The sequence below is a fragment of the Scyliorhinus canicula genome, chromosome 4, assembly GCF_902713615.1.
Source record: "Scyliorhinus canicula chromosome 4, sScyCan1.1, whole genome shotgun sequence".
Classification (NCBI taxonomy): Eukaryota; Metazoa; Chordata; class Chondrichthyes; order Carcharhiniformes; family Scyliorhinidae; genus Scyliorhinus; species Scyliorhinus canicula.
In genome coordinates, this window is record NC_052149.1 from 86,400,548 (window position 1) to 86,544,726 (window position 144,179).

The window sequence follows — 144,179 nt, forward strand, 5'->3', positions numbered from 1 at the left end:
GATAGTCACAGTGCACAGGCCAATGAACATCATCACCATGTGGTAGAGAGCTAGTCTGGTCAAGCCAGTAGAATGTTATCAGTTAGGTTAATAGAATGTCAACCCACAGCAGATTATGTACAGCAATCAGCAGGTTCAATAAAACAGTGTTGGACCATCTCCTGTGTCGGAAGCCTGTTTCTCATTTTACTGCATCCAGTTGCAGTCGATGTTAGGCCAACACAGATAACACATCAACCGTCTCAACTGAGGTTATAACACATGCAACACCACCAGATAACAAATGTGAACAAATATAAGGAGGAGACAGATTGGTTTTTAATCAGTATCAGGATTAAGGGTTAGAAGAAGCAGGCAAGAAGGTGGAGACAAGGCTGAGATGAGATCAGCCATGATTGTATTGAATGACGGAACAGGCTGGAGGGGCTGAACTGCCTACTCCTCATAGCTCTTATGCTTTTATGTAATAGGACAGACAGTGAGGAACAGTTCATTTGGAGATGCTTGAGATTTCTTTCCCTTTTGCCCATACCTTTGCGCCATCCCATAGTAATGTAGAAAAGATTATCCCCACAGTGTTATATGCCCAGCATGCATGCTATTTCATTTCCAGTGTACCAGATAGACTGAAACAAAGACCAATTTATAGTTCATTCTGTTTTTGGAATAAATTAAAACATCACAAACTTCAGTTTAATACTACTGTCCCCAATGAGTTAAAAATATTAAATACAAAGCAACCACACAGGTCAACAAAGGCAACATCTGCAGTTTTCGTTGAAAAGAGAATTGTGATTCCCCTCAGCCAGCTTGCCTCACACTTCAACTATTTTCAACATCCTACGAACCCATTTTTGGAATAACCTCTCACAATAGTTGATCTGTTGTAAGAAATGTTGAAATGTTGTGGTTCACTTTGCAAATAAAGAGTAACTGTTGTGATATTGGCAGAGGAGGGGCATTGAGAATAAGCCTTCCGTTTCATAAAGCATTGGACAATGAAAGCTTAATTTTATGCAAATGCAAATATTTAAAATACCAGCCCTGGGGTATACAGGTACATTTACAAGAGTTGTTAATTTTCTAAGAGCATCACATATGAAGAAATCTGAAACAGCCTTCATCTACTGCTTGTGGGAATTTTAACTGGATGGAAATGTTTATTTCTGCATAGAGTTATTTATATTTACTGTTAATAGACAATACATTTTTGCACCTCTCGCATCATTATCTGTTTTATTGCCATTGTTGCGTTCGTTGGTCCTTCAAGTGTTCTTGTGGCTTATAAATTATAAACAAGTGAATCCTACAAACGTGCACCCTCTGCATCCACCACACATTGAAATGAAGATTCAGCATATTGGGCAGGACTCTCCATTAGCCAATGCTGAAATCAGGAAATGCGATTGGGCAGAGACTAGCTTCCGACGTCAAAATTGTGGCAGGTGCCAATTTGACCCCAAATCGTGATTCTCCATCACCTCAAAAACGGCATCAATGCATTTCACTCCACACATACAATAGGCACCGTTTGCATATCATTAGCGGGCCCGGCCCGATATGCTCCAGGGCCTCCGCGATTCTCGAGTTCCCGATGGCGTGGTTTATTTGTGCTTTTAAAAATTGTGAAACCGATGTTGTGGCTGCTGAGGGAGAGACAGGAGGTATGGAAAGTGTCCAACATAGTGTGCTGAGAGTTGTGCCGCTGGCCGGGGCTTCTGCCAGAGCCGGGGAGAGCCACAGAGGCTGACAGGCTGCAGCTGCATATACACATTACAATCCCCACACACACCATCACAGCCAACAAGGTGGCATTGGTTGTGCTGGAACGTACATACAGCTGATGGGCCGTCTGGGGCCAGAGGGCATCTAGAGGGTGGCCTGGGGGGGGGGGGGGGAAACCTGTGGCCCTAAGTTCACAGTGAGCTGTTAGCGGCGTGCACAGCTGCATGGCTACCTTGCCGGCTGCGACAATGATGTTCCATGCTCGTCCAGCCCGACCCCAAAGCCCACTTCCAGGCCACCTCTGCTATTCCCCCGGGCCCTGGCAGAAGCCTCCGGGTCAGCGGCACTGTCAGCAAACTATGGCGATGTTGGACACCTTCCGTACCTCCTCTCTCTCCCTCAGCAACCACTACGCCGGTTTCAGCATTTTTAAAAAACATATTTTTTTTTAAAAAGCCGAGTCATCGGGAACTCGGCTCATTGGAGATGAAGCATTGCGGAGGTTCTGGAGGATACTGGGTCAGGTCCACTAACGATACGCAAACGGTGTTTACTGTACCTGCGTTCCGGTCTGCATTGACTCCACTGTCGAGGTGACGGAGAATAGCGATTTGGCGTCAAGTCGGCACCCACCGCAATTTTAGCGTCAGGGCCTATTCTTCGCACAATCGCGTTTCACGATTTTGCCATCAGCCAATGGACAATCCCGCCCTTTGCTTTTCAATTACATGCGTAAGAAGTCTTTCAACCATATTTTTGCCAACATTAATCGTTAGATACCAAAATGTAAGCTTTTTATTTTTTAAAATCTAAAGCAATTTTGCTTTGTCAGCCTTTTGTTTCAGTGATAACAATTAGATTTATTATTCATATTTAATGTAAATTTATGCAGAATATGATGGGCTGGATTCTCCGCCACCTGTCGCTGGTAGCAGAGTTCCTAATGCAGCAGAGAATCCAGTGTCGGGGGAACATAGAACTTACAATGCAGAAGGAGGCCATTCGGCCCCCATCGAGTCTGCACCGACCCACTTAAGCCCTCACTTCCACCCTATCCCCATAACCCAATAACTCCTCTTAACCTTTTTTGGACACTAAGGGCAATTTAGCATGGCCAATCCACCTAACCTGCACGTCTTTGGACTGTGGGAGGAAACCGGAGCACCCGGAGGAAACCCACGCAGACACAGGGAGAACGTGCAGACTCCGCACAGTCAGTGACCCAGCGGGGAATCGTACCCGTGACCCTGGCGCTGTGAAGCCACGTGTGCTACCGTGCTGCCTGGCAAGAAACGGCATTGGCAGCAATCCGTTTCCCCCGGTGGTCATATTAAGGTTCATACCCCGCGCCTTGACCCATTTGAATCCTATTAATGGGCTGGACACTGGATTCCCCACACCTCTGTGATTCTCCAACTCTTTGGGCCGGGATTCACGTGGGTATGGATTGGTGCAAATATTTACCAGCGTGGCCCTGATATCGTGGACCTTGTGGGGGGCCAAGGGGATAGACATTTAAGGTAGGTGCTCCAAACTCCATCGGAGGGCTCCCTCCCCTCCCCCACAAAGTAAATCTCCCCCCCCCCCACCAGAGACCTCTATAACAGGGAACCACCTCATAACAGGGAACCCCCCCCCAAACATAGCAATGACCCCATCCCCAAACAACTCCAATCAGTCACCTCTGCCTGGAAGTTATAGAGCAATCCAGGCATAAGTAGTGAAAAAAATCATTGCTTTTTCATTCGCCTGTGCCTTACATCTGCTGCCTCAGACAGATGTCAAGAATGTTCAAGCTGTAACTGAATAGAAAGCCAAAACCACACCACAAGGCTTTACACCCCCATCAGATATTTTGATCTGCGAAACCAAAGAGAAATATCTTTTAGTAGCCTCTAATTAACAGCCTCCAGAGAGCCAGATGTCTGGACTGTTTAATTTAATTGCCCTTCCTGCTTGAATGTATCTCAAGTAGCCTGCTGTGTAACTAACTGCAGTGTTTATAAACATCTAGGAGTTAAGGGCTTTCACTTACTCTCTTTCTCAGCAGAAAGCACTTAACTGCTTTTGATGTGGTCATGAGCTGTCAATCATAGATAAGTGCTTATAAACATTGTGGTTAGTTTCACAACAGGCTACTTGTGAGCTATTCAAGCGTGAAGGGAAATGAAAGTAATCAATCCAGATATCTGGCTGTCTGGAAGCTGTCAATTACAGGCCACTAAAAGATATTCCTCTTTGAAGTGAATAGAAATCATGCAGATCAAAGAATCTCAGGGGGTTTAAAGCCTTGTGATGTGATTTTGGCTTTCTATTCAGTCACACCTTCTGCTTTCTAGACATCTGTCTGAGGCAGCAGGTGTAAGGCGCAGGTGAGTGAAAAGACAGTGATATTTTTCACTGTTTAGGCCTGAATTGCTCTTTAGCTTCCAAGTAGGGATGACTAATGAGGGTGGGGGGGGGTGGTTCTCTGCCATGGAGGGGTTCTACGCTATGGGGGGGTTCCTATTATGGGAGGTCTCTGGTGTGGGGTTCTGACGGGGGGCTCTGGTGGGATAGGGTCACCCTCATGTTTGTGTTCTGGGGGGGGGGGCGGGACCCACCTGTTCCTGTGTGGGGGGGGGGGAAGGTTCCCCTACTTTTCAGGGGGCAGGATGTGTGTTGTGGGCGAAGAGGGGGTGGGGTGGGCAGGTTTTGCATTGTGGGGGGAGGATGGCCTTCCAATGGACTTTGAGGGCAGCACCCTTAAAGAGTTAGCCGCCTTGGCCCATGGCGAGGTCCACCATGTCAGGGCCAGGTTTGTCACGAGAGGACCAGTAGTAATTCTTGCCCATGTGATTAACGGCCCAGAGGACCGGAGAATCACATGGCCCGGAGAATTTGATGCCCGGCCCATTAAGTCATTAAGACTTGTGGGTCATTAAGTTCCATTTAAGAAGCAGGGAGTAGGACTAGGTAGAATGGTCTTTCAATGACCCAGTGCAGACTCGATGGGCTGAATGGTCCATTTCTACACTGTACAGATTGTGATTCTCCCTTTGCAAGAGTCTTACAATAATTTGTAAAATCTCATATCTATCATTGAGGATGTATCGTTCAGTATTCAGTATTGTGTGCAGTTCTGGAATCCACATTATAGAACGGATGTGATCGCACTGGAAATGGTGCAGAGGAGATTTACCAGGATGTTGGCTGGGCTGAAGAGTTTTAGATATGAAGAGAGATCGGATAGACTGGGGTTGTTTTTCTTGGAGCAGAGGAGACTGAGGGGGGACATGATTAAGATGTATAACATAATGAGGGGCATACAGTAGACAGGAAGAAACTTTTCTCCTTGGTGGAGGAATTAATAACCAGGGGGAGTAGATTTAAGGTTTAAGGGGCAAGAGGTTTAGCGGGGGGGGGGGGACCCTTTTATCCAGAGGGTGGTGGGAGTTTGGAACTTGCTGCCTGAAAGGGTGGTGGAGGCAGACACCTCATAACATTTAAGAAGTATTTAGATGTGCACTTGTGATCCCAAGGCATACAAGGCTATGGGCCAAGTGCCAGGAAATGGGATTAAAATAGTTTGATGCTAGTTTTTGACCAGCACAGACGTGATGGGCCAAAGGGCCTTTTCTGTGCAGTGTGACTCTTGACTCCATGACTATTCTGTTTAGCCAGATCACATCAGGATTTCATAAGCTTCCCTATTAGACCGAAGCTAGAGCATCAAAAATGTGTCAGTTTTCTAATCAGTTCTATGGTTAAAAGTACTTTATCAATTTTATTTACAGGTAAGTTGGGCATTTTCAAAAACTTATGATCCTTGGAGAAATCAGAGTTGTTCAAAAGCAGCAAAATGTAGTTTTACTTGTTTTACAGAAATTGGTGCTGATTTGCACATTGGACCCAGGGCGCACTGTCAGGCTGCCTTCAACAGAAATGTGTTTCAATATATCTCAAATTTGCTAAATGTGTGTGCCTTTGTTCAGGAGTTGCCTCGCAGCTAGCAGTAAACTATTAGCAGCTGTTCTCAAAATCCACCTCAGTGGCAACATTGAATCAATAATTTCTCCTTGTCTTCTAACCACAGTATAAAATGAAGTACATTAGCCCAGACTCCCCTATATGAGAGAATTGCAGCTCATTTTTGAATGTATTCGTCTTACAGTGAAGGGCGTGCTGGCCTTAAATTTTCCTCTTGCCCGCGGTAATGTTGTGTGGTGGATTCAAGATTGAGCCTGCAGGCCTTGGAGGTTGAACCAAACGGAGAGCTTTACTTAGAAGATGTTAACACTACAGGCTGCAATGGTACACTGCGGCCGATGATGTCACACAATCGTTCTCTTAAAGTGCCCCAGTTCAGCGACAAGACGGCTCGTGAGGAAACACTAAAAACACCATGGACGCGATTCTCTGGAAAGATTTCCAAGTGTGATCACGAGCAAGGACTGCCGCGAGCTTCCTGACGCGCGGCCCAGCGAGGCTGACAATGCTATTCAACGTTAATTGGGCCTCTTAACGAGGCCCTACAGGCTTCCCGCTGCACATGAAGACGTGCCAGCTGATTCACCGGGACCACGCTCGCCAGCTCCCCCCCCCCGCTAACAAGGTCGAGCAGCACTTAAACAGCTCAACCAACCCCAGCCAGCTCAAAACAATGGCACCTAGGAGACCGGTCCCAAGAGTCAGGGATGCAGATTCAGCCAGGTTCCTAGGCACAGTGGAGGCCAGGAGGGATGTCCTGTTCCCCCAAGAGTACAGGAGAGTCAGCCACCGGGCAGTCAGTGTTGCCTGGGACGACGTGGTGGAGGCTGTGAGCACTGGGAGTGTGGCCATGAGGACTGGCACTAGTGCCGGAAAAAGGTCAACAATCTACACTGGGCAGCATGAGTGTGTAGACACCAATGCCCACCCCCCACCCCAAGACCTTTCCTCCTCCACACGAGCATCCACCCCCAACTCTCCATGTGACCCCCAACACTCCCTCCAACCCACCCTCCCTTCAACCTCCAACAGTTCCTACACCCCCCCTATACCCCACACCATTGTGAATTACGCATGTGGCTAACGATGCCCTCTCGGTGTCTCCTCAGGAAAAACGCTCCCACAAACACCGGGAGACTGGCGGTGGGGTGTCGGACGTAAGAATCCTCACCACCTTCAAGGAGCAGGCGCTGGAAGTGACTGGGGTGGCCGAGGACAGGACGGTCACCAACGCGGAGGCTGGCGGACGCCGCAAGGGTAACGAAACACTGGTCCCCAGCCGAAGGACCTGTCAAACGGGAGTTGCTATCAGCTTACTGACTGACCATCCCTCCCCCTGACCACATGTCCATTCTCCCCCATGTCCTCCATCCGATGGCACCAGCCCATCCCGGGCAGCCCCTCTTCAGCCTCCCAGGAGAATACCTCGGAGGAGGTCATGAAAAAGACATGATCGAGGCAAAACAGCTGTCATCCCCACCCTCCACCAGTGCAGATACACGCACCTCGGTGGGCAACGTTAGTGGTCAGGCTTCTGGGGCCCAATTTGGTGAGCACCACATTGCTACTGATGTACACCAAGTGGACGCAGGAACCCCCAGGCGAGACAGCAGTCAGAGGGCTGCTGGATCTCAGGACCCAGCCGTGACCCAGCCTGATGCTGAGCCTGTGAAACAGGGTTTCCCGGAGCTGATGGAGATGTTAGGAGGCGGCCATGACATTCAGAGGGAGATGTCAGCGACAATCCAGCAGGTCCATAGCCGATTGGAGGAGTCCCAGAGGCTATGGGCACAGATGTCGCCGGCAATGAGTGGCACCGAGGCCAACACTACTAGGGTGGCGACCGCAGTGGAGAGCCTGATGCACGACGTCGGCACCATTAGTGAATGTGTCCAAGGTGTTACGCAGTCGCTGACGGCCATGCTTGAGGATCTCGGCAGAATGTCCACCCTCACTGGGGGATGTCAACCAGTACCAGGCTGACTTTGATGAGGTTCTGTGGGACATGTCCTGCTCTTAGATGGGAATGCCTGAGGCTCCGCGAAGCTTGTCCCAGTTGGGCATGGCCGAGGCACTGGCGAGCATCGCCGATGACGTCAACACAATGGTGCAGACCATGGGGAACCGCCAGGGCTGGCAGAGCCAGATAGTGCACGGGCAGCTGGGGCTTGAACCAGCTGCCCCTCCATTCCAAGATGAACTCCTGGGTTCTATGGGCACCAACCCGGGAGAAAGGAGCGCTGGGTACCAACCTGGACCCATCCCATGGAGTGGCGACAGTGGCCACCAGTTCCCCAGAGTTCCACCCTTCTGATGAGGCCATATCTCATGGCCAGCAGACAGGACAGGGCGGCACAGCTGTGCATGTGCAGCCAAAAAGTGAGCCAGGGCCCTCCGAACCCAGAGTGCCCAGAGGATGCCCTCCAGGGGCATCGAAGGCCACAGGACGAGGTAAGCAGCTGGATGGCTCCACATCAGATGTGCATCCTTGGGAAACACCTAGACGTAGCGGGAGAGCTAGGAGGGCAAAGCACATCGAGGATTACTGAGGGCACCAGGGGAGGGGGGTAGGAAGGGGACGAGGGGGAGGAGCGGCACCCTCGAGAGAGAGAGAGAGAGAGAGAGAGAGAGAGAGAGAGAGAGAGAGAGAGAGAAAGAGAGAGAGTGGGGAATTGTTACACACAATAAACACTCTTGTGCACAATCAATATGCTGCCTGTGTCACGTTCTTCTGCAATGTGGGCCGACCTCCGAACCTTTAGCCCATCTCTCCCCTTGGCACTCCCCACCCTCTGGCCATGGAAATGTCTTCGGAGCTGTGTCCCACCCGCTGGGGATTCGGATGTTGGCTGTTGCGTTTGTGGTGTTGCCTCCTGCAGTGGTCAAGCACTTGATTTGATTGGGATGCTAGACAATGACTCTGACACGCTGCATGGCCCGCCCACCCACGAAAATCCACTTGGGTTATATGATGTGCTTACTTAACCACAATTGCCAATTCTCTATGAGTGATAGCCTTCAGCCGCGCGGCCAGAGGTCTCGGCAGTCGATGGAGGTTATGGGTGGTCGGTGGGGCAGACGGGCAAGGGCAAGGGTTGTTCCCGTAATGGGTACACACAATCCAGGGGTTGACATAGTGGTGCCATGCATGGTTGCCCCACCAGCATCTCCCCTCTCCCATCCCATGGTGGGCCCCCTGTGGAGGGTTCCCCAGCCGACGGTCCCCCCCCCCACCCCATGCCGAGCTTTAGAGTGACAGGCCCAGTGCCCATGAGCTCTTTCCCTCTGAGCAAAGAGACCTCCACAGCTCCCCACAGAAGCCCTTCCGCCAGGTTCCAGTTTTTCCAAAGGAGCACTAATTGGCGCCAGCGTGAGCACTTGCTGGGGAGTGTTATGGGCCAGGGTTTAGAAAACTACAAAGGATATCATGGAGTTTACCTGACCTACAACTTTTAATAGATTTTGGTTATGAGGAGCACAAGGACCTACTTTACAGGTGTTATGCAACCTTGAGTATTTTTAATAAAAACAATGTTTGTTCTATGCATTCAGGTAACATTTTATCAACTACCAACACAAATACCCCCCACAGATACAGTACTCTATATGTAACCCTTAGTAACTTTCCTAACAACATCCATAAGCCAAACACCCTTTTTAACAAAGCAGTAGGTATAAATGTTTTACACAAGACAGTTATCACTTTTAAATTATCAAGTGATCTGGACACATTTTAACATACAGAGAGAGAGAGACAAAATGAACCTTCCTTGGCTAAATTCAGCTTTCAACTGCCTAAAACAAAAGTAAAACACAAAGCCACAAGCAGCTTCCAGCTCAAAATGAAAGTAAAAGCCAGAGACACAACCCAGCTCCACGCACACAATGACATCACTGCAACTATTTGATAATCACCCATTTCTTAAAGGTACACTTCCATGACAGAAAGCCATTGAATGACAGGAGGCCGTTGGATATGGGGTAATTCTCATTAATTGTATGGAGATGGGGCTTAAGGGGTGATAATTGGTTTCTCGCCACACTACAGCGAGATCCCGATTTCGCCTACTGGAGCAGGCTGATTGCATCGCAAACTGTTTGGCGCCTGACACAGTTCTCGTTTTCGGAGGGAGAATCGAGCGCTAAGAGTACACAACAAATGGACTGGCTGATTTTACTCCCTCAGACCAGTGCATTGAAACTATGTACAGCATTCCTACCACGCCAACTGATATCACCTGACATGGGATATTTCTGGTCCATACCAGGGACTACGGGCTGGATTCTCCGATTTTGAGACTATGTCCGGAGGAAGCATCTGGTCTTCCCAACAAAAAATCAACGCCGCCCCTGCACTGATGCTGCGCCCGGTGGGGGGATTGCAGCCACGCTACGTTTACCTGCAGATACGGACGCAGAATGGCCGGGTCCGTGGCCGCACATGCGCACGGCAGTGGCCTGCGGCGGCCGGCAATCGGAGAATCCCACCCCAGTTGTTCCAAATGTCCCTTTGGAAGGTGTTTGTATTTCAATGTATCCTGCCACAAAATAATGACACTGATGTCTGTAGCTTTAAGTAGCTCAAAATTATGTCATTGCCTTTTAAAGCCTTGGCAGAAAATAAGTTTTAATGGTGCATGCCCATTTATTCCCTGTTACTTTGAAGCCAAATGAAGCAGAGAGTGTACACCAGAGTAATGTAATGCAGCTTCTATTCGGGTATTATGTTGGTGTGATTATTGCCATGTTGCTTGTGGAATTTCTTAATCTCTGTGAGGTGCTGATAAAATCTCAGTAATAATGCCAACAGAGCGAGCAAGCTATTAAACTATTCCCTGTTCTGTAACAGGGGAGAGGCAATCATCACAAGCCACAAGATAAATAACCCACACAACAGCTTCTTCTTAGCATCAGGCTTTCATTTTAAATATGGCTCACAAGATCATGGAGGATAAAATTGGGCTGTTTAATGCCAGCATTTTAGCTGCTGCAAGGTCACATTATGCTTGAAAATAGGACGTCTGCGATTCATATAATCGACCGGAAATGCGCAGGGTCCATCAGGGTAACTAATGACTGTGACAGTATGCTGAATATATGAATGAAAGCGTGTAGGTTATCACATTCCACATTCCCCATGTTTTTTTGGGGGGTGTAATTTCTTACATGGGTAGATTTTACCATTTAGATTCCCCCTGGATGTTTGAGAGCTCTGCCTGTAAGAGGACAGCTGCATCGAGTTTCTGATCTTGCCTTTGTTGCATGGTCTGGGTACAATCCTGATGCCGGACTGATGTCTGGCAGGACCAGGTGCAAGGAGTGGGCCGGAGCTGCCTGACGCTCTTGTTCATAATCAGTGAGGAGCATTCCCAATATCCCAAATGAGAACATCCGAGAGAGGGTTAACCAAATCTGCCCTTTCCTTTTGTAAAATCTATCTTTCATTTCATTACTGTTCTCATTTGTTGATGCATAGCTGCAAGAAAGCCATTTTGGCATAATGAGTCTGATATCTTGCATATAACAGTTTGCATGAATGGGTTCCTAATTCCAAAGGGCATATTATGCTGCTTCAACAAAGATGAGTGTAACACCAGTCTCACCATCTTCCAGCATTCGTCAATACATATGGGTTTCTTCTGCTTTGCAATCTGTGTGGAGTTGGCATCCAGCCAATACTCATGCCTAACGAGTTGATATTATCTCATTTTGTGCCAATTTAACAGCTTGCAGCATAGATCATACATTCTAATAACCAATCAAAAGCTTTGAGTGAACCATAAATGGTTCATCCTGTTATAGGATTTAGCTGCTGTCTATTATGCAGTCGTCCAGGAAACTCCCAGTTACTCTTGCCACATTACAAAATTGGCACCTTCTATTTCTGTCCTGGCACTCTCCCCTCATAATTTCCCTGTCCTGCCCCCCCCCCCCCCCCCCGCGCGTTCTCATCTCAGTAAGGGGGGCAGGTCTGCGATTGGAAGGATTGGGTGGAGGTCGAAAGCTTCCTTCAGTGTCGAAGGGGAGCATTTATCCTCCTTGTGGCTAACGTGGAGTGTGAAAGCAGCTGCCTAGGTTTGCAGGCAGCTCACTGCCAAGTTTCCCAAACGCTGAGGAACTTCCACAAGAGCAGCAAACGTCAAATCAAATTCCCAACTGAACTGCGGGAGCCTATTTTTAATATGTAAATATGCATCCCACCGCTCCACATCAGGAAACTCACACACCACAATATCCACTCTAAAAATGGCAGCAGGCACAAACATAGCCGAATTCATGGTGTCCATTCCATGTATTTCGCTTTTTAGTCCCACCCGACCCTCTCCTCCCACTTATGTGGTGGGGAGTGGTTAATATAGAGGTCATTGAGAGTGGCACGATGGCGCAGTGGTTAGCACTGCTGCCTAAGGCGCTGAGGACCCCCGGTCGATCCCGGTCACTGTCCGTGTGGAGTTTGGACATTTTCCCCGTGTCGTGTCTACGTGGGTTTCACCCCCACAACCCAAAGATGTGCCGGTTCGGTTGACTGGCTGCGCTAAATTGTCCCTTAATTGGGGAAATATAATTGGGTACTCGAAATGTATTTTTTCAAAACACAAAGGTCATTGTTATGGAGTGTCCAGCAGGTATCCAGAAATTAGAGTGGTTCAACGCAGGATCCTGTCTGTCAATGAACTGTTCGCAAATTATTTTCTCTCCTGTCATTGGTTTAATTCCCCTTCAAGGTATCACTCCAATGACTACACTGTACTGCAAGCTTCTATCATTCTGGGGTGTATGCACACCGGTGCATTCTTTGAACCAACTTTCTTGGTTCTAATGAACTAATTTGAAAATATTTGTGCGCTCCCTTAAAGGCCCTGTTGGGGATGTTGTTCGGTACAAATCTGAGATATGTCATTTAAAAAATGACAGTGCTCAGGCTGATTCCTGCTGTGTGCTGGGTAAGCTCACTTCATCGGCCATGGTGCAAATGGATCACATAAACCGTGATCAAAATCTTTGAGTCTCTGGATTTTCCGAGATGGGATGTAAATTGGAAGATGCACGTTAGAACCCTGCAGAAGTCCTGATGCACAGCAATTGCCCTGGAAGTTTAAACTTCCTGATGGGCTAATTCCCTGCTACCCAAGATCCTGCACGGATGTCTCTGACCCGGAACTCGGGTCAGGAACTTGGGCCAGATGCACGGGACTTAGTTGCACAATGGAAATGTTACACCGTTTGATACCTAGTCTAACTCATAGATTGACTTGCATAACTCAACTGAGCATCGCAACCAATCCCCACAACCCTTCCGCAGTCACAGCCTTGATCACCCAACGACCCATTGACCTGACTATCCACTTCATCCACTCACCCCCCTACTCACATCACCATTTACTCAATCACTCACTCTCCTATTCATTAATCCTCAGATTCGTTAAAAAACTTGAAAATTATAAAAACTTAGACGAATAAGGCAGCTACTGCCATAAAAGGGTGTGTGTCCTTTCCTCCCCTGACACTTCCTCTAGCCCGACACCTGTGAGCATCCTGTTTTAATGGAAGTCTAAAAGATATACTCATTTGAAAACTTATTTTTGGGTGAATAGACCCATTTGAGATATTGCCAGACCCTGGGCAAATGTAGAACCAGAAAAGATAGACCCCAACTACAAGATTCATGGTCAATGGAGAGAACACGGTAAGATCCCTGGGTCCGAATCCACAAGAAGGGTGAGCGAATACAGAAACGTACTTCCACTTACATTGTAGACCAGGAGGTGAAGTGGGAGGCTCAGCGCATTGGAGAGGCTGAGGGACAGATGCATAACAAGCCTGAATTGGCTGGCAGAGTCAAACGTTAGAAAGAAACGTCTAGAAAAAAACAAGAGAAAATAACAGTGCAAAGCAAGAGCTGTGGCTTTAAGTTTTAAAAAAAGAACTCAAGTTTAAAAAAAACAGAGTTGCTGCAAAGTTTTTTTTTAAAAACATCACACAGAAAGCACTGCTTTAAATAAAGGAAATGCCCCAAGTGAACTGCAGTGAGGTTTCCCGGAGTACAGGAAATCAAGGAGCTGAACCTGACAAGTTCCCGATGTGAAAGATCGGAGCAAAGCCTCCGGGGGTTCTGTAGCAGCGATCACTGCATTGGTGGTCTTCAATCGGGCAGAGAGGTTCTTGAATTTTAAAAAAAGGTTAATCAATTTAAAAACAATGGCCACATCAAACCTCCAGAGTGTACAAAAAGTGAAAGAGACAAAAACCGGCACATCAAACAAAAAGAAAAGAAAAACAGATTTGCCAAACAGTTAGAAGAAAAGAAAACTCCAGAGATCGCTGAAAGGGCTTTCCTATAGTAAAAGGAGAAATTTTAAAAGTTCAAAATAAGGAGCAGCCTGGTTTGCGCCAAAACTCCAAAAGCATGGGGAAAACACATAGAGAAAGCTGTCAGCGAGTGAAAAAAAAACGACAGTCCTAAAGCGGTAATACTCTTAAAGAGGTAATATACTTGAAGCGGCAACCACAAGAATCAACAAACGGCTATGGACAGGAAAATTAGAGAAGACCCCAGATAGAAGGCAACTCTCAAAAAAGGTCCATAAGCATCGGAAGACCGAGGAGGAGGCAATGAAAATCTCAAGGAAAAGAATAGGCAATGGAAGACCTCAAAGGGGAGGGCAACAGAAAGACCCCAGAAGGAGGGCAACAAGAGAACTGCAGAATGGAAACAAATCAACACTTCGTCAGAGACGGACCAGACCAATAGTGAAGCCAAAAGGATTTGGCTGAAGTTAAGATAAGTATAAATGAAAGTTTCATTTGTGAAATGTATATATCCAGGAAGAACATGATCAACCTGTTATAGGCATAACTGATGTTTCTGTTGAAGCAAATAGTGATGAACTGCCTGTGTCAGAAAGTGTACCTGTTATTGCAGTTCCTGTTAATGCCAATCCTGTGACAGCATCTCAGACCACAGAATTACACCACTCTACAAGAAATAGAAAAAACCCATCAAAGACTCCATTTAAAATTGTCTACTTCATGCACATAATATTTATTACAATTTAGGACAGAGTAACTTAATTATTGAAGATTGTTTAATGCAGGAGGAATATGGCGATGTGTGACGAGTGTCCCTTTCAGGTGATTGTCCCTTTAAGGGCAACACAGCAAGGTAAGTGTCACCTGGTTTGGAGGACCACTTGGGACTCAAAGTGGGTAATCACCCCAGGGGGTGGAGTCCTCTGGGGCAAGAGACAAGTAGGGAGCTAGCTGCTGAACAATTCTTAACAACAATTTCCTTTTTGTTTTCATTAATGGAGTCTCTGATAGTGCATCTTTACAGCTGGACTTACCCTGGAGAGGCTGAGCTGATCTCTGCTTCAGCTGGGATCAGATGATACAGCTGAAAATGGGCAGCATCTTTGGGTGGGAGAAATCTTTGTGAGTGGCAGCATTGGCTCCAGCATTGCTGTTGACTGGAAGATCTAGGCCATCATCTCAGCCAATATGAGCATCTTCAGGAGAAGATGGGAGAGAAGGAGACAAGTACCTAATATTTGTAACCACAGTAAAACGATACTGACCCAGGAAATCAGTTTTCAGAGTCTGCAACTACATTGTGGAGGTTAACGTAGAAAAACAGCATTGGAATTGATGGCCTAACAATTTACACTAATAATTTTGGACAGAAAAGTATCACCATTATATTTGTGAGAACAGGAAAAATGGTTTGTACACCATCATACACCACCTTAAAAATGTACACCCTCCATCAATGACAGTAGTGTGTACCATTGACAAGAGTCACTGCAGCGACTAACCAAGGCTCCTTCAACAGCACCTCCCAAGCCTGTAATAGCGGCTACCTAGACAGATAAGGGCAACAAGTGCATAAGAACACAGTCACCTTCAAGTCCCCCTGCACATCACTCATCATCCTGACTTGAAACTATAGCACCATTCCTTCGCTATCGCTGGTCAAAATCTTGGAACTCCCTTCCTGACAGCACTGTGGGTTTACCTACACCACATAGACTGCAACGGTTCAAGAAGGCAGCTCACTGCCACTTTCTCAAAGGCAATTAGGGATGGGAAATAAATGCTGGCCAACAGCATCCCCATTCCATGAAAAAATAAATGAAAAAACTATAAATGTTCAGAGTCAATGCTGAAACACCAGTCACTCATTGGGCTTGAACTTGTACGTCTCCGGATGTCACTTTTTTCAAAATTCATTCAGCAGATGTGAACACCAGTGGCCAGGCCAGTATTTATGTGGTGCTTTGTGGTAATCACTTTTCCTTTAGTATCAGGTAATTTGACAATGTGCTTTTGATCATGAATTTTGGCCAACTCACCTTTAGTATCATAGGTTAGCAGGTACATCCAATTTTATCAAATAGGTATCCTGGGCTGGATTCTCCGCCCCGCCGCACCACATTTCCGTTTCACATGCTCCGTTACGCCGGCCAATGGGGTTTCCCATTGTGGGGCAGCCATCAGGAAACCCCCGGGCTGCCAGCAATACAGAGCATCATGCCGGCGGAGAATCCGGCGCCCTATCTATTGGACACTGTCAAAGAGAATATAATCAACTGAGTCAAACATTTTGCAATTTGACTAAAGATACAGCTATTTTTTGGTGGGAGTTTTTGAGTAATATTCAAGAATATTTGAATTTGCCAGTGAAACAACACCTCTTCCTTTAAAGTTCAAGACCACACACAGTTTTCATAACATGTAGACAAATCTACAAGGTGTGTCTTTTGTTTTTGTAGTGGGCAAATTAAGGTGACAGTCCATTGCATTAAGTTAGATATAAGCTGGTATTTTAGTAAAGTAATGCAATAGAGAGTGCATAGTTAATGTGGTTGAACAAACAGTGACTGGCATTTCAATAGTTAAGGAACAAATGATCCCTGATGAACATTAAAATAGGCATGCAGTGTCAGTGTTCTTTGTGGGTGTGTTCATAAGACCATTTTTCACAGAGCGAATACTTGCAAACTAAACCAGACTTACTCTGTTGACTTTGGCATATATTGAACTATCCCCTGATGGAATGACATCCTACATTCTGATGGTATCAGTAGAATGATTTAAACTATACTGTTTGAATTAAGAACATTTCACTTCTGGAGCTTTCACAGGACTGACTTCTCTAGTGCAGAAAATATTTTATGCAACTTTGAAGGTAAGGCAAATGAATGGTTTGTGGTTGTTGTTTGTGTTCGGATGATCAATCTTATTTATTTTGTGATACATTCGATTGCAGTTATTGTTAAAATCTCCATTTATGTAGCATAAATGATCCATTTAATTGAGGCAATTGAGAAACAAGTGATTTTTGTATGTATTTTGTATATGCACAAAATGTTGTAGTGACTACTCTTAACCATTATTTAGCAAATTTTACGAAGCAATGTGGGATAAATGTAGCCATTGCTACAGTTCTCAAACATATGTCTGCAATGCTTTATACAAACCCTTAACTTTGTTTGGACGAGGCAGAGCTCCAGTGGCTCCAACAGAGAATAAGTTACTAATTAATTTGTCTTGAAGGCAAATTCCTCTACTTTTACAAGAAGATATATTTGAAAAGTTCATTGTATTAGAGAGTATAGAAAACTATAACCTCTATGAAGGTCTCTTTGTTTAACAGGGAACTATAGCCCTGTATACAACGTGGCTACTTTGGATCAATTCCAAATGTACACCGCTTAGTAGGGAAGAACTAAGTGCAACAGGCCCATTAAGTCAATCTGCACTGAGTATAAACAAGAAATTGTTTGAGGTGTTGAGCTAAAAGCAAATGAATTCCAACAATTAGATTGAAAAATCCTATTTAAATCTTAAATACAAATGCCGGAGTTTCTAAACCCACACTGCATCACATATGGTATTTGCATCAATATCAATACAAGCTGAATGTTCCTGTGTGTGTTTGTCTGGGAGAGGGCTGGGAGCGAGACTGCAACAAACGTTAGGTTATTTTCGTTCCAATTCTCGGAATCCAGCATCTGTTAGCAGATTCCTTGTGTTTATGATAGATTTATTTTCCGTAAACTGACAGCAACTTACGGGGAGGTCTTGGAAATTGTATTTTAATAGCAAAATAACGTAAAAGTAGCGTTATTCTTCTGTGAATGAAGAAAGGGTGTCCTTCATTCTTAAAGAGAATTACAGTGCAGAGAATTTAAACAGAGAATGCTGGGAATACTTTGCATCTGTGGAGAGAAAGGGTTGATATTTCAGGTCAATGACCTTTCGTTAGAATATCCTTAACCTGAAGCATTAACTTGATTTCTGACATAGGTGCAAGGCTATATAGGGAGAGGAGTAGACCATTCAGCCTCTCATGCCTGTTTTGCAGTACAATTAGTTCATCGCCGAACCACAGTGAACTCCATTTACCCACCTTTAATCCAAATCCCTTAATATCTTTATCTAACATTAATCTAACAATCTCAATTTTGAGATTTTCAATTGACCAGATCTCAACAGCTTTTTGAGGGAAAAAGTTCCAGATTTCCACAATCCTTTGTGTGATGGCAGAAATATAGACGCAAGAGTAGTGTTGTGATTAATGTAGTAATTTACGTATATTATATTTCATATTTGTGGCAGTAATGTTATTAAAAACTCTGGTTTAAAATACATACAGGCAGTGTGTCTACTAAAGCTATGATTAAAGACTTGTAAAAGGAAGTGTAATGATTGATTCCAACCACTTACTTGTTACAGATAAAGGGTTAATGGAATTGTGTTTTGATTGTTGGAGATTCCCTGGAGTGTAGATAATATGAGGGAATGGTCTTTACTCCTATTTTAGTAGGTCAGGGAACTTGGTGGGGTACAGATTATGTAATTAATGGGAGGAGCCAGGTCTGTCTGTAGTTTGGCATTCAGTTATAGGATTTTAAGCTGAACAGCAGTTTTGTCAAATGCCGTTAGGTTGAGCAGAAGTGAACTGGATCTACACTTGAAGAGAACTTTCTCCAACGATCTCGACACAGCTAAGAAAGTAACCTGTGTTGTTAAATTTATTTCTAAGTGGCATTTAACTGTTTTGGGTTGCTTAATTATAAAAGTGGCAGAGGGTATATAATATCTTCAAGTTTTTTAAATTTTGTTTAAGAGCTATTTAACTGATAAACTGTAAAGCTATTTCTTTAATATTAATCTTAATTCTGTGTTTAAATTGAAGTTTGTTTTGACATAAAAGATAGCTATTGATCAGAGTCATTGCTCCTGGGTTGAAGTATTCTTTCCTCACAGTTTTACAAATTGAAAAAATTATTTAGGGTTCTCGTCCGGCTTCCTAACAAATGTTGGGATCTGCTCCGGTTCCTGACAAATGTTGGGATCTGCTCCGGTTTCCTAACAAATGGTGGGGTTTGGTCCAGTATCCTAACAATAGAACATAGAACAGTACAGCACAGAACAGGCCCTTCGGCCCTCAATGTTGTGCCGAGCCATGATCACCCTACTCAAACCCACGTATCCACCTTATACCCATAACCCAACAACCCCCCCCTTAACCTTACTTTTATTAGGACACTACGGGCAATTTAGCATGGCCAATCCACCTAACCCGCACATCTTTGGACTGTGGGAGGAAACCGGAGCACCCGGAGGAAACCCACGCACACAGGGGGAGGACGTGCAGACTCCACACAGACAGTGACCCAGCCGGGAATCGAACCTGGGACCCTGGGACCCTGGAGCTGTGAAGCATTTATGCTTCAATGTTATACAAGCTAAAAATTACAGCATTTATTTCTGAAATTGAATATAAAGAAGCATAAGACATAGACAATAGTCATTTTACATAATACTGTACCATAATGCACTAATAGAGGGATAATAATTCATTTTACAACTTCTGCTGTTCATTACCACTGATACCAGAGAAAGTATTTGATAGAAAGATGCAGTGGAAATGTCCTTGTGTTCAAAATCTATGGGGGCGTTTCTCCAGCTGCATTGTGTCCGAGGCAAATCCTGCGATGTCAGGAGAAGTCCAAGGGAAGCCTGATACAGGGGGTGGGATTTTCCGGCCTCAGCAGGATTTCTCAGCAGCGGGAGGCAGAATGTAATTCACTGGCGGCGGGATTCTCTCCTCACGCTGCTGTCAATGGGAATTCCCATTGAAGCTACCCCGTGCCGCTGGGAAACCTGTGGGCAGGGGTGGCGCTGCCAGCGGGACCAAAGAATCATGCAAGTGGTTATGGTCTCGGATGCATTGCTGGAGAGTGTGGAGGCAGCTTCAATCATGGTATTTGAAGGGAATTAGACTGGTATCTGAAAAGGAAGATTGTGAAGGGCTGCGAGGAGGAGACGGGAGAATGGTATAAGGGAGTTGCACATTCAGAGCACTGGTGCAGACAGGATGGACTGAATGGCCTCTGATGCTGTGATGTAGACAGCGACCCTGTTACCACCGCAATTCGGCCTCGGTGAAGATGGTGCAGGATGGGACGGAGCCAGGAAGCTCATCCTCAACACTGAGGCTGACAAAATCAATCCCAGCGCAATCGCACTCATCTATAAAAGCAAATATTCCTGGAAATATTGGTCAGCATCTGGAGGAGAACAATCCTTTAGGGCTTTGGGCGTGACCCTTATTCAAAACGGGGAGCTCTGTGGAAAATATTCCGTAATTAAACCACTAGATCTAACTTACACTGCTTACTACTTGCATTTTATAAAAATTGCCCACTTTATGAGCAGCAATTTAATGAGAACTTTGTTTTGAATTACAAACAGTCTTGAAGAGGGATCCATTACTGTTTACAGTAAATGCACGAAAGCTTTGGCAATTCAACTGTAAAGTCTTTGGAGACAGATGGTTTGAATTCCCTACTGGTTAGACGAGCCCCAGAGTAGCAGAATAAAAAATGCCTTCTGGAATAAAAATCAGCGGGATCCAAATTATAACATTCCAGTTTGCATCTCCTTCTTTTATCTTCTGTTCTGTCTGACTGCTGCAGTGACAGTTTGATAGTATGCTGTTGTATGGTAACAAAGTGGACGCACCGCGCCTTTTTGGACAAGTGACAAAAACTGTTGAGACATTCTGCAGTGGAGGAAAGGGTTTAAAAGGATTTAAATCTCATCCTCATACTTTGCTGGTTTAAGGGAATTCAATGAACCTAAATTCCAGCACAGCACTGCAAAAAGCACAGCATCGAGCAGGAGATGGAGAGTTTGCCTTCAAATGATCATTATCTCAATAAGGTTGGCGAAATTCTCTCAAACAATGGCTGTAATAACCTCACGAGACCCACAGGGATGATCTGATTGATCACCCCATGGGGCTTGTGAACTGCGGGCTCCCCCGCTGAGGGGCGGAGGCCGAGCAGCTGGGACTCGTGGATCTGGTGTTTAAATGTTGACTGGGATTGAACCGGCATGATCAGTAGTCCCATGTGCTGTATGCCGCGTTGCGGCCAAATAAACCTACATTTGTATCACCTTCTCGGGACTCCTGAAGATAATAATAATAATAATCTTTATTGTCACAAGTCGGCTTACATTAACACTACAATGAAGTTACTGTGAAAGGCGCCACACTCAGGCGCCTGTTCGGGTACACTGAGGGAGAATTCAGAATGTCCAATTCACCTAACAAGCACGTCTTTCAGGAGTTGTGGGAGGAAACCAGAGCACCCGGAGGAAACCCATGCAGACACGGGGAGAACGTTCAAACTCCACACAGACAGTGACCCAAGCCGGATTTTATACTGGCGACGAAGAAAAACCATAGCTGCGATTCTGGATGCCCAGACCACACTTGAATTCCTCAGCATGAAAGCAAGGTGAATTTTAAGATGCCTTTCTTTGGGAATACTTGAGGCTTTCAACACAGGAGTGGAAGATTAGGCCCATTATACCAAACAGATGTGGTACTTCTTTCAGACTAATGCTATTATAGGAGACGACCAACAAAAAGTAATACTCCTGACCGCCTCCAGAGTCCAAACTTTCAGTGTGATCAAAAGCCTTACCCACCCGGTGGCCCCAGATTCAAAGGCCTTTGATGAGCTGCTCACTCCTGTTGCATACCATTATGGTAAATGCCTATAAACATGTGCCTCGGCCATATTGGGGAATGTAAAATATGTATGCCGGTTAAAGGGGGCGGCCACAGTTGTTATTATGAAGATGCTTACCTGTAAATATACATGTTAATTTTTGCGTGTTTTTTATTTATATATATATTTTTTTCTCTCTCTAATAATTTGTTATTTGTTCAATATAAAATATGAAAACTCAATAAAAAACATTTTTTAAAAAACACCATAACTACAGGTCATCCCTCCAGAGACGTTGCGAGACACTTCATGGTGTTACATCAACAACATAGCGACTCATTGTAACTTGTTGTCAGAATCTTCTTTCATCATAGAATTATCCCTCGTGCATGAAAATGCGGAAAAGGGAGTCCAGGAACTCCAGGCTCCATGTAATGGATGTACACAGCATTGGCCACCTCCCCATTCCAATGAGTAATGCCACCCATGACAGCGAATATGGAACTCAGTCACCACCGAGCAATGCTGTGGTCAGACCCATTGGCCATGAGCCACTGCATCTCTCCTGAGAGCTCTAGGAGGAAGACTCGCAACCGTGCTACACTTGGGTGTTCACAGGAACCGTGGGGGCCGGGAACGGCAGATATGACAGTGAGCCCGTCGCCCTAGTCGGGTGACACAAAGCCAGGGCTTTACACTGCATATACCGATGAGGATGATTATATGCAACTAAATTGCATTACAGCACCAAATGTAGCCCCCATCAAGATCACCATCCAAGTAAATGGCTACACATTCGGGATGGAAATAGATACAGGGACTGCTGCCTCTGTCATTGGTCAGCAAACATACTGGAATGTTCGTACGGGGATCAGACACCTGGGCCTAAGGGAGACTAAGGCACGGTTGGCAATATATACCAGAGATCCATTAACCAATGGAACAACACCGATTCCGGTTACCTACGGGCAACAATCAGTTTGCCTGCCTCTGATAGTGGTTCAGGGACCCGGACCCAGTCTTTTGGGCTGTGAGTCTGCGACAGAGATTCTGCCTAGATTGGCACTAGATTGTTAAAATGGGTACAGGAAGGTTGTATACCCAGAGGCCAACCCACCTTTTTCAGCGCCTGCCCAGTTCCATACACCCTACTGTTGAAAGTGGACGATGAGCTCAGCTGGCTGGAAAACTTGGGGATTACTTGCTCAGTTCAGTTCGCGGAGTGGGCAGCATCAGTGAAGCCAGACAAGACCATGCGGCGATTATAAAATGACTCGATGGGCCGAATGGCCTCCTTCTGCACTGTATGTTCTATGTTCTATAACCCACTGGAAGATCACACGAGTGTATGATACTCCAAATGGGAGCCTGGTGTATTCATACAGTTCCCTGTGGGTATTGATGATCACATATTACCTGGACACTGCATCCAACTCCAATTGGAGGTATGCGTGACTCATGTCCAACTTGGAGAAAGAATGACCCCTAACCAACTTTGCATAGAGGTATTCTATGCGCACCATTGGGTACCCATCCAACTGGGATGCCTTGTTCATCATCATTTTATTAGGGTGAAAGTGACCATACTAGCACCATTACATGTGCTCGTAAAGAAACACCAGAAATTGGCATGGAAGGTGCCACAAGAGGAGGCATTTGCCAAAGCAAAACAACAACTGTTGTCTTCTAAGCTATTAACACATTGCGACCCATCTAGATCGCTCATAATTACGCATAAAAAAGCAGATTGTAGGTACGCTCAGTTTGAAAAGGAGGGACTGGCCGTGATCTTCACGGTCAAAAAGTTCCATCAGTACGTCTATGAACAGCAATTTGCAATCATTGTGGACCACAAAACTTTACCCGCTCCCCACCAGTTGCAGACAAAGTCGTGTTGATGCTAAATTTATGGATACATTGCCTGTCATAGCCTCGTGAATTCATGTGTGGACACAAAAGGATCCAATGTTGGCAAAGTTGCACCATGTTGTCCTACATGGGGCACTACAGGGGAAACTGCCTGAAGAACTGCGGGCATTAATAAACAAGCAACAGGAGCTTAGTCATAGAATTTACAGTGCAGAAGGAGGCCATTCGGCCCATCGAGTCTGCACTGGTTCTTGGAAAGAGCACCCTACTTAAACCCACACCTCCACCCTATCCCCATAGCCCAATAACCCGACCTAACCTTGTTTATAGACACTAAGGGCAATTTAGCATGGCCAGTGCACCTAACCTGCATATCTTTGGACTGTGGTAGGAAACCGGAGGAAACCCATGCAGGCACAGGGAGAATGTACAGACTCCGCACAGACAGTGACCCCAGCCGGGAATTGAAACTGGGACCCTGGAGCTGTGAAGCAACAGTGCTAACCACTGTGCTACCATGCTGCCCTAGTGTTGAAGATGGCATTCTCCTCTAGACAGCCCGTGTATTAGTTCCAAGGTAAGGTAAGTATCTGGGGATGTCCAAAATGAAAATGCTCGCCAGAGGATATGTGTGGTGGCCAGGGCTGGATGGTGACATCGAGAGGTTGGTAGCAGTGTGCAGCATGCCGAGAGCATCAAAAACTTCCCTGTCAGCCTCGCTCCACACTGGGAATGGCCAGGGCAGCATTGGGTGCAGATACCCGCTGGCTTCAACGGGCCCTTCTTAGGATCAATGTTCCTCCTAATCATTGATGCCCATTCAAAATGGATGGATGGCTACCAGATGCTATCCACCACTTCGCTGACTACCATAGAGAAGCTATTCAGCGTTCATGGTACAAAAATAGAGAAGCTATTCAGCGTCCAGGGCATCCGAGACGTGCTCTTCATCAATAATGGCAACCTCTTCACTCGCGAGGAATTCATGAAGTTCATGCAGGCGAATGGTGTTAAACACATTCAGACCACCCCATACCACCCCTCTTCAAACAGCTTGGCTGAGCAGTTAGTACAAACTTGCAGGAGGGGTACAAAACAAGCCATAGGGTCAGTTGAGACAAAACTGGCAGGCTTTTTATTCAACTATTATAACACCACATATGATGACCGGGGTAGCATCAGCAGAATTACTGATGAGCCGAAGACTATGAACCCAACTAAGCTTAACGTTTACCAATCTTGGTGGGAAGGTGAAAAAAAATGATCTTCAAAAGAGGTAACGTGGCTACCGGTAGCACGGCAGTCGGTTCAAACCAGGGCCACTAAATGTGTCTGGAATTTTGGGGACGGCGCCCAGTGGATATCAAGGCACCGGAATGGAGAAGACCGAACCAGTCTCTTACATGGCCAAAATTAGGGGACGTACAGTACGTAAACATGTGAACCATCGCAAAGGCAGGGACCCTGTACGTGAGCCAGCTCCGTCAAGTGATTCAGTCCCTCGTCCCTTGTGCCCATCATTCATGAGCCAGGGAGACATACTCCCGAACACATATCTACACGAGATGGAAGATTCTGGTTCAGACATGGAGACAGAATCATGGATAACAGTTTAGTCAGGGAGAGACCACGGGCAGTACCGCAGAACCCCCTCCTCCCCCCCTCCCCCACGCCGACAATTGGCACGGAAGTGGCCCATCCCCACAGTCGTTGGAAGCGCAGCGACAGACAAGGCGGCAAAAGAGACCTCCTCTGCCTCCAACTACATCACAGGGACCTTCGGTGGGGAGGGATGTAATAACCCTCAGGAGACCCATGGGGGTGACACAATTGATCTCCCTGTGAGAGATCCCTGTGGAATACGGGCTCTCCCGCTGAGGGAGACAAGTGGGGGCAGGGGCTGCAGTTCAGGCCACGGCCACCATGTAGCCCATTGGACCTGGTTGAGCACAGGGATACGTACCATGTTAACATGTCTGCCTTTCACCCCCTGCAGACAATGGATTTCGGACTCCAACCAGGAATGGTTGCCATCATCGTAGCTGCCGCTGTCCTGGGGGATGCACGGAGGCTGTACGAGCAGGAATTGCTCAGGGAGGATCCTGAATCAGAGGAACAGGAGCCAGCCAATGAAGATGGAGAGCCAGCCACCCAACGGGCCTTGGAGGAGGTGGGAAGATGGTGCCGCAACAGGCCTTGTGTGTACTGGCCGCACCTGTCATTTGAGGCCCCGCCGGACTGGGCATGCCGTCGAAGACATTGACTGAGCAAGGGGGACCGTACGGCATACCTGCCAGATCATGGTGCACCTGGAACCATGGGGGTATACCTACTCCCAGTGGCCATCAAGGTGCAGGTTGCCCTGAACTTTCTTGCCACGGGGTCCTTCCTGGGTCTGAGTGGAGACCTCTCAGGGTTCCTGCAGACCTCGGTGCACAAATGCATCCGCACCGTAAGGGACGCCCTATATGCCTAGTCATCATAATGGGCGGGATTCTCCGCCAGCAGGATGTTCCATTTTTCCGGCGCCCAGGGGTTTCCCGATGGCGTGGGGCTGCCCCACAATGGGAAACCTTATTGACCGGCCGGCGTAACAGAGCATCCCGCCGGCGGGGTGAAACGGAAATGTGGTGCGGCGGGGCGGAGAATCCCACCCAATATATCAGCTTCAATGTGGACCGAGCCGACCAGGATGCCCGGACAGCGGGGTTTAGGGCCATCATCAGGATGTCCCAAATTCAGGGGTGATCGATGGGACGCATGTCCCCTTACGAGCACCGACCCATGACAGACCGGTCTTCACAAACCGAAAGAGAACCACTCAATGAATGTGCATGTGTGACCATGAGATGCACATCACGCATGTCTGCACCCAATATCCTGGCACACTCCATGGTTCCTGACACCTTAGAGGCGCAACCCCAGGTGAGGGGTTGGCTCTTGGGCGACAGGGGTTACCTGCTGCAGTCATGGCTGATGAAGACTATCCGGAGGCCACAGAACAACACGGAGATCAGCTACAATAATGCCCATGCCGTGACCAGGACCACAATCGAGGGGTGCTTCAGCATCCTAAAGATGCGGTGCAGGTGCCAAGACCACTCTGGAGGGGCCCTCCGGTATGGTGCTGGGAGGGCCTGCTGTGTGCTCCACAGTATCGCACAGCAGAGGGGCAATGTGCTGGAGGAGAAGAATGAACACCAGGCTTCGTCTGACGAGGAGGTTGAGGGGGAGGGTGAGGATGGGCAGGACATTGGGCTTAGGTAGGCACAGAAAGGTCTGATCCATGGGATGGAGAATGATGACAACCCGCTCTGGGATGAGCTCTGGTGCCTGGCATCGTTCGCCAATGTATGACTCCTGCTCACAGTAGCTGTGGTGGGATGTTCTGGTGGGAGTCAGGTAGTCAGGCCTTGCAGCGTAAGGGGAGGGTGGCCCTCCGATGGACTTTGGGGCAACTCCCCGAAAGAGTTACCCCTTGGCCAACCGCAAGGTCCATTGCACCAGGGCCATGTTTGTTCGGACCAATGGTAATTCTCACCCACATGATTCCTGGCCCAGAGGACCAGAGAACCATGGGTCTTAATGACTCATTTGAGTTCTCCCGGTAGGATGAGGCAGGAACCTCGATCCCAATGCCAGCGCGCGGGCAGGAGCAGTAGATTCAAATTGGCGCCCAACATCAATCCCGTTTTCTCCTCGATGCTTGATTCTCTGCTTCATCGGTAACTCTGCTACCCACGGTGCAAGGCGGAGAATTTAGCCCTGTGTCATTTTGGGTGGGAATTGCGGGGGGTGATACGTGTATGATCCAGGGAGCTGAGAGAGATTCTGACTGGAAAATCTCACGCTTAGAATTTGTTTGGAGTGGGAAACTAAAGACGCCGGCAAGACCAGCTCCTCTGAGATCGGGGCACCATTTTAAAAGTTAAGTTGAAGGTCTTCCACACCCCCCACCCACAGACATCTTGACTCCCCACAGACATGGTAACACCCACAACCCTCGAGGGACAACTTCCCCCCTCAATCACTAAAGCTCCATGTGACCCCTGCGCAACACCACCCAGATATGAGGGTGACCCAGTCCCACCCAACTCATCTGCATCAGGGCATCGCACCCCCACAAGTGAGCATACCCCGCTATGGGCTTCCGCCATATTTAAGGTCACCCTCCTTTCAGTTCAGTCCCCCACCTCCTGTTTCGCGCACCCCCACCCTTCATACTCCTTCATACACCCCTGTCCTTCATACACCCATTCAGGCCCCGCTTTATGCACCCTATTCTTTCCTGCCCTTCACTTCTCTCTTTCATGGACATGGCCCCCTCAGGCCCTGCCCCTTGGGAGTGCCCCTTGGTACCCTGGCAGTGCCCCAGCACCCCTGCAGTGGCAAGCTGGCAGTGCCAGGTGGGGAGGGTTTGTGCCCCAGTGACTCCTTATAGATGACCAGGGTTAATCTTGGTGCCCTCCAAGTGCTGGTACCTGTGGGACTTGATGGACTAGTAAGGCAGCACCTTCAGTAAAACAAAGTAGAGAAGGTTTGAAAACTTTTTTTTTTGTTTTGCGAGGTTTTCACTCAGTGTAATAAATAATCAACGAAGAAATGACGGATAGTTTTAGAAGTGTATTTGAATAAGCAACCCAGCACTGAATCCATTTAGAATGGTGGCTTGTTGTAAAATTGCAGGACAACCATCTGCCAGTTTCATCAACCTAATCTAGGAATGTCTCTTTACAATGTTATGTTTAATTCTGTCTACAATACTGATATGTAATATCAGGAGAAATTACATAGGAACAGGAGTAGGCCATTCAGCCCCTCGAGCTACATTCCAGTATTCAATAGGATCCTGGTTCATCTGCACGTTAACTCCATCCACCTGCCTTAACTCCAAATCATTTTGCACCCTTGGCTAACAAAGGTCTATCAATCTCAGATTTAAAGCTATTAATTGAGATAGTACTGATTTCTTTTTGTGGGAAATAGTTACACACTTCTACCACCCTTTGCAGGAAGAAGTGTTTCCTAAATTCTTTCCTGAGTAGCCCGGCTCTGAATATATGGTTAAGTCCCTATGTCCTAGAAACTCTCCCACCAGAGGAGTAGGCTTCCCTCTGCTCCCTTTCAATTCCATTCAAAATCCTAAAATCACAATCAGGTCACCCTTTATCCTTCTGTAATCCGGGGATTACAAGATTAGTATAGATAGCTTCTCTACATAATCTAACTATTGGAGCCCTGGTACCATTCTGGTGAATCTGGACGGCACTCCTGCCGAGACCTATATGTCCTTTCTAACCCATTCTAGTCCTCCAGTTAAATAGTTATTCTATTACCCTTTTGGGGTTTCTTTCTGCTTGATTGCAACATTTTAATGATTTGAGAACACAGATCTCTAAATCTCTTTGGACCTCCACTAGCTTTGTAACCTTTTATACTTCCTAGATTTTCACAGTTCAAGTAATACTAAGATCTATTCTCAGTCCAAAAATGGTGATCTGACATTTCCCTGTATTGAAATCCATCTGCCAGTTTCATCAACCTAATCTAGGAATGCCTCTTTACAATGTTATGTTTAATTCTGTCTACAATACTTACCATGTCACCAATCTCTGTGTCATCTACACACTTAGACACCTGGGTTGGATTTTCCTCGCCCGATGGAGGTGGGCTGGGAAGCAGGAGAGCAGGTGAAGTGTCAGAGGAAGGTGTTCAGAGGGGAGTCTGACATCTTCCCGCCACCGTGATATACTGCCAGCAGCACGAACCTCAGCATAATATGCCAATTACGGGCCACCTCCCACCACCAATATTGGAAGGGACCACAACTGTGTGCAAAGCCTAGCTGTTAAGCAGTATCCCAGGAGATTTCCCATGGGGTCCACCTTTATTTGTGTTTCATGGCCCACGGAGGGGGACCAGTCGGCATGGCCTACCTGCCTGGTCCAAACCTCATTTAAAAAATGTATCTTCACCCTGCAACCTCAGCATTGTCCACCCCTTACTGGTTGTGCTGCCCCAGGGTCCCACAGTGGTATTGGCACCCACTTTTGCACCACACAGTGGGACTTTATACCTTTGTGGAAAAAACAGGCCAAATAACTCCCATTTGTTGTTACCCAAGCTGCTAATAGACATATTGCATAATTGAGGATCCTGCATAGTTGAGGACCCATCACAGATCCTTATGGAACACCACTATTCACTTTTTTCCACTGCGATTGCATAACGATCAGACCTATTCTCCTTCTTACCACCTAACCAATCTCCTAAGCAGGTTTGCCTTAAATTTGTCTTAAATAATTTGCCTCAAATTCTAGGAGCTTTAATGTTAGCTAACAGTCTCTTCTGTGGAACCTTTTCGAAAGCTTTCTGCAAGTCCATCTAAACTACATCCACAGAGATATTCCCCTCTATTACCTTAGTTACTTCCTCAGAAAACTACCTACATTTTACTCAGCCATGTTGGATCTCTCTAATCTGATCATTTTCTCAAAGTGCTCAGTTACTCTGTCATTCATTATAGATTACAATAACTTCCCTACAGCAGATTTTGGACGGTAATATCCTATTTTCTCTCTCTCTCTCACTCTCGTACATTTCTTAAATAATTGAATTACATTTGCAATTGTCCAATCTAAAAGGGACAATTTCTGAATCAGGAGAGCTTTGGAAGATTACGGCTAAAACATCAGCAATTTCCTCATCCACCTCTTTTAAAACCCTTGGCTATAAACAATCAAGCTCTCGGGGATTTAGTTATTTTCCTAATGCCGTTTTCTTATCTGTGTTAACATGAGTGAGTCCCTGTCCATGATTCATTATTAATTTCCCCGGAATGTCAGGTATATCTTTACTTCCTCGACCATGAAGACTGAGACAAAGCAATTATTCAACAAGTCGGCCATTTCCTTATTTTCAGTCGTAATGTTACCCCCACGTTCTTTTTAAAGAGCCTGAATTATCCTTGACTACCTTTTTTCTTCTAATGTAATTTAGATTGGGGATCGAGATATCTTCATCCAGGTTAAATATGAGGAATGATTATTTTAGCATCTGTTTTTGCACTCTGGACAGGATGTAAGATAAGGTTTTTTTTCATCAACAGCCCTGCACTCAACCCTAGTCTTCAGCCACCATCTGAGGTTGTTTTCTTAATTTGAAAATGATAATTTCCCCTCTGAACGTTTCTTTCTTGTTTCTCCTAATACACTGTTCTACACACTCATCACACTCAGGGACTGGTTTAGCTCACTGGGCTAAATCACTGGCTTTTAAAGCAGACTAAACAGGCCAGCAGCACGGTTCGATTCCTGTACCAGCCGTGCCAGAATGTGGCGACTAGGGGCTTTTCACAGTAACTTCATTGAAGCCTACTCGTGACAATAAGTGATTTTCATTTTTCATTTTCATCCTCACTGCATCCCCACTTAGTGCATCATCTCTTAATATATCTCACACATGCCAACACTCAGTGTGTGCCAGGTATTGTCTGACTGTCAGTTTTTGCTGTGATGGCCTGAGATTCTAATGAATACTGTCAGACAAAAGTTGCCCTGTCCAGGGAGCATGTGAACTTGTCCTTGCTCTCATGCAGGAAGTAAGTGTGGACACATTAAGCTCCAAAAAGTTAATTAGAGGAAACACATTTAACCATGAAGTATTTGAGGCAAAGTCAAGTATTCAGATAGAGATCTAATTGGATTCCAAGTTAACTTCACATTAGCTGCAATTTCAGTGCTGCATACGGCTCATTAAACAAAGTGACTGGGCTCATTTATGGCCTCATTATTGTAGGAGCAGATTACTAAAGGAACACTGAAGGTATAAACACACAGTTGGCAGATGGGTTTAAGCAAAACAATCCTGGTTAACAGTCCATGTTTAAAACACATTTGTAGAATTGATACCACACATTAAGAACTCCTGATATCGAGGCCATATCATATCCATGGTCCACTGCCTGTCTTCCCCTTCGGCTTCAAAACAGTTACCATGCTTTCAGTGCACTGTGCTTAACAATTTTGACCCCTTGTGTTGAATGAGCAATGTTACCAGTTTACTTACATTTCGACCATCCACATTTTTCAACCATTTTCCTCCAAGGTTTTAACCCAAGGTCAGTGCTATCCACTTGAGAGGCATCATGGAGACTGGCCGAAATGATCTACAATGCAACCTCATCAACCTTTAATGCATAGTTCAAAGACTTGCCTCTTGCTCTTTGAGTTGACTCCTTTTTTAAATAAATTTAGAGTATCCAATTCATTTTTTCCAATTAAGGGGCAATATAGTGTGGCCAATCCACCTAGCCTGCACATCTTTGGGTTGTGGGGGCGAAACTCACACAAACACAGGGAGATGTGCAAACTCCACACGGACAGTGACCCAGAGCCGGTGTCGAACCTGGGACCTCGGTGCCGTGAGGCAACAGGGCTAACCCACTGTGCCACCGTGCTGCCCTGAGTTGACTCCTTTTGATTAAAAAGAGAGATTGGGATTGACTTTAGGATATGGGCATCGCTCAAAGTCAAGCATTTGTTGCCCATCCCTACTTGCTCTCTTGAATGTGGTGGTGAACTGCCTTCTTGAACTGCTGCAGTAATGGGGTGTAGGTACATCAACAGTGCCACTGTGAAGAGTTTCAGGATTCAGATTCTTGCAACTGTGAAGGAATGGTGATGTAGTTCCCAGTCAGGATGTTGTGTGGGTTGGAGGGGGATCTGCAGATGGTGATGTTCTATATGTCTGTTGCCCTTATCCTTCCAGGTGATAGATGTCACATGTTTGTAAGGTGTTATCAAAGGAACCTTGGTGAGTTGCTGCAGTCGATTCTGTATATAGAGCGTGTTGCTGCCCCTGTGAATTGGTGGTGGAGGGAGTGAATATTTAAGGTGGTGGAAGGGATGCCAATCAAGCTGGTTGCTTTGTCTTAGATAATGTCGAGCTTCCTGAGTGTTGCTGGAGCTGCACTCATTCAGAGAAATTGAGAGTATTCCGCTATGACTTGTTCCTTGTAGATGGTGGACATCTTTTGGGGAGTCAGGAGGTGAGTTATTCACCACAGAATTCCCAGCCTCTGATCTGCTCTTGTAGCCCCAGTATTTATATGGCTGGTCAATGGTAACCCTCAGGATGTTGCTGGTCAATGGTAACCCTCAGGATGTTGCTGGTCAATGGTAACCCTCAGGATGTTGCTGGTCAATGGTAACCCTCAGGATGTTGCTGGTCAATGGTAACCCTCAGGATGTTGCTGGTCAATGGTAACCCTCAGGATGTTGCTGGTCAATGGTAACCCTCAGGATGTTGCTGGTCAATGGTAACCCTCAGGATGTTGCTGGTCAATGGTAACCCTCAGGATGTTGCTGGTCAATGGTAACCCTCAGGATGTTGGTAGTGTCATTTGATCACCAAGCAATCGTGCAGCCAGCACTCTGCAAATACCAGTGAAAGCATTGAGTGGGCCTGGCAGGCACCTCAGTAAAGGGAAACAGAAGAATATGTACCAACCCTATTCTGTTACAGAGCAGGTCCCAGTTGAAAAGAGCACCTTTGGGCATACAGCGAGGAAGAAGGAAATAGGAGGTCTCTCCAACTGCACATTCCATTCACTCTTCTCAGTAAGAAACACTCTTTTCCTCTGGTCTTGCCCTATTGTCTATTTCCCCCCATCCTTCACGCTAACGTTGGCAGTTGTGCCTTATGTCACCCAAGTCTATATCACTGCAACTTCAGCCCCACACCTTCCCCTCCCACCATACTGCTGCCAAGCACGTGGGTCATTTTGCATCTCCATTAAAGAGGCCATCTAAATTCAAGTTTTCATTCTTGTTTGTATACTTTCTCAAGTTCAATGAAGGAATATAATCCACCCCAAAGTTTATATTACAAGACCCATGTCCCAGGGATTTCATTTGAGTTTTCAGCTTTTGTAGGACCCGTGTTAGGAATTTTCTGATGAAGTTATTGGCCAGTTTTAGCTGGTGTGTGAGTTGGCATTCTTTATCCGGACTGTCAACCTTCTTACCTCAATCAATTTTCCCTTTCCCTACCTATTACAATTTAAAGGTAAGGTTAGTTCGGCTAAAAACTGTCACTTGATTTATCAGGTCTTGCTTTCAACTTTCTGAAGTCGAGTACCATTGACCTTTATTTCATATTCTCAATAACAGAAAAAAAATGACCAAATTAGTAAACCTTGGGCAGATTGTTTTCAGCCTGATGGAGGTAGGTTTGGACTATGTGACGGGTAAGTCCAGGGAATAGATGTCAGGTCAACCAATTATGGTCCATCTGCTGTAGCCCTGAACACTGGATTTTCCAGGCATGGAATGATGTCCGGCCAGTCAGCAACTTGCCAAGATCCCTGAGACAAGTGTAGAGCAGAAAGAATTTCTTCAGTGAAACTGCTAAGTTGTGATGGCTTTAGCCAGTTACCCAGAAGAGCTGCAGTCATTACCAGGTGAGAAACTGCGGTACAAAGTACTTGTTCTCTCCGAGTTCTCTCACTACTTGACAAGTAATCACAAACTTCACTTATCTAACGCTTCACTTACCTCCAGCTGCACGACCCTGCTGCCAACCTTCACCACAACATCATATGCAGCTCCACTCTCCACCTCTGATGAGGTTTAGGAACAGAGGCTGCACCACCAACAGGCTCAGCTTGCTTCTCCTCAGCCATATGTCCCTATGGAATTCCTTGCCCAGTGAAGCAGTTGAGGCCACTTCATTGAATGTTTTCAAGATAAAGATCGATAGTTTTTTGAAGAATAAAAGAATAAAGGGTTATGGTGTTCAGGTGGGAAAGTGGAGCTGAGTCCACAAAAGATCAGCCGTGATCTCATTGAATGACAGATGCAGATGCGAAGGGCTAGATGGCCTACTCCTGCTTCTAATTCTTATGCTCTTACGTTCTTATGTACCTACACAGGACAATTGGAATGGACACTAAAACCTCAATGGTAGGGGGCGAGAACCCCAATACAAGGTCTGTGTGCATTTTTTATTTTTTTATTTTATCAGATGTGGGCATCACTAGCAAGGCCCTTCCCTAATTACCCTTCAACGGAGTGGCTTAAAGCCATTTCAGAGGGTATTTAAGAATCAACTGCATCTGGAGTCAGATGAATGCCAGACTGGGTAAGGAATGCAGATAACCCTCCCTAAAGGACAAGAGTGAACCAGGTGAGATTTATGACAATGGTTTCATGGCCATCGTTAGACTTTTAATTTCTGATTCTTTTAAATTGACTTTGAATTCTATCGCCATGGCAGGATTCAAATCCGGGTTTCCGGAGCATTTCCCTGGACTTCTGGATCACTAGTTCAGTGGCAACACCTCTATGCCACCGCCTCCCTTGAAGCAGCACCTCAGGAGGCTCACTGCTGATATCTGCAGCCTCCTGGAACAAACCTCCTTTCCCAACAGAGCAGGTGGGCGGGTGCACATTGCCAATGGCTGATATGGTGCATGTCACACCTTCCCTCCTGTGCAGCTGGCAACTCTTGCAATCCCAGCAGCACCTCAACCCAGTCACGGAATTCGGATAAGTCTGCAATGTTTAGGCAAGGAGAGATCAGGCACTTTAAAAAGGAATGGAGTGAATCGGGGGCTAAAGAGGGAGTACCATCTTGGGAGTTGTCCTCAATGCACACAGGGCACCTCCCCCCCCCCCCCCCCACCCCCCCCCACCCCCTGAAGGAAGTGCCTTCCCCCTCCTTTTCACCAGAGCTTCCATTGCCAGCTGTATTTTGGCAGCAGAGTGAGGCCCAGAATTGTCCCTTAATTAGGGAGTGAAAGACTACAATAGACCGAAGGACAGGCAGGCTGGCAGACACCTTATCCACCCACTGTATTATGGGGAATGATCGAGAGGTTGGGGGGAAGCTGGTGGGCTAGCCACCCACCATACTTTACTTGCCCCCCCCCCCCCCCACCAAAACACACACAGCAGGCGGCCATGATATTCAACCAACCATTTCTAGAGGGTGAGTGTGGGTGTTGACTCTGTGAATGAGCACATGATGTGCCTGCAGAGAGAGGAATGAGTGGAGCTGTAGGATGTGTTGGCTTGAGGAGATCTGTGCAGGAGTTTTCTGGGAAAGTCAAAGTGTGTGGATTGGCAACGAGATGTGTTTATGCCACTCACATGTCAGGCCCTCCTGAGCTCCTAGATCCTTTGCACTGTCTGACAGTGATTAGCACTGCTGCCTCACAGCGCTAGGGACCCAGGTTCAATTCCAGCCTTGGGTGACTGTCTTTGTGGAGTTTGTACATTCTCCCCCTATCTGCGTGGGTTTCCTCCAGGTGCTCAGGTTTCCTCCCACAAGTTCAAAGATGTGCAGGTTAGGCGGACTGGCCACTGGTTAGGTGGGTTTACGGGGATCGGGCGGGGCTGGTTGGGAGTGGACCTGAGCCGAATGCTCTTTTGGAAGGCCGGTGCAAAGGCAATGGGCCGAATGGCCTCCTTCTGCACTGTTAGGATTTTAATACAGGTTGTCTCTCCCTGCCATGCCTGCTGTGTTGGAGGGGTTTTCCTCTTTCTCCTGTCTTTGAGAAATATCACTGCAACCCCTCAGACCCCACAGCAGGACTTCCTGGTATAAGCCTTCTAAAGTCTTGCTACTTGTTATAACCTAACTGGTCTTATGGGGTAGTGATAATGAACTACTGTGTGGATCCTGCAGAATGCGAGCTCCCCCAATAAACGGGCAGGGCACCCTTAATAATATTTGGCTTTGTATAACTAGAGTCAGCCAGTAAGGCACTGCTAAAGAAGACCCAGTAGGGAACTAATGGACGTGTACATATTAGTAATTGTAAACTATATATATTTTTAATTTTTCCAATTGAGGCAATTCACCTACCCTGCGCATCTTGGGGTTGTGCGGGTGAGACCCACACAGGCACGAGGAGAATGTGCAAACTCCATCCGGACAGTGACCCGAAGCTGGGATCGACCCTGGGTCTTCGGCAGCATGAGGCAGCAGTGCTAACCACTGCTCCAAATAATTGTCAAATAAAGTAAGTTTTTGTTACGACCTACTTGGGGTAGACTTTTCGTTGCCCTTACAAAACTACTCTTGCAGCCACAAAATTCCAAGCAACCCCTAACAGGATCTCTTTAATTAAATCCCTCCTTTGATAGGACGGATGTGTCAATCTGTCTCCCTTCCTTAATTGGTTATGATGCCTGGAGCTAGGATGCTGATACTGTGGCTGGTTAAACAGTCACAACATGTTGTGCAATTTAGTTAATTGTTTGCCCAATGCTAAAGTGGCCTCACCACCCCGGCAGGATCAATGAGGAGGATGGTCCTATTGTTGTTTCACACTGTGGGGGCATTTGGGAGTTGCAAACTCCTCTTTAAAGGAAACATGATTGAGTCAGATTTTACTCTTCATATGTCAAGAGACAAGGAAGCGTTAATCGAGTCTGCAATCTGGGTTCAAATCCCAGCCAAGCAGAGATGAAAGGCCAGTATGATAAACCACTGAGCCATAAATATTGAATGTATTTGGAAATTAATGGGTGAAAGTGCAAAGACATTATTCATGCAGGTTAAAAAGAAATAGTTGTCCACTGAAGTATAGACTTGCAGACTTGTATGCGCGCTTCAGGTCTGGCAGCATTTATTTGGTTTTATTTCTGATTTCTAGCATCCGCAGTATTTTGCTTTAAGCACATTCTCGCTGCTCTTTCCCTTTTACTGATGGTTATTATTCTGTGCTTGTAGGCCATCTTCTCAGCCTTAACCAAGCAGTCGTATATGACAATGTGTTGACAATTAATGTCAGCAGGGTCATGAGAGGGAGAAGAGGTAGCAGACATCACAGGAAGTTTCTGTTGTCTCCAGCTAATGGCCACACGTGTCATTTGAGGGTTGGCGGGGGCTAGTTACTGAATAATGTTGGGAATGGGGAGCTTGATCGTTTTTTAATACAAACCGATTGTAGTACCCATGTAATATCTCCCACCTCCACTCCACCTTATGAGCAGCCAAGTCAACGCAGATCAGCCGGTACAATCCTTTTTACTGAAATGGCTTCATTTATGAAGTCAGTGGGTTGCATGGTTGGGAGGATTATCTTTGTGTAAATCCTGAGTTCTTTCTCTGGACTTTAGTATCATCTGAAGCAGGGATGACACAGTATCATTATTTACAATAGGTGTTGGGGGTTATAGTATAGGATTCCCAGCTAATGGGAATAGTATAGGATTCCTGCTAATGGGAACAGTATAGGATTCCCTGTTGATGGGGATAGTATAGGATTTCCTGCTAATGGGAACAATATAGAATTCCCTATTGATGGGATAGTATAGGATTTCCTGCTAATTGGAACAGTATAGGATTCCCCGTTAATGGGGATAGTATAGGATTCTCAGCTAATGGGAACAGTATAGGATTCCCCGTTGATGGGGATAGTATAGCATTTCCTGCTAATTGGAACAGTATAGGATTCCCCGTTGATGGGGATAGTATAGCATTTCCTGCTAATTGGAACAGTATAGGATTCCCTGTTGATGGGATAATATAGGATTTCCTGCTAATTGGAACAGTATAGGATTCCCAGTTGATGGGGATAGTATAGGATTCTCAGCTAATGGAAACAGTATAGGATTCTCAGCTAATGGGAACAATATAGGATTCCCAGTTGATGGGGATAGTATAGGATTCTCAGCTAATGGGAACAGTATAGGATTCCTTATTGATGGAGATAGTATAGGATTCCCTGCTAATGGGAACAGTATAGGATTCCTTATTGATGGGGATAGTATAGGATTCCCTGCTAATGGGAACAGTATAGGATTCCCAGTTGATGGGGATAGTATAGGATTTCCTGCTAATGGGAACAGTATAGGATTCCTTATTGATGGGGATAGTATAGGATTCCCTGCTAATGGGAACAGTATAGGATTCCCTGTTGATGGGGATAGTATAGGATTTCCTGCTAATGGGAACAGTATAGGATTCCTTATTGATGGGGATAGTATAGGATTCCCTGCTAATGGGAACAGTATAGGATTCCTTATTGATGGGGATAGTATAGGATTCCATGCTAATGGGAACAGTTAGGATTCCCAGTTGATGGGGATAGTATAGGATTTCCTGCTAATGGGAACAGTATAGGATTCCCCGTTGATGGGGATAGTATAGGATTTCCTGCTAATGGGAACAATATAGGATTCCCTGTTGAAGGTGATAGAAAGGATACCCTTTTGATGAGGATAGTATAGGGTTCCCTGTTAATGGGGACATCATAGGATACCCTTTTGATGAGAACAGTATAAAATTCCCTGTTGATGGGAACAGTTTAGAATACCCTTCTGATGATGATGGTTTAGGATTCTCTGTTAATGGGGACAGTACACAATTCCCTTTTAATAGACAAAGTATCAGATAAAATGTTTGTGGGGGCATGCTAGTAGGGGAAAGAGCCCCTGATGCATTTTGTGTCATTTTCAATGCCGTTTATTATTTATCATGTAATTTCAGGGCAGGTTTCACTCACTGCTTTTTTTTTTACTTTATCGAGTAAAGGGGACATGGAAAGATCAGTTAAAGCAGCAGCAATAAATATTCAGGCATGGATCTTTCCTGGTGTAAATGATTTAGTTACAGTTTTATGGAAATTGGTCTAATTTTAATCCCAGCTGGAGGAGGAGTGATGATTTCTTCTGCATAGTAAGTCCCCCTTTCTCTGCTGCCCCTAAAGGTCCAAAGTGAAATAAGCTCGGACAGTGTCAACCAAGGTCATTGCACAAAACTACTCACAGTGTTAAATCAGGATTGGGAACTCTGGTTGGAGGTGGTAATCACATTGGTCGGGTCTTCCAGTCTCCCAACTTCCCCCCGGAAAACCTTTGACCAACCTCCCACAACCTGACTACCTGAGCTGCCACCCCTCCCAACACCATCCCCACCCCCATTAAAACACCCCCAACAACCCACCACCACCCCCCCAAAAACCCCACTCTACTCCTCACCCACTATCTTACACACTTACCTTCTCTCGTATGGGATGTAGTTTGGCTTCACCCCAACATTCCTACACTTTAAGGCAAGGGCTCCAGGAGCAGACATGCTCCACGTTCCTCAGAACGCCTGGATTGTAAGTCTGGGCCTTACAAGGAATGTAGTGCAGAAGTGCAATCTAAGTAAATGGGAGCAATCGGCAGTGATTTGCAGACATCACGTGGTCAGAGTGTCAGTGGTCAGACATAAGAGGCCGAATTTCCCAATCGACAGTGATTGCCATTCCTTGGAAAATTCGGCCTATTATTAGAATTAGAATTAGAATTAGAATTAGAACAGTACAGCACAGAACAGGCCCTTCGGCCCTCAATGTTGTGCCGAGCTATGATCACCCTACTCAAACCCACGTATCCACCCTATACCCGTAACCCAACAACCTCCCCCTTAACCTTACTTTTATTAGGACACTACGGGCAATTTAGCATGGCCAATCCACCTAACCCGGGGGAGGACGTGCAGACTCCACACAGACAGTGACCCAGCCGGGAATCGAACCTGGGACCCTGGAGCTGTGAAGCATTTATGCTAACCACCATGCTACCCTGCTGCCCACTAGAAAGCATGATTATGTCTGACCATGTGACACTCTAACCATGTGGGGGGTGATTCTCCAAAATGGAGACCAAGTGTTTGCACCGTCGTGAACAGCGTCCCTTTTCATGATGGCGCAAAACGGGCGTGGGGACAAGCAGAACGGCGCTGGAGCAATTTACACCGCTCCAGCCTCCCTTCCTGGCGCCAAATGGGTGCCGCGCCAACCCGCGCATGCGGAGTTGGGTCGCGCCAACCTGCACATGTGCGGGGGACTTCTTCAGCACGCCGGCCCCGACTCACCATGGCGTCGGGGTTCAGGGGCTGGCCGAGCAAGGGGGGGGGTAGGGGCCGGCCCGCCGATCGGTGGGCCCTGATCGCCGGCCAGACGCCATCGGAGGCCCCCTCCCCGTGAAGAAGCGCTTTTCCTCACCCCACAGGCCACCCCCCCCCCCCCGACCCTCTGTGCAGAGTTCCCGCCGACAGCGACCAGGTGTGAACGGCGCCGGCGGGACTTTGTCTTATCCGCGCTGGCCGGCATCGCGTCAAACGCACCTCGTGACGCGGTTGCAGCAATTCTCTGGCCCAGCGCGGGGCTCGGAGAATCGCACCTGTGATGTCTACAAATGTTATTGCATTTATAACGCTTCATCTTCTGCAATTAACTATCTTTGCTTGTAGTTTTACGCTTGCTGCGTTTCGCAACTCAGTATTCAAGAGAGCTCAAGAATACTCATTTATAATTAAACCTATTCTCCCATGTATTATATGATTTAACATTTATCAGGTAATAATAATTCACGACATGGCTCCCTCTGATAACGGACTACATTAGGACTCTGTTTAATCAGTTGCCTTATTGGAATGCTATATATTGATTTAATGAATGGATGAAGTTTGTGCTTTTTTCGAATTTCATGCAATGATCTTGTTACATTATGGAAATGTTGCTAATTGCTTTCATTCGCATACACCTGGGTGCTACCCTCTTTGGGATATTTGAAGATGCATCTAAAAATGCTTTTTTCCAAGCTGAATACAAGAAATAATCAGCCTCAATACTTCACCTCCCACTGTCCACTTCAGCACAAACAGTGAGTACAGTCTGCAGAATTGGGATAAGCAGTCAACAAAACAAGGTTTGATTGTGAGCCCAGATAGTTGAGAAGCCTGCAATGTGTGCTGGCCAAGACCATAACAGGAGGCAATGAAGGTATATAGCTCCCTGCCTCTGTGAATGTGGTGTCTCTGTACTGTTTTTGAATGAGGAACTCGTGCTGTGTATGTGAGTTTGAGAATAGCTTTTAATCTTTCGGTCTTGAAAAGGTAGCTGGGGTTCAAACACAAAAACCTCTGTGACACTTCATTTAACAGACCATTCTCCATGTGTGAACATGCACAGTACCTGGCCAATCGTGCTGGAGTTGCTATCACAGGCAAGCGGGCGGCAATCCACTTTCACGTTTCAGTCAGAATCACTGAATAGGGAGCAGGAGAGGTAACTACTGGCCTTTGCCTCCCTGATAGCCCAGCGGGACTCTGTGCCGCCAAGTGCAGGGGTCTGGGTGAGAGATTTGGCAGAGTTCCTGCACTTAGAGAAAATCAAGTTCACCATCAGAGGTGCAGAGGAGGGGTCCTTCTCGGGGACTTCTTTAAGGAATATTGAGTCATCAGCGGGGGGGGGGGGCATTATTTACTGTGTGGGCCGGGGGTCTGGGTTAAATGTTAGAAAAGGGGGGGGGGCCCAGGCGCTGGGGTGGCAGCGGGTAGAGTGAGAGGGAGTTTCTTAGGAGGCTTGTGAGGATGTTGTGGATGTTTGTTGTTGCTGCTGTTGGTTTTTGGTTTCCTTCTGCGTGATGAAAATTCCTCCAATTACATATTTTTAAAAATAGGAGAGATAACTGTTGTGAATCAAAGAATACATCCCTGCTCGTGGAGTGACATGTGATCTGTGGCGATCCCAGCAATTCTCCAACTTGGATTGTGTGAGCAACAAATCCAAATTAAAGCTCTCATCGTGTTTGTAAGAATTCAGGTGTGTCGCACCTCCATACCTTTTCTCTTTGCGGCACTTAGAGAATACAACAGCAATCCCAGCTGATTTCCAGAATTCCCTTGATGCACAATCAATGGACACGAAAGGTAGGTGAAGTCCGAAAGGAAAGGCTTTAATTAGCAAGAAGTGAGCCCGGCAGCAGACGTACAGGAAATGGCCTGGCTGCAGGGGGACACGGCTTCTTGTACCCCGCCTCGTAGGCGGAGCTACCTTCCTCTTAGCCAATAGGAATACAGAGAGCACGATACTTGGGCCAATGGGCAGCGAGCCCTCTGCACCACTGGCAGCTCACACCCCCAGGTACCGTAATACCCCTAGTCATACGACCACATCCCTCATTCCCCAATTCTTCCGAAACAGAGGCATTGGCATCAACACCAACTACAATATTCCGCCACGTCTCAGCAGAGTTTAGTTAAATTAGAACTGACGAACAATTAAACAATCCGGTCTGTGTGCCTGAGCACTGCACCACACTGTGCATTTAGCTCTTGCGCCACCAAGAGAAACTATTTCTAAATAAATATTGAGATAGATTCTGTCTTTGAAAAATACCTGTTTGAGTAAACTTCCGTGATAATGGAATTTTCCATGACAATAAAATGTAACCACAGTATAATTTTTCATTCAATTTTCTGGCACAAAGTTAAGTAACTGTTTGTACAGTTCTATCATGTGTGGTGGTCGTTTAGTACCTATCAAAACACATTCCTTTCAAAATAAAAGCTTTGTATTTCCAGTGATCTTATTAAGTGGTTAATCTGGATTACTCCTATATTGTCTGTCGTGCTACTAAGAAGCATAGAGAAGGAAGGTGCTCGGTTTGATCTTTTCTGCTCTCAACCAGAGTAATGGTTGGCTCTACAATTAGTCTCAGGATTCCTACAGCAGGAACAGTAAATCTGAGGCTAACAATGAAGGTGTTGGGGTCGGGAAGCAGTGGAGAAGGCCAAGGGCTGGATTCTCCCATTTTGAGACTCAGTGTGGGAACAGTGATGTTTACGTCAGGAAAATGGTGCAACAACTGCGCCAATTCAGCAACTCTGAATGGGCTAGCACCATCGGCACGTGGAATGGGCTAGCACCATCGGCACGTGGAATGGGCTAGCACCATCGGCACGTGGAATGGGCTAGCACCATCGGCACGTGGAATGGGCTAGCACCATCGGCACGTGGAATGGGCTAGAACCATCGGCACGTGGAATGGGCTAGCACCATCGGCACGTGGAATGGGCTAGCACCATCGGCACGTGGAATGGGCTAGCACCATCGGCACGTGGAATGGGCTAACACCATCGGCACGTGGAATGGGCTAGCACCATCGGCACGTGGAATGGGCTAGCACCATCGGCACGTGGAATGCAACCGGTTCCATGAAAAATGGCGGCAGATTCGATTGCTGCACATTTGGCTCACACGCCGTCCCAGTCAACAAGATGGCTGGAAGGGGATCAGCACCACGGTTCAAGGACGCTGAGCTAGACACCTTCCTGGACGCCGTGGGGCAGAGAAGGATGACCCTGTACCCCGGCCACAGGAGGAAGGCCAGCAGGCCGTGCTGTTTGCTGTGCATGGGCGCAGGTAGCAGAGGCCGTCAATGCCATGGACAACATCGCCCAGACTGGCCAGCAGTGCTGGAAGAAACTCCACAACCTCCTCAGGGTGACCAGGGTGAATAGGCAGCACTGTGCCCCTGGCACTAACCTCGTCCCGCCCCACACACCCACAGCCCAGCCCCTACCCCTTGGGGACTGCCGAATCCCCACCCTGCCCCACATGCCAGCACTCATGCCAGCTGCAATGACCAGGTGCCCTGGTCACTGATAGCATCATCTACCCAACCCCTGGCCGCATGCGTCAGAACGTCTAACAGTGTCGTAGCTTGTGTTTGCCCCCCAGGAGAAGGCCGCGCACAACCGCCAGGAGTGGGAGAAAACCGGAGGAGGACCACCAGACCTGCGGCCCCTCACCATGTCTGAGCATAGGGCACTGGATGTGGTTGGTGGCCTGGAGGAAAGGAAGGGCACCGATGTGGAGGTCAGCGGCGGGCGAGCAAGTGAGACCCTGCTTAGTTGCAGATCCCCATGACACATGTGTGAACACCCCGGCCTCACCCCACACCCCTCACCTCTCACACCCCTCAGCCAGACCTCCCTCATCTCCTCACCCTTACCCCCCTCACCCCCCTCACCATTATCCTCCTCACCTATCCCCCCCACACAACCCCCCCTCCCCCTCCCCTCGGCCCACTTGTCTAATCATACATGTCGTCCTGTGTCTTACAGGACATGTTGCCGATGGGGCCGGTCCATCCGGAGCCCCCGTCCCAGCCAGTGACAGAGCCGGTGCCCCCCAGGCAGCTGAGCACTGATGGGAAGAGAAGCACGAACACCGGCCCTCCGCCCGAGACTCAGGACACCCCGGAGCTCGGGTCGGAGGCTGACACTGACTTTCCGTCACAGCAGTCTCCAACACCCTCCACCATCCCAGAGACTATCACCTCAGTTGGGCACATTAGTGAAGAGGCTCCTGGGACACTATCTAGTGCGCACCACACATGGCATCCGGTACAGCAGGTGGAGGTAGGAGCAGCCGAGGGGCCGGTTGGGTGGAGGGCAGGCCGACTCCAGGAACCAGCTGCCATCCAGATGGGTCCAGGGCTTCTGGAACATTCAGTCCCAGACACAGTGCAGATGCAGTCAGAGAGCCAGGGACCGCAAGAGGGGATGACAGCGGGTGCAGGTGGAGGAGTCCATCTGAGTGCAGGAGCAGGGAGTGGTGCCAGTCATGCGTGCCACCCAGACCGAAACGGGTGGTGTCCACGGTGGAGGCAATGGGGGCGATGGTGTCGGATATGGGTCAGAGTGTCCAAGGCCTGGGGCATTCTGTGCAGGCGGGGGCCGAAGCCCAGAGCAGGACTACCCTCTCACAGGCAGCCATGTGCCAGAGCCAGCTGGAAATTGCAGGCCGGGATGCAGCAGGCCGCCGGGATGCAGCAGGCCGCCGGGATGCGGCAGGCAGGCCGCCAGGATGCAGCAGGCCACCCAGGATGCAGCAGGCCACCAGGATGCAGCAGGCCACCCAGGATGCAGCAGGCCACCCAGGATGCAGCAGGCCGCCGGGATGCAGCAGGCCACCAGGATGCAGCAGGCCACCCAGGATGCAGCAGGCCTCCAGGATGCGGGCGACCTTTTCAGCCTCATGTTGGAGGGCCCCTCTGGCAGCCATGTGCCAGAGCCAGCTGGAAATTGCAGGCCGGGATGCAGCAGGCCGCCGGGATGCAGCAGGCCGCCGGGATGCGGCAGGCAGGCCGCCAGGATGCAGCAGGCCACCCAGGATGCAGCAGGCCGCCGGGATGCAGCAGGCCACCAGGATGCAGCAGGCCACCCAGGATGCAGCAGGCCGCCGGGATGCAGCAGGCCGCCGGGATGCAGCAGGCCACCCAGGATGCAGCAGGCCGCCGGGATGCAGCAGGCCACCAGGATGCAGCAGGCCTCCAGGATGCGGGCGACCTTTTCAGCCTCATGTTGGAGGGCCCCTCTAGAACGGTCCAGACACCTGAAGCGCACCTTGAGGATGACGAAGCGCTGCTCGCCCACACTCCTAGTCGCTGTATGGGCGTCAATATAGCGGGTCCCCGCGTCGGTCTGTGGCCTCTGGATAGGCGTCACCAGCCAGGACCGCAACAGGTAACCCCAGTCGCCCAGCAACCAGCCCTGCAGCCAGGGGCGTGCCCCTCAAACATGTCGGGGATCACCCAGCGTGCCAGGATGACCGGGTGTCGGGCGCAGACATGCAGGATGCACAGCTGGTGATCACAGACCAGCTGGATGCTCATGGAGTGAAACCCCTTTTGGTTAGTGTAGAGCGGCCTGTTATCCGCCTGTGTCCGTATGGTGACATGCATTCTGTCAATCACCAGTGTGGGGCCAGTTGTGCCATCAACTGGCAGATGTGTCGCCCGGTCTCTCCGCTCACCTGCAGTCTCGAATGACATGCGGTTCCGGTACATGCGGGGCCTCATGCAGTGCCTCAATGGCACTTCCTCTTCCTCGGCCAGTTGGGTGGCCAGCCCTCCAGCCTGTGTGGGCGCCACTTGCTCCTCTGCTGCCCATTCCTCTGCTGCAGTTTCCCCCTCCTCTCCGAGCGGCCCCCGCACACGCAGCCGCAGGGTATCTCACAGGGCTGCGGTCATCGCCACGGCGGCCAGCATTGCAAGTAGGTGTTCGAATGCCATTGTCCGAAGAGGGTGGAAGGCCAACATGTTAGCATGGCGCATACTCCCGTGCCCATCCAGATACCATGGGCTACACAGTGGCCCCGGTGAGCACAGCGGGCCCCGCCCACGCATTCCCCCCCCCCCCCCCCACCACTCTCACATTCCTGCCCCGTCAATGTCCGGCCCTGTCGGTGCCCCCGATCCTGGCACCCGTCCCTGCTGCCAGGGGCACCATTGGCTGCCGCTGCCTTCACTGGGGGATGCCTTGGGTGTGGCCTTGGGTGGTTTCCCGATGGGTGGCTGTCGGTTGGGCGGGTGTTCGACACCGGGGGGGAGGGCGCCGCTGTGGCGGGTGGTGGGTGCGGGGGTGGGATGTCACTGTGTAGAACCAGGGGCCGGGATGGGTGGTCAGTGGGTGTTCAGCAAGATGGCTGCCATAATAGCAGTCGGTGCCCAGGCACAGCCCAGTCCTGTGGGGGAGGGGAGGCACTCCGGCTGCTTGGCTCACCTCCCCCCACCGCAGCCAGCACGGCCGGTGTCCGGGAAGGCAGCCCGCAGTCACTCCACGTCATTTCCTACCATTTTCCACGTCGAACGTTTTTCAAAAATGTATTTTATTCCAAAATGTGTAAAAATCAGTAACATACACACAACAGCACACTCCACAACCTCAGAGTCCACTTTCTCCCCGTCCCCCGCGACAAACAGTTCCTCAAACATTGTCATGGATGGCCCCCACCATGTCTCGAAGCCCTCCGCTGAACCCCTCAACTCAAAGTTAATCTTTTCCAACCAGAGATGGTCGTTCAAGTTCCCCAGCCAGGCCGCCACCCTCGGCGGTATATCCGACCTCCAATTTAGCAAGATCCTTTGCTGGGCAATTTGGGAGGTGAAGGCCACAATATCGGCCCCCTTCCCTCTCCAGTAGCTCTGGCACTTCCAATACCCCAATAATCGCCACCATCAGGTCTAGCCTGACCGCCACCCCCACAGTTTTAGATAGCAGCCCCAGAACACGTGCGTATGATTCGCCGGCCCTCGTCCCCACTTCTTGCACTCACCAGCCACCCTTGGAAGAACCCACTCATCCTCACCTGGGACATATGTACACTATACACCACCATGAACTGAATCAAGCTCATCCTCGCGCAAGAGGAGGTTAAATTCACCCTACGCATTGCCTCACACCATAGTCCCCAGCCTATTTACCCCCCAACTCCTCCTCCCATTTGTTCTTGATCGCACTTGCCTCCTCCCCCTGCTCCGCTCTCCCAACGACCCCAGATATCCCTAATCCTATCCTCTCCCAACTCATCCGGGAGCAGCAGTTGCTCCAATAAGGTGTACTCCGACAACCTGGGAAACGTCCTCCACTCCTTTCATGCAAAGTCCCTCATCTGTATACATCTAAATTCACTCCCCCTCAGTAACTCAAACCTCTCACACAACTCATCCTGACCTGCAAACTTCCGTTTCAAGTACAAGTCCCTCACCCTCTCCAGCCTCGCCTCCCTCCCCTCCATTGAAGAGTTGACATCTTCAAGGAAGAAGGAGACAGAACTGGGCAAAACTGTAACAAATTGGATAAACAGTGATGCGACCATCAATTCACTCGAAGACTCGTGTCGAAGTAAACAGTGGTTTTAATCAACTTACAACTTTGCCTGCCTGCGGCCGGTACAATACTGAAGGCAGTCCCGCAGGTCTGTTGCTCTTATACTTCCTCTAAAGGGCAGAGCCATGGGCAGAGCCCATACATGCTCCATATCTCCCCCTGTGGGTGAAGCCACACAATGGCCCATAGATGGAGCCCACAGGGTTAATAACATAGTATAACGTAATACAGTATACTGGTGAATTAACAGTATTTATACATTCACCACAAACGGTTACATTTATTGTAAAGCCTTTCTCTTACGCACACATTAGACAGAATAATCATGTGTATTAAATGGTTCCTGTATAGTTTGGTGACAAGTCCTTTGACAAATACATTTGAGTGAACCACAACATTTCCCATGCCCCAGGCTATAAAAAGAATACTGCATGTGTAAACAAGCAATCTTTGTGACAGAGTATCTTGAATTGGTCAGAAACATGTTGTATGTCCAAGTTTTTAAAATAACTTCAGTAATTCATCTTCAAACAGCAATGTATACAATTGTTTTAGTGTGTGTGTGTCAACAAATGAATTAGGAGCAGATGTAGGCCGTTCGGCCCCTTGAGCCTGCCCTACCATTCAACAAGGTCATGGCTGATCTGTCTGAATTTCAAATTCTGCATTCCCATCTACTCCTGATAACCTTTGATTTCCCCTCCTAACAATAATCTATCTACCTCTGCCTTAAAAATAGTCGATGACATCGCCTCCACTGCCTTCTGGGCAGAGAGTTCCGAAGTTGCAGAACCCTCTGAGAGAAAATAATTCTTCTCATCTCTGTCCGAAAAGGGCTACTCCTAATTTTAAAGCAGTGCTGCCTAGTTCTGAACTCACCCACAGAGGAAACATCCTTTCCACGTCCACCTTGTCAGGACTGTTCAGGCTCTCATACACCTCAATCACGTCCTCCTCACAACCTTTCCTCATGAGATAACCCGCTCATTCCAAGTATCAGCCTAGTAAGCCTCCTATGCATCGCCTCTTTCCTGAAATAAAGAAACCAAGTCTACGTACTGTATTCAGGATCCTGTCTCATCAATAACATCCTTACTTTTCTGTTCAATTCATCTCATAATAAAGGATAGCATTCCATTAGCCTTCTCAATTACTTGCTGTACCTGCATACTAACTTTGTGACTCATACACTAGAACACCTAGCTCCCTCTGCATCTCAAAATTCTGCAGTTGTACTCTGTGTAAGTAATACTCTGCTGCTTTATTCTTCCTGCCAAAGTGAACAACTTCACATTTTCCCACATTTACTCCATCTGCCAAATATTTGTTCATTCATTGAAACCATCTATATCCGCTTGCAACCTATTTGTGTGTGTTTGTGTGTGTTCTGTGTGTGTGTCTGTGTGTCCTGTATGTCTACGTGTGTTTTGTCCCTTAAGATTGTTGTATTTAAGCTTTTCCAATAATATAGTGCTGACCTGAGGATGGAAATCCCAGATTCCAGTCCCTAATTCTGTTGAGTTAGTTTTGGTCCCAAGAGCTTCACACTGACATTGAGGTCCTTTGTCTACTTTTTGCAGAGAATGCAGCATTTTAAGTTGCAAACTTAGAGACATACTGAGTGGAGAATCTCCGCCATTGGCTCTACGGCACCCCCCCCCCCCCCCGGCGATTCTCCGCCCAGGATGGGCCTAGCAGCCATACCAAATAACCCGAGTCCTGCCGGCACCATTCTAACCTGGTCTTACCCAGCAGGGCCTTGGCATAGAAGGGTCCAGAGGCGGCCTGTGGGGGGGGGGAGGGGGGTCCAACCCCGGGGGGGCCTCCACTGTGCCCTGGCCCATGATCGGGGCCCACCGATCGGCGGGCCGGCCTCTTGGGCTGGGCGCCTCCCTTCTTCCGCGCCGGCCCCTGTAGCCCTACGCCATGTTGCATCGGGGCCAGCGCGGAAAGGGAGGGCTGAGCATGCTCCCATTGGCGCCGGTGCCACTGCGCATGCACGGACCCCGTGGCACTCAGTTGATGCCGGGATCAGCAGCTGGAGCGGCCTGGGTCGCTCCAGTGCCATGCTGGCCCCCTGTAGGGGCCAGAATTGCTGATCCTGAGGCCATGTTGATGCCGCCGGGAAACGTGACGCCGTCTACGATGGCATCAACACTTAGCCTCAGGATCAGAGAATCCCGCCCAGGCTGTGTTAAGTACACACTAACCTGGTTCTAACAAGCACGAAAGCTTTTACACACAAGTTTCATCAATGCGTAGTTGATTAATCTGGTAAATTCTATGCCCAATCTATAAACTTTTGATGTGCATTTGGAATCATCATCTGTATTCCCACATTTGCAGAAGTGGCTGCAATGTTTTGCAATCACAGATGACAGAAGGAAAAATGCCTTTCCTCTCCACTGTGGGGGTGAAAAATGGAAAATATTTATGAGTTACTTACACCCTGTCAAGTTCTGGTGCTTGGCCGATCGGAATAAATGCACTATAGAACGTCTAGTTCTAGACGAGTTAAAGTTTTATTGTTGAACAATTTTGTGGGTTAGATAACCATAAGAACATTATCAAAAACTACTAACTATTATAAATAATCTAAGAGCTACTGCAAATTGTGACTGTCCACTACGAAGACCCTCTACCAACTCCCTGAGGTAACAGTGTCACGTGGATGTTCTCTACTGCCACCTGCTGGTCGGAGGTCTTGTATATCACGATATACATCAGGGGTGGGCAAACTTTTCCGTGCAAGGGCCACATTCAGAAATTCACAACTTTAAAGGGCCGCATAGTATATTAAGTAAAATAATTACTTCACCCGGTTATGATTCTGGGCGCCTCATATAGAACATAGAACATAGAACAGTACAGCACAGAACAGGCCCTTCGGCCCTCGATGTTGTGCCGAGCAATGATCACCCTACTCAAGTCAACGTATCCACCCTATACCAGTAAGTAACCCAACAGCCCCCCCCCCCTCCCCCCCCCCCCCCCCCCATTAACCTTTAAAAAAAAATTTATTTTTTAAAAAAAAATTTTAAAGAATTTTTTTTTTTTTTAATGACTTGGTGGGCCGCATAAAGACCTTTGGCGGGCCGCATGCAGCCCGCGGGCCGTAGTTTGCCCACCCCTGATATACATGATTGCTTATGCATGTCATCCCACGCCCGAGAGAAACTAATGTTTTATTTCATGCTGAACAAAAATACAATTTATAAATCAATCATCTTTAGACACATGAAGCAAATGAGACAGTTGACCAATATTGCACGTGCTTGAAGCAACTAGCAACCAAATCACTTTGGTGATGTTGAACAGTAAAATCAAAACACAAATAATCAAAGGTTGTCTCTCTCATCAACTGTGTCGAAAAGCACTCAAGAAAGAGAAAGCTTTCAGAGTTATTATCAGCGCTCCTCGGAGTAGTATCCTAGGGCCAACCATCTTCAGCTGCTTCATCAGTAACCTTCCCTCCAATGTGAGGTCAGAAATGGGGATGTTTGCTGGTGATTACACAATGTTCAGCATCATTCGAGACTCCTCAGATACTGAAGCAGTCTACAGGCAAATACAAGACCTGACAATATCCAAGCTAGGGCTGATAAGTGACAATTAACACCTGCACCACACAAGTGCCAGGCAATGACGATCTCCAAAGAGGGAGAATCAAACTATCGACCCTTGACATTACTGTCACTGAATCTCCCACTATCAACACCCTGGGGGTGAGACGTTATGTAGGGGGAAGACATGCACAAATTGGCTCCTGCTAGGGCACTGTTCTTTTAGTCCTTTTCGCTTAGTTTCAGGGGAAATATTCATTTAAAAATTCACTTTTTTAATGAAATAAGGTGCCTACATAGGTGAAATCATGGTATCAGTGGTTAGCACAGTTGCTTCACAGCTCCAGGTTCGATACCCAGCTTGGGTCGCTGTCTGCGGAGTCTGCACGCTCTCCCCATGTCTGTGTGGGTTTCCTCCGGCTGCTCCGGTTTCTTCCCACAGTCCAAAGATGTACGGGTTAGGTCGATTGGCCATGATAAATTGTCCCTTTGTGCCCAAAAAATAGGTAGGGTGGGGTTATTGGGTTATGGGGTAGGGTGGACATGTGGGCTTGGGTAGGGTCTCTGTTCAAGGGCTGGTGCAGACTCGATAGGCTGAATGGCCTCCTTCTGCACTGCAAATTCTATGATACTATGATTCTATGAAATACCAAGAAAATTCAGGCGAAATAGCCTGAAAATAGAAGTTCATCGACTGAATCGGAGGCTTCTTGGTGCTCGCCAGTGGAGAAAATTAGCATAGTGGGCTAAACAGCTGGCTTGTAATGCAGAACAAGGCAGCAGCGCGGGTTCAATTCCCGTACCGGCCTCCCCGAACAGGCGCCGGATTGTGGCGACAAGGGGCTTTTCAGTCACTTCACTACTTGTGACAATAAGCGAATATTATTATTAAAATGGCGGAGGCAGCCTCTGTGACTCTGGCCATTCCACTAACAGCTGAGATGCTTACCAGCACCTTGGCAGCAGAATTTGACAAACACTGGTGGGTTGTGTCAGGGGACCTCCGCCAATCGATGGAAGATGCCTTGGCTCCCATTCGTTAGCCGTTGGAGAGGATCAACGAAGCTGTAAAGGAACATGGTGACATGATACAAGGCATTGAGTTGGCCCCTTCGAGTCATAGCGACCAAATTGGCACTCTTGAGCAAATAAAACACTGAAGGCCAGGAGGCAAAAAATCCAATTTGTGTGGTTGCTAGGGGGGATGGAGGCACAACTCCCACAGAGTACTTTGCGAAGATGTTTGGGAAGATGGTGGAGTGGGGAGACTCACGTCCCTTCCCTGCCCTTCTTTGACAGAAGCCTTGTGATCCACCGCGAGCAGTAATCGTGAGGTTTCACAGTTTCCAAGAAAAAGAGCAAGTCCTGAGATGGGCAAGGGAACAACACGAGTACAAATGGGAAGGCCATGCCATCAGGTTTGATCAGGATGTGGGAGCAGAGCTAGCAAAGGCAAGGGTGGCATTCAACAAGGCCAAAGCCATCCTGTATAAAATGGTGTTGCTGCAAGAGACTCATTTGCGGGTCAGAGACCAGGCAAAGTTGCGGAAAGGGGTGGGTGGGACACATTTTACATTTGGGCTTTGATGCCTGGGGTGCAGCAGTTTTAATCAATAAAAGAGTTCAATTTTCTGCCGTTAAGGTCCTGGCTGACCCCAATGATAGGCAGGTTAGTGTATGTGGGTCTTTGGCGGGCATCTCAGTGATCCTGGTTAATTGGTTAATGTCTATGCTCCAAACTGGGACGATACGGATTTCATGAACAGACTGCTAGCCTCCATCCCTGATTGGAATTCACACCTGCTTATTTTGGTGGTGACTTAATCTGTGTTCTGGACCCTAGGTTCGATCAAACCATTCCCAAATCTCTGACTCCATCAGGGGTGGCAAAGGCGGTGTTGTGTTTCATGGAGCAAATGGGGGGTGGCAGGCAGATTCATGGCATTTTTTGCACTTGGATGATAAAGATTTTTCCTTTTTCTCCCATGTCCACTGGGTACACTTGCATATCGATGGTCTCTCCTCCCTTTGGTGATGGGGCTGGGTTATTCAGCGATTGCGATTTCAGACCATGCCCCACATTTTGTTGATTTTACACTCGGGTCAGGTCCCTTCCCAGTGCCCACCATGGAGGTTGAATAGGGCATTATTAGAGGACAAGAGGTTTTGTGAATGCATGTCCCTACACCATTGGAGAATATATTAAATTTAATAAGAGTGAGTCTATCTCACCTTCTACGCTGTGAGAAACCCTTAAGGTGCACTCTTGCGGCTCCTGTTCTGTGCCTTCCTGAGGGGTCTACTGTGGGCATCCTCCTTGGGTGGGCAGCGTGATGCCCCGCCGGCATGGTGGTACCAAGTTGTGTTGGGGGGGGGGGGGGGGGGGGTAGTGGCCGGTGATGCTCCATGTAACCAAGGGCCATGTTGGACAGTCAGTAGTGTACGCAGCAGGTTGGCCGCCTTACAGGCTGCAGCAATGATGGTCTGTGCCTGGGCACCCCACCCCACAGCCCATCCCCTGGTCACAGCCCTGGCCCTGGTTAACGCCCCGCCGCCAGCAGCAGGACAGGCAGCCTATGGCTGCACCTTTGGGAACATATCTTACCCCCTCTCTCACCCTCAGTAGCCACGGCGCCTGTTTCCCTATTTTAAAACCACAAGTGAACCATGCCATTGATACTTGCACCTAGCAGAGGCAAAGCATTGTGGGAGGCCAAGAGAATGCTGGGTCAGACCCGTTAATGATATGCCAACGGATTTTACTATACAATTTGCATGGCGGCGTGGACCACTGTTGGGAGCATGGCATTTCGTTGGGCACCCAACGCCGGCCTCGATTTTTAGCTGACGCGCTATTCTTCGCCCATGCACGATCCGCGATTCTGACGTCGTTGGACAGAGAATCCCACCCAGTGTTTGTATTTGGTAGTGTAGTTGTTACTTCCGATAGTTTCAACTTTAGTAGCTCTGGACCCTGAACGTGCCATTGATCTTGCTAACTCCAGCAGTTTTATTTTTCTTTATTCATGGTATGTGGGCTTCTCTGGCTAGGTCAGCATTTGTTACCCACCTCTAATCCTTTGAGAAGACGGTGATGAGATGTCAAGCTGCAGTCCGTGTGGTACATTAGGAGAGATTTCAGGATTTTGACCCAGCGACAGAGAAGGAAGAGTGATATATTTCCAAGTCAGGATGGTATGTGGTTTGGAGGGGAGATTGAAAGTGGTGGCATTCCCATGTGTCTGCTGATCTTGTCCTTCTAGATGGTAGTGATTGTGGGTTTGGAAGGTGCTGTCTAAGGAGTCTTGGTGAGTTCCTGCAGTGCATCTTGTAGATGGTACACACTGGTGCTACTCAGTGTTGGCGTTGGAGGAAGAGAATGTTTGTGGATGGGGTGCCAGTCAAGCGGGGCTGCTTTGTCCTGGTTGGTGTCGAGCGTCTTGAGTGTTGTTGGAGCAGCACTCATTCAGGCAAGTGGACAGTATTCCAGCACACTCCAGACACTTGCCTTACTTGATGGGCACATTTTGGGAAGTCAGGAGGTGAGTTACTCACCACAGGATTCCGAGCATCTGATCTGATCTTGCAGCCACAGTATTTATATGCATAGCCTAGTTCAGTTTCTGGTCAATGATAAACCCCAGGATGTTTTGTTAAATCTATGTTTATTGACAATTTTTCATTCTAAACAAAATAATATAAAACAATTAATTCAAGTTACAATGACAAGGAACACGACAATCAAAAGCACAAATGAACTTAAACCCCAACAGTATAATAAACCCCTAAACAACTGATGGTGACTGGCTCTTTAAAAAAGGAAATGAATGGCGCCATCTTAGGTAGAATCCTTCTACCCCTAATGGTGTACTTGACCACAACCCAAAAGATGTGCAGGATAGGTGGATCGGCCATCCAAAATTGCCTCTTAATTGGAAAAAAAGAATTACGTTCTCGAAAAAAAAATTTTAAATCCACCTGCCAATTTATCACCCACTCCACCAATCCGCCTATATCATTTTACAAATTCTAGCTATCCTCCACACAGTCCACCACTCGCCCAATCTTTATGTCATCTGCAAATTTCCTAATCATGCTCCCCACGTTCATGTCTAAATCATTAATATATAACACAGACAGTAAGGGTGCCAACACCGAGCCCTATGGAACACCACTTGAAACTTTCCAGTTGCAAGGGTAGCTATCCACCATTGCCCTTTGTTTTCTGATACTGAGGCAGCTTTCTATGCAATTTGCCACATCGCCTTGTATCCCATGGGCTTTCTTGTGACCAATCGACCATGTGAGACTTTGTCAAACACCTTGCTAAAATCCATGTACACCACATACACTGCACTACCTTCATTAACCCTTCTTGTCACTTCCTCAAAGAATTCGATCAAATTTGTGAGACAAGACCTTCCTTTTACAAATCGATGCTGACTATCCTTGACTAGTCCATGCCATTCTATGTGACAGTTAATCTGATCTCTCATGCTTGATTTTACTAATTTGCCCACCACCGTGTGAGACTAACAGGCATATAATTGTTTAGCATATCCTTTGATCCCTCTTTAAACAATGGAACCATGTTTGCATTTCTCCAGTCCTCCGGTAGCTCCCCTGTGTCGAGTGAGGATTGGAAAATCATCCTCAGGGCATCTGCTATCTCATCCCTGACCTTCTTCAGTAGCCTCGGAAACAATCCATCTGGCCCTGGCGACTTATCAACTTTCAAGGCTTTCATTCCTTCAAGTATTTCCTCCCTCTTTATGATTATCCCATCCAGTACCCCACAATGTTCCTCCTGGACTACTATATCTGCATCACCCTTAGACCCCGAATAAGCTTGGTCAACAATCTACATAGCAAACTGTTTATTGTTATAGCACACAATGGTCACCAGGGATTTGTCAAAACCAAAGAGCTCCTTAGGGAAAAGGTATGGTTCCCAGGATCACATTGTGGAACAAAAAATCTAAATGTGTTTGGCATGTCAAGCAACCACAATGTCAAATCTTCATGATCATCTCAAGCTGTCTGAACTGCCTCTAGCTCTAACCAGAAGGTTAGCATTGATTTCAGATTTGCACACTGGTGAATACCTGCTTGTTACTGATGACTACAGCAAATTCCCAGTTATGGAAATAGTTACGTCTACTTCAACAAAGGAAGTCATCCCAAATCCTAACCAGATTTTTGAGTTGTTTGGAATCCCTCCAACGGTAAGAAGTAACAATGAACAGTGATGAGTTGAGTAAATTTATGAGCTATCTCGGTTTCATCCATTGGAAAATCACACCCCATTGGCCAAGAGCTAATAGAGAAGTTGAGAGATTTATGCGTTTCTTGAAAAAGGTGATAAGTGCAGCTGAGAGCACGGAAACAAAAGCTGTATCACTTTCTTTGCAGTTACAGAGCAATGCCTCACTCGACTACTAGAGTGTTCAGCTACAGTTACTTTCGCACATCCAATGTGTACGTGCCTTCCTGACCCACCCCGCGGAGCTAATGATCAACACATACGTGAACACGGTCAAGAGCAGCAGGTAGCAAAAGAAAGTAAATGCCAAGCAAAACATGAAATTTAGAGCTACACCACTAAAACCAGGAGATAAAGAGCTTGTGAAACGTGATGGTCATGTTGGAAAGCAAGCAACCCCTTCAGCCATCCAACCACATGGTGCTGTTACCAACACAAAAGGATCAGTGATCATTGGCGATTCACGAATCATCGCACAAAATGCATCATTCTCAGAAGCACTGAAAACACCATTCGTAAGCATTGAATCTCATTCCAACATTAACATCTCAGATAAAGAACATGAGTTCAATGGGACTACATCTGAGGTTAGACCATCCCCACACGTGAGAGAAGATGTCCACATTGCTCAGGTGATTATGCTACCAAGTGAACTCCTTTCAGAGTCTTTGATCTCGTTGTATGTGACTGAGTCCATTGTTCAATTAATATAAAAGTTAGAATGTGTAATTAGTTGAATGTTCAAATTATGGTTACGTTTATTGTTTACACTTTGGAGACGAATCATTGAAACTTGCTCTGTCTCTAAGAAAGGGGGGGGGGATGTAGTGTTTTGAAAAATCGAATGCATGTTTTGCTCACTTGAAACTACCAGACGAACTTGCACCAGGAGATGCAGTCTACAACAAGAGAGATAACAAGAAAGACAATAGTTTGCTAGTGCAGTTTTAATTCTAGCTGATTCAGCCTCAAGAACTACTCAATATCTAAACTTACACATGAAAGATAATGATTGTGTGAGATACTGGCTGGTGATTGGTACCTGAAGAATTGTACTGTCTGTGAATCAGTGTCTCAGCTTTTGCATACAAGAGACGAGAAATCCAGGCATTGACACTGTGGGAGAGAGTTCCACTTTAGGGGAACTGGAGCTTGTAAGATCGATTAGGCTGAAGACAGATAGAATTCACATTAATTATACTTGATGCTCATTTATTGCTGTGCAATGTAACTGGAAGGGGTATTTATAAAAAAAAATCTGTGTGCAGTATTTAAACCCTCCGAGCAGCTGTTGGGAGGAAAGTTAGAGCCAAGTTCATTTTTGAACTGGCGAGATGTAACAAGCTTATATAGAAAGAAAAGTTTAAATGTAATTGAAAGAGGATGGGAGATGGAATGATTAAATATGAGCATAAGTAGAAAATGTAGGCAAATTAAACTAAGCATGAAGATGCAAATTAATAGGAAGATCAGGAAATGATATTAGAGGAGCTATCCTATCATTTACATCTGACTGAACAGGAATGGTCTTAAGCACAGAGAAATTGCAAAGAAAACTCAGATAACGTGGATAAGGAGAGAATTGAAGTGGATTCAGTAAATGTGGGTAATATGTCAAAGCAGTATGAGAACTGATTCAGAAAGCTACAGGACAAATTATCATTCAAGACGCAGAATTAAAAAGAAGAAACTGAGCAGCAAACGAAGAATATAGAATTCTTTTAACTTTCCACTGTGCGAGCTGCATTTGAAACACCACAACAAACTAAAGGGTGTCATAGAACCATAGAATTTACAGTGCAGACAAAGACAGTGCAGAGTCTACTGGGCGACAATGATCACCCTCTAACAACTTCGCTCATGTGTCTGCTGCGTGACCCATACACAAGGGTGCAATGAAAGCCATGCTATCGTACAAAATATAACATAGTCAACCATTGTAATGCTGAAATAACAATTCCACGGCCTGGACTGCACTGGAGCAGTTCACAGAATCATAGAAATCCGACAGTGCAGAAGGAGGCTATTTGGCCCATCGAATCTGCACCGGCCCTCTGAAAGAGCACCCTACCTAGGCCCACTCCCCGCCTTATCCCCATAACTCCACCTAGCCTGCACATCTTTAAACACTAAAGGGCAGTTTTAGCATGGCCAATCCACCTAACCTGCACATCTTTGGAAACTAAGGGGCAATTTAGCATGGCCAATCCACCTAACCTGCACATCTTTGGACTGTGGGAGGAAACCGGAGCACCCAGAGAAAACCCACACAGACATGTGGTGAACATGCAAACTCCACACAGTCAACCAAGGTAAGAATTGAACCCGGGTCCCTGGAGCTGTGAGGTAGCTGTGCTGACCATTGTGTCACTATGCCGCCCAGTTCTCCAGAATGAATGTTGCATGCTACACAATTTCACAATGGTAGGAGGACAACACACCATACATTAAATAGCCAAGGAGCAGGAGCCTGAGGAGGAACAGAAGGAAAACAAAGGGACGAGTGAACTTTGACAGCCTTTTTCTATGGGGCTGTCAGCATTGGCTCATTCCATTCTATCCAGGCAGTCTACAATGCACTCGTAACCATAAGCCAATTCTCCATTCACCAACACTGCCACACCTCACCTTCCCTCTGTCACCAAACATCACAACACCTACTTCGGCACAATGCAAAAATAAAAACAATAACAATATAAAACAAAGCAAAATTATAATTCAATTCATGCTATACTGCACACAAAAGTAACCAGAATGACCAATGTGCATTATCTTCATGCTTGCCTTCTGTGTGTCTAAAAGGTTAGGAGGGTCTACAGAGATACGATTGAGGTGTGGGCTTCTATGATCCTATGAAGGTCTCTGTCTCCGCCACCCTTTCAGGCAGTGAGTTCCAGATTCCCACCACTCTCTAGGTGAAAATGCTTTTCCTCATATCCCATTGTGATGACTGGGAGATGTTGGAAATTGGATCAAAAATGCATTGATCCCGACTTTGAAAATGCCTGATCTGAGTGCTCTCCCGTATCAACTTCTGTTCACTGATAAATTTTTGAACATCTGTTTTATTTTTATGAAGCATCTTGCAACTATTTCAAATCTTTTGTGCGTCTCCAATTTGCATTTATTAATGCATCTCCTGCCAGACTTCACCTGCAGCCTCCCCAAGAGCATCAAAATCGCAGATTATCAGGAATGGAGTGGGAATTAGAGCTGCTCCGTAATAACAATTAATTGGATCATCTGGGAATGCAAAAACGGCAGGGTCAATGGGAGATGGCCTTCAACACCAAAAAGTACTACGTCAAATGATCGGCAACAAAAACATCCACCAACAGATAACTTTAGTTCTGTAATCAAGTTCTCCAACAGGTAGATACACAACAGTCCCTGTGGTTCACCTTCAAACCAATCTTCAATGGGGATGCCACATTCAGCAGACATCATACAAAACAGGCAAGGTTCTTGGATTTCTGAGGAGGAATCATTGACATTGCAACAAAAATAATAGTCTTACAGCCTGCCAAAAACTTGCTCATCCAATCTTGGATTATGCAAGTTGTGTGTGGATTCTTTGGGCAGGATTCTCCCCTACCCAACGGGGCGGAGGGTCCCAGTGCCGAAGAGTGGTGTGAACCACTCCGGCGTCGGGCCGCCCCAATGATTTTTTTTATAAATGTTTTTTATTGAGTTTTCATATTTTATATATGACAAATTACAAATTATTAGAGAGAAAAAAAAAAGAAACACAAAATTTTAACATGAATATTTACAGGTAAGCATCTTCATAACAACAATTGTGGCCGCCCCCTTAAGCCAGCATACATATTTTACATTCCCCAATATGGCCGAGGCACATGTTTATAGGCATTTATTTATACTTTGGTTTTGGGCCTTGGCTTGCCATCAAACCCCCAAAACGAGCCCGTAAACCCCCCTCCCCCCGGCTACCTTCCCCCGATTCCCGTCCATTTTCCCCTGATTCTTGGCCACCCGACTATTCTTCCTCTTGTACGTTGGCCACAAACAGGTCCCGGAACAGTTGCATGAATGGCTCCCACGTTCTGTGGAAGCCGTCGTCCGATCCTCGGATGGCGAATTTGATTTTCTCCATTTGGAGAGATTCCGAGAGGTCGGACAGTCAGTCTGGGTGGTGCTGCTGACCGCCAGCCAAACAGGATTCTACGGCGGGCGATCAGGGAGGCAAAGGCAAGGGCGTCCGCCCTCCTCCCCAGGAATAGATCTGGCTGGTCTGAAACCCCGAAGACCGCCACTATCGGGCATGGCTCCACCCTTACCCCCACCACTTTGGACATAGCCTCGAAGAAGGCTGTCCAGTACTCCACAAGTCTGGGGCAAGACCAGAACATGTGGGCGTGGTTGGCCGGGCCTCTTTGGCACCGCTCACATCTGTCCTCCACCTCCGGGAAGAACCTACTCATACGGTTTCTCGTTAAGTGGGCTCTATGTACCACTTTTAGTTGCGTCAGGCTGAGCCTTGCGCACGTGGAGGTGGAGTTGACCCTATGCAGTGCTTCGCTCCAGAGTCCCCACCCTATCTCCATCCCCAGGTCGTCCTCCCATTTCCTTCTTGTTGCGTCCAGTACGGTGTCGTCCCTATCTACCAGTCGGTCATACATGTCACTACAGTTCCCTTTCTCTAGGATACTTGCGTCCAGTAGGTCTTCCAGTAGTGTCTGTCGTGGCGGTTGTGGGTACGTCCTTGTCTCCTTTCGTAGGAAGTTTTTGAACTGCAGGTACCGTAGCTCGTTCCCCCCAGCTAGCTGAAATTTCTCTGTCAGTTCGTCCAGTGTTGCGATCCTGTCGTCCGTGTATAGGTCCCTGACTGTCAGTGTCCCCCCCGTCCTGCCTCCACCTTTTGAAGGTGGCGTCAGTCAGTGCTGGTGTGAACCTATGGTTGTTGCAGATGGGAGCCTTGCCCGACATTTTGTACAGGCCAAATTGCTGCCGCAGTTGGTTCCAGGATTGGAGGGTGGCTGTCACCACTGGGCTGCTGGAGTGTTTTTTGGGTGGGGATGGGAGTGCTGCCGTGGCGAGGGCCCGGAGGGAGGTTCCCATGCAGGAGGCCTCCTCCGCACGCACCCACTCGGCTTCTGGCTCCTGGATCCATCCCCTTACTCGCTCGGCTGTTGCCGCCCAGTGGTAGAATTGTAGATTCGGGAGGGCTAGCCCCCCCCGGATTTTGTTTTTTGTAGGACCTTCTTTGGGATCCTAGCATTTTTACCCCCCCATACGAACGCCATGATATGTTTGTCCAGCGCTTTGAAAAAGGCCTTGGGGATGTAGATCGGAATGGATCTAAACAGGAAGAGGAACCTGGGCAGTACGTTCATTTTGATCGTCTGGACTCTCCCCGCGAGGGAGAGCGGGAGTGTGTTCCATCTTTGCAGGTCCTTTTTAACTTCCTCCGTCAGACTGGTGAGGTTCCATTTGTGGATCCCTTTCCAGTCATGGGCTATTTGGATCCCCAGGTAGCAGAATTTATGTCGGGCTTGTTTGGACGGCAGCCCCTTTAGTGCTGCCCCCCCCCCCCCATTGCGGGTGTACTGGGAAGATCTCACTTTTGCTCATGTTGAGTTTGTAGCCCGAGAAGGCTCCAAACTCTTTCAGGAGCGCGATGATTCCGTCCATGCTGCTTTGTGGGTCCGAGATATAGAGGAGCAGATCATCCGCATAGAGTGAGACTCTGTGCTCTCTACCTCCCCTTCGGATCCCCCTCCAATTTTATCTGCCCTGAGCGCGATTGCTAGCGGTTCAATTGCTAGTGCGAACAGCAGCGGGGACAGTGGGCATCCTTGTCTGGTGCCCCTGTGCAGCTAGAAGTATTGGGAGTTGGTATTGTTGGTCCGTACACTCGCCATGGGAGCATTGTATAGGACCCTTACCCAAGCGGTGAACCCTGTTCCAAGCCCGAACCGCTCCAGTACCTCGGAGGTATTTCCATTCGACTCTGTCGAAGGCCTTTTCTGCGTCCAGGGAGACGATCACCTCTTGTGTTCTCTCCCCGGAGGGGGTCATTATCACGTTCAGCAGGCGCCTGATGTTCGCAGTAAGCTGTCTACCTTTGACGAAGCCCGTCTGGTCCTCTGTGACCACCTCAGGTACACAGTCTTCTCGCCTTTTGGCTAGGATTTTGGCCAGTATTTTGGCGTCTGCGTTCAGCAGAGATATGGGTCTGTATGACCCACATTCCGTTGGGTCTTTGTCTTTCTTAGGTATCAGCGAGATTGAGGCCTGTGCTAACGTGGGTGGCAGTGTGCCCCTAGCTAGCGAGTCTGTGAACATCTCCCGCAGGTGCGGGGCCAGCACTGTCGCGAATTTTTTGTAGAAGTCCGCCGGGAATCCGTCCGGTCCCGGCGCCTTCCCCTTCTGCATGGAGCTAATGCTCGCCATGATCTCTCCCAGTGCTAGTGGTGCTTCCAGATCCCGTTTTCTGCCCTCTCCCACGACTGGTATGTCCAGTCCATCAAGAAACCGGTTCATCCCAGCCTTCCCCGTTGGGGTCTCTGAGGTGTACAGCTCTTGGTAGAAGGCCTTGAAGGTTTTGTTAATCCTCTCTGTTTCCGTTTCCAACGTGCCTCTGGTACCTCTGATTTGCGCAATTTCTCTGCTGGCTGCCTGCTTTTTCAGCTGGTGTGCCAACAGGCGGCTGGCTTTGTCTCCGTGTTCGTACAGGGCCCCGCGTGCCTGGCGGAGTTGGTGTACTGCTTTCCTGGTGGAGAGCAGGTCAAAGTTCCTTTGTAATTCTTTTCTCTCCGCCAGGAGCTCTACGGTCGGGGCCTCGGAGTATTTACGGTCTACCTCCAGTATGGAGTCGACCAGCTTCTGCCTAGCCACCCTTTCCTCCCTATCTCTTTGCGCTTTGAAGGCAATGATTTCCCCTCTTAGTACGGCCTTAAGCGCTTCCCAGAACGTGGAGGATGAGACCTCCCCGTTTTGGTTGTTCTCCGTGTATTCCGCTATGGCCCGTGCTATCCTTTCGCTGAAGGCCTTGTCAGCTAATTAGGCACCGTCCAACCTCCATGTGGGGCGCTGGGCCCTTCCCGTCTCCAGCCGCACGTCCATGTAGTGTGGGGCGTGGTCTGATATCACAATTGCGGAGTATTCCACCTTGTCTATCCCTGGAAGCACCGTTTTCCCCACCACAAAGAAGTCAATTCTGGTGTACACGTTGTGTACTGGGGAGAAGAAAGAGAATTCTTTCTCCCCGGGTGGGCGAATCTCCAGGGGTCCACTGCTCCCATCTGCTCCATATAGTGACTGAGTTCCCTTGCCATGTTTGAGGTTTTCCCCATTCTGGGGTTTGATCTGTCCGTCTTTGGATCATGTACACAGTTGAAGTCCCCCCCCCCATGATTAGTCGGTGCGTCGCTATGTCCGGGATTTCTGCCATGGTCTTTTGGATGAAGCTCGTGTCGTCCCAGTTGGGCGCGTACACGTTGACTAGAACTACCGGCGCCCCATCCAGGGCCCCGCTGACCATGACATACCGCCCCCCTGGGTCTGTAACCGTCTTTGTCGCCCTAAACATTGTCCCTCTTGCCAATCAGGATCGCCACCCCCCTGGCCCTTGTCCCATAACAGGAATGATAGGTTTGTCCCACCCAGCCCTTTCTTACCCGCAGTTGGTCCTGCTCCCTCAGGTGCGTCTCTTGGAGGAAGACTATGTCGGCCCTCATGTTTCTGAGGTGGGTGAGGACACTGGATCTCTTCACTGGGCCGTAAAGTCCCCTTACATTCCAGGTGACTATCCTGGTGGGGGGCTTCTGCCCCCTCGCTCCTGTGGGATTAACCATATTTGTCCGGTGGACGCGCCCCTGCCCTCCGGGGTTTCCCTTTGTTAGGGGGCCGTCCAGGATGGCCACTATCACTGCTCTCCCCATGCGGTCGGGTCTCTGCGCTCCGGGGTTTCCCCTTGTCCCGGGGGCACCCGCCATGGCCGTCCACTGTGTGTCTGCCACACGGGTAGTCCCCTGCACTCCGGGGGCCCCCTTCGCCCACAGACCGTACTGGGTGGGTGCTTGCAGCGGTTCCTTGTTTCGAGCCCTTGGTTGTGGCACTTTGTGGCCCTGTTCCTTTTCTGGTCTCTTTTGTCCCTTTGTCCCTGCATTTCCCCTCCCTGGTCTCTCGCACCCCGAGTGCCCCTCCCCCGCTCTCTCCCTTTTCCCCCCTCCCCTGTATACCCCTCATTTGCCCCTCTATCCCCTATTCCTGTCCCCATTTGCTCTCCCGACTTTGATGGGTGATCCCCCCCCTCCCCTGCCTGGCGCCTTCCCCCCTGTTGGGGGTGCGCTGCGGCCCTGCTTTGTTGCTTGCCCCCGTTGCTAGCTTTCTTGCTAGCGCAGTGGCTCCCCTCTCGGAGGTTGCTGCCCCGCTTCTCCTCTCCCTTCTCCAATACTCCCGTTCCCTCGTGCTGGGGCCTGGCCTCCCACCTGGAGCGGTCCCTTGGGCAGTGGGTTGTTTTTGTTCTGGGTGTTCCTGCCGGGGGGGGAGGGGGCTGGCTTTGCCTCACCCCTCCCCCCCCCCCGTCGGCATGTCGTTTCTCCTTGCCATGGGCCCCTCGTCCCTACCTCCCATGGCGTTTTTCCAGCCCGTGCTCCTCGACGAACCTATTCGCCTCAGCAGGGGCTGTAAAGAAATATTCCTTGTTTTGGTATGTGACCCAGAGTTTTGCTGGGTACAGCATACCAAAACGCACTTTGCTCTTGTAGAGAGCTGCTTTCGCTCTGTTGAACTCAGCCCGTCTCTTAGTTATGTCCGCTCCAAGATCCTCGTAGACTCGGATGACGTGCCCGTTCCATTTGCAGGCTCTATTTTCCATGGCCCAGCGCAGGATTGTCTCCCTATCCCGGTACCGGTGCAGTTTGGCTATGACTGCTCTCGGTTGTTCCCCTGCCTTGGGCTTCAGGCGCAGTGACCGATGAGCTCTGTCCATTTCCGGTGGGGTGGGAAAGGTGTCCCCCCCCACTAAGGAGCCCAGCATCGCAGCCACGAATGTTGTGGGGTTTCTGCCCTCGATCCCCTCTGGCAGGCCCACTATCCTAACATTTTGTCTTCTCGAGCTGTTCTCCTGGTCGTCTACCCTGCCCTTCAGGCTCCCCTGTGTTGCGCCCAGTCTCGCCACTTCCCTCTCCAGGGCCGTGACCCGGTCGCTCATGTCGGTCGCTGCTTTCTCCAGCTCTTTAATGGTTGCCTCATGGGCTTCTAGTTTCTCCCCTTGGGCATCCACTTTCTCCTCCAATCTGGTCAGAGCCTGCTGCACCCCTGATATGGCCCTGGTCACTGCTGCCTGTACTGCAGCCTCTGCGTCTGCTTTCCCCTCTGCCTTGATTGCCTGCAGCTGCTCCCTCACCACCTCGGCAAAGGCTGCCTTCCAATTCACGCCCCCCCTCTAACCCCAGGGGAGAGGGCACCTGTCTGTCCAGCTCTTTTTGATGTGGCGATACATCCTTCCCGCCGCTTCGTGTGCTGATTCGTTCGCCCGAGCTGGCTTGCCCTTTGCCCCGTCTACTTCTGGTGCCCCCTTTCTCTTGGCTCCCTTCTGGCATTTTTTTCTCCCCCTTCCCTTTCATCTTTTCTTCTCCCCTTGTTTTTCTTTTCCCCCCTTTTCCGCACCCTATTTTTATTTTATTTATTATTATTTTTTTTTAAATTTATTTCCCCCCCCCCCACCTTCTTTCCTTTACCCCTTTATTTTATTTATTTATTTCTTAATTATTTTCTCTCCTCCTCCCCGCTTTTATGCAACTCCTCTCCGATGGGCTTACTTTTGCTGGGAGCGAGTGTATAAAGAGAGAAAATATGAAATATAAGTCTTTTTTTTGTTTTCTCTCCCCCTTCCTTTCTCCTCACTCACCCAGGAGAGAGAGAGGCTTGGGCCGCCCCAATGATGCGGAATCCTCCACACCTTCAGGGGCGATGCCCACCCCGGAGTGGTTTGCGCCCCGCTGGCCGGCGGGAAAGGGGCTTGGCGCCACAGCAACCGGCGCCGAAGGACCTTCGCCGGCTGGCGCGAGTTGGCGCATGCGCGGGAGCGCCAGCGCGTGCTGCCGCCATTCCCGCGCATGTGCAGAGAGCTTTGTTTCTGCACCGGCAATGGCGGACTGCTACAACCGCCGGTGCGGAAGAATAGAGTGCCCCCACGGCACAGGCCCGCCCACAGATCGGTTGGGCCCCGATCGCGAGTCAGGCTACCCTGGGGGCACCTCCCGGGGCCAGATCCCCCGCGCCCCCCCCAAGAACCCCAGAGGCCGCCCGCGCCACCAGGTCCTGTCGGTAAGGACCTACTCCAATTTACACCGGCGGGACTGGCAAAAAACGGGCAGGACTTCAGCCGGATGGCCACAGTGTGCGTTTGAGAATTCGGGCGGCCGCGGGGCCCATTGAGTCGTGCCGGTCCCCGCCATTCTCCAAGGCGGGCGGCACGATTCACTCCGGGGCGATTTTTGGGGAGGCCAGAGAATTCAGAGGGCGGCGGGGGCGGGATTCACACCGACCCCCGGCGATTTTCCGACCTGGCGGGGGGTCGGAGAATCCCGCCCCTTATATGGCTCGAGGCATACATAAGATTGAAGTGATGTGCTGCACAATTCTGCACAAATCAAAATGGAAATATACTAGTGTCATATCCTTGATTAAAGATTTGGAATGGGAATCACTACGGCAAGGAGGGAGCAAAATCGACTGGCCATGCTCTATTAGACATGAAATGAACCGGTGGAAATTGACAAATACAAGCACCAACTGCCCTTTAGCAATAATAAAACATGAGATAGCCATCCACACATGAAAAAAATAAACTTCCATTTTCTACGCCCTACATTCAGTCACAATGGTTCCTATAAGCATCCACGGCCAGGGGCTAAGTCCTCTCTCTTATTTATTTCTGTATAAGCTGCTTGTTGACTGCAATCTGCTCTCCACCAACCTAAACTGAACTGACAATGCTATCCCCTCAAACTTGTTTCCAAACATAGCATCAATCATTTTTCTTTCAGGAACAATCCCAGGGTGGAACTAGCTGCCAAAAGAATTAATCAGAGACCCATCACTTGAAATCTTCAAGATCAATCTTTAGATTATTTCTATTTTTAAGTTTTTTTTCAGCTAGCACTAACCATATTCATAAATGTTGGTGGAATATGGATGTTAGTCTGTGATGCTAACATAATCAAAGGATAACAATTGGAGATGGATAAAATCATCCCTTCAGTGTCCAAATCCACACATGGAGAATGGAGAGATCGAAGTGCAGATGCTAACGAAAGAACTATTAGCTCGACTGAATCAGCACTATCCCATGTAAAAAGCGGCTGTGTTTTGCTCAAAGAAATTTGAGTGCAACCCTTGTCAATTCTATCAGTACACTATTTGTATCATCACTGTGTTGCCTGAGGATTGGATAGTATTGCACCTGCAGAATGTGAAATGGAATTTATTTGGAGGATCAATTAGCTCAGTTGGCTAGACAGCTAATGTGTGGCTCAGGTTAGTGGCCACAGTGTGCGTTTGATTCCTGTTCCAGCCGAGGTGAGCTTCAGACCTGTTTCCTTGTCCTCCTGCCTGTGAGGGTAGAAGGCGATGGCAAAACCAGCACCAACAAAATCCGTCACAAAGATAGTTCAGGATGAAGCAGCAGCAGACAATGAGCCAAGAACCTGCCTTCAAGCAGAGCACAAGGAAGGAATCTCACTTCATGCTTTTCAGAACGTGTTTTTGTATCTCCTTCTCTCCTGACGTTGGCCATCCTATGGATATAAAGTGGCCCATTGCTGTTGGAAATCTTAAAATAGGAACACTGAATTGAAGAAGCGTGATTAGTAAAACTGACTGATGTCAAATAATATTCTTTTCAGTATTGTTTTTTTAAATTTGCCGTATTTTGTCAGTGAATCTCGAGTTTCTGTTTACCAGAACAGCTATCACTGGACTTTGTACCTCATTTAGTTCCTGAGCCTAGGACAGTCAAATCACAAACGTGAAAACACCATTTGCAGTGAATCAGTAACGTGAATCTGTTATTGGTGAAACACAAAATATTGAGCAATATTTGTTTACTTTGAGCACATAAAGACCGAAAAGATTTAAATTTTCTTTTCCAATTTTTGTTCACAGCCCAGTCAATTTGATTCATTTCTTCATCGTGGTTTATTTTGCTAACAAACGGAAAAGAATGTCACAGGTTCTTCAATCCCCACATCGGCCAGGTAGGAATATTTATTTTGCAATGTTTTATTGATATCAGCTTCAAGGGTGTCCCCCAGTGCCCGAGTGGGTAAATGTACCAGTTGAGTCATACAAGCTTGGGGGACGGGGATTGAACATGTTTTTTATCTTTACTTTGATGCCAACTACTTTCTGTTTATTGTTCTCATCACTGGAGGGTAAGGTTGTCTGGATATTAGTGCTTTTACCTGTCCAAGTGGCCATCTGAACCCAGACCAAGTGTTGTCAGTGAGCTGATTGGCATTGGAGCAAGATTGGATTCTACCCTCCCCTGTACTTGCTCTCTACACTGGGGACTGGTTTAGCTCAGTTGGCTGGACAGCTGGTACGTGATGCATAGTGAGGCCAGCAGCATGAAGGTCCTGCCTTCTCAGCCTTGCCCATTCCCTGAGGTGTGGTGACCCTCAGGTTAAATCACCACCAGTCAGTGCTCCCCTTCAAATGGTAATGTAACCCCACATGATTTCTGTTCCTGATTGCTTCCTGTGACCCACCCTCGAGTGTGTGGCCAGGTCTGAGGTTGTTGCGATTTTCCTCTCATGCTTTACATGACTTTTGCCCATTCAACTTTAGAGTAAAAAAACTGATAATTTGAATAAAACCTGTGTCCAATATTAGCCTCAATTATGGCAAGAAATGTATTCTTGAATTGTGTTATTTTAACAAGTATCAATTAATTTGTGTGATTTATTTTATTGGACTACTGAAAACAGCAATCATTTGGAAACTTATAAAGGATTCTATGAGTTGTATGTAAATTGCTACCGGTATCCTGTAACAACTTTTATCTGGCATTCTATAATGAATGAGCTGGATTTATATGCCTGTCTTGTGAAAGGCAAATACTGCAAACGTTGCCATTTAATAGTTTTTCTTTATGTTTTGAAGCCAACATCAAGTTATCTAGCATGTGTCTCAGTGCAGACAGAAAGAAGGAATCACCATATTCTGTGGAAACCCCTTATGGTTTCCACCTGGACCTGGACTTCCTGAAGTATGTGGATGACATCGAGAAAGGAAATACCATCAGGAAGATTAAAATACACAAGAAAGCCAAACAACTGAAATGTAGCACATTGCCCAGAAATTTCAGCGTCCCGGATACCCGGTACCCCTCAGCTGAATCTCGTTTCAGCAGAAACCATGGGGATAAGGGGATCGCATCTTCTTCCTGGGCAACTACCAATGGATGTAAAGTGACCCATATTAAAGAGCTATTCATAGGTTCTCCTGATAACACGGACTCTGGATTATCAGAATGCAACATGAATGATTGTAGATCTGTAAAGGCGTTTCCTGGCACCAAGGAAAAGTTGAAGGAGAATGGGAAATTTGTGCCAAGTTGGATGAAACCCCCGTTTCTTAGGGCAGCCAGCATGCCAATTGATTTCCGGGAATTAAACTTAGAGGAACAATGCCAATCACCTTCCTCGTTCCAGCAGAAATTGAAGTGCTTGGAAAGTGGTGTCTTCAGGACATCAGGTGATCCAGTTGTCAAAGAGAACTCTAGCACCTCTGAAACAACACCGCATTCAAATCTGACACCGACCCAGTTCTCTCAGATACAGCAACAGGTTAGGATCGCCCAAGAGAAAACCGAAGAGATGGAAGAGCAAGTAAAAACAATTTCCGAACTGAAAAAGCAAATATTTGTGTTGCAGGAAGAAAATACAAAGCTCATTATTCAAATAAAAAATCAACAGAGCACTGTGCAGAATGCAAGCTTTGCGCTACACAGGAAAGGCAACGATAACATGGATAAAACTCAGTGTGTTAATAAAGGAAGTCAAAGTAATTCATCAATAGCAATAATTGGCTTCAAAGGCCAAATGTCATGTTTAAGAAAAAGTCCATCTTCTGAAATGTTTCTGTCAAATGACAAGTTTAAACGTGAAGAAATTATGGACCTCAATTGTCAAAATGAATTTGCCTCAAATTCTTTGGTAAGTGAAAACGTGAACTTTGATCCTATTCCCTGCAAAGAATTAGTTCAAAGCTCTCATGTTGTAGGAGATATTGAACACAGAATGAGGAATGTGGATGTTCACGTTACTAAAGAGGAATTGAATTTAGTACCTGTGGCAACCCCCAGCACAGAGGGACCTGCCGGTAAAGAACTAAGAACCACAGTCTCCACATTAGAGCAGCAGCTTGAAGCTGGAATTGAAGGACACAAGCTTGAACAGCAAGGTGCCATGCTTGATGTTAGCAAGGTTAACCATCACCCAGAGACACTACCATGTGACCAGTCTATGCAGTTGGAAAGGAAACATGAACAAGACGGATCTGAGAAATTTGTTATAAGTAATCAACCAAGCGATGAAAAGACCACTAATCCAGAATTGAGAGACCTAAAGGAAAAGTCCATACATGGAATTGATGTCCAGTCATTCACTCAGTCAGTGTGCTGTGGGGGTTGCACTGTCAATGCAACGGTCACAACATTAAAAGAGACACAAAGTTTGGGGGTTAATACAGATCGTATCACTGTCAAGGATGCAGGAATTATGGCAGCAGTTGAAACAATCGACAAAGCAACAGATTTGACAGTCCAGATGTGCGACAAAGCTGTTGAGACGGAGCATGCACCATCATTGCATTGCATCCCTCGTGTAACTGGTGTGTCTGGCAGAGTGAACGAGGAAGTAAAACACACTGGAATAAAAGGTGACAATGTAGAGAGTATCTTTGACAATCTACAGAGCAATCAAACCGGGTCTACTGATGACAGAATTATGGTGATAGGAAATGGAAAAGAATGTCCAATTGCTGCAGACAACCAATATGGTGAATGTGAAAAGGAAGTAGATCGCCAAAATTCAGATTCACAGGATGGGACTTTGGATATCTTGCTGCAACCTGAAACCCAGCTAATTTCAGCAAACCCTGAAATAGAGCAGTGCATTAAAAAAATTGAGGACCTTTTGTGCAAACAGCAATCTTTCTTGGAGCAGAATTATCCTGAGTTGGCACAGAACTTTAAGAAAGTTTGCTCTAGTATTGGGTCCCTCAGTAGTCAACTGATGAATTCCCTTCAGCCGTTACCCTCATCAGATTCTACACTTAACCGAGCAGAGGAGAGCCCTCTTAAAAAGGAACGTGATCCAGGTAAATTCACAAATATAAAACGGCAGTTGGATATTCCTCTGAATCAGCAGTTTAAGGGAACTCTTCTGTTTTATTCCTGTTTATTGTTTCTTTCTTTAAGGTGGTCTAGGCCTATAAGGATGTATAATATTCTGGCCCCATATCTCAACTGACCATTCTTGATGTATTCGCCCAGATGCCAGGCTATTTGAGCAGGAGAAGCATCATGGCTGAGTCTGATCTTCCCCCTTGCATGCCACCCACAAACATTAATTGTTTTAGCATGGGTCACTACTGTCTGACTTTCATTCCTCTCCTAGCCCAGGGAATTGAAAGTAATTGCCCTGTTACTAACATCTGATCCACATTTGCTAAATTAGCACCAGGAAAGAAAGTTGGCAAAAAAAAAGCAGTGGGAGATGCTGCACAAATGTTTCAATTGGGATTGAATGTACATCTAAGTATATGAGTGAATAACCTCCCATCAGTCCGTTCAAATGAGAAAAAGCAGCATTCGTCTGAAATCACAATCAACTGGGAACAGTAGGGAGGATTATTCAAGAATTAAAAGGCTCACAAGTTATCTGGTTGGGCGATGTATAAATTTAAAATAATTGATTATTAGGTGGATTTTCTGGTCTTTGCACAGCCATAGTAAAGATTTGTCAATCTTGTATGTTTCACACCTTTCAAAAGACACAATCCGGACTCATTATCCAAGACAACATACAGGTAGGGATAATAATAGGCCAACTGGTGAATCAAGCCCCCCATCCCAACACTTTGTAAACTACACCCACCCTCGATACTTCATTTCCCACTCTTGAAATGTTCTAGGAGACAAGAAAATATGGGAAGCACTTCGGGTAATTCCTCTGGGACCTCCAGGACAATGCAGCAAACTGCAGAATACTGTAACAATTCAACAGTGATTGCAACTACCCCTCACCTCTCAGATGTCTTTGTAACTCTAGAACTGACCTAGTTCCTTTTCAAAGGATAACTAGTCATCTGCACTGAATCAAGGTTTTTTTTTGCTAATTTTTTTAAAATTTAGAGTACCCAATCATTTTTTTCCAAATATGGGGCAATTTATAGTGTGGCCAATCCACCTACCCTGCACATCTTTGGGTTGTGGGGGTGAAACTCACGCAGACATGGGGAGAATGTGCAAACCCCACACAGACAATGACCCGGGGCCAGGATCGAACCTGGGACCTCAGCGCCTTAGGCAGCAGTGCTAACCACTGGGCCACCATGCTGCCCACACTTAATTAAGTTTTGAGTGATTCTTTCTAAAGAGACAATGCAACCAGGCATCTAATCTAACTCTTTCGCTTTCATATTTTATGTTGATGTCCTCTAGTTCTTCCATCTCTGTACTTGATGCCATAGTTACGACCAGGTGAGGAGGAGTAAATTGATTCCATTAAGCCTCCTCATTTAGTCACAGCAAAGGCTTTTTCATTTATTTACCCGTGGATTTGCAAATCCAAATGTATTTGTTTCCTCATTGTGCAGTTAACAATAAAGAACCAATCAATGAGATTCTTTTGAGTCAAATTAGACATTGAACCTGAGAAAGAATAATACAAGAAATGACACCACATACATGAGTCTGTGAGAAACTTCCCTACAAAAGTAGGTGAGGCCCAAATGATCATTTCCTTTTAAAAGGAACTGGATAGATATCTGATCAGATGTGATATGTGCCGTACCTCCATATTGAGCACAGTATTAGTAAAAAAGGAAATGTTGAATAGTGGTGTTCAATCAACATTCTTAATTTCTACTTTAGAAGATGTGGGATTTTGGTAGAATGTTTTCTCATGATGGCTAAGGCAGGGTCGACAACATGATTTATGGATGGAGACGGCCCATTCTCATACCTTGGTTGTTTTTGAGCAATCATTGTAAAGCCCGTTTGTTAAGAATCTGCATTATATCCCAGATGAACATTGTCAGTGACTGATCAGTTCAGTGAAACTTTCTAGTTACTGACAGAACCAAACTACTGATGTCATGATGTTCAACAATAAAAATGGCAAAAATAAAATGCTGCAAATTGGAAGGAAATAAAGAGTTCTCATTTCTCTAAAACCTTGCGGCTTCAGGACATTCCAAAGCTCATGAATTACATTTGATCCCTATAGGCATAAATGCATGTATATTGTTGCCATGTAGGCAAGTAATCAGGTAATATATAGAGATTAATGTCTCACAAATATAAAATGGAATGAATGATTAGCTAAGCTATTTTTTGGCAGTCTATATTCAAGGAAGGATGTTGGCTATTTCTAGTCTAGAGCAGCATGCAATGATGAGACGCTTGTTCAATCTCTAACTAACGTTTCTGATCTCCATCTCTTGATTGGGAAAGATACTATTTAGAAAACAAAAACTGCCCTAAGATCACGGTCCCGGGCGCCATGTCCCCTCAGGAGCACAGAAGAGTGACAGCTGCACCTGATTGGCTGCAGTGAAATAATAAGCAGTGCCAATAAAAGTAACTATAGAGCTGCACAGAATGTATAGCACAGAAACAGACCAGTCGGCCCAAATAATTTGTACCGGTGTTATACTCTCCTCTCCTTAAATTTCAACTACCTCATCTGTGTCTTTCAGCATGTCTGTCAACTTTCCCTCTTCTCATGTATTAGTTTGGTTTAATTTTGAAAGCATCTCAGCTGTTTGCCTCACATTCCAACCACCCACTGAGTAAAGACATTTCCCCTAATTTATCACCTTATATTTATTGCCCCAAGTTTTGGATTCACTTTTCCACATAATTCTTTCCACATCCACCCTGTCATCCATTCACATTTGTAAAGGTCACAACAGGCCTCCTCTGAGCTGCTCTAACTTTTCTGACAGTTGCAAGCTCTTGGCTCTAGTATTATTCTTGTCAATATACTTTCTCCAGGGCTTCTGTGCCCTTTTTATCACATGGAGACCAAGGACTGGATTTTCAACTCCCGATGGAAGTGAATCAGGTCTCAACGTGTTGAATTTTGTTTTGCTGGAGAAAGTATTTCCCTGTGCCTTCCCAAACCCACACCATCTTCATGTGGCCTTTTGTAAGGTTGAGAAGGCCTTCGGTACAAATCAAACACATACCTCTCCCAAGGTCAGAATGCACATTTAAGGACCACAGGGAAATGTATTTCCTCCCGCACACTATTCTCATGTGCAAGTATGTAAGCCCTTAAAAAAACACCTCCTTGGAGAGTTTGTGATTAGTGGGGGAAGCCAGCAGAGGAGATAAGAATATTCTGAGATTTTTAGGCAAAGAGGTTTTGCCACCTTTAAATGTCACTATTAGATGTTTTATTGTAATGTGGATGTTTTAATGCCATGGTTCATCATAGAGACCTGACCTGCAAGGGTAAGTTAATCTTTACATTGACCACTGTTGTGTAATTGTTGTCATGCATTGCAATGCTTTTCCAATTGTCAAAAGTGCCATAATGCATTAAAAATAGTAAACAGGTATCCTATCAGCCACTGTTATCATATTGTCTGCTGTTATTTAAAACAACTGCCAGCTCTGGCTGTTAAAAAATACCCTGCTTTTTAAAGTTGAAAAAAATGCACCTGCTCCCCTTCATTGATTGGCAGGCACTTTGCTTTGAAATGGAAATACCGCACCATTCTGTTCTATCTGTTTCAGGCAATGTAGCCAGGAGCTTTTGTTATGACAGTTGTAACTACTACAAATGCTTGGCTGGGTTCCAAAAGTAGATAATATCTTCAGCTCGTCATGTGATCTATTGATCCAAGAGCAAGATAAACTTTCAAGAGGCTGTAATAATTTAAAATGCCTTTGATGTGATTTCTTGGTTGTTTAAAAACTAATAGATACTTAAATGGTTATATATTTTTGCAATGGAGTAGATTTTTTCAAGGATCAATGGTAGCGTGTTTTAATTTAAGGTTTCAGTCGATTGTTAATTGTTTAATTTTTATTCCAATGATTTTCAAATAATTTCCATTGTTATTGTATGGCTCCTGAGGACTGTGCATATGGGGTACTGGGTGAATGGTTATGGAGGACACATGGGGACAGGGAGGTGACATGTGCAAATTCTGGGACTATGAAATGGCATAGGAGTTTGTTGGGGTATTTGGGGGCATGGAGGTGGCATGGTTGATCTGAGGGGGCACGGGGTGGGTGGCAGGCTGAGGGATGTTTACAGGGTCTTTAAATAATGTTGGGAGCTGAGCTCTTGTGTTGAAAATACACAGTAGGCCTTCAATTGGCCCACCTTTGCACGCATGCATCTCATATACTCCATCATGACTTGCAAAATGCACAGTGAGCTTAATGACTGTGTGAAAAGATAAAGATCCTGGACAATGTCACACATTTTGGAGGGCGCAAACGTGCACAGGGTTTTCCCAAGCCCACAGAACAAAAATCAGGCCCAGAACTATGCTCAGTACTCTAAGTGTAGCCTGACCAAAATCCCCAAAAAAAGTTAGTTGAGAGCCTCACTACTTTTGAATTCTATAGCCCGAGAAATAAATATCAATGCTTTGTTAGTTATTTTAAATTTCTGAACTGACCTTCGCATTGAATGCTTTTCATGATTTGTAGTCATCCAGAAACCCAGGGTTATGCTCTAGGAGCGAGTGTTTGAAGCTAATTCAATAAAACAAATCTGGAATTAAAAGTCGAGTCATGGCCATGAAACCATTGCCGTAAAAAATTAGTTCACTAATGTCCTTTTGGAAGGAAATCGGCCATCCTTACCTGGTGTGGCCAACATTGACTCCAGACCCACAGTAATGTGGCTAACTCTGAAATGCATTCCAAAATGGCCTTGCCAGCCACCCACCCCAAGGGCAATGAGAGATGGGTAACAAGTGTTGGACCAGCCAGCGACACCCAAGTCACATGAATGAATTTTAAAAATGTACTCCCTTTCTTTCAACACCTCAGATGGAGTTATTTGGTTTACTCACTTAGCAACAGTGCTCAAATGATGTAATTACATTTTAGAAAGAGCCACAAGAGCCTGGGCCTACAATGTGAAACACTGAAAAGTTGTAAGTGATAGGAAATAATTTGAGATCATTCAAGTCAAAGTGGTTACGATCAAGGTTGGATTTTTGTGATGAACAGGTGAAAGGGAAATCCTGGGGAAGACTGAGATCCTGGGAATATTTAAGAGAGTGGGTGGTAACATCGAGGGTCCAATTTTAACTGACCCAAAACCCTTTCACCGTGGCAGAGTTAAAATCAGGCCCCAACACTTGAGGGTTCAAGGGCAGCGAAACAGATGTTGGACAATACATTTAGAGCTTGGGAGAAATGGATCAGTTTTGAAGAGGAACAGCTATAGAATCATTCACTGACAATGTACTGGGCACAGGGCAGGCTGCATTCGCTAAGTCCTGCTAGAAGATGTCCTTGCTTATTGAGGCAGATTTCCCAGTATCACTACATGGGGTGTAAGATTGTGATAGTTTTATTTACATTGCACATGCCAAATGGGGACATATAGGGCATGATCCAACAGCCATGCTGCACCAGAAACGCAGCTCGCCGCAGCACAGTGTGGCCGATGAAAGCTGGGAGACCCTGCACCCGGGATCTACCTGGCTCGCCACACCTTGCAAGATTCAACACGATCTCGCAAGATGTTGCGATGTATATCCTGGCAGGATCACTTTTTGGCAAATCTGCATATCAGAGCAAGGCGGTAAGCCTCACTCTAATGTGCAGATTCCCGAGGTACCTGAGGCTTTGTGATTCAACCCCTTTGTCTTAGGAACCTCGGGCGTGCGCCGTTTGGTACTGGTCTCAACAAACAGGTATCAGACGGAACAGCACTCGTGGGGCTCTCCCAGGGGTTTGGAGGCCCCCAGTTGATTACTCTTTGGGTAGGGTTGTGCCCTGACACTGCTGGCGTTACCTGGGCATCCTGGCAGGGTCACCTGGGTACCAGCCTGGCGCTGCCAAGCTTCCTGGCTGGCATTCTTTGCACATGTGTGATTGGGCCAGAGGGGCCCCTGCTTGGGTGTTGGGGACGGGTGCGGGGAAGGAGGGGGAGCCGGTGCCCTCCCAAAGTGCGTTCAGGCTGTGGGAGGAGGTCGGGGATTGTTTTGGGAGCCATGGTCTCTCACTACACTACACTGGGGAGTTCTGGCGAGTGGAGCTCCCATTGTAGAAACTGGGGCTATGTGTGGCCACGGCCATGCATTCACCATTCAGGACCCTTATTCAACGTGAATCGTGCTGAATAGCCATGTGTTTCTTGGCACTGCAAGTATCGGGAAACACGCGGCTAAACACGCTCGCTCGGAGACTTTGTTCCCTTTTGGGAGAATCATGTAATGGACTACCCATGCCCGTGCTAAGAGCTCAGTCTTGTCCACCTTAAGCTATTAAATGGTGTATGGTGGTATGATTCTGCTTATCTATGTCAAACAGATTTATCCTTTGCTTCCAGCACTTTTCAGTTCAACTTATACATCATCATATTGCCGTGGTTTGTCTGCAACAATGAAATACAGGAAGCTGAAGTTAAGCTCCATGGGGGGCTGATTCCCTCTGATTCCCCCAGCAATGGCTTGCATTTAGAGGGGACATTTCATCTGGTTTCCATTTATTGCAAGATCTTGAAAGCATTTTAAAAGAACCTATTTAGGGTTTTATTGAATAGAATAATCAGAGAATTCACCTCACAATCTACATCAAAATCTTCACCCATTGCTTGGCAGTGTAAAACAAATTTAATTCTAATAGGGTTGCACGTAGCTAATGTTTGTTTCCCAAAGTATAAAATATTCTATTCCACATTCACATCCTTCCTATAAATTACCATAAAAACTGCAATAGACTAAAACATTTGAAGGAAAGAGGAATTCCTGTAAATTGTCTTTCCTCACAGATGCCTTGTGAAGCAATTGTGCAAAACATTAACCACTTCTCCTTTGTACCTCCTCTCAATGCATTATTCCTCAGTTGTGTTCCAGATATAAAACCCATTTTTACAGGTATTCCAAGTGTTATGGGCCAGGGTTTAGAGAACCCCAAAGTGTATCATGGAGTTCACCTGACCCACAACTTTTAATAGATTGTGGTATGGGGAGCACAAGGCCCACTCTACAGGTGTGGTACAGCAGAAATGGAAAAGTATTTTTTAAAGCAAAACAATGTTTATTCTATGAACTTAAGTTACCCTTTTTAAAACATACAGTGAACATCTTAGCAACCATCAATTCAATTATTACCCCCAAAGAATACAACACTAAGTAATCCTTAAGCTGTCCTTTTAACATCCATAAGACTTTTAAAAATATTTTTAACAGAAGCACATCAGGTTAAAGTCACTACTGAGAGCAGTTATTAGTTTTAAATCACCAAAGGATCGATTTCAGTCTTTAGATTACAGAGAGAGAGACTAATACCCCTTCTGGCTGTGGCTGTAGCTATCCAGCTCTGAAAACAAAACTAAAATACACCTTGCAGCAAACAGCCTAAAACAAAAGAAAAAAGCTGGCAGGCAGCCAAGCTCCACCAACACTCTGACATCACTGATGAGCACCCATTTCTTAAAGGTACATTTCTTAAACACCCATTTCTTAAAGGTTCTCTCACATGACACAAGCAGTTATATAAAGGCTGAACCCACACAGAAGATTGTACAGATTTAGTTTATTCATAGTTGAACTCTTACACCAGGTTTCTACCTCTCACATTGTTTCTTCCAATATTCTCAGGAACTTGGTGATGTCTATGACTGCTCATCATCATAATATTGGTCTTCCTTCCAGTGTGTTCTCTTTGTTAACCAATGGGCGGATTTCTGCAGCCCTTCCCACTGGTGAGATCGTTCGGTCCCAATAAAGCCAACCCCTGCTGTGGGTTCCCCAATAACGGATAGTGGCAGGGGTGAGGAATGTAAATCACCATCACCTTCACCGTGGCCAGAAGAATCCGGGCAGCAGCTGATGGTGAGCTGCCTCCCATGGAAAACCCACTGTGTGTGTGTGTGGGGGGGGGTGGAGAATTCCACCCATTGGGTGGGATTTTTTTGCTCATCCCCCGCGGCGTCCTTCGCAGCGTGCTTTGCAGTAGCAGAGGCGGCCGCCATTGACCAGTGGCAGCATATTCTGGTCCCACTACTGTCATCGGGGTTTCCCGTTGTCTGCTGTCCCCGTCACCAGCCATTGGGCGAGATTATCTGGCTTCTCCATGGCCTGTTCCTCGGCAGCGGGAGGCAGCCCGCTGTTGGCTGCCAATAGAATCATCTGATCCTGCCACTGTCAATGGGATTTCCCATTGAATCCACCCCACACGCCCGGAAACCTGCAGTGGGAGTATGCTGCCAAGAGGACGGGAAGATCCCACTAACGTGAACAGCCTGAAGAGCTCTCCCATTTTTTCCTATTAATTGCTTTGGTTACTGTTAGGCAGACAGGGTTAAAATAGACTTTGCACCCCTGACATGAGAAAATATTCCATCCCATCAGAGGTATCTGGTTTTGAGAAGCGAGAAAACTAGCTATCGAGTTGAGGATAATAATCAGATTATATGTAGGCAATTGGACGATGTAAAATATCACTGGAAAGCTGTAGCAAATACAATATCGAAGAGTCTCTTGGTAGCAATGGGTGCTTTCCTTTGTTTCTTGCAAGTAATATTAAGGCCAGGATTTAAATCCTTGCCTGCCACCTCAGGGGAGATCAGTTAATTCAACAAAGTCTCTCTCTTAAAGCTGGTATCATTCTTTCAGCATAATTACATTTGTGGAATGTTCTGTGTCAAAATCAGATCCTTTAACACGTTGCAAGTTTAGTTGGGTTTAGGAGTTGGAGTAGAGCACAGATCTGTCCAAGCTGCTGACTACAATTCTGTCTATCATTCAGAAATTCAGAATGCGTGTTGCTCAATTGAAAACCTTTTAAGCCACTTGTTTGCTCACTGAAGTGGTTTGTAATTATTGACTTTGCAGAAGTTGAAAACGTACGTCATGTGGAGCCATTGCCGTCATCTTCTGAAACATTGACTTTCAAATCTAACCTCCAACAGGACATTTGTAGCAGCACCAGGGGCCCAACTCTCCCCCTTGAGATCAGATGATTAATAAGATTGTAAAATATAACCAGAGCTTTTACCAGGTGAATTTCTCTCTCTTTTAACTTATAGTTGTGTTTCAGTCCACAACCCTTAAATCTATTATGAAAAAGAAGGATGGAAATTTCAAATCAAGTGGCGTCCCAGCCAAAAAAAATCTTCACTTCATTGGTGTAAATGGCGGGTGAGCATCAAATAAAGTTTTATAGTCACACAGACCTGCGATGTGCACAATTGTTCATTTATGTTTGCCCTCAGTTTCCACCAGTTCTTTCAACGTGTATTTTAGCTATGAGAGCACATCAAGTGATGATTCCACATCATCTGAAGAAAGTCCAGGCAATGACTTGGAAAAGGAATGTGTCGATACGGGAACTAAAACCCAACATACTGACGACAGCAAAGCAGAAACGTCCAAGGACATGGAGACAACAGGACATGAGGAGATCCGGCCAACAGGACATAATGCTGCAGGCAGTGCGATGGAAAACTGCAGTAAAAGGTACATCACTTGTTACAATCATTGGCATGAGCACATTGCTAAAATCAATAAAATGCAAGAACGGATGTCACAGGGAGATGTCCCAGCTTTGGTGCTCCCCAAGACATGTTAGGAGTGACAATCAAGATATGTTGCACCCCTGAACCAGTGATCTTCCAATCATTGATTCTAATGATTAGCAAATCACAGGCTGAGGAGGCGCCATTACCCAGCCTGCAGCGCGAGAATATTTTGAGAATAACGAGATGGTTCCTTGATGGACAGGTGGCGAGAAGAGGTAGTTAGCTTCAATGGTGTACTGACCAATTGCTGGACGAAATCAGAAGTCAAAGGAAAATCTCTCCTGCTTGCTGGACAGATCTGCCACTGAACCTGAAAGCTGGGATGCAATTGGTCAGTTTTAAGAAGTTGTTTAGAAAAGGGGTGTTTATTGAAATCCTAAAAACAAGTTAAGCAACCCACAAAAAGAAAAAGGCATGCAGTTCATTACTCAAATGTTTTGAAAAGTAAACATTGACCAAAGGAAATAAGGTTTTTTTTCAACAACCGGCATTATTCTGTATGTTCACTTGCTCTCAGTAAAATAAAGGCTGTCGATTCACATCAGACCTTATTTCATTAATATATCTGCCTTATTCAGATTGGAGAAACACTTGTGGGCACTTTTCAAAGACAAATATTTGGTTGAGATAATGAGAAGTTGCTTTTGCTTACATACCTGAGCTACACTATTGTGTAATCAGATATTAGCCAATACAGGTTCACCCCTGAACATAAGAAGTTCAGACCACTTATTGGAGTGATAAGCAAATTTTGGTATGGTCCTTATACAGCTCCTTGACTGCTTCACCAGATCTCTCATTTCCCCTTTCCCAGTTCAGAAACGCTTGCAAATTTGATGAAGTAGCATTGCATTTCTGAATCCAGGTAATTTATGTAGATCGGAGATGGTGACTGGAATTGCATCTGTTTCTGAAGGTGACAGCTGCTTGAGACAGCCACCTGCTCCTAGTTGTAAATTCAACATTAGCTGCCAGCCAATACATAATTTAAAAACATGCATCACATCAATTACAGATTGAGTATCCCTTATCCGAAATTCAGAAAACCAAACAATTCTGAAATCCGCACTTCTTTTCGAGCACCAATGTGATGTCACGAGTCCCTGGGCGCGCGCAGGTCCCAACGCACTATACATGTGCAGGTCCCAACACGCCACACATGTGCAGTTCACAACATACCAGACAAGCACAGGTCCCAATGCGCTGCATATGCGCAGTTCCCAATGTGCCACACATGCTCAGGTCCCAACATGCCACAACATGCTAGACATGCGCAGTTCCAATGCGCCGCGCATGTGCAATTCCCAATATGCTACACATGCACAGTTCCCAATGCACAGTCCCCAACACGTACTGCACATGCAGCTCACAACATATTGCACATGCACAGTTTGAAACATGCCACGCATGTGCAGTTCTCAATGCACCGCGCATGCGCAATTCTCAACACGCGTCACACATGCACAGTTCCCAATGCGCTGCAGATGCACGTTCAAAAAATTCCAATACACACTCGGTCTATATAATCAGTTTATATAATCAGTCCAATAAGTTTTTCGGATAAGGGATAATAATAATCTTTATTAGTGTCGGAATAGGCAGATATTAACACTGCAATGAAGTTATTGTGACCTGTTTGGGTCACACAGAGGGAGAATTCAGAATGTCCAATTCACCTAACAGCATGTCTTTCAGGGCATGTGAGAGGTAACAGAGCACCTGGAGGAAACCCACGCAGACACAGGGAGAGACAGTGACCCAAGCCAGAAATCAAACCCAGGTCCCTGGCACTGTGAAGCAACAGTGCTAACCAATGTGCTATCGTACAGCCCGTGATGCTCAATATGTATTAACTATATGAGAAGGATTATCATTGAATGACTGTGAGGCCAAACCAGTGATAAACTACTGGCCAGAGAACTCAAATACATGGAGCATCAGGAGTAAACTGAGAAGCCAACGGCGGGCTGCCTCCACTGCTAAGAAACACGCCTTGGGGGACATTATGCATTTTAATCAGTCTATCAAATAGGTCCCCTTTGCTGAATGAACAAGTAATTTTGGCTGTCAAAAAGGTGATGCAATCATACAAAGTGGCTTTGTTTGTCAATATATGATACCCTGTACGTTAAAGCATCCATTGCCTATTATACTTATGTTCGAAGCGTGCAGTCTAAGTCTGAAGGCAAGTGGCTGTATGGTTCTCCTGACAGAAATGTCTTTGCAAAGGCAAAACACCGCAACTTCAGGAAGCTGAAACATAAACATCAAAATGCTAGAAATACTCAGCAGGTCTACTCGTATCTGTAGAGAGAGAAAAGCAGTTAACATTCCATGTTGGTGACCTTTAATCAGAGCTGGGAAAGTTAGTCATGTAACAATTAATATAACATCATAAGAGAAAGCTATTTGGTCCTTCAAACCTACTCCAACATGAAGTAAGATTTTGACTGATCTTCTACCTCAGTCCCATTTTCTCACCCTATCTCCACACTCCTTAATCCTGAAAATCTTGCAAATTCTGCCTTGAATGTAATCAATCACTGAGCATCTACAGCTCTCTGGGATGAAAGATTCCAAAGATTCACAACATTTTGAGTGAAGAAATTTCTCCTCACCTCAGTTCTAAATGGTTGATTCCTTATTCTGAGATTGAACCCCCATTTTTTATATTCCCCACCCAGGGGAAACATTTTTTTCACATATCCCATGTCCACACTCTTAAGCATTTTATATGTTTCAATTATATCATCTCTCATTCTTGTAAATTCCAGGAAATAGTCGCTCAATCTTTCCTCATAAGCTAAACCCCTCAGCTCAGGAACAATTAAATACATTCTTCCTGAGGTAAAGAGACCAAAACTGAGCATAGTACTCCAGCTGTGACATTGCCAATGCATTGCACAACTGTAGTAAGACTTCTTCCTTCATAAAAACCATTAACATGCAATTTTATTTCAATTGATTGTTGTATCTGCATTTTAACTTTCTGTGATTCATGTACAAGGACACCCAAGTCCCTCTGAATGCAAACATTTCCCAGTCATGCAACATAAACTCTGCTTTTTTATTTTTTCTACCCACCAAAGTAGGCCCCAAGGTTCATCTCGGGATGGAGGAGCAGCTGGCTCGAGCCCTGGCTGCCCTTGCATCATCTGGCTCCGCCAGAACTGGCAGCTCTCCAGTGATTGGGTCACACTCAGTGCCTCGGCCATGCCCACCGGCGACTGGGACAAGCTCCGTAGAGGCTCAGCCATTCCCATTTGAGAGTGGGACATATCCCGTAGCACCACATCAAGGTCAGCCTGGTACTGGGTCACAACCTCCAGTGAGTCGGACAGTCTACCGAGACCCTCAGCCATGGCCGTCACCAACTGTGCCACGCCTTGGACACCTTCACTCATGCTGCCGACATCATGCACGAGGGTCCCCACTGCGGTTGCGGGCGACATCTCCTGTGCTCGTAGCCTCTGGTACTCCTCCAATCAGCTATGGATCGCCTGGACTGTCACTGACATCTCCCTCTGAATGTCCCGGCCACACCCTAACATCTCCATCAACGCCAGATAACCCTGTTCCAGAACCTCAGTATCTGGCTGAGACTCAGCTGGATCCTTGGTTCCAGCAGACCTCTGACTGCTGTCTCGCCTGGGGGTTGCTGCCTCCACCTGATGTGCATCATCAGCAGTGTGGTGCTCACCAGATTATGCGGCAGAAGCCTGTCCACTAACATTTCCCACCGAGGTGCCTGTATCTGTACTGGTGGAGGGTGGGGATGACAGCTGTGCCGCATCAATCGTGTCGCCATCGGAGCTCCCCTCCGAGAGGCTGGAGATGGGGCCACCCAGGTTGGGCCAACGCCGTCGGGTATGTTCAGGGGTTTGGAACCCCTTTCTGTTAACGTAAGGCACTCCTAGACGGCCTGGTGTGCGCAGGTCAACATGCGTGCCATCTATTACCACCTGGACCTGGGGCATCCCAGTGATGGTGGAGAAACCTGCTGCCCGGGCTTTTTGCTGGGCTTGGTCCATGTCAACGTTGATGTAGTTTTCTGCCCGGGCATACAGGGTATCCATGACCTGTCAGATGCACCTGTGGGATGTGGCCTGCGAGATACCACACAGGCCCCACTCAAGCCCCGGAAAGACCCTGAGGCATAAAGGTTCAGGGCTGCGGTGACCTTGACGCCCACCGGGACCGGGTGTCCTCCTCCTCCATGTGGTGCCAAGTCCGCGAAGACATGGCACAGATGTCGCACCGTTATCCTTGTTGAGGCGGAGCCTCCTTTGGCACGTGCTGTCTGTCATCTGTTCAAGCGACCTGTACACCTGGGCCGCGGCGGGACGTCCCTTCTGGGTCCCTCCCTGACCTGATGGGCGGCCGGGTCCTCAGGTCCTTCCACCAGGTTCATGTTTTTCAAAATGAGTACTAATCGGCATCAGCGTGACTACTTGCTGGGGAGGCCGCTGGACCACGGGGGCTATTGGATATAGGTTCGCTCCCATTAATTGTATGGAAATAGGGCTTAGTGGTTTATCGCCACACTACGGCATCCCGATTTCACCTACTGGAGCAGGCCAGTTGCATCGCAAACTGTTTGTCACCCCCGACCAGACTGGTTACATGGAATGTCCGTGGGCTGAACAGGCCGGTTAAGAGAGCTTGTGTGTTCGCACAACTGAGACAGTTAAAAGTGGACGTGGCTATGTTACAGGAGACACACTTGAAGCTGGGAGACCAAATTAGATTAAAGAAGGGGTGGGTCGGGCAAGTGTTTCATTCAGGACTGGACTTTAAAACAAGGGGAGTGACTATCCTGATTAATAAAAGGGTGACATTCGAGGTGGGGAGGGTAGAGGGATTGGATTGGATTGGATTGGATTTGTTTATTGTCACGTGTACCGAGGTACAGTGAAAAGTATTTTTCTGCAAGCAGCTCAACAGATCATTCAGTACATGGAAGAAAAGGGAATTAAACAAAATTCAAGAAAATACATGAGAATACATAATAGGGCAACACAAGATATACAATGTAACTACATAAGCATTGGCATTGGTTGAAGCATGCAGGGTGTAGTGTTAATGAGGTCAGTCAATAAGAGAGTCATTTAGGAGTCTGGTGACAGTGGGGAAGAAGCTGTTTTTGAGTCTGTTCGTGCGTGTTCTCAGACTTCTGTATCTCCTGCCCGATGGAAGAAGTTGGAAAAGTGAGTAAGCCGGGTGGGAGGGATCCTTGATTATGTTGCCCGCTTTCCCCCGGCAGCGGGAGGTGTAGATGGAATCAATGGATGGGAGGCAGGTTCGTGTGATGGACTGGGTGGTATTCACGACTCTCTGAAGTTCCTTGCGGTCCTGGGTCGAGCAGTTGCCATACCAGGCTGTGATGCAGTCCGATAGGATGCTTTCTATAGTGCATCTGTAAAAGTTGGTAAGGGTTAATGTGGACATGCCGAATTTCCTTAGTTTCCTGAGGAAGTATAGGTGCTGTTGTGCTTTCTTGGTGATAGTGTCGACGTGAGTGGACCAGGATAGATTTTTGGTGATGTGCACCCCTAGGAATTTGAAACTGCTAACCATCTCCACCTCGGCTCCGTTGATGCTGACAGGGGTGTGCACAGTACTTTGCTTCCTGAAGTCAATGACTAGCTCTTTAGTTTTGCTGGCATTGAGGGAGAGATTGTTGTTGTTACACCACTCCACTAGGTTCTCTATCTCCCTCCTGTATTCGGACTCGTCGTTATTCGAGATCCGGCCCACTATGGTCGTATCGTCAGAAAACTTGTAGATGGAGTTGGAACCAAGTTTTGCCCGGGAGGCAGAGTTATTATGGTTCGCAGGAAGCTAGAGGGAATGGCTGTGGTGCTGGTGAATATATATGCCCCAAACTGGGATGATATTTTGTTTATCAGGAAGGTGCTGGGGAAGATCCCAGACCTTGACTCGCACCGGCTGATCATGGGGGTGATTTTTAATACGATCCTGGACTCGGGGTTGGACTGGTATCAGCAATGGCAAAGGAACTGCAGAGGTCATGGAGCGCGTGGGAGAGGTGGATCCGTGCAGATTTGAGAGATCAAGGAGCAGGAATATTCATTCTATTCCTATGTACATAAGGCGTACTCCAGGATAGATTTCTTTGTGCTAGATAAAACACTGTTAGCAGGAGTTGAGGACACTGAGTACTCAGCAATTGTGGTCTCAGATCATGAACCACACTGGATAGAACTACGGGCAGACACGGGAATGTCCCAGTGCCCACAGTGGAGGCTAGATACAGGGCTGTTAGCGGATTAGGAGATATGTGAGCGAGTTGCTCTTTAGGTTCTGCTGTACATTTTGGAAAGTCTGCTTTTTGCAGCTCCCTTGTGCTGCTTTGGCTTCTGGAAGAGCTGACAGAATTTTTCTCTCTCTAAAACTGAATCACAAACTCTGTGTCTCCTAAAGTATTGACCAGTACACAAAATCAACATTGCCAGATCCTGAACCTATTCATATGTAATTGGTATAATTTAGTTTGTTTCTTTTTCAGGCACGAATCGAAGTTGAGCCTCATCTCTGCTTGTCATAACCTAAAGGATCATCTCAATGAATTGGGAGTCACAAATGACAAAGACTTGGTATGGTTCTTTTCCCTGTTTTAAATTTCAACGCTAGAATCAATATTGTACATAGAGTTTGAAGCATAATACTTTTTGTTGACTATTGAACTTCATTATCTGAAGGTTTTTCAGAAAGACTGTCCTGTTGGGGGCATTGCCCAATGGAGTACTGAACCACACAGACAAAGCGGGTAAAGGTTTCAATCCCTAGCCATTGAATTCTGCTGCCTTTATTTTGGCCCTTGAAGGATCTTGAGCAGTGATGGGCAGTCAGTTCATCTCATTGGGCTGCAAGATTGAAATTGGGCTTGTTCATTAACTATCACACTGTGAATAAGATTAAATGGGCTGGATCTTCCGTCCTGCCGTGCCAGATTTCTGTTTTAGCACACCGGCAGGATGCTCCATTTCACTGGCTGGTCAATGGGGTTTCCCATTATGGGGCAGCCCTACGCCGTCGGGAAACCCCCAGGGCTGCCGGCAAAATGGAACATTCCGGCAGTGGAGAATCCAGCCCAATACATTTAATTCACACTGAATATTTCAGAATGAGTTGTAGAAAATTCATAAATCAATTATATATTAATAGAACTATCATCAACTTCAAATGGTAAAAACAAAATAAATATTTACACTTTGGATGCGGAGGGAACGCACAGCTCTCACAGTCAATATTGCGGGTAATCAGCACGCACCTTACTTCTCTTGACCTTGCTTTATCAATTCAGTCATAAATCAGTGGAATGTGCCAACCCTGCACATGGGCCACTGTCAACAAAATGTCCATGGGCCGTACGCAGAACCCGGATGGTTTGCACATGGCCCCTGAGACGCAAGTTCCCCAACACTAATCTAGAGTGTCATCTGTTCCTGATGTGTGCACCTCATGTGTTTGATTAATCTAACCTGTCCTACTAGTTAGATGCAGCTCAACTTAGCAGCTGGTTTTAGCAGATCTGGCAGTTTGTCTCAGTGTTGCCTCACCAGACCCAAAATAATGATCAAGTGATGCTGAGACCTCTCAATGCAATTGTAGTCGATCTCGGACAGAAAGGTTACACATTTACTTACTATCCCTAAGCTAGGAAGTGGAAGGGAGAAAGAAACATTCACAGTTCCTCATTGCTACTCAGTTGATTTGAGTGAGAGCAGGGTTGGGCTGAGCAAAATTTTAGATTAGGTTTAGATTTATTGTCATGAGTACCGAGGTACAGGGAAAAGTATCGTTCTGTGTACAGTCCAGGCAGATCCTTCCATACATAAAAAAACATAAGGCAAACAGTAAATACACACTGTAAATACATAGACATCAGGTGAAGCATATGGAGTGTAATGCTACAACAGTAGAGAAGATCATAGAATTTTACAGTACAGAAGGAGGCCATTCGGCCCATCGAGTCTGCACCGGCTCCTGGAAAGAGCACCCTACCCAAGGTTAACACCTCCACCCTATCCCCACCCAACACTAAGGGCAATTACGGGCACTAAGGGCAATTTACCATGGCCAATCCACCTAACCTGCACATCTTTGGACTGTGGGAGGAAACCGGAGCACCAGGAGGAAACCCACGCACACACGGGGAGGATGTGCAGACTCCACACAGACAGTGACCCAAGCCGGAATTGAACCTGGGACTCTGGAGCTGTGAAGCGATTGTGCTATCCACAATGCTACCGTGCTGCCCCAAGATGCATGGCGAGTCCATAAGAGGGTCATTCAGGAGTATGGTAACAGCGGGAAAGAAGCTGTTTTTGAGCCTGTTAGTGCGTGTTCTCAGACATTTGTATCTCCTGCCCGATGGAAGAGGTTGGAAGAGAGAATAACCCGGATGGGAGGGTTATTAAAGTCTTGATTATGCTGCCCACTTTCCCAAGGCAGCGGAAGGTGTAGATGGAGTCAATGGATGGGAGGCAGGTTTGTGTAATGGACTGGGCTGTGTTCACGGCTCTCTGTAGTTTCTTACGGTCTTGGGTCGAGCAGTTGCCACACCAGGATGTGATGCAGCCAGATAGGAGGCTTTCTATGGTGCATCTGTAAAAACTGGTATGAGTTAATGTAGACATGCTGAATTTCCTTTGTTTCCTGAGGAAGTATGGGCACTGTTATGCTTTCTTGGTCGTAATGTGTCTCCAACTATTGAATTTTTTCATTTTTATGCTGAACATCTATGAGTATGGTTTTGTAGTGATTATGATACTGACCTAACAACCAGAGCAACGTCCTCCTCAACCTTCTGGGAGACAGCCACCTCCATGTTCACCATCCTATTAAGGGCGTGGGTGGGCTTCCAAGGGGAGAAGCCCAATCAGAGGGCCGCAGCAAAGGATGACTAGCAACCCATCTGGTCGATGTGGATGCTGCTGAGTGGGAAGACAATTGTAAGGGAACCTCAACATGGAGCCATTCTCGGACCCCTTCTGCAAACCTGAGAGTGAAGAAGTCCACAGGGTTGGTGCCATTGATGTAGAAGGGAAGCCCTCCACAGGATTGATTTCGGTCACAGCTGTAGCCTTTCATTCTAGCAGCTCCTTTATTGGTGGATGCAGTCTTCAAGTTGGTTGGCCACCCTCACGTGCCACCAGGAAGCCACCTCAAAGGAGCTGGGGGTCCCCAACAACAGGAAACTGGCATAACCTTTGGCAAACATCCCATTTGTCAGTGTTCTTCAAACTATTTTTCCGAGGCCCCATTTTTACCAACCGGCCAACCTTCGGGACCCAACCCGGCCGACCTTCGGGACCCACGCCGGCCGACCTTCACGACCCACGCCGGCCGACCTTTGCGACCCACCACTTTCTCTTACCTTGTTTGCTGCTGACAAAAATGGAGGAAATGGTTTTGGGTCCCTTTGGCCCTCGTACACACTCCTCCAATGGAACCTGTTGGATTAAGGTGAAGCCTTCCTGTGTCGGAAAGTATGGAGTCTCCATCTGCCCAAAGTTCTGCATTTTTTTCCTGTAAAGTTTTATTAAGTAAACCCCCTCCCCCTCCCCACCGAACTTGTAAAAAAGAAAATGAGTAATATAAATGAAAAAAATGAATAAAACCGCCCCAAACTTGTAAAAAAAATAAAATGAATAAAATAAATGAAAAAAATAAAATTTAAATGGATAAAATAAATGAATAAATGAATAAAAACCACTACAGAACTTGTAAAACAAAAGCTGCAACCGTTTAAAAAAATAGCGGTCGCACTGCGCATGCGTGCCCGATTTGCGCATGCGCACCGTTCATCGTGTGTGCATGCGCAATGCGGCCAAATTCTTTTAACATGTTCGCGGAATGCGCATGCGCGCTGATCATCGGGCACGCATGCGCAATGCTGCCGAATTTCTTTTTGACATGTTCCCGGCCGCTTGCAGACGGCGTTATGAAAAGCCAGCTGCTGCGCGGGGATTTGCGCGCTCGGGAGCGCCATGGACAACGACTCCGCGACCCTCCCGACACCTGCCTGCGACCCACCCGCAGGTCACGCTCCCGACTTTGAAGAACACTGCTATATGTGAAGGCTAATAGCTGCCGTCCCCTGGAAATTTCCCATTGAGGTGGGAAAGCACCAGGAGCCTTCTCAATATCATTTCTCCCTATTTTCCACCCCGCCCCCTCCATTGTTAAGTTTGGTTCCTTGTACTTTATGAAGTAACTCACCAACAAATATCTTGATCTGTCTAAACCAGGATCCTTTTATTGTGTCTCATGTGGTTAGATGGCAATCTGATAAAGTGCGTGTTATCATAGAGTCTTGCTACTCCTCTGGAATTTACACCTAGCACTGACCAATTACATGTGCATTTTATTCCCCTCTCAGTCTTCTTCTGAAGATGGCCGGATGTGTCTGCCTTTATATCGGAGTCACAGGTCACATGACCTTGGTTTAGAGACCGCATGGTGTATCTTTACCGCCATTTGCTGGTTTTAGGTTGTGCACCATCCAACTATGATATAGCCCATAGGCATATCAGCACACTCATCCCTCAAAACATCTCCATAGCACTAGGAGCATCCAAACATCAATGTCCTCTTAAGTGTCGATTGCACCATCACTCAACAGGGAAACTGGAGATTAACAATAAATGTGACTTTGCCAGCATTTCCCTCATCCAGAGAACTGATGGGAAGAATTTACATTAACCAGCACCATCAAGCCAATTATACATATTTAAAGTTTATCCATCCGTAAGTGTAAGCACACTTGGTGGCTAATTGGCGTAAAATGCAATCTCACACACAGCAGTGTGATAAACATTTTGTTCAGTTGTTCTGGTTTAGGAATAAATGTTTGCCAGGGGAAGAATTCCCTTGCCCTTCTTCAAATACTATCATGATATCTCTGGACATGCAGGCAGGGCCTTGGTCTAACATCAAGCCGAAAGATGGGGCCTCACAGCTCTGCAGTGTGACTTGGACCCATAACTTTCTAACTCAGAAGCGAGAGCGATATCAGTTAGATAAAAAGGCCAAGTAGAATTCTGGAGAGACATGTTCTTCATTTTCAGTGCCTTTATGAGAAGGGAAGAAATTTGGGGACAGAAAATGGTTAAGGTTTAAGGGAAAATCTGCAACGGGTAATAAACGTATGCAACGTATAATAAAGTAAGTGTTTCTGTTATAACGTTGGCGTTTCTCTCACTGTTTTGTTTCTGCAGAGGCAGAATTTAAACACTGTTCAGTGGGAGTGGTTCAGGATTTCCAGTCAGAAATCTGCAGCTCCTGAGGCAATTCTGGACTTTCTCCGAGACCTCCGAGAAATGTCATCCGAACTTCTTCACTTCATTGTAAACTTAACCGATGAAAATCAGAACACTGCTCTCCATTATAGTGTTTCCCACTCCAACTTCCACATTGTGAGACTCTTACTGGACACAGGTATCAAAAGATTTACTTTTTGAGGTGCTGCAATTCAGACACATTTTATTTGCTGGGTAATAACAATTTTGTATGTTTTAATGGGTGAATAAAAACCAAGGAATTCAGGTAGATTTTTGTTAGATAGTGGTGTAGCGTGTTGCAGAACCACAGCAGATATTTGAAGTTAAGATACAGATCATAGTCTAATTAAATGATAGAACATTCTTGATGGCCTGATTGGCTTCTGTCTCTGTGCTGCCCTGATCTCGGTGCCATTGGTTTGGTGATGGGGAAATCCATCAGTGCTCCCACTCTTGATTCTTATTCAGTAACTATTGGTGCAAAGTATGTATATTTGGATATCAGTTAGTGGTCAGATATGACTGGGATGCGATGTTGCCACAGTAGATCAGCCTCAAACCACTGTGTTTAAGTTCTTGAACACATTGCCAAAGAGCTGCCATAGCTCGTGGAACTGATATCTCAGTAAAAGAACCAACACCAAAGAACAGTTTAGGAATAAATGTTTCCCAGGGAAAGAGCCGCGCCGATCATGATGCCTGTCTAAACTAAACTAAAACTCAGAATATTTGGGAAAAGAAGGGAGAAACTGAAAACAAGAACTGTGGTCACAATTCTCCGTCCACATTGCGCTCCCCTCGAGCAAAACATGTCCCACAGCACCTCATCAGGTCTGCCTGGTTCTGGGTCACAGCACCTCATCAGGTCAGCCTGGTTCTGGGTCACAGCACCTCATCAGGTCTGCCTGGTTCTGGGTCACAGCACCTCATCAGGTCTGCCTGGTTCTGGGTCACAGCACCTCATCAGGTCTGCCTGGTTCTGGGTCACAGCACCTCATCAGGTCTGCCCGGTTCTGGGTCACATCCCCCAGCGAGTCGGACATTTTGTCGAGACCCTCAGTCATGGCCGTCACTGGCTGCGCGACACCTTGGGCAGGATTCTGCCGTAATCGACGGGGCGGGCAACTCCGGCGGGAAGGAGTGGCGTGAACCACTCCGGAGTGGTTTGCGCCCCGCATGCTGGCGGGGAAGGGGCTTGGTGCCCCGCCAACTGGCGCCGAAGGGCCTCCACCAGCCGGTGCGAGTTGGCGCATGTGCGGGAGCACCAGCGTGTGCTGACGCCATCCCCGCACATGCGCAGAGGGCTTGTTTCCGCACCGGCCATGGCGGACCGCTACAGCTGCCGGTGCGGAAGAATAGAGAGCCCCCACAGCACAGGCCCGCCCGCGGATCAGTGGGCCCCGATCGTGGGCCAGGCCACCATGGGGGCACCTCCCAGGGCCAGATCCCCCCCCCCCCCCCCCCCCCCACGAGAACCCCGGAGGCCGCCCGTGCCGCCAGGTCCCGCCGGTAAGGACCTACTCTAATTTATGCCAGTGGGACCGGCAAAAAAAAATTGGCAGCCACTCGGCCCATTGCGGGTCGGAGAATCGCCGAGGGGGCCGCCGCCAGCGGCCGCCGACCGGTGTGGCCCGATTCCCGCTCCCGCGATTCCCGACCCCCGGCGGTGGGTCGGAGAATCCCGCCCCTTCATTCATGTTACCGACATCATGCACCAGGCTCTCCACTGGGGTCGCCACCCTAGCACTGTTGGTCACGCATTGCCGGCGACACCTCCTGCGCCCATAGCCTCTGGGACTCCTCCAATTGGCTATGGATCTGCTGGAGTGTCGCTGACATCTCCGTCTGAATGGCCTGGCCACTCCCTCATGTCTCCATCTGCTCCAGGTAATCCTGTACCAGGCACTCAGCACCAGGCTGGGACCCAGCTAGATCCTGGGATCCAGCAGACTTCCGACAGCTGTGTCGCCTGGGGGCTCCTGCCTGCACCAGATGTACAGCAGTAGCTGTGTGGTGCTCACCAGATTGTACCCCAGAATCCTGACCACTAACTTTTCCCTTCAAGGTGTGTGTATCTGCGCTGGTGGAGGGTGGGGATGACAGCTGTGACTCAATGACCTTGTCTTCCTCAGAGCTCGCCTCTCAGATGTTCTCCTGGGAGGCAGGAGAGGGGGCTGGCACCATCGGCAGGAGGACCTGCAGGAGACTGGACATGTGGTCAGTGGGAGGGATGGGTCCGTCAGTAAGACAATCACTACTCACGTTTCACAGGTCCTCCTGGTGGATCCCGGTGGTTCCTCACCTCTGCAGCATCTGCCAGCCTCCGCGTTGGTGTCCGCTCTGTCCTCGGCTATCTCCACCACCGATAGGGTCCATTCCTTGTCTAGGCCCTCTCCCAGCAATTGTGCGAGAGCTCCTCCTGCAGAGATAGAGAGGGCATTGTTAGCTACACACGTGGTTCACTGTGGTGGGAGGGTGTGTGTGAAGGAAGGGTTGGGCGGGGTGTTGAAGGGAGAGTGGGTTAAAGGGAGTGTTGGGTGGGCCACATGGAAAGTTCGGGAGAGGTGGATGCTCGTGTGGGGGTGGAAAGGTCTCGGGTGGTGGGGGGGTGTGTAGGTGTCCACTCACTCGTGCTGCCCAATGTAGGTCGTTGACCTTCTTCTGGCACTGGAGGCCAGTCCTGGCCACATTCCCCAAGTTCCTCTCTGCCGGCATCTCATCGCAGGCGGCACTGGCTGCCCTGTGCCTCACCCTCCGGGTTCCTCTGGGGAACAGGACATCCCTCCTGGCCTCGACCGCATTGACGGGCCTTCCCAGGTTCACATTGCCGAATCTTGATGCCGATGGCTGCGGGGTGGCTGGGGTTGGCTGAGCAACTGTTGCTTAAACGCGGAACAATCTTGTTAGTGGGGGGACTGGCGAACGCGGTCCCGGTGGATGGGCTGGCGAGCCTTCATTTGCGGCGATAAGCCCCTGGGGCCTCGTCAAGTGGATCAATTAGCATTGTATAGCATTGCCAGCCTCGCTGGGCCGGGCACGGGAAGCTCACGACAGTTCGCACTTAGAAAATGGGAACATGCTGCCGGAGGAGGTGGTGGAAGCAGGGACGATAGTGACGTTTAAGGGGCATCTTGACAAATACATGAGTAGGATGGGAATAGAGGGATACGGACCCCGGAAGTGTTGACGGTTTTGGGTTAGACGGGCAGTATGATTGACGCAGGCTTGGAGGGCTGAAGGGCCTGTTCCTGTGCTGGACATTCCTTTGTTCTTTGATACATGTCAGGGCTGGGGTGGTGATGCCAGGTCAGATTTTAACCATCTGATGGCCAACCAGCAGAATGTACCAGCTTGCCAACTGCCCACCTCCACCTGTTGGTGGGAGAACAGTGCAGCTTCACGTCCGGCTTTCATTAATTACCCCACTTCTGACAATCTGTGGGCACCAAATAGATGTAGGGGGGAGTGAACGGGAGTGCAGGCTGCTGACAGCCCACATTATTCTTGTGAAGCTTGGTGAAACACTCCTGCTTCTCCTGGTTCCACCAAAATAATGTTATACTTAACCTTTTGGTGCCTCCTCTGTTGTACCACCTGCTTGTTGACTGGGACCCTAGCTCCAGTTGATTGATAGACACAGCACCTTTAACTTTGAATCAAATCACTTCTTCGTTAAATACAGTATAAAAATCCCACTGCATGACTACAAGAGAGGTTCTATCATACACAGCATCAAAAGCACACAAATGATTAAGCCTTCCTCTACCGCTATTAGTTCATAAGCATAGGGTAGACTGTTAATATTTATCTAATAACTTCCAGTGAATCCCTAGAGTGCAGAAGGAGACTGTTCAGCCCATCAATCCTGCACTGACTCTCCAAAAGAGCACTCCACCTAGGCCCACTACCCCACCCTATCCCCATAATCCTGCGCATTGATTATCGCCAATCTACCTAAACTGCACAGCTTTGAACACAAAGGGGCAATTTAACATGACCAGTCCATCTAACCCTTTAGTGGACCTGTGGAGATTTCACCACCCAATCGCACTGGTCAGGCACAAGCAGGGATCAGACTCCATCTTTAAGCTGGAGGCTTGAGGTCTTCTTCTGGCATTGTTCTTCCTCGAGGTTTTGCATACCTAGGTCCCTTCTGCATTGATATTTATATCTTTCTTGGGACTGTTTGTCCGCTAGCCTACATGCATTCCTATTCATAACCAATGACCATCTCCCCTTTCATCGGACAGACCACAGCAAATGCTAATGTTTATAGCCAGCCTCATTTCACACCCACTCATCCTTCCTCTTCTTGGGTGATCATTCCCAGACCAAGGGCGGGATTCTCCGACCCCCAGCCGGGCCGGAGAATCCCCGGTTGGAGGTGCGAGTCCTGCCCCGCCACCCCGATGCCGGCTGCCGTATTCTCTGGCGGCGTTTTTCAGGCAGCGAGATTCCCGCCATGCCGGTCGGGGGCCGTTAACAGCGGGCCCCGGCTATTCTCCGGGCCCTGATGGGTCGAGCGGCCTTCCATTTTTGGCCAGTTCCGCCGGCGTGAATCACCCAACTCACACACTGGTGGGACCTGGCAGGTGAATATGCAGGTGTGGTCCTCGGGAGGTCGCGGGGGGGATCCGACCCGAGGGGAGGGGCACCCAGGGTGGCCTGGCCCGCGATCGGGGCCCACCGGTCTGCGGGCGGGCTTGTTCCATGGAGGCTCTTCTTTCTTCCGCGCCAGGCCCCTGTCGAGCTCTGCCATATTGCCCGGGGGCCAGCGCAGAGAAGAGAACCCCCGTGCATGCGCAAAATTACGCCGGCCGTTCTGCGCATGCGCGAGATCACGGCAGCCGTTCCGCACATGCGCAAACTCACGCCGGCCCTTTGGCGCCGGCTGCAGGGGCGCCAACCCCTCCGCCGTCCACTTAGCGCCCGAAAATGCAGAGAATTCTGCACTTTCAGGTGCTGTTGACGTCGGAGTGGTTGGCGCCGGTTTTCCCGCCGACGTGGGGACTTAGTCCCCAGAAGAGGCATTCCCGGCCCTTGTTTCCAACTCTCACCTCTGGCACCTTTTGTTGATAACGATCGATCTCACAATCGGGGGCCACCTGTTTGTTGATATGTTTCCTGTTTTAGGCATCACGGTGGCACAGTGGTTAGCAGTGCGGCCTCATGGCACCGACGCCGGCTCTGGGTCACTATCCTTGTGGTGTTTGCACATTCTCCCCATGTTTGCGTAGTTTTCGCTCCCACAACGCAAAGATGTGCAGGGTAGGTGGATTGGCCACGCTAAATTACCCCATAATTGGAAAAAAGATAATTGGATACTTTAAATTAAAAACATTTTTTTTTAATGTTTCCTGTTTCAGAATCTCTCAGCTCTTAATGTCGCTTTTGCTTCTTCAGTGTCTCTGTTACTGGGCCACATTTCCCAGCAGGCTTAGTGTCCCCTTACTTGACTGCATTTCCCAGCAGGCTTTGGGCTAGGGCCACATGGTAGAATGGACAGAGTGCGTAAGGCCCAATCACTGCTCCCTTTGCTATCAAAGTTACCGTCGGAGCCCTCTGCCTGTCACTGGACCACAGTTTGCAGAAGGTCTCTTTGAAGAAAGCAGCAAATGGAGCAGGGCAGTTAAACCATTTTTGGGCTGTTGAATTAGCAGGCTGTTTCTCAAGGGAGTCATCTTGATTCTATCTTAATCTGACACTCCACAGTGAATACTTAACTGGCAAGATTCACCGGATTGTGATTCGCAATAGGCTGACTAATTTGTTTCATCCATTCCCGAGACCCCAGACATTAAATTTAATTACGACTGTTGCAGTTAGATCAGTAAAGGCAGGAAAGGAATGGCATCTGCTCTTTATGTTACACTACACTGTCCAATACATTTCCTTTTCCCACCCAGCCACTGGAGAAGCAAGACCACAGAGTCAAACTCCACTCCTTCATACTCTATAAAGATGGTGATAGAAGAATTTTACAAGGATAAAATTTACAAGGCTTTGCTTGCTTGGCGAATGTGTTATTTTTATCACAAAGCTTATTATTGCTGATCTGGCAGGTATGTGCAATGTGGACCATCAGAACAAGGCCGGATACACTGCTACCATGTTAGCTTCATTGGCCTCTGCTGAAACAGATGAAGACTCGGAAGTGATCATGCAACTTCTTCATTTAGGAAATATCAACATTCAAGCCACTCAGGTATTGATTATGATGCACTGATATATATATACATCATCACATCACCACTTCCAGCTATATTCTGCTGCCTTGTTTCAAGGTCAAAAAAAATACTTCAGAATGCTGATTATAGTTTGCATGATGTTTCAAAACTATCACGGTGGGTGACGGCAGTGAGTAAAGCAAATCAGATGTTGGGATGCAATAAAAGACCAATTGAGCTGAAAACTGAAGTACTCCTGCCACATCATGGGTGAAATTCTCCGCCCCACAACGCCACAAACGCGATCGGCGGAGAATCGGGTGTCTGGCTAAAATCCAGATCCACACCCGGTGCCGATTCGGGCCCCGTGTTCCTGTCCCTTGCTGGTGGAAATAACAAGGTTTGTGCCCCGCACCAGTGGCAGCATGCAAAACAGGCATATGCATGCATTTAAATGTACTTAGCACGTTTGGCCCAGTGTGCTGCGTGTCTCCACAATGCTCAGCCACTCTCAGGCAGAGGTCACATGGGCACGATTTACAACAGGTGGGGACTGGGTGCCATGGCTGCTGAGGGGGAGAGGTAAGGTAAGCAAAGTTTGAAAAACTGTACCGCTTGCTGTGGGGTGGCTGCCAGGGCCGGGCGGGGGGAAGCAGGGAGTGACTTGCCGACAGCACGTGGAATTGGGGTATCCCCCTCGGGATCACGGTGGCCTGACTCAGGCTGCTCGTCCTGCTACAATTGTTTGAAACGCACTCATTTGGTACAGGTTACAGGTCCCTGGCTACTCTCTCTGCGACTGTTCACTGTGTCTTGTAAATGTTCATAGAGCCCCTGATCAGTTGGGAGCCCACCCAGGCCGCCCTTCTGGAGACCCTCAGACCCCAGTTGACCCATCAATGGGATGGGCGTGGCCAAGCTCAATCAGTGCATTCACTCCTCAGTGACCTCACCAGAAGTGCAGCCCCACTGCAGGAGGAAGGAGCAGTGCTCCGAAAGGGTGATTCAAAACAAATCTGTTGGACTTTAGCCTGGTGTTGTAAGACTTCTTACTGCAGGAGAAGCAGAGGAATAGCACAGCCCACCCCAAACAAAGGACACAGGGACTGTGGCCTACGGCACCCACTCAGGGCAAAGACCTCGCCAGTCACACTATCAGATAGCCCAACCCTCAGGACTGTTATATTACTATATTGTAATATAAATATTACTCTTTTTGTCTTGCCGAGCTGTGTTGAAATATGATGAGAAATAGTCGAAGTCTTCCAGATGATGACAAAATGTTTATTGAGTAATATATAATAAACTAGTGAGCTCTTTCACTTCAAGACTAAACTAGTAAAATAAATAATTAACTTTATATTAAATTAACAATTATAATAAGACACTGCTCTCTGATCTGATCACGTCTTCACTCTAGCTGTTCTCCACATACACTAACTAAGAAAGAGCGGGAAACTCCTTTTATAGGTGCTGTTAGTGTTGCCATCTGGTGATCCTCTGTCTGTACTGACTTCATATTAACTAAACATGTATTAACACATACAGAGATCACTACAAGGACCACCAGCTGTCTCCAAGCCCTGCCTGCTCACCACGCCCCCACTTCCATCCATTCTGTCCGCAGACAGATTGTCACAGACTGTGTCACCTCCAGGACCCACATCACACTGTAGTTCAGCTCCCAGCAGACGCACACTTCCTTGCTTCACCCTCATCTGCCAGTCCTGCCCACACACAAGCCTCTAAGCATGGAGGCAATTGGTAACACACAGTGACCCTCTTCACCGCACAATCAGGTGTCAACCTATAATAATAATTTTACAATAATCTATAATCTTTATTAGTGTCACAAGTAGGCTTACATTAACACTGCAATGAAGTTACTGTGAAAATCCCCTATTCGCCACACTCAGGCACCTGTTCGGGTACACTGAGGGAGAATTCAGAATGGCCAATTCACCTAACAAGCACGTATTCCAGGACTTCTGGGAGGAAAACGGAGCACTTGGAGGAAACCCACACAGACACGGGGTGAACGTGCAGACTCCTCACAGTGACCCACGCTGGGAATCAAACCTGGGCTCTGTTACTGTGAAGCAACAGTGCTAACCACTATGATACTGTGCCGGCCAATTCTGGTGGGATAACACACGCACCTGACCCATCCACCCCCCCTCCCAAGTGAGGAAACCCACAGTACAGCCCACAGGGGAAACAGGACAAGGGCCGCTGAGCCTATCGCTGACATGGGTTGCAGCAGCCATCGGTACAGGTGGTGAGGATCGAGGCACCCCGGTGCCACTCACTGCTGGGCACAGAGGAACAGTGTGGAAGACAACAGATCAGAGACAATGGCTGAACGATAGGGGTGAGTTTGAAGGGGAACATGTGGAGGATGATGCTGAAGTGAACTCAGGATCATAGAAACATCGAAAATAGAAGCAGCAGGAGGCGATTCGGCCCCTTCGAGCCTGCTCTGCCATTCATTATGATCATGGCTGATCATTCAACTCAATAGCCTAATCCCGCTTTCCCTCCATATTCCTTGATTCCCTTCAACCCAAGTGCTCTATCTAACTGCTTCCTGAAAACATACAGGGCGGGATTCTTTATTTAGCCAGCCCCATTTTCCAGTGTGGCGCGCCCCCACGGCAGTGGGACACTCTGTTCCGGCAGGCAGCCAAAGAGGTTTCCCATTGTGGCCATCCCACGCCGCTGGGAAACCCGCAGGCATGGGTGCACTGCCGGTGAAGTGGAGGATCCCACCAACGGAGAATCTCGCAGTCAATGTTTTGGCCTCAACTTTCTGTGGTAACGAATTCCACAGGCCGAGCACGCTCTGGGTGGAGACATTTTTTTCTCATCTCTGTCCTAAATGGTCTACCTCGTAACCTCAGACTGTGACCCCTGGTTCTGGTTACCCCAGGGACATCCTTCCTGCATCTACCCTGCCCAGTCCTATTAGACTTTTAGAGGTTTCTGTCAGATCCCCTCATTCTTCTGAACTGTAGCGAATACAATCCTAACCGATTCAATCTCTCCTCATACATCAGTCCCACCATCCCAGGAATCAGTCTGGTAAGCCTTTGCTGTACTCCCTACAGAGCAAGGACATCCTTCCTCAGATAAAGAGAGCAAAACTGCACACAATACTCCAAGTACGGCCTCACCAAGGCCGTGTGTAATTGCTCCTGTACTTGAATAATCTCGCAATGAAGGCCAGAATACCATTTGCCTTCTTTACTGCCTGCTGTACCTGCATGCTTACCTTCAGTGACTGATGTATGAGGACACCCAGTTCTCATTGAACATTCCCTTCTCCTAATTTAAGGCCATCCAGATAATAGTGTGCCTTCTCCATTTTGCTACCAAAGTGGATAACCTCACATTTCTCCAAATTATACTGCATTTGCCATTCATTTTTCCACTCATTCAACTGGTCCAAATTACGCGGAAGGATCTCTGCATCAACGACACAGTTCACCCTCCCACACACCTTGGTGTCATCTGCAAATTTGGAGATATAACATTTTATTCCCACATCTAAATCATTAATGTATATTGTGAATAGCTGGGGTCCCAGCACCGATCCCTGTGGCACCCCACTAGTCATTGACAGCCAATTTGAAAAAGACCTGGTGGCAGGTGTGTGCAAGGCAGCTGACCAAAGCGGACAATACAGGTGTTGGTGTTTGGTGCAGGGTGGGATGTGAGGGAATTGTGGGCAGGTGGGTTTTGATTGGCCTTTATGGGAGTAGGGGTGTAATGTGAGGAGTGAGGGACAGCAGTGATGCCAGAAGAACAGAGGTGGTGGTTCACCTGAGCTGATCTAAGGAGGTTGTTAATCTTCGTGCGACACTGAATGTCAGTCCACCTGGTGAGTTTCATAACACTGACCACCTCTGCTACCTCAGCCCAGGCCCGGTTGATGACCATGGACAGGAGCCTCCTGCACCTCATGGACTTCCGCGGTTCCAGAAGGTGCCTCACCACCACCTTCTCAAGGGCAATTAGGGATGGACAATAAAATAAGAGCTTAGCCAGTGATACCATGACTGAATAAAAAATGAATCATTTAAATGTATGACCAAAATATTAATTTAAAATTTGTAATCACCAAAGGTAACTGTTTCATTAATTTTTGCAGGCCGGTCAGACAGCATTAATGTTGGCTGTCAGTCATGGAAGGATCAATATGGTAAAAGCTCTCCTGACATATGGGGCTAATGTGAATATTCAAGATGACGATGGATCCACTGCACTCATGTGTGCAAGTGAGCATGGGCACGTGGAGATCGTTAAGCTTCTGTTAGCCCAGCCTGGCTGTAATGCAGCATTAACTGATAAAGTGAGTACTGTGTCATACAGTTCTAGGCCTATTCTTTCTTCTATTCTCTTCTTTCTTCTTATTCAGATTTTCGTTTATCACTGGTCCTCTGTCGACTCTCTTGCTGATTGCTTCCTCTCTTCATTCATCAACTTACCTTGGGTTACACATCCTCCATGTCTCAATTTTCACCCCTATTAGCTCAATGGCTAATTCATTAAATCTGCATCTCCATGTCCTTCAGGGCATAATAATGGTTAGCATCAATGCTTCACAGCTCCAGGGTCCCAGGTTCAATTCCCGGCTGGGTCACTGTCTGTGCGGAGTCTGCACGTCCTCCCCGTGTGTGCGTGGGTTTCCTCCGGGTGCTCCGGTTTCCTCCCACAGTCCAAAGATTTGAGGGTTAGGTGGATTGGCCAGGCTAAATTGCCCTTAGTGTCCTAAAAAATAAGGTTAATGGGGGTTGTTGGGTTACTGGTATAGGGTGGATACGTGGGCTTGAGTAGGGTGATCATTGCTCGGCACAACATCGAGGGCCGAAGGGCCTGTTCTGTGCTGTACTGTTCTAAAAAAAAAATGCAACCGGTACCTCTATCTACATTTGGTTCCACCAGGATTTTGTATATTAACCATGTTAGTCTTAATGTCTGCTCTGTTCAAACTCAAATGGGCAATACCAAGAAACTGAATGAGTGCAGCTCCAACCACACTCAAGAAACTCAACACCATCCAGGGCAAAGCAGCCCGCTTGATTGCTCCCCCTTCCACAAACATTCAAACCCTCCACCACCGACGCACAGTGGCAGCCATGTGCACCATCGACAAGATGCACTGCAGTAACTCACCAAGTTTCCTTCGGCAGCACCTTCCAAACTCACAACCACTATCATCTAGAGGGACATGGGCAGCAGAGACCTGGGAACCCCACCACCGCGAAGTTCCCCTCCGAGTCACCCACCACCCTGACATGGAAATGCATCGCCGTTACTTCACTGTTGCTGGGTCAAAATCCTGGAACTCCCTCCCTAACAGCACAGTGGATGTACCTACACCTACACCTTAGGGACTGTAACGGTTCAAGAAGGCAGCTCACCTTCTCAAGGGCAATTAGGGATGGGCAACAAACGCTGGCTTAGCCAGCGACGTCCTTATCATGTAAATGAATTTTTGAAAATGCCTCCTTTCTTGTCAAACCAGAAACATACTGACCAAGACAATTCTCCTGAACACATTGCAGAAACATTTCTCCCTCTCTGCCCTTTAAGTTATTATCATAGTTTATATTAAAGTCCCCCATTGTAACTACTCTGCAGATTTTGCTCCTCTTGATCATTTTGTTCCAAATTTGTTCCTCTATATCATTCTCACTATTTTCTGGCCTATACAAAGCACCCAGTAGTATAATGATATGTCAATTGTTCCTTGGCACTGTCCAAATAGATTCTGTTCTTGACCCCTCCAGGCTGTCTTCTTTCTCCTGCATTGTAATATTCTCCTTAATCAACACTGCCACCCCTTCCTCCATTCTTTCCTTCCCTATCTTTGCTGATTCTCCCAAAAGGAAACAAAGTCCCATAGCGAGCGCGTATAGCCGCATGTTTCCCGGTGTTCACAATGCCGAGAAACACATGGCTATTCAAGATGACTTGTATAAGGGGCCTCAGCAGGGAACATGTGGCTGAGGCCGCACATAGTCCTGCTTTGTACACTGGGGAGCTCTGCTCGCTGGAACTCTCCAGTATAGCGAGAGATTGGGATGCCATTTTTAATAGGTATCCCGATCTCCGAGGCCCCCAAAGTGATCCCCAATGCCCCTCAGCCTGAAGGCACAATGTGAGGGTCCCTGGGCCATCCCAACACCCACACAGGGCTCCTAGGTCCAATCACGCACACGCACAAAGTGCCCACTTGGCACCATGCCAGCTGGCAGTGCCACCTCGGCACCTTGGCAGTGCCAAGTCCCCATGTGTGGGGACCAGTACTGATTGGTCCTCGCCCGAGATCTCTGAGGCAAAGGGAATGAATCCCAAAGTGTCAGGTACCTCGGGAATCTGCACAATAGAGTGAGGCTTACTGTCTCGCTCCAATATGCATATTTGCCAAAATGTAATCCCGCCCACAATAGGCAGGATTTACATCACAACGTCTCGCAAGGTCACATTGGTGTTGCGCGCCACGTAGATTCAGGGGTCTCCTGGTTTTTATCAGCCACACTGCGCCGTGGTGAACTGCTTTCTGGGTGCAGCGTGGCCGTTGGATTGTACCCTGTGTATCCAGGATAATTTAATACCCAATCCTGCCCTTTTTCAAATCAGGTTTATGTTATCAAAACATATTATTCCCCTGTGGTTACTTGCTTCGCCACTCACCAACCTTATTTACCATACTCCATGCATTCACATAGACCTAATTTAGACCTTATTGTATTCCTTCTTACTCTGACTTTACCAAATGTTTCTTATTGACTTTTTCAATTTTTTTCCATTTCTACATCATTCATTTCTTACTCCAGTGCTATCTGATGCTTTGTGCAACTTAACTTTCCTCTACATCCCGGCTTCCAGCCACTGCCAAGTTAGTTCAAGCCATTGCCAACAGCTCTCGCAAACTGCCCCAGGAGGACATTCATCCCAGTCCGATTAAGGTTCAACCCATTTGGCCCATATAGGTCTCACAACACCCAGAACTGGCCCAATGTCCCCGGAATCTGAAGTCTTCCCTTAAGCACCATCTACCCAGCTATCAATCAATCTGCTCTATCCCTCTATTCCAATGCTCACATTCACACAGCACTAGGAATAATCTGAAGATTATTATCTTTGAGGTCCTGCTTGTGAGTCCCCTTTGTAGCCAACTAAAATCTTCCTGGAAGACCCGATCTTTCTACCTACATCATTGTATCAAAATGACCACGTCAACTGGCTTATCACCTCCCTCCTCAGAGTGCTCTGCGGTGCTCAGTAATGTATGAACATGAATGAAAAATGAAAATCGCTTATTGTCACGAGTAGGCTTTAATGAAGTTACTGTGAAAAGCCCCTAGTCGCCACATTCCGGCGCCTGTCCGGGGAGGCTGGTACGGGAATCGAACAGTGCTGCTGGCCTGCTTGGTCTGCTTTATAAGCCAGCGACTTAGCCTTGTGAGCTAAATTAAAAGCAATATAAATATAAAAGGGCATAAGAAACAGGAGCAGGGGTAGATTTATATTTATTGTCACGAATACCGGGGTACAGTGAAAGTATTGTTCTGCGTACAGTCCAGGCAGTTTGCTCCATATATGAAAACATAGAACGCACATTAAATATATGAGCATAAATAATGAAAATACTTAAACATAGACAGCGGGTGAAGTATACAGCAGGGAAGAAGCTGTTTTTGAATCTGTTTGTGCGTATTCTCAGACTTTTGTATCTCCTGCCCAATGGAAGAAGTTGGAAGAGTGAGTAAGCCGGTGGGAGGGACTTTGATTATGCTGCCCGCTTTCCCCAGGCAGCGGGAAGTGCATACTGAATCAATGGATAGGAGGCAGGTTTGGGTGATGGACTGGGCTGTGTTCACGACTCTTAAGTTTCTTGTGTTCTTGGGCCGAGCAATTGCCATACCAGGCTGTGGTAAACCCAGATAGGATGCTTTTTATGGTGCATCTGTAAATGTTGGAAAGAGTCAGTATGGACATGCCGAATTTCCTTAGTTTCTGAGGAAGTATAGGCGCTGTTGTACTTTCTTGGTGGTAGCGTTGACGTGGGTGGACTAGGACAGATTTTTGGTGGTGTGCACTCCTCGGAATTTGAAGCTGTTAACCATCTCCACCTCGGCTCTGTTGATGCAGACAGTGGTGTGAACAAAACTATCGCTTCCTAAAGTCAATGACCAGCTCTTCAGTTTTGCTGACATTGAGGGAGAGATTGTTGTCTTTACACCACGCCACTAAGTTCTCTATCTCCCTCCTGTACTCTGACTCATCATTTTTCGAGATCCGACCCACTACAGCTGTGTCATCTGCAAACTTGTAGATAGAGTTGGAGCTGAATTTTGCCACACAGTCATGTGTGTATAAGGAGTATAGTAGGGGGCTAAGTACGCAGCCTTGCAGGGCCCCATTATTGAGTATTGTTGTGGAGAGGTGTCGTTGTTTATCCTGACTGATTGCGGTCTATGGGTCAGGAAGTCGGGGAACCAATTGCAGAGGGAGGAGCCAAGTCCTAGGTTTGGGAGTTTGGATATGAGGTTCACTGGGATTATGGTGTTGAAGGCAGAGCTGTAGTCAATGAACAGGAGTCTGACATAGGAGTCCTTGTTGTCGAGATGCGTCAGAGATGAGTGTAGGGCCAGGGAGATAGCATCTGCTGTGGACTGGTTGTGGTGGTATGTTAATTGCAGTGGATGAAGGCAATCTGGAAGGTTGGAGTTGATGTGTCTCATGACTAACCTCTTGAAGCACTTCATAATAATAGATGTCAGAGCCACCGGACGGTAGTCATTGAGGCACAGTGCCTTGTTCGTCTTTGGCACCGGTATGACAGTGGTCTTCTTGAAGCAGGTGGGAATCTCGGAGCGGAGTTGGAGAGGTTAAAAATGTCTATGAATACATCCACCAGCTGGTCTGCACAGGATCTGAGTGCATGACCAGGGATTCCGTCAGGACCCGTTGCTTTCCGTGGGTTCACTTTCGAGAAGGTATGGGTTTGTCCGAAGGTATTGGTGCAGGTGACATTGATTCATTGGCTTCCTGCTCAGAACGAGTGAAGAATGCGTTGAGTTCATCAGGGAGGGGTGCTCTGTTGCTGGAGATTCTACTCAGCTTTGCTCTTTAGCCCATTCTGTTGTTTAAGCCATGCCAAAACCGACAAGAGTTTGTGTCGTTTGTCTGGAACTCTAGCTTAGTCTGGTATTTTCTCTTGGCTGCCCTAATGGCTTTGCGAAGGTACATAGATACATAGAAGATAGGAGGAGGTGGAGGCCTTTTTGCTCTTCGAGCCTGTTCCGCCATTCGTCACGATCATAGCTGATCATCCAACTCAATAGCCTAATCCTGCTTTCTCCCCATAGCCTTTGATCCCATTCTCCACAAGTGCTATATTCAGCCGCCTCTTAAATATATTCAAAGTTTTAGCATCAACTATTTCCTGTGGCAATGAATTCCACAGGCTCACCACTCTTTGTGTGAAGAAGTGTCTCCTTATCTCTGCCTGAAATGGTTGACCGTGAATCCTCAGGCTGTGACCCCTGGTTCTGGGCACACCTATCATTGGTAACATCTACCATGTCTAGCCCTGTTAGAATTTTATAAGTCTATATGAGATCCCCCCTCATTCTTCTGAACTCCAGCGAGAACAATCCTAACCTAGTCAATCTCTCCTCATGTGCCATCCATGGAATCAGTCTGGTAAACCTTAGCTGCACTCCCTCGAGGGCAAGAACATTCTTCCTCAGAGAAGGAGACCAAAACTGCACACGATACTCCAAGTGTGACCTCACCAAGGCACTGTACAGTTTCAGCAACACATCCCTGCTTCTCTACTTAAAACCTCTTGCAATTAAGGCCAACAATGAAATGAAAATGAAAAAATGAAATGAAAATCGCTTATTGTCACGAGTAGGCTTCAATGAAGTTACTGTGAAAAGCCTCTAGTCGCCACATTCCGGCGCCTGTCCGGGGAGGCTGGTACGGGAATCGAACCGTGCTGCTGGCCTGCTTGGTCTGCTTTAAAAACCAGTGATTCAGTGAGCTAAACCAGCCCCATTACATACCATTAGCCTTCTTTACCACCTGCTGCACCTGCATGCTTACCTTCAGCGAATGGTGCACAAGGACACCCAGGTCCCACTGCACACTACCCTCTCCCAATTTACAACTATTCAGGTAGTAATCTGCCTTCCTGTTTTTGCTTCCAAAAGGAATAACCTCACACTTATCCAAATTATACTGCATCTGCCATTGGTTTGCCCACTCACCCAACCTGTCCAGATCCTGCTGTAGGATCTCTGCATCCTCGTCACAATTCACCCTCCCAGCTAATTTGGTATCATCTGCAAACTTTGAGATGTTACATTTTGTTTCCTCGTCCAAATCATTAATATATATTGTGAATAGCTGGGGTCCCAGCACCGATCCTTGCGGTACCCCACTAGTTACTGCCTGCCAATTTGCAAAGGACCCATTAATCCCTACTCTTTGATTCCTCTCTGCCAACCAGTTTTCTATCCACATCAATACATTTGCCCCAATCCCATGCGCTTTAATTTTGCACAATAATCTCTTATGCGGGACTTTGTCAAATGCCTTCTGAAAGTCCAAATATACCACATAAGCTGGCTCCCCCTTGTCGACTGTACTGGTTACCTCTTCAAAGAATTCCAACAGATTTGTCAAGCATGATTTTCCCTTCATAAATCCATGCTGACTCTGACTGATCCTGCCACTGCTTTCTAAATGTTCCGCTATAAATTCCTTGATAATGGATTCAAGCATTTTCCCCACTACCGAGGTTAGGCTTACTGGTCTATAAGAACATAAGAACTAGGAGCAAGAGTTGGCCATCTGACCCCTCGAGCCTGCTCCGCCATTCAATGAGATCATGGCTGATCTTTTGTGGACTCAGCTTCACTTTCCAGCCCGAATACCATAACCCTTAATCCCTTTATTCTTCAAAAAACTATCCAGCTTTATCTTAAAAAACATTTAATGAAGGAGCCTCAACAACTTCACTGGGCAAGGTATTCCATAGATTCACAACCCTTTGGGTGAAGAATTTCCTCCTAAACTCAGTCCTAAATCTACTTCCCCTTATTTTGAGGCTATGCCTCCGAGTTCTGCTTTCACCCGCCAGTGGAAACAACCTGCCCGCATCTATCCTATCTGTTCCCTTCATAATTTTATATGTTTCTATAAGATCCCCACGCATCCTTCTAAATTCCGAGTACAGTCCCAGTCTACTCAACCTCTCCTCGTAATCCAACCCCTTCAGCTCTGGGATTAACCTAGTGAATCTCCTCTGCACACCCTCCTGCTCCAGTACGTCCTTTCTCAGGTAAGGAGACCAAAACTGAACACAATACTTCAGGTGTGGTCTCACTAACACCGTATACAATTGCAGTATAACCTCCCTAGTCTTAAACTCCATCCCTCTCGCAATGAAGGACAAAACTCCATTTGCCTTCTTAATCACCTGTTGCACCCGTAAACCAACTTTTTGCGACTCATGCACTAGCACACCCAGGTCTCTCTGCACAGCAGCATGTTTTAATATTTTATCATTTAAATAATAATCCCTTTTGCTGTTATTCCTACCAAAATGGATAGCATCACATTTGTCAACATTGTATTCCATCTGCCAGACCCTAGCCCATTCACTTAACCTATCTAAATCCTTCTGCAGACTTCCGGTGTCTTCTGCACTTTTTGCTTTACCACTCATCTTGATGTCATCTGCAAACTTGGACATGTTGCACTTGGTCCCCAACTCCAAATCATCTATGTAAAATGTGAACAATTGTGGGCCCAACACTGATCCCTGAGTGACACCACTAGCTACTGATTGCCAACCAGAGAAACACCCATTAATCTCCACTCTTTCCTTTTTATTAAGTAACCAATCCTCTATCCATGCTACTACTTTACCCTTAATGCCATGCATCTTTATCTGATGTAGCAACCTTTTGTGTGGCACCTTGCCAAAAGCTTTCTGGAAATTCAGATATATCACATCCATTGGCTCCCCGTTATCTACTGCACTGGTAATGTCCTCAAAAAATTCCACTAAATTAATTAGGCACGACCTGCCCTTTATGAACCCATGCTGCGTCTGCCGAATGGGACAATTTCTATCCAGATGCCTCGCTATTTCTTCCTTGATGATAGATTCCAGCATCTTCCCCACTACCGAGGTTAAGCTAACTGGCCTATAATTACCCACTTTCTGCCTACCTCCTTTTTTAAACAGTGGTGTCACGTTTGCTAATTTCCAATCCAGCGATTGTCTAGTGAATTTTGGTAAATTATCACTAGTGGATTTGCAATTTCCCTAGCCATCCCTTTTAGCACTCTGGGATGCATTCCATCAGGGTCAGAAGACTTGTCTACCTTTAGCCCCATTAGCTTGCCCATCACTACCTCCTTAGTGATAACAATCATCTCAAGGTCCTCACCTGTCATAGCCTCATTTCTATCAGTCACTGGCATGTTATTTGTGTCTTCCACTGTGAAGACCGACCCAAAAAACCTGTTCAGTTCCTCAGCCATTTCCTCATCTCCCATTATTAAAACTCCCTTCTCATCCTCTGAAGGACCAATATTTACCTTAGCCACTCTTTTTTGTTTTATATATTTGTAGAAACTTTTACTATCTGTTTTATATTCTGAACAAGTTTATTCTCATAATCTATTTTACTCTTCTTCATTGCTTTTTTGTAGCTTTCTGTTGCACCCTAATGATTTCCCAGTCCTCTAGTCTCCCATTAATCTTTGCCACTTTGTATGCTTTTTCCTTTAATTTGATACTCTCCCTTATTTCCTTAGATATCCACGGTCGATTTTCCCTCTGTCTACCGTCCTTCCTTTTTGTTGGTATAAACCTTTGGTGAGCACTGTGAAAAATCACTTGGAAGGTTCTCCACTGTTCCTCAACTGTTTTACCATAAAGTCTTTGCTCCCAGTCTACCTTAGCTAGCTCTTCTCTCATCCCATTATAATCCCCTTTGTTTATGCACAAAACACTAGTGTTTGATTTTACCTTCTCATCCTCCATCTGTCTTTTAAATTCCACCATATTGTGATCGCTCCTTCCGAGAGGATCCCTAACTATGAGATCATTAATCAATCCTGTCTCATTACACAGGACCAGATCTAGGACCGCTTGTTCCCTCGTAGGTTCCATTACATACTGTTCTAGGAAACTATCGCGGATACATTCTATAAACTCCTCCTCAAGGCTGCCTTGACCGACCTGGTTTAACCAATCGACATGTAGATTAAAATCCCCCATGATAACTGCTGTACCATTTCTACATGCATCCGTTATTTCTTTGTTTATTGCCTGCCCCACCATAATGTTACTATTTGGTGGCCTCTAGACTACTCTTATCAGTGACTTTTTCGCCTTAATTTTCCTGATTTCCACCCAAATGGATTCAACCTTATCCTCCATAGCACCGATGTCATCCCTTACTATTGCCCGGATGTCATCCTTAAATAACAGAGCAACACCACCTCCCTTACCATCCACTCTGTCCTTCCGAATAGTTTGATACCCTTGGATATTTAACTCCCAGTGATGACCATCTTTTAACCATGATTCAGTAATGGCCACTAAATCATAGTCATTCACGATGATTTGCATGTAACAACCGCCAAGTCGCTTTCCATTTATGTTTTTACTTCCTGTTTTATTCCTTTTAGTATTATTGGGCCTATTTACTGAGCTCCCCTCAGTCACTGTACCTTGTACTGTCGCCCTTTTTGATTTTTGACTATGGCCTCTCTGCCTTACACTTTCCTCCTTACTGCCTTTTGTTTCTGTCCCTGTTTTACTACCTTCCGACTTCCTGTATTGGTTCCCAGCCCCCGCTACATTAGTTTAAACACTCCCCAACCACCCGAGCAAATAGCCCCCCTAGGACATCAGTTCCAGTCCTGCCCCGGTGCAACCCGTCCAGTTTGTACCGGTCCCACCTCCCCCAGAACCAGTCCCAATACCCCAGGAATCTGAAACCCTCCCCCTGACACCATCCCATCAACCACGTATTAATCCTATATGTCCTGTCATTTCTACTCTGACTAGCACGTGGCACTGGTAGTGATCCTGAGATCACTACCTTCGAGGTCTGATTTCTTTACTTCCTTCTTAGCTCCCTGTATTCTACTTTTAGAACCTCATCCCATTTTTTACCTATGTCGTTTGTACTGATGTGTACCACGACTACTGGCTGTTCACCCTCCCCCTTCAGAATGTCCTGTACCCGCTCCGAACATCATTGTCAACATCATTGACCATAGCACCAGGGAGGCAACATACCATCCTGGAGTCTCATTTGCGACCACAAAAACGACTGTCTATTCCCCTTACAATTCCACGTTTTCTCTCTACCTCCCTTTTTGAATATCGGAGTGACATGACTACCCTCCAATCTTCAGGGACAGTTCCAGAGTCTATAGGATCCCAGAAGATGACCACCAATGCATCCACTGTTTCCAGAGCCATCTCCTTAAGCACTCTGGGATGCAGATTCTCAGGCCCTGGGGATTTATCCACCTTCAATCCCATCAGTTTTCCCAGCACCATTTCTCTACTAATGTTGATCTCCCTCAGTTCTTCCCTCCCACTAAACGTTTCATTCTCCAACATTCCTGGGATCTGATTTGTGTCCTCATTTATGAAGACAGAACCAAAGTATGTACTTAATTGCTCCTGTTAATTGTCCCTTATTATGCATTCCCCTGTTTCTGCCTGTAGTGGGCCTACATTTCTCATAACCAATCTCTTTCTCTTCACATATCTGTAGAAACTCTTAGTGTCAGTCTTTATGTTCTCTGCAAGCTTCCTTTCATACTGTACTTTCCCCTTCTTAATCAGCCAGGTCGGGCTGGGTCACATAGTCAAATCCAGCACCGGTGGTTGGGCTGGACACTCTTGGGATTGGGCCTCCATGTTGATTTTCTTCTTCAGATGTATCGAGGCACTGGGTGGGATCAGAATTGGTCGCATGGTTGGGTACCGGGTCGGGCATTTTGGATGCCATGTCAGGCGCTCTGGACGCAGGGGCAAGTTCCAGAAGAGGTCGGGGTCGGGCCTCTTTGTCGGGTCTCTTCTGCTTCCAGGTCGGGGTCAGTTTGCCCTTTGACTCCTGCTGGATCGCGTGGGCCGGGTCATGTGGGTTGGTCCTTGGAAGTTGGAGAATCTCCAGATCTGAAAATAAAGATAAAAGAACATGGTTAGTGATTATATAAGAGTTAAAATTGAGATTTAAACGGTTAGAGCGGTTATAAAAGATGTACAGTAAGAAGTCTTACAACACCAGGTTAAAGTCCAACAGGTTTGTTTCAAATCACTAGCTTTTGGAGGGCAGCTCGTGATGAAGGAGCTACGCTCTGAAAGTTAGTTATTCAAACAAACCTGTTGGACTTTAACCTGGTGTTGTAAGATTCTTATTGTGCCCACCCAAGTCCAACACCGGCATCTCGACATTATAAAAGATGTAGGAAGAGGATCTGTGGGCGTGACGTTGCAGAGAGTCACCATTCTCCATCGCCATCTTGAGGTAATGGTAAACTACTTTGCTCCTGGAGCCAGCTTTGCTACACAATATAATCTGATCTTCTAACTCAGCTCCACTTTCCCATCCAGACCCCATGTAACTGATAACAAGGAGGCAACATGCCATCCAGGAAGTACATCCGCAACCCCAGAAACCTCTGTCCATTTCCCTAACTATAGGGTCCCCCATTATTATTGCTTTCCTAATCTTCCTCTTGACCCCTGTAAGGCTGAGTCCCTCATGGTATTGGCCAGATGAACGATCGTTCTCACCAGTATTTCAAAACGGAATAATGGTTGGAGAGGTTTGCATTAAGGATTGAGATAAAGTAGAAAGAGCTGCTTCAATAATACTGACTTGGCAATACTCGATAACAGTACCGAGGACCCAAAGCAAAAAAATTGCTTCTTTTGTTTTGTGAGCACAAAAAAAAAATCATTAAAGCATGTATTTTCATTCCTTGGAACAATCTGCCTGAGTATACTTGTGAGTTAATTCTGAATAGATTAAATTGATTGGTTGGTGATTGGAAGTGATGTTGAAGTTTTTTTATTGTCTATTATTCATGAATATCAATTTGATGCAAATAATTTCTTGTATTTCAAGGTAACGTCTTAATTGCTACTGAAAGATAATTTCGAAGGAATATTGTTGTGATTGCTACTGACTATGTCTAAAATAATTATAGGGATTACTTCAAGCACCTCTGTTACTTCTGAGGTGCTTGTCAGTGGCATACAATAGTCCTGTACTTATAATGTTGCCTCAGGGTTCAGGGGAAGCAGTAACCATCGACCCCCTTCACTGTGACCTTTGGCAGTCTAGCTGTGTCTAGCTTGTAAGCAGACTGAAATTAAGTCTTTTTTTATTTAAACTGTTCAGGAAGACAAAGGAATGCTATTGAGAAGGAGGGTCAATTTGCATGAATCAAATGAATTTTTAAAAATTAAAATTCAGCAATCTGATAGAACTACTGCTCTTACAGTTTAATTTTTCTTTCCTTTGGGAATAAACCTGACTGCCACTTGGTAATTAGCCACAGCTGTGTGACTCAAAGCAATATATTTCACACACACACACACACAGAGTGGTAAGTGCAGTCTGCATCCCATTTCTCAGTGTTGTAACATTCCTCAGAATGGTTTGAACAAAACATTGGAAAAGAATGTGCCTTTTGACAAAACATTGTTGATGAATACTTGTCATCTGTCCGGTGTCCTACAATCTGTTTCTCTTTCTTGCTTCCCCTGCAGGATGATAGCACCGCGTTGACCATTGCTTTGCAAGCTGGGCAGAAGGCCACTGTTGAACTGTTGAACACCCACGTGGATCGTGGCACCTCGCCCACCCTTTGATTTACATTCTCTGCTGTCTCTCTTACACCTCCACAATCGGAAGCAAACAGTAAAGCCATTTATTTCTGGACTAGGAGCTGCAAACACTACAGTCTCACACCTCCAGATCGCTCATTTGAAAAGGCGCACAGCACTTTGAACTAAATGAGTTATGCTAAGTATTTTAGTACAACCTTAACCACCCATTTAAAAGTTATTTTTATGTGTGATAATCCAGCTTGATACACCATCCCCCCAGCCCCGATCATAATTTCTCATCTTAATAACTGTAACTGACTGTTCCAAATATACTGCTTCAAAACTTGTTATGTAATAATTCTGCAAAAATCCTGCTTTGTTTCAAACAAGATTGACATTAAATTCTGCATTGCATGTATGTTACCCAATGATATACGATGATCTCACAGTGCTCTAGTAGGTAAGATGCTTAAAAATAAATGACTCACTTCACATAATCTTGAATTAAATTATGCAAATCTCATTTCAATTATGACCAAAGTTTTCAAGCCTGGCACTTCTAGAACAAAGGGTGAATACAGACAACGTTTGATGCACAGTAACATTTATATTTATATGCTTGCAATTTCTTTAAATTCACAACTTTTACAAGAATCTTGGTGAAAATGCATTGACACTGAGCTGAAATGAGATGGTTTCAAGAACAACTAAATTGCTGTAACATTTGTTGTTTTACTCACATCACGGGAGCAGAATTCTGCTCATTTATAATATTTCTTGGATATTAAAATTCAGTTTATTGTTACTGCAATTTAGAATATTGATTAAAAAACATTGAAATAGTTGAGTATTTTCAATATACATCCTCACCCTGCTGATAGACAATTCCTGGGTGGGTCACTGGATAGAACAACCATCATACTTTAGTGTAGATTCTAAACCATTGGGTTATGCCAGGGGTCCAACACCAAATGGCCATGCTATTGAAGAAATATTTTTGGTCATTAACATGGATTTGTTTTCAGTCAATGTGGTTGGAAGATCAAATGCGAATGAATGAAATGAGAAAAGGCTTTTTGCCGACATATAGACCGAGATAAAGGACTGGATCCTCCGGTCCCCCAGCCCCATTTCTTCTCAGCGGCGTGCCATTTGCTGCCGGCGGGATTCTCTCTTCCGATGACTTGTCAATGGGATTTCCTATTGATGACCCCCCCCCCCCCCCCCCCCCCCCCCCCCCCCCACCATGCCACCGAGACACCTGCGGCTGAAGAATTCCGGCCAAGATCTCTCTCTTTCCCTCTCCCTGGGCGAAATTCTCCGACCCCCACGACGGGTCGGAGAATAGCGGGAGGGCCTTCCCGACATTTTTCCCGCCCTCCCGCTATTCTCCCCCACCCCCCGCCCAACTCACGACCCAAATCGCTGCCGCCGTTTTTTTACGGCCGGCAGCGATTCACAGCTGTTTGATGGGCCGAAGTCCCAGCCCTTTACGCCGTTTTTACGAACGGCAAACACACCTGGTCTGGCCGTTCGTAAAAACGGCGTCACAAACTCGCTTTTCATAACCATGGCACCGATTGGCACGGCAGTACCACGGCCGTGCCAAGGGTGCCATGGGCCCGATGCCCGCGCACTCTTTCTCCTTCCGCCGCCCCGCAGTATCCATTCGCGGGGCGACTGAGGGGAAACCCGGCCCGCGCATGCGTGGGTTTCGCGCAAATACGCGATGACGTCATCCGCGCATGCGCGGGTTGGAGTCTTCCAATCCGCGCATGCGCGGCTGACGTCATATGACGCGTCAGCCGGCGCTAACTCCAGCAAGCGGGCTTAACGATATTCGTTAAGTCCGTCATGCCGGAGCCTACGGCGTCGGGCTGCTAGCCCCGACCGGGGACCAGAATCGGTTCCCGGTCGGGAAGGGGCGCGCTGGCGTCAAACCCGCCCGGGTTTGACGCCAGCTTTACGATTTCTCCCGTTTTGGGAGAATCGCGCCCCCTCTCTCGCTTTCTGTCAGTCAGAAAACCAAAAACCTGAGGAAAGAGAGCAATTTGACAACTTGTACCAGACGGAGATTTGACCATTTTGAGATTAGTTATTTGTAAATGGGTTTAAGCTTACAAAAACGTGCAGCGTGGCTTTTAACTTATTTAAATAGTACACGGAATGGTAGCAAATCAGTTATCAGCAAAAACTTGTATTCAGTAATTGATGTAAATTAAACTGTTTTATTGTTTGGAAATCATGCCTCAACTGACTGGGTTTCAGTCCACCCTCCTCAAACATGGGAGTACAAATATTGCATCTTATTAATGTTAGGGCTGGATTCTCCGCCCCGCCACGCCACATTTCAATTTCACTCTGCCGGCAGGATGCTCCGTTGCGCCGGCTGGTCAATGAGTTTTCCCATTGTGGGGCAGCCGCACGCCATCGGGAAACCCCCAGGCTGCCGGCAAAATGGAGCATCCCGCCAGCGGAGAATCCACACTGTATGGACAGCAAGGTGCTATGTATCAAACAGAGGTCAATGGGCAGTACTCTCCCTTTTCTGTCAGAAGTTGTCGATACAGCCCCCAATACAGAGAGACTGGAACACACAATCGACGCTGACTTTTCAACATAGCATTGAAGGACAGCAGCACCAGGGGGTCAGAAACACAGTGCTGAGGGAGTGCTGCACTGTCAGAGGGTCAGTGCTGAGGGAGAGCTGCACTGTCAGAGAGTCAGTGCTGAGGGGGAGCTGCACTGTCAGAGAGTCAGCGCTGAGGGAGAGCTGCACTGTCAGAGGGTCAGTGCTGAGGGAGAGCTGCACTGTCAGAGGGTCAGTGCTGAGGGAGAGCTGCACTGTCAGATGGTCAGTACCGAGGGAGTGCTGCACTGTCAGAGAGTCAGTGCTGAGGGGGAGCTGCACTGTCAGAGGGTCAGTGCTGAGGGGGAGCTGCACTGTCAGATGGTCAGTACCGAGGGAGTGCTGCACTGTCAGAGAGTCAGTGCTGAGGGGGAGCTGCACTGTCAGAGGGTCAGTGCTGAGGGAGAGCTGCACTGTCAGAGGGTCAGTGCTGAGGGAGAGCTGCACTGTCAGAGGGTCAGTGCTGAGGGAGTGCTGCACTGTCAGAGAGTCAGTGCTGAGGGAGTGCTGCACAGTCAGAGAGTCAGTGCTGAGGGAGTGCTGCACTGTCAAAGGGTCAGTGCTGAGGCAGTGCTGCACTGTCAGAGAGTCAGTGCTGAGGAGGAGCTGCACTGTCAGAGAGTCAGTGCTGAGGGGGAGCTGCACTGTCAGAGGGTCAGTGCTGAGGGAGAGCTGCACGGTCAGAGGGTCAGTACTGAAGGACAGCTGCACAGTCTGTGGGTCAGTGCTGAGGGAGAGCTGCACTGTCAGGTGGTCAGTACGGAGGGAGTGCTGCACTGTCAGAGAATCAGTGATGAGGGAGAGCTGCACTGTCAGAGGGTCAGTACCAGGGGAGTGCTGCACTGTCAGAGGGTCAGTGCTGAGGGAGAGCTGCACTGTCAGAGGATCAGTACTGAAGGAGTGCTGCACTGTCAGAGGATCAGTATGATGTTAGTGCTGCACTGTCAGGCACTCAGTGCTGAGGGGGAGCTGCACGGTCAGAGGATCAGTATGATGGGAGTGCTGCACTGTCAGAGAGTCAGTACTGAGGAGTGCCGCACTGTCAGAGAGTCAGTGCTGAGAGAGTGCTGCACTGTCAGAGAATCAGTGCTGAGGGAGTGCTGCACTGTCAGAGGTTCAGTGCTGAGGCAGTGCTGCACTGTCAGAGGGTCTGTGCTGAGGGAGCGCTATACTGTCAGAAAATCAGTGCTGGGGGAGCTGCACTGTCAGAGGATCAGTACTGAGGGAGTGCTGCACTGTCAGAGGTTCAGTACTGAGTGAGTGTTGCACTGTCAGAGAATCAGTGTTGAGGCAGTGTAGCATTGTCAGAGGGTCAGTGCTGAGGGAGAGCTGCACCAGGGGGTCAGATACACAATACTGAGGGAGCACTGCACTGTCAGAGAGTCAGTGCTGAAGGGGAGCTGCACTGTCAGGAGTTCAGTGCTGAGGGGGAGCTGCACTGTCAGAGGATCAGTATGATGGGAGTGCTGCACTGTCAGAGAGTCAGTGCTGAGGGGGAGCTGCACTATCAGAGGATCAGTATGATGGGAGTGCTGCACTGTCAGTTTGTCAGTGCTGAGGGAGTGCTGCACTGTCAGATGGTCAGTACCAAGGGAGCGCTGCACTGTCAGAGGGTCAGTGCTGAGGGAGTGCTGCACTGTCAGAGAGTCAGTGCTGAGGGGTAGCTGCACTGTCAGAGGGTCAGTGCTGAGGGGGAGCTGCACTGTCAGAGAGTCAGTGCTGAGGGAGTGCTGCACTGTCAGAGAGTCAGTGCTGAGGGGGAGCTGTACTGTCAGAGAGTCAGTGCTGAGGGGGAGCTGCACTATCAGAGGATCAGTATGATGGGAGTGCTGCACTGTCAGAGAGTCAGTGCTGAGGGAGTGCTGCACTGTCAGATGGTCAGTACCAAGGGAGCGCTGCACTGTCAGAGGGTCAGTGCTGAGGGAGTGCTGCACTGTCAGAGGGTCAGTACTGAGGCAGTGCTGCACTGTCAGATAGTCAGTACTGAGGGAGCGCTGCACTGTCAGAGGGTCAGTGCTGAGGGAGTGCTGCACTGTCAGAGGGTCAGTTCTGAGGCAGTGCTGCACTGTCAGAGGGTCAGTGCTAAGGCAGTGCTGCACTGTCAGAGAGTCAGTGCTGAGGGAGTGCTGCACTGTCAGAGAGTCAGTGCTGAGGAGGAGCTGCACTGTCAGAGAGTCAGTGCTGAGGGGGAGCTGCACTGTCAGAGGGTCAGTGCTGAGGGAGAGCTGCACGGTCAGAGGGTCAGTACTGAAGGACAGCTGCACAGTCTGTGGGTCAGTGCTGAGGGAGAGCTGCACTGTCAGGTGGTCAGTACAGAGGGAGTGCTGCACTGTCAGAGAATCAGTGATGAGGGAGAGCTGCACTGTCAGAGGGTCAGTACCAGGGGAGTGCTGCACTGTCAGAGGGTCAGTGCTGAGGGAGAGCTGCACTGTCAGAGGATCAGTACTGAAGGAGTGCTGCAATGTCAGAGGATCAGTATGATGTTAGTGCTGCACTGTCAGGCACTCAGTGCTGAGGGGGAGCTGCACGGTCAGAGGATCAGTACTGAAGGAGTGCTGCACTGTCAGAGGATCAGTATGATGTTAGTGCTGCACTGTCAGGCACTCAGTGCTGAGGGGGAGCTGCACGGTCAGAGGATCAGTATGATGGGAGTGCTGCACTGTCAGAGAGTCAGTACTGAGGAGTGCCGCACTGTCAGAGAGTCAGTGCTGAGAGAGTGCTGCACTGTCAGAGAATCGGTGCTGAGGGAGTGCTGCACTGTCAGAGAATCAGTGCTGAGGGAGTGCTGCACTGTCAGAGGTTCAGTGCTGAGGCAGTGCTGCACTGTCAGAGGGTCAGTGCTGAGGGAGCGCTATACTGTCAGAAAATCAGTGCTGGGGGAGCTGCACTGTCAGAGGATCAGTACTGAGGGAGTGCTGCACTGTCAGAGGTTCAGTACTGAGTGAGTGTTGCACTGTCAGAGAATCAGTGTTGAGGCAGTGTAGCATTGTCAGAGGGTCAGTGCTGAGGGAGAGCTGCACCAGGGGGTCAGATACACAATACTGAGGGAGCACTGCACTGTCAGAGAGTCAGTGCTGAAGGGGAGCTGCACTGTCAGAGGATCAGTATGATGGGAGTGCTGCACTGTCAGAGAGTCAGTGCTGAGGGGGAGCTGCACTATCAGAGGATCAGTATGATGGGAGTGCTGCACTGTCAGAGAGTCAGTGCTGAGGGAGTGCTGCACTGTCAGATGGTCAGTACCAAGGGAGCGCTGCACTGTCAGAGGGTCAGTGCTGAGGGAGTGCTGCACTGTCAGAGGGTCAGTACTGAGGCAGTGCTGCACTGTCAGATAGTCAGTACTGAGGGAGCGCTGCACTGTCAGAGGGTCAGTGCTGAGGGAGTGCTGCACTGTCAGAGGGTCAGTTCTGAGGCAGTGCTGCACTGTCAGAGGGTCAGTGCTAAGGGAGTGCTGCACTGTCAGAGAGTCAGTGCTGAGGGAGTGCTGCACTGTCAAAGGGTCAGTGCTGAGGCAGTGCTGCACTGTCAGAGAGTCAGTGCTGAGGAGGAGCTGCACTGTCAGAGAGTCAGTGCTGAGGGGGAGCTGCACTGTCAGAGGGTCAGTGCTGAGGGAGAGCTGCACGGTCAGAGGGTCAGTACTGAAGGACAGCTGCACAGTCTGTGGGTCAGTGCTGAGGGAGAGCTGCACTGTCAGGTGGTCAGTACGGAGGGAGAGCTGCACTGTCAGAGAATCAGTGATGAGGGAGAGCTGCACTGTCAGAGGGTCAGTACCAGGGGAGTGCTGCACTGTCAGAGGGTCAGTGCTGAGGGAGAGCTGCACTGTCAGAGGATCAGTACTGAAGGAGTGCTGCACTGTCAGAGGATCAGTATGATGTTAGTGCTGCACTGTCAGGCACTCAGTGCTGAGGGGGAGCTGCACGGTCAGAGGATCAGTATGATGGGAGTGCTGCACTGTCAGAGAGTCAGTACTGAGGAGTGCCGCACTGTCAGAGAGTCAGTGCTGAGAGAGTGCTGCACTGTCAGAGAATCAGTGCTGAGGGAGTGCTGCACTGTCAGAGGTTCAGTGCTGAGGCAGTGCTGCACTGTCAGAGGGTCAGTGCTGAGGGAGCGCTATACTGTCAGAAAATCAGTGCTGGGGGAGCTGCACTGTCAGAGGATCAGTACTGAGGGAGTGCTGCACTGTCAGAGGTTCAGTACTGAGTGAGTGTTGCACTGTCAGAGAATCAGTGTTGAGGCAGTGTAGCATTGTCAGAGGGTCAGTGCTGAGGGAGAGCTGCACCAGGGGGTCAGATACACAATACTGAGGGAGCACTGCACTGTCAGAGAGTCAGTGCTGAAGGGGAGCTGCACTGTCAGGAGTTCAGTGCTGAGGGGGAGCTGCACTGTCAGAGGATCAGTATGATGGGAGTGCTGCACTGTCAGAGAGTCAGTGCTGAGGGGGAGCTGCACTGTCAGAGGATCAGTATGATGGGAGTGCTGCACTGTCAGAGAGTCAGCGCTGAGGGAGTGCTGCACTGTCAGATGGTCAGTACCAAGGGAGCGCTGCACTGTCAGAGGGTCAGTGCTGAGGGAGTGCTGCACTGTCAGAGGGTCAGTACTGAGGCAGTGCTGCACTGTCAGAGGGTCAGTGCTGAGGGAGTGCTGTACTGTCAGTGGGTCAGCACTGAGGGAGTGCTGCACTGTCAGAGGGTCAGTACTGAGTGAGTGCTGCACTGTCAGAGGGTCAGTACTGAGGGACTGCTGCACTGTCAGAGGGTCAGTGCTGAGGGAGTGCTGCACCATCAGAGGGTCAGTGCTGAGGCAGTGCTGCACTGTCAGAGGGTCAGTGCTGAGGGATAGCTGCACTGTCAGAGGGTCAGCGCTGAGAGAGTGCTGCGCTGTCAGAGGGTCAGTACTGAGGGAGTGGTGCATTGTCAGAGGATCAGTACTGAGGCAGTGCTGCACTGTCAGAGAGTCAGTACTGAGGGAGTGCTGCACAGTCAGAGAGTCAGTGCTGAGGGGCAGCTGCATTGTCAGAGGATCAGTGCTGAGGGAGTGCTGCACTGTCAGAGGGTCAGTACTGAGGGAGTGCCGCACTGTCAGAGGGTCAGTACTGAGGGAGTGTTGCACTGTCAGAGGGTCAGTACTGAGGGAGTGTTGCACTGTCAGAGGATCAGTACTGAGGCAGTGCTGCATTGTCAGAGGATCAGTACTGAGGGGGAGCTGCACTGTCAGAGAGTCAGTACTGAGGGAGTGTTGCACTGTCAGAGGGTCAGTACTGAGGGAGTGCTGCATTGTCAGGGGATCAGTGCTGAGGGAGTGTTGTACTGTCAGAGGGTCAGTACTGAGGCAATGCTGCACTGTCAGAGGGTCAATGCTGAGGGGGAGCTGCACTGTCAGAGGGTCAGTACTGAGGGAGTGTTGCACTGTCAGAGGGTCAGTACTGAGGGAGTGCTGCATTGTCAGGGGATCAGTGCTGAGGGAGTGTTGCACTGTCAGAGGGTCAGTACTGAGGGAATGCTGCACTGTCAGAGGGTCAGTGCTGAGGGAGTGCTGCACTGTCAGAGGGTCAGTGCTGAGGGAGTGTTGCACTGTCAGAGAGTCAGTGCTGTGGCAGTGCTGCACTGTCAGAGGGTCAGTACTGAGGCAATGCTGCACTGTCAGAGGGTCAGTACTGAGGGAGTGCTGCACTGTGGTGAGCAGTACGGTCAGAGATTCAATGTTGAGGGGGAACTGCACTTCAGGTTGTCAGTACGCCGCACTGTCAGGGGGTTAGCGCTGAGGGAAAGGCCGAAATCGGGATTTTTGCCGACACAAACCAGTTTTCAATTCACCAGTCCCGCTCCCAATGATGAGTTCTAGATTACGCCCAGAAGTAGCGGGAATGTCATTAACCCTCATTTCCATTCATTTCAATCTCATTAGCGAGATTGAAGTCGAACGCACCGGCCTCCCGGAAAGTACCCGACTCTCAGTGAGAAGTCACACCGGCATTGTTTGGTATTTCTTTTCTAAATCATGAAGCTGGCCAATGGCTGCTGAGGGGAAGTGGGGAGGTAAGTAGCGTTTCCATATTCTGGCATGCAGCTCAAGGGATCTGGAACTATTGCCTGAATGCTCGAGGTGGAGGGTGGTGTTTGGGCTTGGGCTGGGCAGTGGAGCATTCTAAATCGGGCTGGTCCCTGGGTCGGGAGGTGGGGGTCGGGAGGTGTGGGGGGGCGGGGGGGGGGGGGGGGGGGGTGAGGGGTTTGTGTCTGTGAGGCCTTCAAACCATCTTCAAATATAGTGGAAACCCATAACAGGGGCAACCATACCTGCAGACTGTCTGTCCTACCAAACACCTCCAGGACAAAGCCCTGCTGTGGCTTCAATGATGAAAGCCAAGTTCACTCCCTTTGACTGTGAGCAGCCTCTCGCTTCCCAGCAGAAGGCTATTTAAAATAAGGAATTAATTAGCCTTGTTAGTTGTGAGAGCACTGCACCCTCCTGAACTCGCAAATGCCTCCTCAAGGGCACATGTGCCATGTCTTAGAGGATGATTAGTGCAATGCATGTCAAGCAAGCTTTGATGCCTGAACAGTGTGCCTGAATTCTAGGAGCGTCGGCATCATAGAGGCAGCTGCCAACAATCAAACACTGAAGAGAAGGATGTAGCACATTCTCCCCGTGTTTGCGTTGGTTTCGCCCCCACAACCCAAAGATGTGCAATGTAGGTGAATTGGCCGCACTAAATTGCCCCGTAATTGGAAAAAATTAATTGGGTACTCTAAATTCTTTTTTAAAAGAGCAGGGTGTAGTGTTGCTTACTGAGGAGTGGTGATGCCGGTTGGGACGCAGCACTGACCTGCCCTTATAATGATTAAGTACTTTTTAAAAAGTGCACCAAGTCACCCAGGATGAATGCGCAAAGGATGACACGTGAGACTTTGGCTCGAAATACAGAAATCGCAGTGGGTGAGGCAGAGGTTGGTGGAGACCCTACTGCCAAGACCAGGCCCCACGGCCCGAGGAGGAACAGCAGAATCAGTCCTTCCAGAATTTTCCATTTTATTTCAGATTGCCAGCATTCTGAGTTTTTCTTTGATTTCTGGTAAATGGTGAAGCAATGACGTTGAATAACAAGATAGGATGCAAACAAATGTAACAAATGTATTTGAATTAAAGATGAAGAAATATTCCCTTTCTTATCATTGCAAACATTCTTTAAATTTTCTCAGTTGAATGTTTTCTGGCAAGAGATAACATTTGAGAAATATCCCCACTTCTAATGTTGTTCTGCACCATTCGTAGCTTTAATCCCTTGCGGCTTTTCCAGTCGTTGGTTGTGATGCATCGTCTGCATGTCTGCATCTGTGGAAATTTACCCCAGGATGTGTCAGCATCCACAGCACAGGAAAGAGAGCATTTCCTATTCTGGGTAACGCCAACTGGCTGACTCCACTCTGCTCTTTACATGATTTGGGCGGCACGGTGGCACAGTGGTTAGCACTGCTGACTCACAGCTCCAGGGACCCGGGTTCAATTCTAGCCTTGGGTGAGTGTCTGTGGGGAGTTTACACTTCCTCCCATGTGTGCGTGGGTTTCCTCCGGGTGCTCCAGTTTCTTCCCACAGTCCAAAGATGTGCAGGTTAGGTGGATTGGCCATTCTAAATTGCCCCTTCGTGTCCAAATGGGTGGGTGAGGTTTCTGAGTTGCGGAAATGGGGTGGAGGCATGGGCTTAATTAGGGTGCTCTTTCCAAGGGTCGGTGGGGAATTCGATGGGCTGAATAGCCTCCTTCTGCACTGTAAATTCTATGATTCTATCTTGTCCAATTTCTTGCAGATACCAAAATGGTTGTTGGAGTTGATCCCACAGTGGCTGCCCCTCGCATTGCTTGCTGCAGCCAAGGTGGGCACACACTGGAGAAGGCAACAGTGACAACGCAGGCCGGAGGCAGCATTGCGTGTGTAGGGGGCTGCCCCACACCCTGAAGACCCAGACACCTATCAAACTCAGGAGTCACCGCTGCCCTCAACCTTTATGCCATCAGTTCTTTCCAAGGTTCAAACAGGGACCTGTGTGGCATTCTACAATCCACAGGTACATCCAGGAGATGACGGAGGCTCTTTACGTCCGGGCATTAGACTTCAAGCTGAACCAGGCCCACCAAGATGCCTGAGCTGCAGGATTTGCTGCCGGGATGCCCCAGGTCAGGGGGGCAATAAGGGCAGGCATGTCTTGCTGCACGCACCGGAGTATCAGGGAGTGTATTTTGGTAACAGGAAGGGGTTCCATTCCCTGATTATTCAGATTTTGTGCGACCACCACCTCCGAATCATGCACCAGTGTGCCCACTATGTGCATGACAGTTACCTTCAAGGGCACTTGGATATCCCCAGTGTGTTCGAGGACTACCCCAGGATGACAGGTTAGCTCGTGGGGGTCAAGGAATGCTCACTGAGGTCATGGCTGATGACGCCGGGGCGGAGGCCTGATACTGCTGTGGGGATCCGTTGAAATGAGGCCCATGTGGCCACCCAGACAGTCATTGAGCTGTGCATCAGAAAATGCAGTTCTGCTGCCGGGACTGCTCTGGCGGTGCCCTGCAGTACACCCTCCAGAGGGTCTCCCTCTTTGTGGACGTCTGCTGTGTCCTCCACAACATGGAACAGCAGCTCGGCGACATGCTGGAGGAGGAAGGACATGCAGCCTCATCTGCGGAGAGGAGGAGGCCGAACAGGAACGGCCGGCTTCCTCCTTCCTGGCGGTGTCGTATGGCCCTGGGAGCTCCATGGGGTGGAGGGGCAGCTGGACTGATCTCCAGAGGCCACTGAATCATCTGGCTCTGCCAGTCCTGGCAGCTCCCCATTGTCTACACCATGGACAGCACTATGGCACAGTAATTAGCACTGCTGCCTCACTGCACCATGGACCCAGGTTCCATTCCGACCTTGGGTGTCTGTTTGCACATTCTTCCCGTGTTTTGGTGGCTTCCTCCCACAGTCCAGGGGTGTGCAGGTTACATGGATTGGTCATGCTAGATTGCCTATTTGTGTCCAAAGTTTAGGTGCGGATATGGCGGGGATAGGGCAGGGAAGTGGGCCTAGGTAGGGTGCTCTTTCGGAGAGTGGGTACAAAATCAATGGACTAAATGGCCTCCTTCTGCACTGTAGGGTTCTATGTCTACTTTCCCTGCACTGGGCCTTCAAAGGTTTGAAGCTTGCAGTTAGGGTGGTACAGTGTCACAGTGGTTAGCACTGCTACCTCACAGCGCAGGGACCCAGATTCGATTCCGACCTTGGGTTACTGTCTGTGTGGAGTTTACACGTTCTCCCCGTGTGTGCGTGGGTTTCCTTCGGGTGCTCTGGTTTCCTCCCACAGTCTAAAGATGTGCAGGTTAGCTGGATTCGCCATGCTAAATTGCCCCTTAGTGCCCAAAAGGTTAGGTGGGGTTATGGGATTTACGGGGATAGGGCGGAAGACTGGGCCTAGGTAACGTTCTCTTTCAGAGGGTCGGTGCACACTCGATGGGCCAAATGGCCTTATTCTGTACTGTAGAAATTTTATGGTGTCAACGCCCTCAGCGATGCTCCTCAGTAACTGGGCCATGTTCTGGAGTCCCTCAGCAATGCCCACCTGCAACTGGGACATGTCCTTCAGCAACTGGGACATGATGTTGAGGTCCTCCGCCATGGTCGTCACAAACTGAGTCAGGCCTTGGGCGCCACTACTCAAGATGTGGATGTCGGACTCCAGGCTTTCCACTGTAGTCATCATGCTGGCAGTGTTGGCCTCAGTGCCACACATTGTCGGCACCATCTCCTGCACCTGATGCCATTGGGACTCCTCCAATAGGTTATGGAATCGCTTGAAAGTCACTAACCCCCTCCTGAATGTTTCCTATCATCTGCATCAGCTGTGGGAGAACCTTGTCCAGAGGCTGAGCATCTGACTGGGCCCCAGCCAGCTGAGTCCTGGGATCCAGCAGACCTCTAACCTCTGTCTCCCTTGGATATTCCTGCCTCAATCTGATGTTCAAGTGTGGTTCTCACTATATTGTTCCCCAAAAGCCTCTCCACTAATGTCACCAACGAGGTGTGTGTCTCTGCGCTTCTGGAGGGTGCGGGCGATGGCTGTGACTTCTCGCTGGTGGTCTCCTCAGAACTTTCCTCACAGGTGGTCTCTTTGGTGGTAGGGGAGGGAAACGACTCCGGATGGCCCAGCCTTATCGGATAGAGACCTTGTGAGACAATGGACATGTGGTCAGTGAGAGGGAAGGATCATTTTGTCTGACGTGAACAACTCACTTGAGACAGGTCATCTGGGTGAAGGGGCAGTGGCTCCTCGCATCTGTGGCGCAGACCAATCTCACTGTCAGTGACTGCTCTCTCCTCGGTGAACCCCGCGATTCCCAGGGCCTGTTCCTCATAGGGGGTGAGGACTCGGATCTCTGGCATCATGCACACCGTCTTAGCCCCTTTCCGCTTATGATGGGCTATCTTCTCCTACAGGAACAAAGAGAGGAAATTGTGAGCTGCACGTGTAATGGGTCGGGGAGTCTATAGCAAGTGGCATGTGTGGGCACTGTACCTGGACATGAAGGGGTTGTGCTGGTGGGTGCCAGGGGGATTCTGAGGAACAAGACCAGATGTGGGGAGGTACGAGGTGTCAGCCAGTGATTTGTCAGAGATGTGGGGGGGGGGGGGGGGGGGGGGGGGGTTGGGAATTTGAAGGGTGGTGGGCAGAACTGGTGCCAGGAGAGAGTTGGTAACTTGCTCTTGTAGCTCGGTGGCATTTTTTGGTCTCCTTCGGACAGTGGACAGCGATCCTCCTGATCATGCTGCCCGCATTGACAGCCATTGCCACTGCCTCCCAGGTGGCATTGCTGACCCTGCTGCTGGTCCTCTGAACCCCTTGGGGGAACAGGGTGGCCCACCTCTCACTCACACCATTGAGAAGCCATGTGAGGCCAGAATCCAGAGACAGCTCCTGAATTGGTTTCTCCAGATGTAACACAGCCCAATGTTCAGGAAGACTCCTGGTATCCCGAAGAGACAAGTTCCTAAATGTCATGTTCTACCGAAATTAGATAGACGTACACCTAAGAGACTTTCTTACCAATGTACATATATATCTGTAACATGATAATGTTAGTTATGGCATAATGTATTGGATCTGTGTTAAAGTGTTTGATTAAAAATGAGGTAAAAATGTCAGAGACACTAAAGGAGTAAAGAGGGAGGGGTGTTATGTATCAGAGGAACACCATTGGTTGGTGTAATGTCACGTGTCAGGCAGTTACATCATCAGAACATTTTGCAGGTTTTGTGGAGTTCACCATTGTACCCTGTCTGAGCAGCATCTTGTAACTAAACCCCTTGCAGTGTTTATTTATTTTTATATATTTTTTAAAATCAATTTAGAGTACCCAATTAGTTTTTCCCAATTAAGGAGCAATTCAGCGTGACCAATCCACCTACCCTGCACATCTTTGGGTTATGGGGTGAGGCTGAGGCAGACACGGGGAGAAGGTGCAAACTCTACACGGACAGTGACCCAGGGCCGGGATCAAACCTGGGACCTCAGCGGCATGAGGCAGCAGTGCTAACCACAGCACCACCGAGCCGTCCCTAACCCCTTGCAATATGTTATACAAACTCGATGTGTGGCTCCTCTGAATCTTCCTCTTTGCAGCTACAACAAAGAACATAACAGTTAATATTTCCACTCACCAATAACAGAGGTCAGAAGGAATAGGTTGTCCTTTGTTAATCACGGTAATGGTCAATTTACTGAGTCACTCTTGCTGAACTCATTGCTTAAATTATATTCACTTGCCTGCAGACTCTGTTAATGAAGAACAGGATTATTTGTGAAATTCGATTGTTCTCTACTTGCGAGCTTTGAGGCACCTCAAAAAAGCATTTGCCAGCAGGAAGTGTTATCACTTTCTAAGTCCCCGAATGAATCACTGCACAAGCTGCAAAATGACTTATTGGCTCAGTGGCCAGCATACATCCGTATGAGGATGATGGAACCCTGTTCTTCTGGATCATTTTGACAGTGTTTCAAATGTAGGGAGCTGGCTTGTAGAGAATCGGATCCTCCTTTGGAGGTTGCAAGGTGCAAAGGCAATTGTCCTTCTCAAGATGAGGGGGTATCACATACTAATACAGCTTCACAGTTAGAATAAACCTTCATCTGTTCTGCCTCAACCACATAATCTTAATTCAAACCTCAGAAAAGACCGTGCTAATACACGAGTTTACAACTTTTCATTCCCACACAACAGAATTCAGAGAGCCATTCTCTGAATGAGATTTCCAATGAACTAAAGGAAATGTTGTACTTTGGGCCCATTCTCACTAGGAACGGGATTAAAACTTAATTCATATTGTATCCTTCACACTAAGTGTAGCACTTCATCCTAATCTGGGTTAGATTCAAAACCAGTTTCCAAATCTCGAAATGTCAGTCAACTTCTCTGTGCAGCTAACAATAGCCTTTCTGATATTTCTGATATTACAACAAAAATAATACATTGATTGTAAAATTCTTTGGGACATCCTGATAGTGAAAAGCGTTGTATAAATGCAGATCTTTCTTCTTTTCGATTGCTTAATTACCGTCCATTTCCCATTACAATATATTTTTCTCTTATTTTGAGCTATTGATAGTTGAATATTGATACACCTTTAAATGGTGTGTGACTACAGGGAGGATTTTATGTTTTCTATCAGTGAGGAAACCTATGAAAAAGCTCTGGTGCTCCTCACTTTCTGTTAGCCTGATTCCTGGCTTTCTGCTGACAGCACGCTCACACTCATCCTCTGATCGGGCTCTGCATCGGGGACTTGAGATCTTGTACCTAGGGGGAGAGGGGGATGGGGGGAAACGGGGGGTAGGGGTGCAGGCAGACCCGCTGTGAAGATTAACGTAATAGAGGATTCACAAGTGTGACATGTTTTAATAGTGAACATTTTACTGTGTCAGATTTCCATTCCTCCTAGCTACAGGTAATGACACTGCCCCCCCCCCCCCCGCCCCCTCGTCGTGCCCACTCAGTACTCCTCACCCTTCTTGATCTTTTGTTGTCTAATACTACATCTAGGTGTGTTCCCAGGGTGCACACCCTGTGGCCTCTGAGTCATCTGGTGCTGCCAGTCCTGGAGGCTCCCCATTGTCTGCAACCATGGTGTTGACGTCCTCAACGATGGTCCTCAGCCAATGGGACATGATGTCGAGGCCCTCAGCTATGGTCATCACAGGGTGAGCCATGCCTTGGACACCACTCCTCAAGAAGTGGACATTGTGCTCCAGGTTTTCCACTGTGGTTGCCACCCCAGCAGTGCTGGGCTCAGTGCCACACATCGTCGGCACCAAATCCTGCACCTGCAGCCTTTGGAACTCCTCCAATCGGCCTTGCAGTCACGGGAGTGTCGCTGACATCCCCTCCTGAATGTCACGGCTGTGGCCTATCATCTGCATCAGCTCTGGCAGAACCTTGTCCAGAAGCTTGGCATCTGACTGCGACCCAGCTGAGTCCTGGGATCCAACAGACCTCCAATTGCTGATTCCCTTGGATGTTCCTGGTGTGCATCAGCAACTGTGAGGTGCTCACCAGATTGTGCCCCAGAAGCCTGTCCACTAATGTCGCCCACTGAGGTGTGTGTCTCTGTGCTGATGGAAGGTGCAGGAGATAGTTGTGACGTCTCGATGGTGGTCTCCTTGGAGCTCTCATCAGAGGTGGTGTCTTGGATGATGGGGGTATAAATGACTCCGGATGGCCCAGCTTCATCAGATGGCGATCCTGCAAGACAATGGACATGTGGTCAGTGAGAGAGAAGGATCATTTTGTCTGACGTGAACAACGCGCTTGAGACAGGTCATCTGGGTGAAGAAGCAGTGGATCCTCACCTCTGCAGCGCAGGCCAACCTAGCTGTCCGTTATTGCTCTCTCCTCAGCCAACCATGCGATATCCAGGGCCTGTTCCTCATAAGGGGTGAGGACTCGAATCTCTGGGACTCTGCCCCCCCACCTTGGCCCTTTCCTGTTCATTATGGCCTATCTTCTCTTGCTGGGACAAAGCGAGGGCATTGTAAGCCGCATGCTTGGTGCATCAGGGGAGCCTGTAGCACCGCAACTGGATATGAATGGATTATGCTGGTGGATGCCAGGCGGTCCTGAGGAATAAACATGAAGATCGGATGTGGGGAGGATGTGAGGTGTCAGCCAGTAATTTGGGGGTGGGGACTGGGAATTTGAGACGTGGCAAGTCATAAGACAATAAGACTATAAGACATAGGAGCAGAATTAGGCCACTCAGCCCATCGAATCTGCTCCGTAATACAATCATGGCTGAATTGATGCCAGGAGAAAGGTTGTAGCTTATCCTTGCAGCTTGTTGGAGGTTTGTTGGCATCTTCCTACATTGAATGATGGTCCTCCTGGCCATGCTGCCCGAACTGACATCCACCGTCACTGCCTCCCAGACAGTATTGCTGACTCTGCTGCTGGTCCTCTGACCCTCTCTGGGAGAACAGGGTGGCCCGCCTCTCATCCACAGTATCAAGTAGCCTGGACAGGTCAGCATCCCTAAAGTAAGGAGCAGGTCTGCGCGCTGCCGTGCTTGTGTGTTGACCGGGAGTGAATGTTTAAAAGTAGTTCCTCCATGTTAGCAGCGTGCTGCTGAGGTATGAGTCTGGTGAATCAGAGGGCGAGAGAGCGAGCATTGTCAAGAATCTCGTGGGGGCTCATGTTTGGCACTAAGTGCAGTTGAGTATGGGCTGCGATGTTGCCAATGCGGCTGTCGCGAAACACCCTCCAAATGCGCCCAAAACCAGACTTTGACATTTTTCCATTGAATTGTGCCCAATGTCATTTTCTCAGATAGGAGACCTGCCTGTATCATTGCAGGATCCAACTAACAATTCTTTAAACCCCAAGAGATAAAAAATACAAAATATTTGGGGCAACATTAATTCTCAGGGGACATTCCTCAATACATGTGAGGGCCTGTAGGGCTATACCTCCAACCCTACCTTCATCACATTCAGGAGACATACTGATCACAAACAAGGAGATTGGATAAGACAGAATGCGATTGGAAGCCTCCATATCCCTTCTCCGCCCCGCACCTTCTCTGCAATTCCTGCCCAATAATGGTACAAGTTCAGAAGGTCTAAACCCCCTGCCTGCTGCCCTCTCTGAAGCACCTCTTCCTAAAAATAAAAACCCGGCAAAATATTCATCCTCACTGCCTGCACCCGACCAGCCAGTGACAGGAGTCTATCGCCCAAGACTATCCACCTCAGTAGATCTGCCTGAGCCCGACCTATCAGATTTGTAATGTTCAATTTACGAAGCCGGGTCCAGTCCCATCCCATCTGCATTCCCAAATACCTGAAGTGGGTTGTTGCCACCCGAAATGGGAACCACCCCATTCCAACTCCCACCCCTGGGGAAAACACCACAAAACACTCACTTTTACACAAGTTCAGCTTGTAGTCTGAACGACAACAACCTACCCTTTACGAACCCCGTCTGATCCTCCCCAACCACCTTCGGCAGGCACTCCTCCAATCTGAGTGTCAGCACCTTCGCCAATAACTTGCCATCCACATTCAACAGAGATGTGGGCCTGTATGACCCACACTCCACAGGATCCTTGTCCTTTATTAAACAGCAATGAAATGGATGCCTGACCCATAGTCTCAGGCAATGCCCCCCCATTACCATCTCGCCCTCAAACATTTCAACCAACAATGGCGCCAACTTATCCTGAAACATTTTATAAAATTCCACTGGAAAACCATCTGGACCTGGTGCCTTGCCCATCTGCATTCTTCCTATTGCCCCCTGCACTTTCTACACCCTCACTGGCTCCTCCAAACCTACCATCTCCTCCTCCCCTACTTCAGGACACTCCAGTCGCTCCAGAAACTCCCTCATATCTAACTCATCCCCAAAGGCTCTGACTTATACAAATCCCTATAGAACTTCTCAAAAACTTTGTTCATCTGCTCCGGTGCCACTACCAGCTCTCCCATCCCTGATCTCTCACCACCACCTGTCGATGGAACTGGCGGCCAACAATTGGCAGACCTTCTCCCCATATTCATACACAACTCCCTTCGCCCTTCTCAGCTGCCAGACCTCCATTTCCGTGGACAGAAGATCAAAATGCTGAGCGTAATGTTCCTTGGCTAGAGATAGGGGAAAAAATCAAACAAAATTAGACTGAGCCAGAAATGGAGATAGTAAAAGGAGTTAGAAGGCGTAGAAAAAGTAGATAGTAGAAAGTTCTTTGACAAAGAGTCATCCAGACTCAGAACTTTAGCTCCCTTCTCTCTCTTCACAAATGCTGTCAGACCTGCTGTGATTGGCCAGTATTTTGTTTTGAGCCAAAAATCGCCACCTCTGTACTCGGTGCCACCCTTGTTTTTAACACCGTGGACATGACATCTGCAAACCCCTGCCAAAATCCCCTCAGCTTCGGACATGCCCAGAACATGTGGACATGGTTCACTGGTCCTCCCTCACACTTTGCAGCCCTATCTTCCACCCCAAAGAATCTGCTCATCCGACCACTGTCATATGAGCCCGATGAACGACCTTGAATTGTATCAGGCTGAGCCTGGCACATAAGAACATAAGAACATAAGAACTAGGGGCAGGAGTAGGCCATCTGGCCCCTCGAGCCTGCTCCGCCATTCAATGAGATCATGGCTGATCTTTTGTGAATTCAGCTCCACTTTCCGGCCCGAACACCATAACCCTTAATCCCTTTATTCTTCAAAAAACTATCTATCTTTATCTTAAAAACATTTAATGAAGGAGCCTCTACTACTTCACTGGGCAAGGAATTCCATAGATTCACAACCCTTTGGGTGAAGAAGTTCCTCCTAAACTCAGTCCTAAATCTACTTCCCCTTATTTTGAGGCTATGCCCCCGAGTTCTGCTTTCACCCGCCAGTGGAAACAACCTGCCCGCACCTATCCTATCTATTGCCTTCATAATTTTATATGTTTCTATAAGATCCCCCACATCCTTCTAAATTCCAACGAGTACAGTCCCAGTCTACTCAATCTCTCCTCACAATCCAACCCCTTCAGCTCTAGGGTTAACCGAGTGAATCTCCTCTGCACACCCTCCAGTGCCAGTACGTCCTTTCTCAAGTAAGGAGACCAAAACTGAACACAATACTCCAGGTGTGGCCTCACTAACACCTTATACAATTGCAGCATAACCTCCCTAGTCTTAAACTCCATCTCTCTAGCATTGAAGGACAAAATTCCATTTGCCTTGTTGGTCGTTCTAGGTGAGTATGCTGAACACTCAATTTGGCTCTGTTTCTTGTCTAAGCTCTGGAGTCGCCAGGTGTCATTAAGACACCGGCACAAGCTTCAAGGTGAAGTTCAAAGCAATAAAACCGTACACCAATTAGTAAGTCCAAACACCTAGAGTTTATTATAATACAATTATAATAACTACCCGTGCACACGCTAAAAGGATTAAACTTATTCCTACCACTAAATAACTAATACTTATCTCAAAGGAACTGCGGGGTCAGGGAGCAAGGCCTCTTGCTCTGCTCTGGTCTGCAGACTTCAGGTTGGTATCAATTAAAAAGGGAGTCAGGAGTGCCTATCTCTGGTAGCGGTCATTGGGAGGCATTTACTTGTTGGTGGCTGCTGTCCGAAGGCTGGATCAGGAGACTGAACCATGTGTGGGACAAGCCTTTTATAGGTCCCAGGGGATCCGCGCCCCTTTGGGCGGACTCCCTTACCTGCTTGGAATCGATTGGGTCTCTTCCCAATCGATTATGTTTGAACCCCCCAATCATGGGGCAGTTCCTCGGTCACTGGGGCAGTTTTTGGGACCTATTGTTTTGGGCTTCTCTGGCGCTGAAAGTCTGGCCTTCCATAGAATGTATCGATCTGTGTTTAACTTGTTTCCATTGTATCTGGGGATCGCTCGGTATCGCCTCATTAGTACGTTAACTGGTTTCTTTTCACAGTGCTGTCTGGTTTCTGCAACAGTCAAAACTGGTTTCTGCAGTCGTCCCAATATACAATCGCTTTGCAAGCTGCTTGCTTTCCAACATGTCCATTTTCCCTGCATTCCTTGCAATCTTCCATTTTGTGTTGGGCAGTGGCCACCCCGGGTGGCTACAGCCTTCTTAATCACCTGTTGCACCTGTAAACCAACTTTTTGTGACTCATGCACTAGCACACCCAGGTCTTTCTGCACAGCAGCATGCTTTAATATTTTATCATTTAAATAATAATCCCTTTTGCTGTTATTCCTACCAAAATAGATAACCTCACATTTGTCAACATTGTATTCCATCTGCCAGACCCTAGCCCATTCACTTAACCTATCCAAATCCCTCTGCAGACTTCCAGTATCCTCTGCACTTTTCACTTTACCACTCATCTTAGTGTCGTCTGCAAACTTGGACACATTGCCCTTGGTCCCCAACTCCAAATCATCTACGTAAATTGTGAACAATTGTGGGCCCAACACTGATCCCTGAAGGACACCACTAGCTACTGATTGCCAACCAGAGAAACACCCATTAATCCCAACTCTTTGCTTTCTATTAATTAACCAATCCTCTATCCATGCTACTACTTTACCCTTAATGCCATGCATCTTTATCTTATGCAGCAACCTTTTGTGTGGCACCTTGTCAAAGGCTTTCTGGAAATCCAGATATACCACATCCATTGGCTCTCCGTTATCTACTGCACTGGTAATATCCTCAAATATTTCCACTAAATTAGTTAAGCACGACCTGCCCTTTATGAACCCATGATGTGTCAGCCCAATGGGACAATTTCCATCCAGATGCCTCGCTATTTCTTCCTTGATGATAGATTCCAGCATTTTCCCTACTACCGAAGTTAAACTCACTGGCCTATAATTGCCCGCTCTCTGCCTACCTCCTTTTTTAAACAGTGGTGTCATGTTTGCTAATTTCCAATCCACCGGGACCACCCCAGAGGCTAGTGAATTTTGGTAAATTATCACTAGTGGATTTGCAATTTCCCTAGCCATCTCTTTTAGCACTCTGGGATGCATTCCATCAGGGCCAGGAGACTTGTATACCTTAAGCCCCATTAGCTTGCCCATCACTACCTCCTTAGTGATAACAATCATCTCAAGGCCCTCACCTGTCATCGCCTCATTTCTATCAGTCACTGGCATGTTATTTGTGTCTTCCACTGTGAAGACCGACCCAAAAAACCTGTTCAGTTCCTCAGCCATTTCCTCATCTCCCATTATTAAAACTCCCTTCTCATCCTCTAAAGGAACAATATTTACCTTAGCCACTTTTTTGTTTTATATATTTGTAGAAACTTTTACTGTCTGTTTTTATATTCTGAGCAAGTTTACTCTCATAATCTATCTTACTCTTCTTTATAGCTTTTTTAGTAGCTTTCAGTTGCCCCCTAAAGATTCCCAGTCCTCTAGTCTCCCACTAATCTTTGCCACTTTGTATGCTTTTTCCTTAAATTTGATACTCTCCCTTATTTCCTTAGATATCCACGGTCGATTTTCCCTCTTTCTACCGTCCTTCCTTTTTATTGGTATAAACCTTTGCTGAGCACTGTGAAAAATCGCTTGGAAGGTTCTCCACTGTTCCTCAACTGTTCCACCATAAAGTCTTTGCTCCCAGTCTACCTTAGCTAGTTCTTCTCTCACCCATTGTAATCTCCTTTGTTTAAGCACAAAACACTAGTATTTGATTTTACCATTTTTCCACATGTTGTGGACGCGTTGATATAACTCAACACATCCACCCATAGACCATCCTCTATCTCTCCTCCCAGCTCCTCTTCGCACTTGCGTTTCAGCTCCTCGGTCTGCGTCTCCTCCGACCCCATAAGTTCCTTGTAAATGTCAGATACGCTCCATTCGCCAACCCAGCCTCTGGAAACCATCCTGTCCTGAATCCCCCTTAGTGGTAGGAGCGGGAAGGTTGAAACCTGTCTACGTCGGAAGTCCAGCACCTGCAGATACCTGAATTTGTTTCCCCTCGCCAATCCAAACTTCTCCTCCAGCGCCCTCAAACTCAGAAAGCTCCCCTCTATAAACATATCCCCCCCCCCCCCCCCCCCCCCCCCCCCCAATCCTCTCAATCCCTGCTCTCCGCCATCTCTGGAACCCCCCATCCATACTTCCCAGGGCAAAGCGGTGATTATTACAGATTGGAGACAAAACCGATGCTCCATCTGGTCCCACATGACTCCTCCATTGCCCCCAAACTCTCAGGACCGTCACCACCATGGGGCTGGTGGAGTACCGTGCCGGCAGGAACGGCAGAGGCGCAGTTACCAACGCGCCCAAACTGGTGCTCTTGCATGAAGCCGCCTCCATATGCTCCCATGCCAACCCTACCCTCCACCACCCACTTCCTGATCAGGGCTTTTATCGCTGCCCGGTAATAGTTACTAAAATTTGGCAGCGCCAGCCCATCCTCTTCCTGACTCTGCTCAACCATTACCTTCCTTACTCGTGCGGTCTTGCCCGCCCAAACAAAGCCAGTGATCACTTTGTTGACCCATTTTAAAAAAGACCGCTGGAATCACTGGAACACAAACAGGAATCTCGGGAGGACCGTCATCTTCACCGTCTGCACCCTCCCAGCTAGTGACAATGGAAGCGCATCCCATCTCCGAACATTGTCCCCCATTTGGTCTACTAGTCGGGCCTGATTTAGTTTATGCAGCCGGTCCCATTCCCGCGCCACTTGAATGCCTAGGTACCTAAAGCTTCCCCCTACTAATCTAAACGGCAGCTCCCCCAATTGCCTCTCCTGTCCCCTCGCCTGGACTGCAAACATCTCACTTTTCCCCATATTTAGCTCATACCCCGAAAACCGGCCAAATTCCCCTCGAATCCCCATGATCTCTTCCATCCCCTCTATTGGGTCCGATACATACAGAAGCAGGTTGCCTGCATAAAGCGCGACTCTGTGCTCCACCGCACTGCCCCCCCCCCCCCCTCAGACCAGCCCCTTCCAGCCTCTTGAAACTCTCAGAGCAATTGCCAATGGCTCCATAGCTAGCGCGAACAGTGGGGGGGGGGGGGGGGGGGGGGGTCCCCGGTGCAGTAATGTAGTCCGATGTTGTCCTATTCACCCATACGCTCGCCACAGGAGCCTGATACAGCAACCTGACCCAGTCAATAAAGCCCCGCCCAAATCCGAACCGTCCCAGTACTTCCCACAGTAATCCCATTCTACTCAATCAAAGGCCTTCTCTGCGCCAATTGCGACCACTACCTCCACCTCCCTACCTTTCGGGGGCATCATGATCACATTTAATAGCCTTCTTATACTGACCACAAACTGCCTACCTTTAACAAACCCCGTCTGGTCCTCCCCAATAACGTCCGGAACACAATCCTCAATCCTTGAGGACAAAGTTTTAGCCAGCAGTTTGGCGTCCACGTTCAACAAGGATATCGGCCTGTCGGACCCACACAGCTCCGGGTTCTTGTCACACTTCAGGATCAGCGAAATCATGGCCTGTGACATCGTCGGGGGCAGCACCCGTCTCTCCCTTGTCTCATTGAACATCCTCATCAACACCGGCCCCAGTATCCCTGAGAACTTTTTATAAAACTCCACTGGGTACCCGTCTGGCCCCGGGGCTTTATCCGACTGCATGGCCTTCAGACCCTCCGCTATCTCTTCCAACCCGATCGGGGCCCCCAGCCCTTCCACCAGCTCCCCGTCCACCTTTGGGAAATTCAGCCCTCCTAAGAAGTGCCTCATCCCCTCCGGCCCCGTTGGGGGATCCGACCCATACAGTCTACTGTAAAAATCCTTAAACGCTTTATTCACCCCTGCTGAATCTCCAACCAGGTTCCCATCTCTGTCATTTACTTTCCCGATCTCCCTGGCTGCCTCCCTCTTTCTAAGCTGCTGTGCAAGCATTCTGCTGGCCTTCTCTACATGCTCATAGATTGCCCCATCCACCTTTCTCAGCTGCTGCACCACCCTCCCTGTGGTTAGCAAGCTGAACTCCGCCTATAGCCTCCGCCATTCCCTTAAAAGCCCTGCATCTGTGGTCTCCGCATACCTCCTATAGATCTGTAGTATCTCCTTAACCAGTCGGTCCGTCTCTGCCCTGTCCACCTTCTCCCTCTGGGTCTGGATCGAGATCAGCTCCCCCTGGCCACCACCTTCAGTGCTTCCCACACCACCGCTGCTGAAATTTCCCCCGTGTCGTTGACCTGCAGGTAGTTCTGAGTACATTTCCTCAGACGCGCGCACACCCCTTCGTCAGCTAAAAGACCCACGCCAAACCTCCAGTGCGGGCGCTGGTTACTGTCTTTACTAAACTGCTCGTCAACCCAGTACGGAGCATGGTCTGAGATTGTGATGGCCGAGTACCCTGTGTCCACCACCCGTCAGTAAAGCCCTGCTCAAAATAAAGAAATCAATCCGGGAGTACACTTTATGCACGTGTGAGTAGAAGGAGAACTCCTTCACCCTCGGCTGCGCAAATCTCTATGGATCCCCCCCCATCTTCTCCATGAACCCTTTTGGTTCCTTTGCCATTGCGGCACCCTACCCGTTTTTGAGCTTGACCGGTCTAAATCAGGGTCAATAACTGTGTTGAAGTCCCCTCCCATGACCAACCTGTGCGAGTCCAGGTCCAGTATCTTCCCCAGCATCCTCTTTATAAACTCCACATCAACCCAATTTGGTGCATACACATTTACTAATACCACCTGCACCCCCTCCAGTTTCCCACTGACCATAATGTACCGACCTCCCATATCCAAAACTATTCTACCCGCCTCAAACACCACCCGCTTATTGATCAGGATCGCGACCCCTCTAGTCTTTGAATCCAGTCCCAAGTGAAAGACCTGACTGACCCAGCCTTTCCTCAATCTAATCTGGTCAGTTACTCTAAGGTGCGTCTCCTGCAACATTACCACGTCCGTCTTCAGTCCCCTCAAATGCGCGAACACGCGTTCCCTCTTGACCGTCCCATTTAGCCCCCGTACATTCCAGGTGATCAACCTAATTGGGGGCTCATTCCCCCCCCCCTCGCCGATCAGCCATCCCGTTTTTTCGGCCAGCCTCCAGCCTGTGCTCCCTGCCTCCACTGGCCCGCCCCCAGGCAGTCCCCACCCCCGACCGCCTCTCGGTCCCTCAGCACAAGTCCCTCCCTCATCAGCAGACCATTTTCCACCCCCGAGTAACAGCATAATATAACTCAACCCCTTTAATAAACCTAACATAAGCAGACCCCCCCACTATGCTTCCGTGAGCTAGCCCGCCCAGCTAGCTTGGTGGCCCCCACTCCTGCCGTCGAAAAGTCTCCCACCTATTGTTCCCTCCCCATCACCCCCACCCACCCTTGCTCATACATACATATTCCAATGACAAACAATCGCAACACAATTGCCCGACAGAAAAACAGGAAGAGAAGAAAAAAAAAGCTAACAAAGATCAAGTAAGAGATCCAAAATCTAAACAAGCAACCTCCATCCCCCAACAGTGCAAATGTAAACCTTCTCTCACTCAGCTCTGCAACTGGCCCCAAATCAGTACAGAAGGCATTACAGACAGCTTCCACAAAACCAAAAATGAGAAACTTTTTTTTGAAAAAACATGAACGTTGGAGCAAAGTTCAAAAGCTCTCAGTCCACCACCAGTCCTTGCCTTTTTGCGAAGTCTTGCGCATCCTCAGGCGACTTGAAATAAAAGTGCTGTTCCTCGTACGTGACCAGAGACGGGCCGGATACAACAGTCCAAACATCACGGGCGCGATTCTCCGCAAAGGCGGAGAGTCGTGAAGGCTGCCACGAAACCGGCCATGTTTCACGGCAGCCTCCGCGCCCCCTCCCGGGACCCGATTCTGCTCCCCAGTCGGGGCTAGCATCGCGGCCCCGTGAACTACGGCATCGCCAGCTTAACGAATTTCGCTAAGCCCGCATGCCAAAGTTAGCGACGGCTGACGCATATGATGACGTCAGCCGCGCATGCACGGATTGGACGACTCCAACCCGCGCATGCGCGGATGATGTCATCCGCGCATATGCGTCAGACCCACGCATGCGCGGTCCGTAATGCCCCTCAGCCACCCCGCGGACTTATCCTGCGGGGCAGCGGAGGGAGAAAGAGTGCGCGGGAATCGGACCCGCTGCCCGCGATCGGTGGGCACCGATCGCGGGCCCATGCCACCCTTGGCATGGTCGTGGTGCGGCCGTGCCAATCGGTGGCATGGTTGTGCAGAATGGCACTTTGCGGCCGTTTTCACAAACTGGTATAGCAGGTGTATTAAAAGTCGTGAAAACGGCCGTAAAGGTCTTGGAAATCGGCCCATCGGCCAGGGGAGAATCGCTGCTCGCCGTAAAAAAACGGGGGCGGGCGTGAGGGGGGGAGAATAGCGGGAGGGCGTTGGACCAGCGTCGCCGTAAAAATTTGCGCCGCCCGCTATTCTCCGCCCCGTCGTGAGTGCGGAGAATCGCGCCCCACCTTTTTCTGAAAAAGGGTTGACCTGATCTGGTTAAAACCCACTCTTCTCCTGGCCACCTCTGCACTCAGGTCTTGGTAGATCCGCAGGATACTGTTGTCCCATTTACCATACGCCTTCTTAACAACTGTATCAACCTGGGTGGCAACTTTGAGACATTTATGTACGTGGACCCCAAGATCCCTCTGTTCCTGCACACTTCCAAGAATCCTGCCTTTAACCCACCCTATATTCAGCATTCAAATTCGACCTTCCAAAATGAATCCCTTTGCATTTATGAAGGTTGAACTCCATCTGCCACTTCTCAGCCCAGCTCTGCATCCTGTCAATGTCCTGTTATAACCTGCAACAACCCTCAACACTATCTACAACTCACCCAACCTTTGTGTCATCGGCAAACATACTAACCCACCCTTCCACTTCCTCATCCAAGTCATTTAAAAAAACCACAAAGAACAGAGGTCCAGAACACATCCTTTCAGATGTATCCAGACAGCCAAATTTCCCTGTATCCCATGCCCCCTAGCTTTCTGAATGAGCCTATCATGGGGAACCTTATCAAATGCCTTACTGAAATCCATATAGACCACATCCACTGCCCGACCTTCATCAATGTGTCTCGTCACATCCTCAAAGAATTCAATGAGGCTTGTGAGGCATGACCTGCCCCTCACAAAGCCATGCTGACTATCTTTAATCAAACTATGTTTTTCTAAATAATCATGAATTCTATCTCTCAGAATCCTTTCCAATATTTTGCTCACCACAGATGTAAGACTGATGGGTCTGAAATTCCCAGGGATTTCCCTATTCCCTTTCTTGAACAGGGGAACAACATTCGCCTCCCTCC

At 47.9% G+C, this 144,179-nt stretch overlaps 1 protein-coding gene across 4 annotated transcripts; it reads left to right on the plus strand.

The window, feature by feature from the left end:
* Positions 1-16,677: 16,677 nt before the first annotated feature.
* Positions 16,678-117,077, plus strand: LOC119964747 (KN motif and ankyrin repeat domain-containing protein 1-like). Of its 4 annotated transcripts, none has more exons than XM_038794681.1 (10): positions 16,678-16,879; positions 69,015-69,106; positions 70,014-72,233; positions 81,371-81,482; positions 81,588-81,800; positions 88,392-88,479; positions 93,109-93,328; positions 99,234-99,376; positions 103,489-103,689; positions 116,176-117,077. In XM_038794681.1, exons 2-10 carry the CDS (start codon positions 69,073-69,075, stop codon positions 116,275-116,277), a joined length of 3,333 nt encoding a protein of 1,110 aa, XP_038650609.1. In that variant the 5' UTR covers positions 16,678-16,879; positions 69,015-69,072; the 3' UTR covers positions 116,278-117,077. The 4 variants fall into 4 exon arrangements, with proteins under 4 accessions (XP_038650609.1, XP_038650606.1, XP_038650607.1 ...); XM_038794678.1 differs by lacking the exon at positions 16,678-16,879 and adding an exon at positions 68,181-68,903 and having other exon boundaries at positions 116,176-116,381; XM_038794679.1 differs by lacking the exon at positions 16,678-16,879 and adding an exon at positions 68,181-68,387 and having other exon boundaries at positions 116,176-116,381.
* Positions 117,078-144,179: the final 27,102 nt, after the last annotated feature.

What these genes read in the sequence shown, in the direction of transcription:
- LOC119964747 (XM_038794681.1), top strand. Translation starts at nt 69,073, where the DNA reads ATGTCACAGGTTCTTCAATCCCCACATCGGCCAG. An exon ending in TTCATTGGTGTAAATGGCGG is followed by an intron (nt 81,483 to 81,587) that starts GTGAGCATCAAA and finishes CGTGTATTTTAG; the next exon opens with CTATGAGAGCACATCAAGTG. An exon ending in ATGGAAAACTGCAGTAAAAG is followed by an intron (nt 81,801 to 88,391) that starts GTACATCACTTG and finishes TTTCTTTTTCAG; the next exon opens with GCACGAATCGAAGTTGAGCC.